Raw genomic sequence first — 121,896 nt, forward strand, 5'->3', positions numbered from 1 at the left:
CACCCGAGCTGAACTGTCCTTCTGCACTGCTGTGTGCATCACCTGTGCCCAAAAAAGCCCCCTTGAAAAAGGCATTTTTAAGAAGAGTGGTTCAAAATCACATAGCCTCAAAAATCAACAGCAGGATTCAGTATTTCAATTGCTATTGTATTTTTCCTGTTGGAAGCAGGGTTTCGGATAAATCAAAATATTCAGCAGCAACTTATTAATTTCACTGGAACTAAAATGAAAATTAATTATTAAATTAATTTTGATTTTCATTAAATTTAATTTAAAATCTTGTTGCAAATTAGTTTCTACAACATTGAAAAATTCACTGTTAACATTTCAGCTTTTCTGTCTCATGTAACACACATTCTCAAATGTTTCACCAGGAGCAGTCAAGTAAGAATATATTAATTCCTACAGAGCAAGACTTCCCTTTTCTAGCCTGCTTTAAAGCTGGCTTTAAATACATATAGAATAGAAAGGAAATATTTGCACAGATCCCTGTGTCCATAAGGCGCTTCTTTGGGGAATCTTGTGTGAACAGCACTAACATCTACTAGGCAGTCCTAGAACTGCAAACAAACAAATAAAAAAAACCCCTGGAAAACAGTATAATTTTTTGTGTGTATTTATGAAATTCTGGTTGTCATAATTCCACCAATTTTGACCAGAGCAGCCTTAAACCTTATCTGACTGTATTCAGTCTGTACCTGATGCCCAGACTGAGCATTCCTCCACAAGGCACTAAGCACTACCTTCAGGGATCATTTTCAAGAAAAGTTTAGAGTATCCTACTCTAAATACCCAAAAAATATTTGAATCTGTCTGGAAGAGACCTCACCTTTGACTATGCAGATAGGTCTTTGGAAAACTTCACTCATGTAGCAAATCTTTAAAATCTCCACTATTCAGAAGTGGACAAGCTGCAGGTGCTGTGTGTGGTCATCAAGTCATTGTTGGGAGCTACTGGCAGCCCTGTGCATGGAGATGGATAAAAATCAGAGGCGAAGCTGTGTTATAAAGAATTTAATTAGCTATAGAATTAATGTGGTTTTAATTAGAAATAATGCTTAAATTAAAAATTATTATAAATTCGTTATTGTAAAGATGCCATGATGGCTATACTCTGTCAAAGTATTTGCGTTTGTAAGCGAATAAATAATATTATAATAGTACTTGTTTTTCACCTTTCATTACTAGATCTCATTAGTGTGAACCTCTATGAATAGGATGATCTTAGATAAGTATTTGAAAGTGTTTATGAAACATTAATGAGTTCTGTCCACAACCCTTGGGGGGGAAAATGTGCTCTTATAACAATTTAACAGTTGGATAAACTAAGGCAGGTGGTTTATGCAAATTATTAGAGGTCAACACAGAAAAATAGCACCTCTCACATCCTGAATGCTCTTATCCTCCATTAACAGTTTCTGCGCTTTTTCTGTTTCTATTTGTTTTATTTAATTACAATTTAAAAGACTCTTCTAAAAGGCTGCTGCCATAGCTGCAGGCAAAGTAGAATCTGGAAAAACACACAGTACCCTGATTAAATATAAATACATTCAAACAGACAAAATATGAGGCAGGCATCACAATGCTGTAAGTCCATATTCAGAGCCACTGTAGATTGTACATAGGTTTTAAAAGGTGAATTAGCTGGTGATAAAAAGAATATTCAGTTCCACATCCTCCTTATTTCTTCCCATTTCCATCCTCTGTTGTTAGCATAAGAAAAAATCAACATATAAGTGGAAAAGAATAGTCTGTCACCTTAGCTTAAATGGGAGTGGGTTAGTGGAAATCTACTGCCCAATCTATTGCATCTGGAATCTGACTATACATCAGAGCCACAGGGCAGTTATACCATATTGCTATTGTACAGCAATACAGAGAGGAAAGGCTTTTCAGATTACTATTTTTTCAATAAATAGGAAGGGGCAGAGTGTGTGGATGCCTATGTATTTCCCTGACTGGAGGAAGCCCTCTCTGAGGAGGAGCTCAGTAGAGTACTGTCACTCATGGCAGGGGCATGGAGGGGCTGCAGGGGGGGAATTGCATGGGATCCACTGCTCCTCCTCATTTTATTGAGAGCATCCCTGTGCCTCTTTTAAGGATTTGTAAAATCACCCTGACAGAGTTTGTCTGTAAATGAAGTTCTACTTTGAAGCCACTACTTAAGCTGACTTAACAAGTCATGTTGCTATCAGCTGGTTTGTAAACGTGGTGAAGAGTCATTTGACAAGCAGGAGTGATGACATTTCTGAAAGATTGTCACAAAATTAGTAATTTAATACAGTACTGAAGTCAAAGACACTTGCCTGTGTGGGGGAAAGTTTCTGTCACAGATCCAGCATACTAAGCACTGAGTATTGGCTAGATTACTAACAGTTGAAAGTAAGAATTAATGTATGCCTTGAGGACTGAAGTAGTAGTCTAGAAATAAAATCTTACTGATATTTTGTTGAATATTCAGTTGTAGATGCTAAGCCTGGAACATAACCAAGAAGTGATTAAAGAGATAAATACTGTTCAATTATAGTCTCAGAAGTTATGTTTTCTGGTTATTTTGAGATTTACTTTAGGAGTAAAGATATATGTTGTGATTTTGAAACACAGTTCAATTAAACCTAAATTGATTAATTTTAATGTTCATGAAGCTTTAGGTAGTTGTTTGGAAAAGATTAAATAAACATGTAAAAATATCTGGAGACTTGCAATCACTGCAGTCCTCTTTCCTGGGAAGCAAAAATCAACATTCATATCTATGTTGGACAGAACAAGCTAATAAATGAAAACCATCAGAAAGGTTCATTTGCTCTCCAAACTGTGACTGCACAGCAACCAAGGCTTTTCATGCAGAAGGTGCTGCGGTCCTTTAGCAGATTGATACCTGCTTGTTTTCTAGTCACAATATGCATTTACTGCTTTTTACTCCATGTGGTTCTGCAGAACCATTACAGGCACTTACCAGGACACCCAACAGCCACAGCACTGTCAGACAGGTGACACAGGCACAGCCCACACAGCTGATCAGAGTCAGGGAGAAACAAACTCAACTTGCCCATGCAGATGAAACACCTCTAGGCCCTTAAAAAAACAGCATCTCTGAATTTGAGACTTGGCCACATCCCAGAGAGTTAGCCAACGTGGGAGCTAATGCTGCAGTTCAGGTGCTGACATTTTGGAGTAAAAATGCCAGTTTGGTTTCTTCTACTCAGGCAATTCAGGTTCTTTGAATAAAAGGTAGATCTTACATTATATAGTTATGTTTATCAAAGGGAGGAAACTGACTGCACGATAGGTAAACATGTTTTCATATCAGATTATCAATCAAAATTAATATTTTAGAAGAGCAGCCTCCAGAAATATCCAGAAGACATTTTTTCCTAGGCACAATATAATTACAGAACATCATTATGAGAAGGACTGTTGTGTTAAAATTATCTTGGTAGCTGTAGATTTGCTACAGTAGCCTTATTAAAGCAATCAGAAAATACACCAAGTAATCTTGAAAGCTCATAAACATATTTGGCTGTGACTTTCATCCCATTGACATCAAAGGAATCAGTCAATGAATCATGTCTGCTGCATGAGTCTCAGAGGAGCAGGAGAGAGGGAGACAAAAGACACAAGGTGTCTTGGAAGACACAACAGTTTGTTTTCAGGATAATAATCAAATAATGTGCCTAAATAACACAAATTTTTGTGGATCCACTGTTCTTCAGTGCTTTCTTTTATATTCTTTTGAAAGAATATAAAAAGTCTTTAATTAGTCTGAAAGAGTGAATATATTTGCTTGATTCCCAGTACCCAAAGAAGAATTGTTTAGCTGCTGTGTGGTTAAAAAAGTGCCAGAAGAATGGACCTAGAAAATGAGTACATCTCACCAAGCAGTTCACTGACATGAAAAACACAAGTTTGGGACAGATCATAAATGTCAAAAGCATTTGAGACAAAGCCATAAGGACCAGCAAATAATTCTGTTGTAGGTGGAAAATTGTCAATTCTCACAAAGAAAGCAAACTTTCTGAGTATACTATGAACTAGTGGATTTCTATCCATGGTTTGGATAGAAGGAAACTTCTCCCCAGCTTCATTTAGTGCTGCAAAACTTGTCTGAGGCACCCCACTGCAATAAAAAGAGAGAAAACCTTCAGACATGTACTCAGGTGACTCAGAGACCCATGAAAAATAGGACAAAAGCATGAGAAAGGCCCAGTTGTGCAAACAGCAAAGCAAGGAAAGTGAAGAGGTGGCTGAAACAGGAGAGAAGAGTGTCTGAGAACATAACAACAAGATGTGCTGCCACCACAGGACAGCCAAAACAAAAAGCCATATTCTGACTTAAAAAGACACTATATTTACTTTCCAGAAGATCTAAGACAATATAGTAAAAATGAGAACACAGACAGGAAAACAGATGACATTCAAGGGGCAGTCATGCCAAACCTTAACAAACCAGTACCCAAGAAATTTTAAAAACTTCCCTTGCAAAATTTTCTGGTCCAAATACCTCAAAAATCAGCCTGCAATTATTTGAAAGCAGCTGTAGGTAGTATAGAATGCTCAGTATTTTTAGATGCTACAGGTTTGTTATGCAGCAGGAGAGTTTAATCCCTCAAGCACAGTTGGTCAGTTATGTTTCCTAGTTTCCCTTGAGTTCAGTGCTTTCTGATAGTATATCTCAAGTGCAGCCATTTGCAATTTCATCGGACATATGTCTCATAAACCTCCCCCTGGTGCAGCACAGATCTGTTCTCTGGCAGAAACAGCATTATTCTTTAAAAAGGGAAAACAGATAATTATTTGCAAGTTCTTTTTATCACACTGTTTTCTGGTAAGTTTTCAGCTAAATTAAATTATTGGTGAGAACAAGCCATTTACCAGACAGTTTCAAAAAGCAGATGTATTAGGTTTGCATGCCCAGGTTTTGGTAGCAAGGGGGCTACATGAGTGGCTTCTTGAGAAGCTGCCAGAAGATTCCCCTACATCTGCTGAAGCCAACATCAGCCAGCTCGAATGGGTCCCTCCACTGGTCAAGGCTAAGTTCATCAGCAGCAGTGACAGCACCTCCAGGATCATGTATGTAGGAAGGCCGAAAAGAAATTGAGCAGCCAGAGAGAGGAGTGAGAATATGTGAGAGCAGCAGCTCTGCAGACGCTCAGGTCAGTGAAGGAGGGGGATGAGGTGCTCTGGGCCCTGGGGCAGAGATCCACCTGCAGCCCAAGGAGGAGCTCACAGCAGGGCAGGTGGATGCCTGTAGGAAGCTGTGATCCCGTGGGAAGCCCAAGAAGAAGCAGGCTCCTGGCAGGACCTATGGCCATGTGCAGAGAGGAGGCCATGCTAGAGCAGGCTCCTGGCAGGACTTACAACCCTGTGGGGAGCCCAGCTTGTTCCTGAAGGACTGCACCCCATGGAGGAGACCCACACTGGAGCTGTTCATAGAGAACTACAGCCTGTGGGGAAGGCTCCCGTTGGCAATGTTCATGGAGTATTGTTTCCCATGGGAGAGACACAAATGGGAGCAGAGGGAGTGCATGAGAACTCCTCTTCCTGAGGTGGAAGAAGATGTGTGATGAACTGACCACACCCCCTTTCCCTGTCCCCCTGCATCACTGGGGTGGGGAGGGAGAGAAAGGCAGGAGTGAATTTGAGTCCAGGAAGAGAAGGGTGGAGGGAAGGCTTTTTATAAGATTTGGATTTATTTCTCATTACCTTGCTCTGACTTGCTTTGTGAAAAATTCAATTAATTTCCCAAAGTCAAGTCTGTTTGGCTGGTGACAGTAATTGGTGAGTGATCTCTCCCTGTCCTTGCCTCAACCCATGAGCTTTTCATTGTATTTTCTCTCTCCTGTCCAGCTGAGGAGGGGAATGATAAAGAGGCTTTAGTAAAAACCTGGCATCCAGCCAAGGCCAAGCCCTTACAACATATTGCCAGAAATCTAAATAATCTAATTTTTTTTTCTGGCTTTTTGTTTGGATTTTTTTAATTGTCGTTGTGTTGGCTTTTTTTCTTTAAAAACCCAAAACATTTCAGGATTGTCCCAGTGGTAGTTCATGAAAGCTGAAGCTGTCTCCATTCCCCTGTGTTGCCCAGGTTTTCTAGCTGGTTTAGATATCCCATGACAAGTCCTACAGCTGGGAACTCACAGGGCAGGTCAAGGGAGGAGCAGTTTGTTTAAGAAGCCCCCACAGCTGAAGGCTTTGGAAAATGAAGCATGCAGACTACTGCTCCCATGAGACGCTTGAGGTATCAAAACAAAACCATTTCCAGTTGAAAACATGAGCTTCATTTTTCATCATAAAACATAATTTTCATTAAGAAAAATAATTTCTGAGCAGCTCCAAAAACAACAGTCGAGTGGCATACACAGTTCAATGGCTTATTAAAACCAAAGTGGGGAATTTGCATGTAATAAAATTGAGACACAGCCAGGATATTCTCGGAAAAAAAAGAACCAGGAGACCTTTGCAAATTATTAACAGTCACAGATGCCAGTGAAAACACATTATCCAAAACCTGTTACCTCCAAAGTCCTGCACCTCCCTAAGACTCTGTGAAGGAAGTAATCAGGAAGGATTTGGGAAAACTTAGCAACTAATAAATGCCTACTTTTGCCAAAGTTGAGTAAAACTCCTTTCTTTTGCCAACAAGTGAATGATTCCACATGTGTACCTCTTTCTCCATCTGTATTAAAATGGAATGGTCTTTCCTGTATTTGATTGCTAGGATTATTAGAAATACCAAATCTACAGACAGGATGCATATTACCAAGAAAAGCCTCCGACATTTTCAGCACAAACTGATGCAAATCCCCCCAAGTGCACCTTCGATAACCCAGGTGTGGCATGGCAATCCAGGTTATTTCAGAGTACTAAACAGCTCTTGTTCTCTCATGTCAGTTAGCTGGCCTTGTTTACCACTCTGGGATTTATTGGCAGCTGTGAACTTGTAAAGGCTCTCAGAAAGCAGGCACTACCTTAGGGTCATCTTGCAACAACTTAAGAAGTTTTCCCAGCAAAATACTTTTTGCCCAATGGCTCTAACAGTCAGGACCTTTCTTTTCTCTCAGGGATTTTTCTGTGCTCTCAGCTATGTGAGAGGCAGGAAGAAAGCAATGGCAGAGCTGTTAGGAGCATCACCAGAAGCTGTGTGACTCCCAGCAGTGAGCTCCAGCTCCATGGGCTGGCTCCCTACTCCAGTGCTGCCTTTGCAGAGGGAGCAAAGGACAGGCAGCCACGATGGACAGAGAGCCACAAAGCAGCTGTGGAGTTCATCCATAATTGCTATAAATTATGGATTCATCCATAGTTCATCCATAAAAGCTGTCCTAGAGCTTCAGCAGCCCTGGGATGGAGGAAGGCAGGTGGAGATAGATTGAGAAAGGTTAGACGATAAAGACAGTGGTGTGCCAGGAGTAGAAGAGCCCAATCTGAGAAGAAAAGCCTACAATAGCTAGTTAGATCTATATAATAGGTCAAAAATCTGCAGGGGAAATCTACCATTAGGATTGTAGTGGAAGAGCTGCCTAAAAAAGGGGAATATTTGAGCATTTTTCTTTGATACAAACTTCATATTACTTTTTCTAGGCTCATATTACCTCTCAAGACAGCATTTTTTGTTCAGGTTTTTTGTTCTGTTCTTACAAAAAAGAAAAAGGAAAAAATCAAATAAGAATAGGTGCAAAAAAACCCATTAGAATGATCAATGGTCCATTACAAGGTGTCTAGTGTTTCCTGACTAGCATTTTTTAAGCAGACTTTAGAAAGAGATTAATGTATAGTTTATAGTGCTTAGCCCTGTCCTTCTATATTCATTCTCCCTTGGACTCTAAAATATCTGTTGGAGTCAGACTCCTTTCCTAAAAATTTTAATCTTCACTGACTTACATTTCCAATGTTTGTTCAAATGAAAGCAAGTCCTGAAATACAACTGTTTATCTCCAAAAGCTACATTTGAAAGTATATCTGCACACTGTTCCCTAATTCTGTTTTGTAAATTTTCAGTCCTTTAATTTAGTTATTTGCCAATGGATAGGAAAACCATCAAACCGCATGCTATTTATGAATTCATAAAATGGTATTTGACCTCTACTTATGCTGTGAGGCATGGGGACAAGCACAAGGACATCAAGCATCCTGTCCTGCTTTCCATCCATACATATCCCTGCCTAACAGTTTCACTCATAGCACCTGAGCTTAGGGCAACCCTTAAATAAGCTCCAGCTGGAGTCCAGCCTCCCCCACACTCATCTGTTGAAGTCACCCAGGAGAGAGCAGGTGCCATGACAGTGATTAGACCCAGACTTTCCTCCCCAGGTGTACATCAAATACCTGCCTGAGCCCACAGCAAAGCACATACCAGCTCATAAACAACTTGGAGGCTGGCCTTCAGCAAGGGCTTGAAATAAAAATACTAGGTTAGACATGTCAACAGTGCTTCTTCTACACATGGCTGCAGAAGTGTATTGTGTGACACTCATTCATGCCTACAGTTACAGGAGCAGAACTCTGTAAAATTCTCTTCATTTGTAAATGTATATGAAAAAGATCAGTCAGTCACAGCAGAGAAAGGTATTACTTAGCTGCAGACCATTGCTTGTATCTGCTGATGACAACAATAAAAAATACAACTCTTAGGTGAAATTGCCAACTCTCTAGTCTTTTGTTTTTTAAATATATTATTGATGTTGGTGTTAGATCTTGCCTGATTTACTTTCATTTGATTCTGATTCAGGCCTCTACAGAAATCTGTTGCCTAGGTAACAAATGCTGTGCACCATAATAAGGCAAATTGCTGTTGAAATAAATAGTAATTATGGCCCTGGTTTTAAAAGTATTATCTTTCTCTTTGTTTTAAAGTATCCTTGGGTACAGCTGTGATCACTGGCTTTGTTCACTTGCATCGTCTCCTTGCACGCAGCCGGGGAAGAGAGAGTGCCCACTCATCTCTGCATCCTCCACCTCTGCTCCCTGAGCAGCACTAAATGTGTTTGCATGGATGTTTTCAAATGCTATTTAATTCATCGGGGTGCATCAATACAAAGTGCAAAATTCCCGTCAGAAAGAGCAGGGTTTGATGTTATTCTTGTTCAACATCTCCTACAAGGACTGCTTACGTGTGAGTGCCGTCTCACAGTCAATTCCACATGCCCTGCCCTCACCTGGGGCCTTGCAAGCCCATTCATATCAATCAGGTGCTGGATTTGTTCAGCATACATCACTCTTCATCTAATAGTTTGGTGACGCAGAAACAAGTATGGGCTTGAAGGAATCAATGACAATATCATGCCTAACATTCCTGAATTTGTACTCATAAGGTATTTGCACTGGAAAAACAAGTGTGGAGGAGAATAGTGATGGCTGCTCCTGCTTATTGCCTTATTCATCAGTTTTTGGTAGAGTATGGTGGTCTCAGCTCTCATGTGCAATGACCACCTGTAGGAAAATTTCCCTGTGGGTGCCCTAAACTAGTCATGAGAGAGAGCACTGACTGTGGGGAGTACTCATTCCCCTCTGTCTGGGGGTTCCAGTCACAGTCAACTGCAGCACACAGGTGAGACAACATTCCACACTTCACCTTTTTGCTGAGTAATCAGGTCCCAGAGCAAGGAAAACTATTGCTAAGCAGATATGTGAGGAACAAGATGCAATGAAACCACTTGAGAGAGTGTAACCCCATTGCACATGGGAGCCATCAGCCAGAACCTCTGCAGGAAAGGAGCACACAGCCTCCCTAGTTGGTCCAACAACCCATGCCATGGAAGGAGGATGCTCAGGTTATCACTCCACATGACAGGTCCTCTGGATGCACCCCAGGTTTTCCCTGCAGGAAGTGGGGTGCAGAAGACAAATTTATTCAGATGTAAAAGTCATCTGTGTGTGAAGAGTGACTGCAATTCTATCTCTAGATATACTTTCCATTGACACCAGATTTACAGGATTATAATGAACTAAAAAAGCTAAATGATGGTCCTCCTCTGGATCAGCAGACCTCTGGAGTGGTGGCACTGTCTTTAAATCATTCTCCATCTTAATGATTTTCTTGTGATTTCCCTGGTGTTTCTACCTCTGTAATACCTTTGCTTACCAGAGCCTTTAGGCATTCTGCCTGATAAACTATCATAGATCCCAGTTCAATAACATAGGTGTGACAGCAGCTGGAGATGTGAGAGGATATCAATAAGAGAAATGTTCAAAATATCACTTTACTCAGGAAAATTACTTCCACCCATTAGGAGAAGGCATGGGGTGAAGGCAGGCTTGGTTTTGGAGAGGAGTAAGGCTGGTCCTCCTCTTGGCTTCACTTCACTTGTCAGAAGGAGCTGCAGCTCACGGGGACACATCTGCATAATCACATCAGGTTTTTGCATGGCTCAGTTTGGTTGAGGTTCCTTTTAAAGAGAGTCAGGATTACACTGTGGGTATCCTTTGGCACCTGTTGCTGGTAAGGTTTTGTACCTTTTTCAAAATGCAATAGGAGCTGAAGCATCAGCAGTCAGCTGATGTAAGTGATGCTGATGTGAGCTCTGGGACACTGCCCTGGCAGTGGAGGTTTAGGCAGGCTTTAAAAGCTCCATGCTGAGCACAAAATGATCAGCAAGGGGAAGTGAATTTTCACCTATTTTGGCTACTTTTTGAGACTTCAAAAAATTTGCAGAATATGGATTCTAAATGGATTGCCCCATTGAGAAAGAATAAGGGGGTGGGAAAGAATTTGGGCGTGGTTTCTTTAAAAGGGCCCTGAAACCACTTAAAAAGTGTGTGTGTGTGTGTGTGTGTGTGTGTGTGTGTGTGTGTGTATGTGTATGTACATGTATGTACTGGGGTGTAAGGAGGCAGAGGGAGTCAAAGACATTTTATTAACATAACCAGTTCTTTACAGAGTTTGACACACAGAATCTTATCTAATTATTGAGAATATTTAGCATCACCTAGCTCCAGATAAAAATCTCTTCCCTCCTCCCCTGCCCCCTCTTTGCTGAAACTTAATACACGGACACTAATACGGCACAAAACCGTCTCACTGAGCTTTAAAATGTAAGAGGACAATTTGTGACCTTTGCCATTGATTGCCAGCCAAGTTACACACGGCTCAGGGGCTTGCTGGCCACCATTTGTCACCGTGCTGACAGTGAAATACAGCTCAGCCTTTTGTTCTGCAGAAGCACCCTCAGCCCGGGGAAGTTTGCAGGACGTTGTCCTGTGTTCCCTGGGAGACCCTGCAGTGCTTCATTCCCTGGATAATCCAAGTGGTTTGGGACAAGTCACAGCCATCAGGGCACTGAGAGAGCTATTCCTTGGAACAGCTTTGGAAACTAGGGGTTACAGCATTGCCAGCCTGGAAAGAGTGAACACACATCGTGCTTTGGGAAAGATCACTGTATCTTGGATGAAAAAGGAAAAAAAATCACCTTTCTTGACAACACAGTGTATTTCTGCAGTAAACTGCTGTTTGTGAATACTGTGCTCTGCACACTGGGGGTTGCTATTCCCTCTGTGCACGTTTCATTTGGGCGAGGAAAAAAACTGAATCAGACTGTTTACTTGGGTGTAGTTACTCTCCCACCGTGCTGGCCAAATTTGCCTTGTAGGCTTAGAAAAACAGCTAAGGGCCAAGCAGGCTGTCAGACAGCAATTCTTTACAATTTGATGCCCACAACTGCCCGGGTACAATTGTGAGGCACTTTGCATTATGTAAAATACACACTCACACAATCCAAGAAACTGAGCACTCAATATGTATGAAAAGCTCTTTGCCTCCAATTACCACCTTCACAACAGGAACTAAGTTTTCCAGCTGACTCCTGAAGTCCCAAATTAACATCTTTAAAACCTCAATTTAACACTAGAGATAGACACAAAAAATCTTCCTGCTTTCTACATTTCTGCATGTGAGTATCCCAGAACCATCTGCATTTTGGCAGCACTGAAATGTTTGAGCACACATCTTTCATTTCAATCTTAGCAGCACTGCTTCATACCCTGCACCACAATAATGTGGCCTTTGCCCATCCTTTGAGAGCTAACCTGGTAATCAAAATGCATTTAATCCTAAACCCATGCTGTGATAAAGATGTTGCTATTCTAATTGGTATTCTAATTAAGTACCTATTTTGTACCTATTTGGGATGGCAGGGGTGCTTTCCTGTCAACAGAAGGAAAACTGCAAGAAAGTCATATGCAGCCATATCAATGGCCCAGTTCCATCATTTTTCCCCCCAGAAGCAGCAGCCTCTGACCTTCCAACTTTATCAACCAGACTGCTGGGTCATCTACATAAAGGCACTTTCAATTCTTCCCATCTGAGGATGCTTCTGATCACGTGCATAAATCATTCAAAGAAGCTCCTACATGAAAGCTCAAAATGCTGTTTCACAGTGAGAAATATATATTTGATGCCAAAAGGAAGCAAAAGCACAATAAGAAAATGGGCAGAAACACCTTGAAAATGGGAGATCTGAATCCCATCCCACCAGGCAAGTGGAAGGATCCAAGTGTTGACCCACTCCCTCAAGTGAGCCCCTGGATTGCCAAGCTGCCAAAGAAAAAGAGAAGGAAAGATCTCCAGATTGGTTACAAGAAACAAGAGTTTGGGACCCAGCTCTTAGCATAGCCAAGGGCTCCAGACTTCCAGCCCACAGGGTTGGAAGAACCCTGGACATGGTATCTTCCTATCTTCTAGTATCCTATGCTGCCCCATTGATCTCATATGTGATTCTATATTTTAAAATGTAGCAGCACATAAGCTTTGGTAAAATACAAGCTTTAATTCTAAGACCAAATATTTGTGCTTCTGCTTCTAAGCACTATGGTATTTGACATTGTTCAAATTAAAGCTCCAAATGTTAATCTGAGGCTCTAGTTGGAGTACAATGAATACAAGCCTTCTTCTTTGCTTGCCCAGTGACCTTAGCTATTCTCTCCAGAAACAAAAATTCTTCCCTAGGATGTGCCCATGATTTCTGGCTCATCACATAAGTATTGCTGTACATAAATCCAGTAGGAACTTGCTTGACATGTGTAAAAAGACTGACCATTTCTCTTTTTTGTGTTTAGCTATACATCATTTCAGAATAAGGAGTAAGGGAGTTTGGTGTTTGTCTTTTTTTTTAATTCTGATCACTGATCTTTTACTGTGAAAAAAGCCATAATTGTTAATTATGCTGGGTTTTGTTATTCATGCTGGTATTTTCAAACTCTAAAAGTTAGCTAAATTGGATTAGGCTTCCTAAGGGAGGATTCGAATAATTTAACAGGAGAGTTGCAGTCACAAGAGTCCAGTAAAGGCTCTAGCATGTCAGATAGATAGGTCCACTCAGCCCAGTACTATATCTGAGAATGAACTCACTTCAGAGGCCTGTGAAAGGATGCTGGAACAGGGTAAGCACCTTGTAATACCCCCTCAGCCTCCAACATTTTGCAGATGCTGAGCTTCAGTTTGCATATAATAAATAAACCTTGGCAGGTCTTTTTCCTTGCACTTTTTAGAAGAGAAAATTCATGCTAAGACTGGAAAATACACTGAGGAAACAAGATAAATATCAAAGCTCTGCTAAAGTCAATAGATTTACATTTGAATAAAGCCAGTAATAGAGAAAAAAATAAAGGCACATTTTAAAGTATGCTACAGATAAGCAGAGGAAATCATCTTAACTGATTAAAGAAACAACAGGAATATGCCCTGGTATTGTTTTATTCATATTCAGGTTGATTCCCAGCTTCAAAATGTAAACCCCAAGTACTCTATAATTTTTCTTCACACTGCTGAACATCTATACCCTTCCTTCATTTCAGCACACATGGCATTGTTCTAATCCTATAAATAGTAAGATCCACAGCAGTACAATTTGCAGTTATATTCAGTTTGAAATCAAGCAACTACCTCTTGGATATGATGCATATCCTGTTAAAAAAAATGCTGCCATATATATATATTGTAGGTATATAGAAATTATAGTAGGAATTATAGTAGAATAAGCCAAAATATCTCGATGTATGTAATCAACTGACTTTTGCCTCCCATCTACACAGGGATGCCCCAGCAGTGTGTAACACCCCTAGCAAAGTGTTCTGGCCACTTCTGAAAAGGGAGTGTGATGGTGCTGCCATGTCCACCCTCCATTCCCTGCTCCCAGCAAGCAGGGAAGCAGTGAGTGTGCATGGTTTGTAACTCAGTTTTGGGTGCATTGTAGCTGTTTGGAGGAGAAAGCAAGAAGCCTGGCAGCCAGGACGGGACAATCTGTGAAATGCCCTCAGAGTACTGGCTAGGTCTTTGTCAAATACTGTGCCATGGGTCTGGAGGATTCTCTGCAGTCTGTCTCCTCTTGATGATAAAAGTGATTCTTTTCTTACCTTTTTTTTTTTTTTGAGAATTATATGAAGCAGAGCTGTAACCAGAAAAAACAAAGGATCACATTATGATGGATATGATCGCAGGAAAGTGGTGGATCCACTATTCCTGGGTTTATTTAAAAGTGTAGCAGGGGCACTCAGGCATGTGGCTCAGTGATGTACTTGGTAGTGCCTGGTTAATGGCTGGACTCAATGATCTTAAAGGTATTTTCCAACCTAAATGATTCTATGGCACAGAAATGAATGTTTTAAGTGTCACAATACAAGACCAAACTTTATTGTCCTCCTAAAACTCTTTGTTTAGCTTTGATCAGGCTAAAAAAGCATCCTGAGAAAGAAGAATATTTGAATTCTTAATATCTTGGGAATGCTATAATCCTAGGATTTGCTTTCAGTATATTCCCGGTGTTTCCAGTTCTGAGAAGTGTTTCCAAGCTAGATTTGGCTTAGTTATACTGAGTACTGACAACAGAGCTAAGGAGGCATGGACATGGACAGGTCAAAATACTTAATGTTCCTGGCAATCTTAAATTCATAATGAAGCTTGTCACAAGAAGGGCGGTTCCTTACTGCCAAGAACACTGGTAATTAACTTGTTTGGTGGAAAACGCGAAGATGTTCAGTCCTGGAACAATTCATCAGCTGCTGTCTTCTGAAACCATTTCAAGAGTCTTAGCCCAGTTTCCATTGAACATGTTCAGGCCAGAAACACTGTCACACCTTGCTCCTTCTCATATCTCCCTTGACCAGTTCCAGAAGGGTCATCTTTCTGCTGCAAGGAATTTCTGTCAGAGCACCTCAGTTTATTGGTGCAACAGTGTTAGGGAGAATGTAATTCTTCATAAAGATAAGTGCATACTTAGTGACATAGCTTCAGGGAGAAAAATTTAAAACAACCCCTCCCTGAATGAAGATAACAAATAACTAAAATTTCTAAACTTCTTATGCTATGACTGTCTGAAACAATTCATGTTCACATCCCATCTTTCTTGAAGTAAGATGAAAAATGCTTCTGTAAAAAGCAAGACAGAATAGGGAACCAGAAAAAGTTCTATCCACGAACCTAAATACATCACTACAGCTGAAACTTAATCACAATTTTAGCTGTACAAAAAGCCAAGCAAGAGCAATGGCAGGGGTAGATTATGTACCTATATAAAATAAGAGGTTCTCTATTCTTCACATTCAAAGCCAAGCTACTTAAGCAGCATATAGCAAAATCCCTTCCCCTCATGAGAGAAAAATGTACATATATATGTGTATGTGAGTGTTTGGAGAACTAAGTATAAAAGTAACTTCAAATAATGAAGTATTGTCTTGTGAATGTGCTGATAACAATGCCCCTAGTCCCATTCGGTGGTTTATAACACTCTCTGTGAAAACAATGTATTGTGGTAGTTTGTTCAGTTTATTTGAGTGCTGCATTAACCAGTGTATTTCTGTTTTGCAGTGCTGGGAGCAGCTAGCCTTGAGATGCAGGGCCACAGCCCAAAGGAGAAGTCAGCCCCACACAGATTGTTCCCCATGCTGTGCCACCTCGCCTTGCAGCACAGCCACGCAGCCTCTGAGTGCCCTGGACCAAACCTGCTCCTGGACAGGTGAGCTGTGCTCCTGGAGGAAGGTATTGGAAATGGTGGAACCTCTGAGGGTGCTGTTATTGGCACCTCACTCCATCCTGCCTGCCTGCCTGGGAAGTCAGCCTCACCAGAGCACAGGTCCCGGCATCCACCCACAGAGCTGCTGGGAAGAAAACATATGCCAGTTCTGAAAAATGCCAAGGGAAAGCTGAAGCTGCAAGACAACAGTGCTGTGAGCAATGTTTGATATCTGCTCTCAGAGGATTACTGCTGAATTAATCTCTTCAATTAGCACCTTTGTGGGAGGTACCTTTTTTAGGACTTTGAGTAATGACTCAAAGCCATTATATCCTTCCACTCCTAGACTTAGTGCTTCGAGCAAGAAGTGCAGCCACAAGCTGATTCCAGCTGCCTTGAGAAAAATAATGGGACCAGTCAGGTTATCTGGCAGGTTTCCCCTTGGGTTCCTTATTTGCTGTTCCTTTTATGTGTAAGTTTGTTTTTTCCATTTGTGTATCAGTCCATGTGGCTCTCAGGATGGGATTCACCTAGCAAGAAAGCTAAATTTCTGCTGAGAACATGCTAAAAAGGGGATTCTGAAGAAGGCAAAATGGTTGCTCTCCAAAAGGCCCCATCTCTCTTCATTGACTAGAGAGCGTATTTGGCTAGTTTATATTACACACCAGGCTTCTGCACTCTCAGAATTAGGTGAGGTAAATTTCATTTTCGTAAATTACAGAAGCTTGAGCTATATGTTTTGAATTCTGAGGTGATGAGCTCTATGAGAAGCAGCTTATCAATGAAATTTGGGAGCTTATGTCAGCTTAAAAATTCTGGTGGGAATCAACAGGAGGCAGATTCAAGTCCTTAGTTTCCTCTGAGCCCTCTGTTCTGTTCAGAGGCATTGACCAGCAGCTTCTGTCATTATTTCAGGTTTTTATCTGAGCATATACTGGGCAATCTTCTTACTAATAACTATTTCAGCAAATACTAAGCTCATAAAGGATAATAATAGCAGAATTTTCAGAAGGTTAATAAAATGTTTACCAGAATATCCTCTAAAACCACAGCACTATAAACCAAAGCTCTTATTCAAATTTTAACCCTCAGGTCCACCTACACAAACCAACAAAAAAAAAAAATTACCCTCCTTTGGAAGTGCTTTGAGAGCAAGTAAATAATCCAACTGAATATACTGCAGTTAGACCTGTTTTGTTTTTTTCAACACAGTATTTTGCAGTGAGGATGCTGACTAACTCAGTCAAAATCTGATAGTCTGCTACTATTTTCCCATCGTTTCCCTTGAGGGATAAACAGATTTTTTTCTCAAATTGACTGGGAAAGCACAAGAGTTAGGAACTTCACAGTCAAATATCTGCAATAAATTTTAGAAACAATTAAGAAACCACTGTGCACATGTGGGTGTGCAGTTCACAACCAGCTTGCATTAATTTGTGTTCTGAGACCTGAGTGACCAACTCTCAGGTTAGCTTTGAACAAAAACAAACTCCAAAAGAAATTAGTAGATTCTCAAAATCTGAAATATTATATTAATTTTAAGAAAAATTAATTGTTTTTTTAAATATTTGTTGTTGTGGACTTCTGGGGCTGACATTAAGACATGGTGGAACCACACAAATGTTTCGAATACACTAACAAGGATGATGTTCCAAGAAGAGACTGAACAGATTAGGATTTGCCAACTTGAAAAAGTGACAACCAGAGGAAAATGTAAGACTTACAAAGAAATCAAAGTATTACAGGAGGAAAAATGTAGGGAAAAGAATATTCATTTTTTCTTAAAATACAGGAGAAAAAACCAAAGTAAATGACAAGGCAGAGAGGTTAAAATGTGCAGGAGGAAGTGCTGAAGGGTTTTTTTCCACACAGATTTTAGTTAAATAGTGGAACTCATTGGCAGAGGACACTGAAGGCCATATGTGTATGCAAATACAGAAGAGGACAGGAAAAGCAGATGGAAGAAATGTCCATCAAGAGCAATGAAACAAAACTCTGAGGAATCAGAAACTGGCTCAGGAAGACTTCTGGGTGCAGACTGTTGGAAATTGATTAGGAAAACAGGGAAAATTGTCTTTGTATGTTTGCCTCATTCTTGTGCTTTTCCCCAAAACATATGTTCTGGGTGACTCAGAAGTTTGACAGGTTTCTTGGACTTCTCTCCTGTTCCAGTGTAGCAATTTTTATACACTTATGTTGTCAATGTCTCTCCCTCAATCTCCTTCACAGTTATGACTACAAACACTTTCTAAGATTTCCCAGTGAAACCATAGCTTCCAAGTGCCTTTTGTCAAAGCTGGTGAATTTTATAATATGTCCATGGTCCATTCTTCTCAAGTTATTTAGCAGGCCTTTGTCTCCACAAATTCTCCAATTTGGTCACATTGAGAACTCTGATCTCTGTTTCTTGATACAAGCTTCGGATAAAAGGAGACTTGCCCTTCACATGTGTTCTTTCTTAAACACTATCAAAACAAAAATTTTTTTTAACAAATACAGAAAATGTGTCTAGTGACATTCTTCAATATCAAACAATCAAACTGCAGTAATGAGCATGCATTTTGTGAATAACAAGTACAGTAAAAGCAATTATTAAAATGAAACAGAAATCTCCTTTTAGCAATTTTAAAACCATATTTGATGGAATGCATTTTCTAACTAGCCAGAAGTGTGAGTATGAGAATGATGCAAGAGCTAAAGCCAGAACAATAAGTGAGTGTTCAGCCTTAGAGGTGAAGGAAGTATGAGCACTTAAAAAGAAACTGAGAGCTGGTAAATAGGAAAAAATAATAAATGCAAATAAATCACAGCTGCAGAAGGAATTAAAGAAAGTTAAATGTTTGATGATGTGAAATCTAAGTAGTTTAATTCTAAGTGTTAATTATTTCAAGTGGCTTTTGCAGCATGCTGAGTTTAGTGAAACAGTATGAATCACTGTCTAGCCTTAAATATGAACCATAATGGAGTTTATTTCAGGGATGGTGTCTGTTTTCTGATTTTTCTACTACAGCAATCCCCAGGCATTGTTTATCTGGGGGGTTGAAGGCCCTTTCCCTAGCTTCTGTACAGCATAACAACTCATCTTTCACAAATGTTTTCATACCTGAGGTTAAATAGGCAGAAGTGCTATTTTTCGTTCCCTAAGGGGAAGAGCTGCCTTGACACAAATATTGATATCACTGTTATTTCAGCTGCCAACAGTTTGGTCTCAGAATGGATCCATACTGCACATCAAGCTGCAGCAATGTTTTACTGGAGCTCTGCCTCAAATATTGGCTCCTACATGTTTGGAATTTGAGATACTGGTGCTGTTCTTGGTAAACTCCAAAAGCAAAGACATTTCTGAAGTTGCCACAATATGTCTGGAGTTTTTTTCTCATGTGTTGACTCATTAGGGAGTCACTGCTGATGTGCTGAAGGAATGATTCAGATCCTTCAGGAATAAAAGAGAGTCTTTGGCTTTTTTCACTTTTCATTGATTCATTGATTCATTGGATCCAGTAGAATAGAGCCCTTCAGAGTCCACATTCAGGAGAACACAAGATGAAAGATTCCCCTGATGCACATACCCAGACTTTCTCAGAGGTGAATTATGAGTTTCAGTTTATATCACAATGAACAATTAAATATGGAGTTTTTCATTCCCTATAATAGCAGCCTTCAATAATTTAAGAAAAACTAAATTCCAGAAATAATTTGCAAGTATCGCTACATCTCAATTCAGCATTAGGTTTTGTGGATGCTATAAAGGGAAGAATTGTGATGTTTAGACTATTACACTGCTCATGTGAGAATGTCTCCTAATTTTCAAACAGAAAGCAAGTCTTAGGAACTTATGGAGTTGTTTACATAAATCAGAGTAAGATTATGTCTGCATCAATAGAAGTTTAAATGTTAACAAAAATTCTGTGGTAAGAAATGAGCTATTTTTGCCATAAAGTACAGCACCCACTTATGCCACTATGTAAATAATGATGATAAAATATGATCTAGATATTATCTCAGAATCCACGAGGTGGCAGTGTCATAGTTTTCTTAGTATTGCATGCTAAAACATTAGTATTATTTTTAAAACATTATATTTTATGATATCACATATCATAATATTTATCACCTCTGATTGAAAAATTTGGGGAATTCTTTGAGAAATCTCCTTCATTTCTAAAACCTGTCAAGGAAAAATTATTTTCCTAAGAAAAGGTAGAAACTGTTGTATAAAGACATGGAGTAGACTTCCTGTGAGGCAGCTGTCATGGTCTTAGGTGTTCAGTGTTGAGGTGTCTACAGAAGCTTGTGAAGGATTCTGAACTCAGATGTGATCATATTCTGCAACCAGAACCACATCCAAAAATCAGCCAGTCTTCCAAACCAACTTTCCTTTACAGTGATAAAAGTAAAATAAAAAACAAATGGCAATTTCTCCCTATTTCATTTTTATTTAGAAAACATTGATTTTGTTATTTAGCAAAAATATGAAACGTTAGGCTTATTTTTGCTCATATCAGATCTCTTTAACAAAAAGCTCCTTATCTGGAAAACACAAAATATGTCCCTATGTACATGTAAATATATCTGCATTCTGTTTTTTAAAATAATAAGGCTGCAGAACTGCTAAGAATATCTAAATGGAGAAATATGCTTGTCCTATTCTACTCTTCCCCAGGAAACACCACATCCCTATTGTAAATGAAGGAAAAGGTCGTGAAGAATTTAGCAAGTGGTTTCCTTTGGATTCCCTGGCTGGCAGTGCCTCTGCACCCGCAGTGTGCAGGCTGGTGTGTCAGTCCCCAGGGCTGGGGCTGTGGCCATGTCCCAGTGCTGGCCCCGTGCCCAGCGCAGCCGGGTGGCCCGCGCGGAGCTGCCGTCGCTTTGAGGAGATTAACGCCATTGGACAGATCACATCCATCAGGATCCGTCACATTCCCAGGGGGATGATTAATTAGTGTAATCTTATTTAAACTCAGGATGTCAATTTCAATCTTTTCTACATCCAATATGAGCTTTCCTCCCTTATTCTAGTGAGCCCTTCAATAAACACCAGGCAGTGTGGGGCCATGAACACACAGAGCTGTTATCAGCAGAGCTGGTGCTGGGATTTCCTAGCTGCTGGGATTTCCTAACTGCTGGCATTTTTAGCTGCCTCTCAGAGCAAGAGCTGCACAGTTGGCTAACTCAGCTTGTCACCACCTTCCAAAACTGGTTAGGCTCTGTAGCAGCTATAGTGCTCTTCTTAAAAATTCATGGCTGTGACTGTACCTCTTTTTTCTCTCCTGACCACTCCTCTGCATGATCTTCACCTCTCCTTCTCCAACTCTCCACATGGCTCTGACTCTTACTCCCTTTCACTGTTCTCTCTCCTGGGATAATCTTGCCCACACATAACATCTCAGCTGTGGTCCCAGCTCTTTTGCCATTCCACACTAAGTTGCATGATGAGGATGACCACCTTGAGGTGCCCACTTACAGGTGTCCACATGTGAGCTGGCTGCTCAGGTCACACTGTGTGGTGGTGTCATTTATACCAGAAGCCAGGTCAGGAAACAGGCAGACATCTGGAGTCCCAGCACACATAAGACACACTTTGCCCTTCTGAGTCAGTTCTCTCATCTCCTCTGAACATCTTCCATCTCCAGCAGCTCAGGTCAAAGCTGGTTAAGACAGAGCTTTTAGCCTCCCTCAAAGCCTTGTCACCTGTGTCCTGCTGCAAGCCCAAGTCCTGCTGCCACCTCAGACCTACCTGCAGATGCCCACACCTGGCCAGTCTGCAAATCACAGGTTGTGTCTGAGGGAGATCTCTGTAGCCTTTCAAACCCATCTGTAGCCATTCAGAGCAGTGGCACTCAGCTCTGATACTGGGCAGGGGATCAGCAGAACCAGTTCTGAATCCCCTCACAAGGTATGGAGGCAGCTTCCCATCCAGGACAAAAGCATGCAAGGTTTACACTCAACATGGGGAAAAACACATTAAGGTTTGATTAGGCAGTCCCTTACCCTTAAACTTTCAGATTTAAATAGCCCCCTGCTCCACACAAAGTAAATGTTTATAGGCTGTTGGAATTGCCAGGATGGAAACAGTAGAAGAGAAACAAAGTGTTCAGTGATCAAAATGTCTGCAATTTCTTTGTGTCCTTTTAAGAACTATCTTCAAAACTACTGTGACAGAAGTAGAGAAGGAGGTCAGCTAGATCAGGTATTTCATTAGCCACATATTAAATTAAATTTTAATAAAACTGTTAATTTGCACAATTACAAATTTTCCCTGTATATTTTGCTGCACTTTTAATCTTAACAAAAAGACAGAATTCTACTGTGTGGTCTAATGCTACCTTTCATAATGAGAAATAAACCCAGAAGCCTAGAGTCAAGAAATTTAGGATACATTTAGGAGCTTTGTAAGTGTTGGGTTTTTATGTTTTTATCTGTGGATTTTGTTTGCTTTCTTTCTCAAAAGCAAAGAGGTCTGGTCCAAAATCTCTTGGACAACACTGGAGATAATTCAGCAGGAATATTTCCATTGAGAGTTGATCTAAATTAATTAGTTTTGAAAATTCCATCTTTTGCATTTTCCTATGTATTTCCCTCATAGCATTTCAGGCAAAAAACAGTTGGGTTCTTCTTGTCTGACTACCTGTCCATAACTGAGACCCAGATAGGAAGATGTCCTACATTTTGAATCAAGTGTATGAACAAAAATAAAGTGATTGATATTTTAGATACATTGGTTTAAATTCTCAGAGGTTTTTCTCTCTGTTGCTGTTTACTATAAAAGGAGACCAGACTGAGATCCTTGGGCATCTCACAGGGCACATGAAGGGATCTGGGTCTTGCCTGGGTGAGAGAATGGCTGAGAGCCCACCTCTGACACAGAGGCCACCCCACAGCGGTGTGATGGGGCTGAGATCTTCCTTTCCTTCCTAGAAAGCAGCAGCCTTTCCTTTTTATCTCCAGTCACACCTCCACCCCAGCCACTCCCCTGACATGTTTGGGTTGAGATTAAGCTTGTCTCCTGATTAATGCCAATAGGATGTGTGCAATGAGACACATCACAGCCTTCCAAGATAATGTTAACAGTAATTACATCATAATTGTCATTAAAGAGCACTAACACATACCAGCAAAATGTTTGCAATACATTTTAGCTCTCAGAAAAGCATTAAAAGCTACTTTAAGATGTAAAAGATCTGTCTAGCTTGCACATTCAAAGGAAATTGAAAACCTCCAACAAATGGCCATTCCCACACTCCCCTCAGTACAACTTTGAGTTTCTCAGTCCTGTTCCTGTGTTTCTCTGGGGACTGAGAACAGGCTGAAGTGACCTGGATGCTTTGAGGCAGACAGCTGACCTCACAAGCTAGCTGGACCAAGGTGACCAAGGGGACTTTCACATGGTGACCAGGATGCTCAAGGCAGATGATCTAAATAATTCTGATTTCTTCCCTCAGAAATGGTTGCAGACAAAAATCACTGGATTTCACAAACAAGCAGCTATGAGTGCAGCCAAATAAATAAGTTACTAATGCATAGATTAACAACACAACATTGGCAAAAGGAATATTTCCAGAATTAGCATCATAGCTTATATTCCCAGTTTCAAAGCTGTGATTTTAATTTTATTTTCACATGAGGCTTACCTCTCTGATCTATTTAGACACCAAAACAAACCCCATTTCTTCTAGGATTTTTGGACATTCAGAAAGATAATTCTACATTAGACTTACTTTCATCCCTAAGCTTCTCTAGAGGTTTCCTTCCTGTCTTAACCTAGTCAAGACAGTGGTTTTCTCTGTTCCTCAGTTCCCTATCAGTAAAATGAAGCTAATAGTACTTGCTAGTAGTGACTTTTGTTGAAGACAAAGACAGCAGGAATTTGAGATGTTCTTCAGTATGTTAGCATGGGAGACAGCAATAAGAGGGAAGAGCCTATATAAAAATGAAGAAAAGAAGGGTAAAAATCTTTCTAGTCTCTTAGTTCAGAGTCAAACTTTAGGAGCAAACGTGGGAGTCAATCAGAGCTGGATTTGTCCTGATGGTAATTGCAGCTTTTTATACGATCATTTAAATTGTCTGTCAAATGAAAATATTTCTGTATAATGAGCATGCTATTAAAACCACCCCTGCCAAAGTGAGGGCAGACACAGTCACCACATGTATGAGGGACTGGCACAGATTCACAGCTACCACTGGCCTGGTGAACACCAGAGCACAATGCCTGAGCCTTCTGCAGCCCTCCACAGCAGGCTGGGCAGGTATTCAGAGTGAGTACCACGATTTAATTTGAAAAAAAGCATCAACTTCCAGTCTCTCACTTCTGATGTACTCATTATACAGCTAAATCTCCCGAACTGGATGGGTTTTGTCCTACTGGTTCCCTCTTTCCTGCTGCCCACTTCTTGGTGGGGTGCTTTTGTTCCTTCTTAGAGATAAAATTAAATCTATGAAAGTGACCAAAATCAGTAAGGTGTTCTTACAAAACCCACGTTTTAACTTTGAATTTTGCCTTTGTTAAAAACCTCTCAGCAGATAGAGGGAAGTGAAACATAAAATTACCAAGCTGAAGTAATCCTTTTTGGTTTGGCTCAGTATTTCCTCTGAATTCCTTGTTTCATTTGATTTGAAAGTGTTCCCAAACTCAAAGTTAAACTTTAAGCTCACCTGAGTACTTGCTGGTATGTTTAAACATGCTTTCTCCCTGTATGTTACACAACAGTGCTATTAGCTCCCAAAGGAGTACAAACAATAAAGTTGTAATAATAGTATAAAAACACTCTGAATTTTTTCTTTTTCTTTTTTTTTTTTTTTTTTTTTTTTTTTTTTTTTTTTTTGTGAAGAAATGTACTGCTAACAGTATAGATGTTGTAAACGACACAAATATTTCCTGGCTACATGTTATGGGTGTGCTCCTGCCTAATTTAAAATTATGGGATTTTAACGTTGACTTCATTCTCCATAGTATTACATTCATAATCAGCACATGTGTCTAATTAAATAATGAAAGTTATTGAAAGGAATAATCTCCTATCAAGATCCTCATGAGTTGGGCTGTATCCTAAACCAGCCTTATGAAATAGAGCTTTTGGCAAATACCATATGCTTACATCATTAGAGAATCAACTATGTTATTCTAAAGTTAACTTTAAAATGTAGATTATTTTATGATAATGAATGAAATGCAAGACTGAATTACAATAATTTGGCTTGGTAACAGAATACACTAATTTATCTTTTAAAATGTATAAGAATAGGTATTGTACATGAAATGCAACACAATCTCAACCACATCTGAGAAACATCTCATATTTAATGGCATTAAGTAAAAACACTATGAGATTTTAGAACTGTGCTCTAATTCTTCAAGGAGATGTAGAAAAAAAATTTATACACTCAAAGTAAAGTGACCAGGTTTTCCAAACTGACAAATATTTTTGTGTGTAAGCCCCTGGATGTGGGGAAAATATGATGATGACATCTAGACACAGCTCTTCAAGACTAAGCATGTCAGGCAAATTGCCACTATAAACAACATCAGCCTGAGATTTTGCCAAAGACCTCCACTTTGGTAGTTACAGAAAGCTAGGACACAAGTTCACAAGTCTACAAACACTTGTGTATGCAATTGATTTCATTACCAAACCATTCTGAAATGCCTCTCCTTTCTTTCCTCTTGACACATGGTTAATGTTATGCCAAGAAAATATAAATCAATACAGGATCTCATTTTTTTCTGTATTCTCTGGCATTTTATGGAAGCTTTACAAAGATGGTTTCTGTTTAAAGTGCTTTCCTCTCTCACACCTGCTGGCAAAAAATTATTGAGGAAAAAGTCTTTGAGTTAATTTGAAAACAGGCAAATTGCTATAAATACAAGTAAGAGCAGAAAGTAAAGGGGCTTTTTCTCCTCAAAATCTCTGTTCCACTCCTTGGAGATAGTCCTTACAGCAGCATTACCTTAAGCAGTAGCATTCTGAGATACTTTCAGACAAAGGAGAAATCTGAAGGTGACGGTTCCCTTTCAGTGCACAGGAGTTCACCAACAGTATTATTTGTGCAAATGGCAACTGCAGAGCTGTGTCATGACCTGCAAGGATGAGCACAATTGCAAAAGCCAGGCTACAAATGCCTGTGGCACTCAGCATCACCTAACTTGGGCAAGAGCTTAATTTTAGGCATCTGATTATCTCTAGTGAAGCTTATATCCTCCAAAAGTAGGCTGAATCAGAACTGTGTTTGCTCATGCATGTTCACACGCGTGTTAGCAGAGTCACACCCTTCCCCTGCTCACCAGGTGCACACATAGCTGGAGGCAGGATTTGTTCCTGTGCTTCTAAATAGGCAGATTTTCTATTTTCAATGATCTGGATGCTATGCCCTTCATAATACAAACAGCAAACTGAGGGGAGGAAAAAAAGGCTGCACCTGCATTACAGGAATCAGACTTAAAAGAGACTTTAGGAAACTTTCTAGCAGCTAGTCCAAAAATAAACCTGGAAATATAAAAATCTGAGTGATTTCACTACTAAACAAAAGCAACAGTAAAAATAAAGGGGTGGTGGAATTCATTTAAAATGTACTAAAAACAACATCAACAACATTTTAACAACATTTTAACTAAGTGTGCAATAGCGGTGAACTTATGAATATTATACATAACGATTTCTTCCCTTTGAAAATATTTTAATTCTAAGTATCATCAGGTTTGTTTTCAGTTATGCAAAAAAATCTACTGTTCCAAAGTGACACATGTATGGTACTGAGTTTGGATTTTGTCACTGTGCTTTGCCTGAAGCAGTTCATGCTTAGCTATGCTAGAAAAGTTCTCCACAGCATGTGCTGGAAAGCATTTGCTGCTGCAGTGTGAGCTCAGTGAATGCACCAAGGGCTACTGCACTTCTGTCATTTTCAGGGATATGAACACAAAGACTATTCAGCTTTCCTTCCCTGAAATGATTCCTTGGGTTTGTATGTTCTGAGGTACTCATTCAGGGATTTAATGTATTTCAACACCACTAGGAAAGGAGACAAGGTTCAGGTGGAGAGCAGTGACATCCACACCATCTCCTCCTCTGCCTTCTGGAGGGTGAGGTGCCCCCTCCAGTTAAGCTGATGGAAATCTCAGCTGCCATGAGCCCACCCTCCTCCTGGGTTTCTGACCTCGTCCTTTTGCAGCACGAGCACTCACATTACTACATAGCAGATGGATTTGAAGAGCTAATTTATCTGTAAACTAATCTTTGTTCTTTTGAGTGATTAATTTTTGCTGGATTCCTGAACTTCATGTACCAGTTTCCCACGTGATCACCAAGACTCTGGGACTGGCACAAGAAGGACACAGAGCCATGGCAATTGAGACTTCAGATGCACTAACCCCATAAACATTTTCCTCCATTTTCAAGAATTACACTTGAAGCATTCACCATTTGGATTTTAGAATGGCCCAGTTGTGTCCATTTACAAGCAGAAATACAAACAAGGAGAAAAATTTCATCAAGTTAAACAAAAGACTTCTCTTTGCTCAGAAATCACTTATCATCCAGAGCGCATTAGGTGGAAACACCTTCTGTTATGATCTGTGTTTCCATACAAATGGAGCACTGCCCAGGGTAGCCTAGTGGTTAGAGATCAGGACTTCTAACTGCAGACTTCTATTCCTGGCTTTGCAAGGGACTTTTGCAACCACCAGTCACAGGCTGAAATTTCTTCCAGTGACATTGTTGACTCTCTTACAAAGAAACAGAAAGTACTTATTTAGTTTTCAGAAGCTATGGGCTTAGTTAATAAATGGCTAGATAATAAATGCCATAAAATGCAGTGATGATCAAATCTTTGGAATCTAGAGATCCTAGTAGCAATTGTGGTATTCAGCCTAGTTTCCAGAGAGGCAAACAACACCATGGGCATTTTTTCTCCAAAGCCCAACCCCCAGTCAACACTGTCTCCCTGCCCACTGTGTGCTTTTTGAGCCCAGGAAAGACAGTGAAAGACAGATTGTGTCAGAGTGACTTGAAGGGACAAAGTAGTCACAGGAAAATGTGCCTCAGGCACAACCCCTTCCCTGAGCTGCCCCTGGCATTTGCAGCCAGGCTGCCTTCCAGTGAATAAGGGTCTACAGGAAATACAGCTACACATTACCCCAGCAGGCTGTTGCACTATAATTTTCCCCTTGGATCACGGGTCTGTCAGGCAGTTGAGCTGGATGGGTTCACCTAAGGCTCTTATTTTGTTTATCAACCTCCAGAGAGACTCAGCCTCAGCTATTCTGAGTCCCTGTTGCAGGGTTCTGCGACAGGAAGGTACCTGATACCCACCACGACGAAGCTCAGCTCCAGAGATCTTTGTCTTGTGTGTTCTTAAGCATTAAATTAATTCCTTTCCGCTGTCTTGCTCCTTCTGAAATCATTTACTCATGAGTAAGCTCCACTAAGTCAGAAGTCTCTGGAGCCTCACAATGACATTTGCATTTTATATTTGCTCCCAAAGGTGTGAATGACTGCAGCAGAGGACAAAGAGTAAATCCTCTGACGGTACCATACAGCTGTGGTGCCATGCAGTAGAGTGTGGTTCTGCAGCAAGGCACAGTAGATTCGTGTTTGATTCTGCACTTTTAGAAAATGTGGTTAGATCCAGATTTGCAGAGGTATTTAAATATATGTTTTCCTTATTGAAGTTCAGTATAAATTGGGTGCATAGGTCTATAAACTTCATTTTGCTACCTGTAGTTATGATAAATAATTTCTCAGGTTCTGAACAGAAGTCACAATGAAACCCATAAAACTGAAATAGACACTTTAGTGTGTTGAGATGCACTACTGCCAATGCACAGAAGTCACCCTGTGTTTTCATTCTTCATGTTTACACTTGAAACTTTAACTTCAACATAGCCTTGCAATTCATTTTTCTAACTCTGTGTTCCTGGAAATATGATAGGGCTGGCTCATCAGCTTCCTATCTCAAAACACGTCAGGGCTGGAAAGCATGTGCCAATACACTCCCTGGTGTATTCCAGTTCTCTTACTGAACAGATCACCCTCACAGACTCTCCTCCACACTTTTGAATTGTTTTTTCCAGTGCCGTCAGCTTTCTAAAATGTGTCACACCATCTTATGCCAGACTGAAGAGGATCAGCTTCTTTTGGACAGGAGAGAGAGACTAGGAAAACTTATAAAGAGACCAGGATGATGAATAAGAAAGTCATCGTTCCTTTTTCACCCATAACTGCACCTTAAAGGTACTTCAAGGCCCTGAGAAAGTTGTTCATGGTGCACATATATCATTGCAAGCATGATGAAAGGAGTATCAGATGATTATCAAAGCCTCAGTGTAGTGTCACTGTCTCATAAAACTAATCTAAAATAACATGGCATCAGCATGGTCAAAATGGAAAGGAAACATCTGTTTCTCCTTTTTATATTAGTGACAATCTATTTGTTAGCTTTAGAATAGCACAGGCTGTCCCACTGATAACAGCCTGGGCTCTGGCTGCTCAGCCCAGGCAGGTGCACAGCGAACTCAGGAGCAGCCTAAGAACAAATAATATGAGGGGCTGTCCTTAGGATGAACTCCGGATCTTTTTCTTTATCACTTTATTCAAAACTCTTAAGGCAGATTCTTCCAAATCTGGTCTGGCTGTATGGATACACAATGGCTGACTGATCACTAATTGAAGCCCAGCAAGTAGTAAAAGCCATGCTTTTCCCTGGGAGGGGCTGGCACTGTCTTCCTTTTCTAACTATTGCTGAGTATTAATTAAAATAAAGGTTATTGAAGTAAATTGACAGATTTCCAGACACTTGAAAGAAATGATATTACATCAGTTATGAATTTTAACAGAGACAAGTGCTGAATTCTGCACCTGGGATGGGACAACACTGGATGTATGGACAGACTGGGGAACAAGAAGTTGGAGACCAGCACTGTGGAAAGGGTGCCAGGGTTCCTGGTTGATGGCAAGCTGAATTCATCAGCAGCGCCCTGGCAGCCAAGAAGACCAACTGTGTCCTGGGGGCATCACCAGCTGGGCAAGGGAGGGGATTGTCCCACTCTGCTCTGCACTGGGGCAGCCTCACCTCCAGTGCTGGGGGCAGTTTTGGGCACCAAAATATAAGGAAAATATAAAACTGCTAGAGAGCATCCAAAGGAGGGCAATGAAGATTGTGATGAGCCTTGAGGAGAAGCCTTATGAGGAGTGGCTGAGGTCACTTTGTCTGTTCAGCCTGGAGAAGAAGAGACGGAGGGGAGACCTCATTGCAGTTACAACTTCCTCTCAAGGGGAAGCCGGGGGGCAGGCTGCCCTCAATCACACATCTGTTTTTGCACAGATTCAGCTTATAGCTAGGTTAGATGTCTTTATCACTAGTGCTGGCAAGTCAATAGAAAAGAGGAGACAGATAAATTGTGAAAGACCAGCAGAAGACTAGCAGAAAGGTGGCTAACTGCTTTTTTAAAATGTTTTGTTCTCTTGTACAGCTTTGTCTTTGTACATGGTGACATCCAAGGCCTAAAACAAATACATACAATATTTAATTTTCCTTACAAATGTTTTGATATAAGGTCTGACATTTTTCCCATGGTTAATCATGAAACTGGGCAGTGTTTCTTACAGTTCCTTTTACTTCACTCACAAAAAACATTCATCGGTTTAAATGGTATGATTAAGGGGAGCAGAGTTGGGGCCAAAAAAGGAAGCAAGCACAGGGAAAATAGATGTCTCCAGTAACTTCTATTGGAATATGGAGCCTTTCACTTAAAATCTGGTTTAAATCAGTAGCTGCTGAAACTCGTTACCAGAAAAAAAAAGATGGATCCTTTGCTGCATGCCCCAGTGTTGAGACTCGCAGTCTCTCGGCAGCTCCACAAGCGTACATTGCACAGGCAGTACTGCTGAGTGACTCAGTTTCTCAGCACCTCCGAAAGATGAAGTCATCATCTGCTTTGCAAACCCTGGGAGGGAGAAACTCCAACCTGTGCAGTTTAGTACCCTGTAGGAAGCATGTATGGGGGAAGACAGCTACTTGACAGTCTATATAAATAAGGTCATTTGTTTGAATTACATGTGGATAGACATTTAAAGCACAGTCAGCACTGACACCATGATAGTGCAATATGGGCTAAATTTGTTCACTATTACACAGCCTGGGGGGTGTCTCAGGACCAGCCTAGGGGTGCCCATATCTCGACCTCTCAGGGTTAGGCTTTAGCATCAGTCAGGCACTGACACCTGATGGTGAGTGCCCAGCGGCTGGCAGTGAGCAGGGAGGCTGTGCCCACACCACTGGTACCCATTTGGCCTGAAAGCGCCGAGGTGTAGGATAAAGTCCACCAATGGTCCCCCTGGCTTTCCCCATGTGGGGAGTGACAGCCACCCCTCCTGGCCCCGGGCTGGGGGCGCCTGGCCGGGAGGGACAAGGGGAAGAAAGGAGGGGAGGGGGAGCGGGAGAAGGAGGCCCCCTCCCTCCTTCCCCCCACCGCGCACCCGGGCTCCTGCGATGTGGTGAGTCACAGGCAGGTCAGGACCGCGCCGGAGGGGCGGAGGGAGCGCGGGGACCGGCTGATTTACCGCTGGGAGCCGCCACCAGCGCGGCGGAGGCGCCTGAGGGAAGGGCGCGGAGAGCCGCCCCGAGCCCAGGTGCCGTGCGGGAGGGAGAGGGCCCCTGCCCGCCGGGGCGCGCAGCCCCTGCCGCCCCCAGGTAGGGACAGCAGCGGCAGCGGGGCAGGGCCGGGGCAGCCCGCGGGGCGGAGGGGAGCGGCGGAGCGGCAGAGCGGGGCTCGGAGGTGCGCCGGGCTGCGCCCCGCTCCGCCCCGCCCGCCCGGGCTGGGCCGGCTGCCGGGCCGGGAGCGCCGAGCCAGCCCAGCCCAGCCCAGCCCAGCCCGCCGGGCGCAGCGCTCGCCCCTCCGGCTGTGGTGCCGGCGCGCAGCCCGCTCCGCTCCGCTGCGGTAAGGACCGGCACCCGCCGGGGACGCGGGATGAGCCGGGAGCGGGGGAGGACGGGCAGAGGCGCGGGGCTGCCTGTGCCCCGCCCGGGAACTTCGCGGGAGCCGCCGCTGCTCCGCGGGGCAGGCGATGGCCGTGCGGGGCAGGCGATGGCCGTGCGGGGCAGGCGATGGCCGTGCGGGCAGGTGATGACCGTGCGGGGCAGGCGATGGCCGTGCGGGGCAGGTGGTGGCGGTGCGGGGCAGGCGATGGCGGTGCGGGGCAGGTGGTGGCTGTGCGGAGCTGGTGATAGTCGTGCGGGGCTGCGGGCTGGCCCCTGCCCCGGCCCGGCTCCGCAGGGCGCCGGGACGCGGGAACGCTGCCGCGGCGGGGCAGGGCAGGCAGCGCTCGCCGGGATGCTGTGGGCAGCGCCCTTGGCCGCAGCCGGAGCCGCTGCCCCTCCCGCCCCTTCCCGCTCGGCAGGAGCGCCGCGGGGCAGTGTCCGGCAGTGCAGCCTGGAACTTCCAACTCGGAGACGGCGGCTCCGCGTTTGTGGTGGCCGGTCCGACCGCCTTCCGAGAGGCGCAGGGTGAGCCTGCGGGATTCCCCAAGTTGGGGATGTGTACTTTATGGTTGCACGGCGTTCTCAGTTTTCTTTGCGGTATGGCCTTTTTGTGTTGTTGCTGTTGTTGGGGTTTGTTTGGGGTTTATTTTTCCCATTTTTAAAAGCAGAATTTGCTTCGAACGGTAAACAAATCGCAAAGGGCTCATATAATGGCATTCCACCACTGTTTCCATGTCAGCATTAAATTATGTGGTCTTAGGCTTTATAAAAATGAATGCACTCCTTAGAAATTGGAAGTTTTGCACATACATCAATAGGGATTAATAGTCAAATAGCAGTGTTGTTTAACAAACTGCGTTTGTAACCTGCAGGAGGTTTATTCAAGCTGCAGTGCATGCTTTTCCTGAAGAACCTATGCCCTGTGTGATAGTTCATTTGCTTTCATCCCACAGGTGCTTTTTTCATTGTCCAGCTGCAAAAAGAGGATGGTGTCTCTTTTTTGTTGTCTTTTTATTTTTAGATCTGAGAGGTTTGGATTCATAATCAGGCAAGATAAAGTGTCTCACATGTTTCTCAGAGAGCTGGTTAAATGTTTACAGATCACACACTGCAAGAGCAAAAAGCTAGCCTTTGGCAGGAGCTGCATGTTGAAAACAAAGTAACTTGGAGAATGACTGTATCGCTTGTTCTTTGTGCCCTAATCCTTCTTCAGCACTGCATGATTCTTTTTCTGTCTTCTAATACAAACTGAATCATTTGGAAACTGGGATATTTTGTAAAAAAATCACCTCACTATTTAGAGAAGACAGTGAACTTCTGTGCCTTTTTGGTGGACAGGGAATGAATTGTCTTTATTATCACATAAGGATTTTCTCTTTTTTTCTCTTCTTTTCCCCCTTTTTTTCTTTTTTGTTCCTTTTTATTCTTTTTCCCCTTTTTTCCTTCTTTTTCTTTTTTTTTTCCCTTCTCTTCAGAGGCCAACCACTGCATAGCAGTTCTTTATTGGTAAGCTAAAGTGCACATATTGTGGCTGGGGAGGGGTTCACAGACGTGTTATTTGCTCAAGTGTAGATGACAGCGCAGCCATAGATGGAGGGGAGCTCACTGAGTCAGGGCAAGGCGGTCAGAAAGCCAAAATTCAGCAGAGGTTCAATGAAAAGCTCATGAAAGCAAAACTGAGTAGCAAATGCTGTCTTCCCAGTACTGCCTTTCCCATCCTGATTCTCCTGCATTTATGGTTTTCTCGTACCTTAGCTGATGACCTGAAACCTCTTCTTGCTTGTCCAGTGCAATCAAAGGGGGCAACCCATCTACTCCTCTTCTTCTATGATCTGCAAATGTCTGCTCTGTATTTTTTCAATTCAGAGGAGAAATTCAAAGCCTGCTGCCTCCCAAATCTGGTTTCCAGAGCTCCAGAGCCTAAGTGGCACAGCTGGCTGCAGTGTAAGAGCAGCAGTCTTGCCTTCACAGCCACAAAGGGAACCTGATGCCGGCAGCCTGCTGTGCTGGGGCAGCCAGAGAGGCAGAGCTGCAGCAGTGGGAGCCACAGAGCACTGGGTGATCTGCTTTGTGCCACGACTGCTTCGTGGTGGGCATGTGTCTAGACTTTATTGCTTCAGGCAGAAAGCGAGGAGAGGTCCTCCATCTCCATCTGTGTTTGTGAAATATCTAGCGTAATGGAAATCCTGCTTGGGCTCCCTCAGCACTACACATAATTTCTTGAACAAGAAAGGGATAGGGTAGCTGAACAGCATTATCTGAAACTACAGAAACACAAAATTCAGTAGGGGGTTACAAGGATCTGTTTGGTGCAAAGCAGAAGGAGTGCATGCAGTGTGTGACACTTCAGACACACCTTGCTAAGATTTTGGGTGGCAACACCACCTTTGTGATGGGCTCCTGTGGAACCCCTATGTCCAGCCTTTCTGCCTCCCTGTTGCTCCCTTGCTGTCTGTCCTTTGAGCTGGTGGCACAACTTCATGTTTCATTAGGCTGTTACCCTCAGATGAACCATCAACCTGTGCATCTTCTCTGCTGTGGCCACAGTTGGTGATTTTGCTTCCTCTGTATTTGGTAATTAAGCCTGTGCAACGCACCACTGGTGGTTGTGCCACACTGCCCAAGCAGCGTGCCATCACCAAGGAGGCAGGGCCACAGCTCCATGAAGAGCTCCATCTGAGGGTGGCATCTTTCTGCTACAGCCAAGATAAGGAGGTTTCTGTTGTTCTCTTGCAAAAATGATGTGTTTTTCTTGGCAGCGGCTTTAAAAATCTCTGTCTCATACATAGCCACTGAGGCAAACATGTTAGCAGAAGCCATTTTTAAATCAGTTTCCTTACCCAGGGGAAATGTAGTATAGACAGGGCCTTCAGGAAACGAATAATTAGGTGACCTTTTTCCCCCCAGAATATCAGGTCTGTTTTATGTAGAGCTGTTTGAAGTCACACAAATTCTCATTATTCTCCAAATCTCTAACCTTGCCTTGTTTAAGATACCTTTTAGGAAATCAAATCAGTGTTTCAATCTAATTTCCAAAGGCATTCAAACACACGCTATGTGTGCTAACTTGTTTCCTCTAGCATTAACAAATCTAGCAAATTGCCAAGCTATTTGCCTTGAGGAAAACTATGATGTTGTACAAGACGATAATGTATTTTTTTCTTTCTCCAATTTTAAACATTAGAGAAAGAAAAGAGAGGTAAAGTTATCAGACCACGTTAGTCCAGGATATAACTCCTTTGAAGCAAACAGTGTTCCCAAGTAGATTGCCATGGTTTTTGATCTGTTCTGGGACTTTTTAGTCACACTGTGATCTTTTTCAGTCACTTGATGTGGCTGAATGGTGACAGAGTCCTCTGGGCTCAGATGGACTTTCACTGAATTAGTTGCAATTGAGTACACCAAATATAAGAGTGGAAAATAGATAGATTTTTTTTTTTTTAGTGGAGATAAATAACTTGAGGGGCTTATAACCCTCAAATTTTAAGAATTTTATAATGCTTGTATTTTAAGGAGAGGCTGTGTACATAAGCCAGGCACAAGGGTGCATGTGGTGCAACAGCAGCAGTGAATGGTCTGAAACCTCTCCTCTGCCTCTCCTCCCAGCACCCCGGTTGCCAGGGAAGCAAGGGCTCCAGAACATTCAATTTTTCAAGCAGTTGTCAATAACAGAAGATTTTCTGCAATGCTGAGGAGTTTAATAAGCTTAAAATTCTTAAATGAAATGCTGCTTTTTCTGTGCATCCTACAGCTCTGATAGTTTCTTCTGCTTGTCCCAAGAAAATTAACATTCAATTGTCCTTTTGTATGGAAGGCAGCAAAAGGTTCTTGTCTGAATTAATGATAAATTTGATTGCAAATGCATGTGGGAGGAAAATTGCCAAATGCTTTCAGAAGATTTTCATTTTGCCCAAGTGTTCACACCATGGCCATCACCATGGCATTTGATAGCTAACCCCTTCATTGTGTACGTTGCAGCTTTAGCCTCCCATTGAAGGGTCACAGTGGCATATCTTTTTTCCTGTAGTCATACAGAAGTAACAATTTTTAATGTAAGTTGCTTTCCTTTACTGCAGTTCCTTCATTTTGATGTTTATCCAGCCAAACACTATCAAAATCTTTTTGACATGTATGGTTATCATTTCTGTGAGGGATCAGTGACCTAGCTTGATAAATTTAAAAGTTCAGCAATAAACCTAAATATGTGACATTTATTGAAATTCATTCTTTGCCATGGAGCTACTTTCTTTCAAAAGTATTGAGAATAGTAAGGGATTGCATCTGCAATTTGATTAAATCTACAGTTGTTACCATTTGCCTTCTGAAAATTGATTCCCTCCCCTCCCTGTCCCCTAGCTTGACATGCTTATTGATTAAAATTTCTGCACTGGCCTAAGCCAGCATATATTTGTTAGTGTTTATGTGCTTCCCAAGCAATTTCAGACAGACTTTCAACTGTGGAAGCCAACTCTATTCCTAAACTATTGGAAATTGTAAGGTTCCTTAGCAATTGTTTTAAACTATATGATGACACATCTTTGAACCCCATTGTACGAAGAAAAAATACCTTCTGACTGGAGAGAGGTTTCCTGTTTATGTGTGCGTTTGCTGGAATTAAGCCTTCCCCTGTGTGTTGGCTGAGTATTTTTTTGTAATCCAAAATGGCAACACAGCAAGTCACCTCCAGAGTTTTTTTTTGGACAGGATACAGGTCTTTTATTTTCAAAATAGCATAGCTGGAGTTGATGATGAAGCACAGGGGCCTCTCAGTTACACTTCTACAAGCAGACTCAGTTTATTGAGGAGGCACACTTATAAAGACATCTAGATGTAAGCAGTGAGTAATTAATTTTTATTGACAATTTTATATTATGTAAGTTGTTCACTTCCCACACAGGAAGTTTTTTTGCTTCAGCCAGATTTTCTTTCAGCATAAGGATATGAAATTTGCCTAATATATAATTTATTTTATAAAATGGCTAGAATAATATCTTTGGTTGTGACTGAACAGTCACATAAAATTTTCTGCTTCTCTTTAGAAAGAGCAGGCCAGCAGGTGGTCTCCAGGTGGTTGCCCTACTGCAGGAAGATGGCATGTAATACCTGAGGGGTTTTCAGCTGCTTAGATATGGGCAGGTGACCAAAAATATAGCACATATGATACTCTTGCCTCCTGGTGTCTGGGGTGTGTATCTTTGTGACCTTGTGGCGTGCCCGTGCACCTACCTGCCATGGCTGACCCTCCTTCAGAGGGGAGAGGAGAGGAGACTCAGAAAGGTATTTTGCCTGCAAGAGTAACAAGGCTGGACCACCATGAATTTAGGCAGTAAAGTTACAGTTATTTATGAAATACAGTGTTAAGGTTTCTGGTTTGCTTCAATTAATGCTCATTTTAAACAACTGTCTGGGACTGGGAGAACCCTGGACTAATGGACTGATTACACGGAGCGTTTGTTAGGGCTGAGAGCCACATGGCCCTGCTGTGGGATGTCCACACCCAGCCCCAGCTTTGCTACCCCTGCCCACATCTGGCAGAGCCGCCCTCAGCTGGATTCCAGCCCTTTATCACCCACCACAAATACTCAGGCCTCCAACAACGCATGTGGGTCTTGGGAAACTGGGGTTTTTTACCTGTTTTTGTGGTTGTGTCACTTTTCTTGTAAGAACCCTGAGCAAGACAGTGACCTCGTGGTTATCCCTGGGAGTTTTGCCACTGACTCTTCATGGACACTGGATTTAGCTCTAGTTTTGTGTGCGTCTGCACCATATTTGAAAAATGGATTTCCTCTTCTCTGACTTTAATAGAAGGCTGATGTATCTTTTTGACAGAAAATTTTTCTCATTAATAGTTGCATAAGTTGTTCAGTCCTGTAGGAGCTATCTATGTTCATCTAAATTTTGTGGAAACAAATCCTTTCTGAGCATGTTTAATGAGCAAGATGAAAACAATTATCATCTACATTTAGAATTCCAAACTTACTTATTTAATGTTTCTTAATTAATGTTTCTTTTTTTGTTTGTTTATTTTTAGTTTGTTTGAGCTGGATGCTGAATCTCACCTTTCTTTTACTTTGTTTTAAAACTAATCTAGCTAGTGAGATTTCAAGCTTGGTAGAAATAGACCTATTGTGCCATTGTTAATGCCTAATACATGACTTTTTATTGATTTGTCTTTAGCTGCATCATAAATAAGAGTGTGTTTTGGATTTTAGTTTGGTTGACCCAAACTAAATCACCAGAACTTTAGGACCATCAGAGATATTAATTAAGACATTGGGGTTTGCTTCTCCCCTCTACACACCCACATCACAGATGATCCTGTGAGGATAAAAGTAGCAAATTTCCAAGTAAGCCCAGCATTCCAAGTAGGCCCAGAGAAAAGTCCCAAATCTGTGGATTGTCCCAAAGTATGACTAGAAAAGAACAAACTGAAATAACTTCACAAGCTTCATTTGTCTTAGATACACACTGGGGTAACTCAGACTTGGATTGCTCTCTATCTTTGAGACTGTTCCACATTCAAAATTGTATTAGGATTTCAGTTATGGGAATTATATATGCTTTTATCTATTGCTGTTTTATATCCTGATATCTGTTATGTGTGTTATTATATGGGCAGTATTATATATACTTTCATATGTCTTCTCATCCACATAGATCAGATTCTGTTTGGTCTGAGAAAGCAGGATAAAAGAGAGTGAGGCAGCTTTGCTGAAGACAATGAGAGGTGTTGGTAGTTGAATTAGTGGTAAAAGTTGATTAATTGCCCTCTCCTGCTGTCACTGAAAATGTTAAATAAGTTACTTTAATTATTTTCAGTTTTCCTGTCTATTTCTAGAGAGGGAGTACTAATTTTACATATTATATATTGCTGTCTTTTAAAACCTTTCCTTAAACTCTTTAGGTTTATTGCTTTTGCTCTTTGGATTAGAGGCCAATATTTTTCCTGAGGGAAAATGTTCCTTGTTAATACTCAGTATTTGATATCATTCTTACAAATGCCCAAAGCTGAAGTAAAAAAAAAAAAATATATATATATATAATTGCAATATTAATAATCTTTTAAAGAGTAAGTAGAATACAAACAGTAATAGGCTCCAGTAAGCAGTGAGCCAATGTGGAGCTCCCGCTCCCTGTGTGATAAAGCACTTCTGCATCAGAGAAAATAATCCAAATTTCACCCTAAAAGTGTATTTACCATCCATTTAGATGAGTGGAAAATGTTGTTCATGTTTGAAGATGCAATTTTGCTTGCAGGAGATGATTGAAAACTATCTTAACTGTTGTTTAACTCTTTTGATGAAGGAAAAGAAAACTTTGATGAGGGAAAACTTTGAACACTTTGCTTTTGCCTTCCTATACATGCTCAAGGATGGAGTGCTGCATGATAATGAGTTTTATCCCTGTGTGTTTGCAGCACTTTCCAATAGTAAATGGGGGTGTTTCCCTATCCAGGATGAAGGTGCCTTTAGTTAAAGTCAGGGTGTAAATTCTATCACCTTCAGTGAAAAATATGCTAGAGTTGAAAGCAGAGGACCCAAATGTGTGCTGTTTTTATGCTTTACTTTGATTTCTTAATTTCCTAGTATTTAGGGTATATTAAGCCTATTGCAGTCAGAATCTGAAATTCCCGAGTGTCTGTTTTGCCTGGTATTGCAAACACTGGCCTCACAAACAAATTACCAGAGTACATGACATGGTGGCAACATTTCACTGTGTCCTTTTCCCTGCTCAGAGGATTGAATAGCTCCTTTTCTAGGAATGTCCTCTCCTGTGACATTTTCAAGACCTTGTCAACTCTCCACCATAAATTTCCACAATGGGAAAATCCTATTGAATCTAGCATGGGAACCTTACTACAAGTTTCTGAATTATCCTATGAAATTTAATATTCAATCTGTTTGTGCTTCAGAACTTCATGTTAAAATCTCATTACATTTTATCTTCCGTTAAATCCCATAGAATTCAGTTATTATTTCTATCAGATTACATTTGATTTTTGTCCTTTTTATCCTGACCTTATGTATACAAAAGAGAGGGATTGCAAGGCATGTCCATTTGTGAGAAAGGGATGATTCTGTCCTCCTGGTTCTATTCAGAAAGACCTAACCAATAAAAGTCACTTTTTTTTTACCTGGATGACTATGGAAGGCTACATGAGAGGAGGTGTTGTGAATGCAGAACATGCTAATAGAAGTTGAGAGAGGTGAGAGCCAGACTTAAGTAAAGTCAGCACAAGTGTACATGAAATCACAAAACTCATTAATGACATTCTAATGGCAGGACTGAAGCCTATGATTTTCATGCAGAGCTGTAAAAAGGGAAAACACGTTGTGTGGTTATTTTCAGTTAGAAGACCTGTTTTCCTGTTCTGTGGAGTTTTCTTTCCTTCCTTCTGAAAATACGTTTACAAAAATAAGTATGTATTTGTTTTTCTTCAGAGGTAAGCTGCCCTAGTAAAATCTTCTGGGGTAGAGCTCAGAGACAACTTTGCTGCTTCCTGAAGATGGCCAAGTTGTGTTTTTGTTTGTTTGTTTTCAAATTGAGAAGTTTTCATATAACATACTTTGAAAAAACTTCTTTTATGCAAATAATGCCACAATTTTCTTGTAGGTGAAACACAAGCTGAGCCAACTTCTGTCTGCAGGTAAGCAGGAATGGCTTAAAAATTCCTTTGACTGCAGTGGGAGAGGTCCCTGCTTATCTGAGCAGAGTCTGTGCACCCAAAATCCCCTTCAGGACACAAAAATAAGGTAACAACCAGTGAATTGTTTTCACAATATAAAAAGCCTTTCAGGAAGCAGCAAGTAGCAATAAGAGGTGGCTTAAAAATAAGAAAGTACCCCTTTCCCAGCTGCAAGAGGGAAATCTAAAGTTATGTTATTTACTGAGACCACCATCACATGCTATTAACAGAGGTAAAAGCCCATCAGTCAAATATTTGACTACTCATGGTTTATAGGGATTTCAAAGACTTATGGAAAGATAATGCCTGTGTCCATTAGCTGGTTACTTAGAAATGCAGCGTTGGTTAATTCAGCCTTTCTGTAAAGAGTAATTATTATCTTCATTAACAATATATAAGATTTTAAAGATTTACTGTTCCGCACCTATTATTCCTGTTACGTCTTCTACATCTCAGTATTTACCCTCTATCATCAATTGCTCATTTTAAATGAGGTAGTATTGAGATTCTGTCATTGCCATTGATCTGTCTTTCAGCCTGTCCTAAGCACCCTGTTCTCTAGTCTTTAGTCAGCTCAACTATCACAGGGATCAATGACACCAATGATAGCATACAGACTGTGGAGTCAAGTCTTGGAAAAGATGATGGCTTCACACTGAAGGAATGTAGCTTATCCTGACCTAGCTTAGGTCCAAAACCAGACCTTTGTGTGAAAGCAAGGTGTGTAAGAGTTGAGATCAGTCCATCCTCACCCCAAACATCTGTATCTTGTTCAAATTTAAAATGCTTAAGTGAGTAATTGTTAATGATAAGAACTCCATATTTTTTGTCTGAACACAACATACACGGTGCTAATAAGTAATACAATATGATTTGAATATTTTTAATAGGAGCAGGGATGTAAAAGAAAATGTTCCTGCTAAATGACAGTGACCTTTGTTCAGTGCCCAAAATATTGAATTAAATATCAACTGTTTAGTAAAACATCATATTTAGAAGCAATTGTTTCACTATGAAGTCCTAAATTAAAAACATACATTTACTGACCAATTTCCAATTTTACCACTGCCATTTTATTTTCTTTTGGATAAACAGACCAAGCTTAATATTATAGGGAAAATCCAGAGAGGCTGCTTTGGCATCTCAAATGGGGTTTAGAGTGAGGTCAGGGCACAAGTCCAACAGAGAGATCTAAAAAGCTAACACTCACTGGCCACAAAACTCTCAGGTGCTTAGATTAACCAGTGTCAGCATTTTGTGCTGAATGCTCCCTGGATCTCACCTGAGCTGGAGTTCTGGGAGAGAAGACAGAGCAGTAAGAGTGTCTCAGTGCTGGCTGGCTCACAGCTCCCACCAAGCTCCTCTGCAGTGCCCAGACAGGATGGAGCCAGGCACGGGTCCTGCTGCTGACAGGCAGCCTCCAGCACCACACGCCGTCCCCTCTCCTCTCCCAGCTGGCTTGCCTCCAAAGCATCAGGACAGCTTTGCCCAGGAGGACTCACATTCCACTCTCTGCATCTTCCCACCAGGACAGGAAGAGGAGGAGAGTGAGGAATGGCCCTGGGGTGGTGGATTGCTGGATCTCATGGCAAAAGGGCAGGAGGGTGCAAGCAGGGGCTGCAGAGAGAGGGCAGGGGGCAAAAGCAGCAGAGACAGTCCCAAGTCCCATTTTAGACCTTTGGCCAGCCTGTTCATGCAGGGATGAGGGCCATCGTTTTAAATCACCCCCTTAATGGCAGGCACCATCCTACAGCTCAGCCTTTCTGCGCTATGTCTGTAGTAAACACCAGCACTAAGCCTTTTGAGTTTTGGAGGTGTTTTGTAAGAATGGATTCATTATCCTCATTTCACCCCAATAAGAAAGGTAAATACCCTCTTGAAGTTTGGAAACAGCCTCTTTGCTTATCTCACAGACTCCTTATCTGGCTCCAGATTTCTAAAGGAAGCATTCCAGGGTCTGAACAAGTCCAAAACCTTGTTCTGGGCCCAGTATAAATGAGAACGTCTGAAGAGCAACAGTTGCACATTTAAGCTTCCCAGGTCTCTTCAAATGAGGGGAGAGGACAGGCTGAAAGAAAGTAAATGAACCAGCTGAAAAATCCTTTCAGAAACAAGCGCACAAAAAAAGATCCCATTAGCATGAAAAAACTCAGACTGCTCAGCCATCCCTGAACTCCTTCTTCAAACTATTGAGCTTTTCAGCATCTTCTGAAGGTCAACACAATATTTCAAAATAAAATCTGTGGCTGACGGACCCTTGCTGAGGGACATCTGCCAAAAAAAGGGAGCTGAGGCTGCTGCAGATCAGCCACTCTTCTGATTGCAGCTGTGACACTCTTGCCTCTGGTGAGAGCCAGGATGTCAGAAAGGCTGGTCCCAGGCCATTTCGGGATTTATGAAGGCCAATTCCTTAAGGTCCTTGGAAGGCGATCATGAATCACCGGTTCACAGCGAGGCAGCGCTCATGCCAATGAGCGTCATTAGCTCCCTCTCTAAACCAAGGGAAAGTAGGGCATCACTTAAAGTGCACTGCAATAACATAAACTTACAGTGACAAAAGCGAGGTCAGCATTGAAAAGAAAAGGTCATAACCTCCTAACCAAACACAGATGGGAAATGAACACTATCCTTGACATTGCTCCTGTTTGATTATCAAAAAGCCGCTATGAAGCTAAGTAGACTATCAGGTTATTAACTTTGGTATCAGGTTATGTATGAAGCTGGGGCATAAATAAAGACCCCATTGCTTTCACTAGCAAATTTACAAACACAGCCAATTCAGTTTTGTTTGTAGCTGTTTTGAGTGTTTGCACCACATTTTCACTTGGGGCAAAGACCACCAAAGCTTTGCACAGAGAGGGTTTGTGTTTGGCAGGGCTGATGATCTCAAACACAGCATTACGCAATTGTGACTGTAGGTTGTGGAGCCAGCTTGAGCACGGAAGGAGTGCAGTCTGCTTTCCAGCCCTAAGTATACCTGCACACAAAGCACAATATTAGCCCAACACACTATCAACCCAATGGACTGTGCCAGGCCAGACCAGTTCCCCCCACAGACGTTCCTAGATGCAAGGAGATGACTTGGAGGCAACTCTGTACAGTGCTGACACAGGTACACCAGCAGACCTTTTTCTTGGTTTTTCCTTTCCCTGAATAAGCCACTCCCAGCAGGCTGAGTAAAGGAGAGCTGGGGGTCTCATTCCAGCCTTTGGGCCAGTTCTCCAAATCTGTGAGCCCAGCTCAGTCACACAGACGTGCTGATCTTGCTGGGACCCTACACAGTTTGACCATGACATCTCAGCTTGACAAGCTGTGTATCAAGCAAGGCATCAGCAGCCTTTTGGAAATCCTTGACCGTAAGTTTGGTTGCTAATTTGCCTTGTGGCTCTTGGAGACACATTAAGTGAGCAGGGTGAAGTCATGGCACACAGTGGCATGCTTTATGTGTGCCCACCAAGCAGAAAGCCACTGCCTGACACCATCCTGCGAGTTCTTTCAGAGGAAAGAACAGAGCCAGCACAATTTCTTTTGCTTAGTATCCTAGGTATTTGTGCCACACCTTGGAAGAATTCAGGGACTTCTTGGGTTTTAGATGCTGATATTAGTATATTTTTTATGACATTAAAAGGAAACTTGGTCATTTGGTGGGCAAGTAGATCCATTGGTACTATTCTAATAAAACATACCTTATAATCACTATTTTGGCACAGTTATCATATATAATATACTTTGCTATCTGTATCTATTGACATAGAGAACTTTTTTTTTTTTAAGAGATTAATGTTTGGCTGTGAAGAGTTATTATCTCAGGGACTCCTAAGAACCATTAGCAGCAAATGACAATTAAACTGCAGGAAATGTCCTGCATCAAGATCATTCATAATTGCTGTGTGAACATTTAGATCAAATCTGTATGCTGTCTTGGTTACTCATGGATATCTGCCTTTTAATCTTTTTCATTTTTATGACCCATGTCATTCCTTTAATTATCACAGTATGGAAGGCTGTTAGCTTTACAACAGCCTTCCATACTGTGATAAGGCTGTTGTAAAGACTTCCAAAATATGCTCTGCATTTCAGTACAAGAATTCAGGTGGATAGATGTTATAACCATAAAATATAGAGTAGCAAGTCTAAGTGCTGGGACTATTTGAGGGAATTGAGCTAAAACTGTGCTTGCAGCCAGGTTTGCCAACTTGGCTCTTTACAAAAGGAGGAACTACATTCCAAGGAAATCACACTGTCCCCATTCAGTACAGACACCCACAAAATGCTCAGACTCATGCAAAAAAGTTGATCAAGAGGATCAACTCAGAAATGCAAGTAAGTTGCTTTCTCCTACTGTGAGGTGTTTCTGTGACACCAGAAACAAAGACTTGGGTCTTTATGTGAGCTTGTGTGATTTCCTCAGTCCACCAGGGTGTGTCTGCATTTATCTCAACTCACTAGAAGCTGATAAAGGCCTCTGCTTTGCATATGTGGTGAAAATAGATAAGAGATGAATTAGTCTGTTCAAACATGAAAAATTTGAAGTGACCCTCAAATATCTCCATATGCACTAACCTGACCCAGAAGACCAATATTGCCGTGTGTTATTAGTCATGACATGCACTGTATCAGGCATAGATGTTACTCTCCTCACACACACACAGCTCTTCTTCTGCTGGTACTGAACCTTTGCACTGAGTAAGGTGTTCATATGTCAGTCGTCAGGCTGAACTATTTGCTGCAGATACCAAGCTTAAGTCTATGCCAGAACTGGGTATATTTTACTTCAATTGTAATGGTAAAGTGCCGCAATAACATCACAGTTATTTTCTTCCTGAAGTTCCAAAATTGCTGACTTGCATCTCAGATGAACAGGATGGAACAATTGTGTTGTTCAAAGCTTGCTTTCTATTTTCCTGGTATTGCTAAACAATACAATAGGGGTTTTTTTAAATCCTCCCATCCTTATCATCCAGATGTGGAAAGCTGTCCTCTTCTATTTAAAGACCCAAATCCATCTGCAAATATAAGCATGAAGAGACAGTGGAGGTTCTACCTTATTTGGTGTAATTTTCTGGTTTTCAGTTATTCTATGTATATTCTGGACTTCTAGTCCATGTTCTTTGTGGAATTGATTCCTCAGCCCTTAAAATGAGTGCTACTTTCTCACATGAGAAATCTATCTCAATTGCAAGAAATTCCACCTATTAAGTGGAAGTATTAAGTATTCCACCTATTAAATTAATCTTTCTGAGCAATATATAGCTCTTGATCAGTTCCACTCATTTGTAATATATCAGTGAGTGTTTGCTGGGGTTCATTACAAAAGAACCAGTAGTGCCATTGAAGCCCATCACAACAAAAAAAGATTAAATAAATCCAGTTGTGCTAGAGACCCATGACATGAGTTGGCTTTAGGATGTTAAGTTCTGAAGCAATTCAAATAAAATACTCTACTACACTGCAGGATACCTCCAAAAAATGCCAAATGAGTGTAAGAATAGCATTTTCTCCACTGCAAAGGCTAGAATAATGTTCTTGTGGTTTAAAGCCTGTTAAAAATAAATGTGCTAGACAACAAAAATGCTTATTTTGATAGCTGCTGTGATTTATAATGGTATATTAGACCCAGTAATGGACTATGTGTATTAAAGAGTGTGTTTTATGCAGGGATAATTTAATTTTTTTACGTGTTTGAATATTGTAAGGAAAGGCTTACAGATCAGTTGAACCTGCTAATGAAAGAAATTTCTTCTGACACACATGACTGCACTGTGTATGTAGAGGATTTAGTTAATGGTAGATCCTCCAGCAATTGCCTACACTGTGCCCTGCCCAACAGTTCTTCCCCATCAGCCATCTGCATAGGCACACACCTCTGAGAATAAAAAGAGCAAATAGAAACCTCCCACCTCTGCTATGAATGAATTTATAACCTAAATCACTGATAATAAGTTCTTTGGCTCTATATTCTGGAAAACTGAATTGTGCTAGAGTGCATATCATGCTGTAGGAAAAATAATGTTGCCACCCTAGTCAGGATGAGTGACCTAACCTAAAGCTGAAATAGCACTGAAGACAAGGGAACATGAATTTTAACTCAGATTAGCCATTTGAATTCAGCTCAGGGATAATTTTTGTGTTTACTGCTGACTTTTTCAATTTCCTTGTTCTCTTTTTGTCTTAAGGTAACTAAGTTCAGATTTAAAACCTTTTTTTTTTTTACCTCTGAACTTAGAAAACAGGTTACCCTCACTAAGTGTTTTAGATATTCTCAACCTTGTGTGCAGTTGGAATTGGTTAATTGAAAAGTCTGGTGAAGGCACATCCATTGTGGGCTTTATCTGTTGAAGCTGATGCCACTACTGTGGCAGATTTGCAACAACTGATTAAAGCTGGATGAATGGAGCTGTTATCACCCCCTCCCATTTTCCCTGTCCTCTTAAATGATGATGTTCTCTCCATGGCACAGCCTCTGAACCACAGGGAATCAGGTCCTGCACTGGCACAGATTTTAGTCCAAAATAGCAAAGCAAACTGAAGTCTCAGGGGGAGTGGTCACTAGGGTTATTCTGTATAAATTTGCCACCTCAACTCTGTTAGAGACCAAAGTAACAAAATGTACTCTCCCACTGGAAAAAGTATAAAACCTTACTATCAGCTTTAAAAAGGGAAAAGGCTACCATTTGCTGACAATAGCGTTTTTGAAACATGAATTAACATGGCTCTGCTGTCACCTAACCTGAAATGACCTATCTTAGGACTAAATATGTTCTTGTACAAACACTCTCTCTGTGGGATAGAGGACCCTGCCATTTCCTTTTCTGTAATAAAGCTAGGAAAAATGACATGCACCAAACAACGAACAAAATGCTTTCATGTCAGCATATTGTCTGAGCTTGTGCAGATCCATGGAGTGCTTGTGATTAGAGATAAATGAGACCAAAGTTTCTGAAATGAGGGAAAGGCAAACAAGCATGCCTGTGTTTTCTGGCTTCCTTGCATATGCCAGTTTGAACATATTCCACAATAAGGCCAGGCCTGACTTGTCAGTACAGTTGCAAACAGTGCCAAGGAGACACATGATGTTCAATATTTACAAATTATCACCCAAGTCATAATTAGAGGGAATGAAACTTGTAGGAAGAAGATTACCATTGGGAAACTTAATGGTACAAAAACAAAGCACCAGCCATAGCACTCACACTAATATGACACATCATTACCAACCATTTGCAATGGTTAACCAAAATCTATTTTCTCATCGGTTTTACTGGCTACTATCTGATGAGGAATGGAAAAATTAGCACATCATGACACTGGCTTTGAAAATATCTCTTACAAAAGGAATAATCCATGACAGCTATTGCTCACTGATGGCCATCACAGGCCAAAACTTACAAGTCATCTGTAGACACATGAAGGACACACACATGTGTCACAGGAAGGTCACAAAAGATTGAACAGCATCCATCATTCAAACCAAGCAGAGAAACAAAAGGTTTCCTTGTTTTCGTTCTGCAACTGATAGAGTGCAGCTAGTTCTTTGACCTGTAGCTATAGCACAAGTATTTTGGTTCTAATTCATCAAAACTCTGTAAGTTCAACAAATTACCTTTGAGTGTATGCTATGGAGAGCTGTTGGACCTTTGAAGAAAGACTGAATTTTTAATTTACCAAAATTTCTGTGCTTCTTCAGGATGTATTCAGGTAAAGTGTATTTGCAGTGACCTGGTCTGAAGGTCATAAAAGAGCAGCTCTGTGCTGGACCTTGCAGTGCAGGAATAGAGAAAGAACCTGGGTCAGATGCAGATGAAAAGTGGCACCAAATGTCATGAGACTCTGAGAAAGAAGCAGCAGAGTTTATATGATGTGAGGACTGTGAAGTTCACAGCACTCTTCACATGACTCCTACGTTCTCCCTAAGCTATAAATGTCTCACTGTAGGGCATGTTCCTTCTGGTGTCAGGCACCTTGAGAGAAGATTCACAGTGTGCTGAAGACCTGGGCTGTGGAGAGCCACCTTTCCTAGAGAGCTGCCCACAAATCTGAGCCAGAGCTTCCCATAGGTTGGAATCAGCAGATTTCTGTCTGGGAGGATGCTTGAAACATCTCAAAAATATACAAACAAAAGCACTATGATGAAACTCAAATAGAAGAGAAAAGATGACTTGGTTTTCATTTATTGCTCATATTTTCCTTCCTGTAGTGGTAAAATAAAGTACCTATTATTCCTGGCGTCCTTTACATCACACTGAATCCCACCTTTGTTCTTACTGTTAAATTTTCCATTCCAGCCTCGCTTGCTAAAGGAGTCTAAGGTGGAATTTTTGGTCTCCAGAACATAGATTGAAATCAGTGATGTTTTACTGAATGTAGGCAGACTGTCTGAGGATGCTGGCCTCACATCCCAAAATATAGTTGGAGAGAAAAAATACGTCAGATAGTATTTATGGCTCTAAATACCCCTGCAGTGCACATTGGTACTGATTGTTGGACATCTAGGCATCCTCTTTTTTAGACACTGGAAGAATAGGGAGGATTGTAAACTGAAAACTGAGGGACCCATTGGGTGGGAAATCTATTTGGGAACATTAAAACAAGAATATAGCACAGAGTATACTGCAACAAATAAGGTGCCTGTCAAATAACCTTTCTTCAGTCTTTTTTGCCTGTGTTGGTGGTGCCCCATCCTCATGCAACTCTTGTCCCACCCATTGCTTTGTCTCCCCATTGCAGGGCTGCCTCTGGTGAGTGGTTTAAACTTATTACAGTAACAATATATCTACCTCTGGCTGGTGTCAGAAATAGAGCACTTTTGGAATTTTCTACTTAATCTAGTATTTGTCAGAACACGTTGACTCATCAGAAGTGAATCTGCAGGAATGCATGAGATTCGGCCGTGTCTTGGGTGGAAGTGCTGGTTGAAAAGAGGCAGACAGTCAGACCAGGCCCCACTTCTCCCAGTGCTGGGACCTGCACTTGACACTGGCCAGGCAGGATGTGAACGTGGATCATGTGTGAATTCTGGGTGTTTTGCACAAACTTTGAAAGCTCTTGGTTTCATCCCAGCACAGAGCAGGAAAAAAATTCACGATAGCAAGATATTACAGAGGATGAGAAGACAGTTTCCTGCCCTATACAATATGGAACTCAGCAGTTTGTGTACTGGGACTATTTTCTAATTATAGCAATATCCTTGCTCTTTTTTCTTTTTCTTTCAAATCCAGGCTAGATTTGTTTCCAGGATTCTGTTATCACTAATTAATATCAGAAAAATGTTACTGATTTGAAGGATGATCTTTATGTCTCAACACTAGAAGTGTGACTTGTTTTTACCAGCTAATACTTGCAACTAGCCTGTGTTTCTGATTTTTATCCCCAACTCTCAATCATGATTCTTATCAGATAACAGGGAAGAAGAACAATTAGTTTCCAAAACCTATTATTTTGTGTAATTAAAGAGGTAAACCACAGAAAGAATTCAGTGGACACTGAAATAAAGCACCACAAGAATTACTGATGGATTGTTTTATCCAATCTAGTGAAAACACTAGATTTATACACAGTTGAAACAGCTCTGGTCTATAGTAGTATTTTCATTTCCTAATGAAATAAAAAATTGGTACAGATTCCTAATTTTCAGTTTGTAATTTTCAAGATCATCTATTTTAAATTCTCTCAGTGGTCACAAGCATTTCTTGATTAGCAACAATTGCCTAACTATAGTCTAAGTTAGAGGAATTTTCCCAAAGTATGTGATCATATTGCTGTTAGAATGCATAATTGTTTTCTCCATGAAGAATCTAAATTTGGCTTAGCAAATGTGTCATGATGTTGACAGAAGAAATCTGGTGTGACAGGGCATAGTGTGGATACTGCTCTGAAACGCTCATAACCACAGTTCATTTCATTGATCTTTCAAGGGGGTGAAATATCACACAAGTCATCTGCCTTTGGTTTTTCAAGCCACATCAAACAGCTGTGTGGAGATGTAAAAGAAAAAGAGAGAAGTGCTAGGTGGTTTGATTTCATCAGTTAATGGCTGTAGGTCACTTGATAGCCCTTTGTTTACAACACAGCGATACGCCTGTGTCTTGTAAGGCTCACCAGAGTGACTTACTGCTGTGGTACAGGGCCTAAAATAAAGCTTGCACATGCCAAACACCACATGATGCATAAAATATTCTAATAATACATTACAAAGCCTTGTCAACACTAGGGAGAATGACTATTCCAAGAAGTAGGGCTGGCTGAAAAAAGACATTCTTTTTTCCAAACTGGGCCTTTATGAAAGACAGTGATTTGAGAAGATGGAGGGAGGGAGAGAGAGGCGTTTCTTCATTTGGTCTGGTGAAGTGTCTCTTCCTTGGTTAATCAAAAAAAAATCAACAGAATATAAGTCCATTAGGCTCAAATCTTGGCATTATTTCATGTCTTTTCTATTTCTTACTTTTGATCAACTGTGCTAGGAATCCGTTCAACCCCTTGAGAACTTGACAAATATCTTATAGCCACACATTGAAGTGCTCCAGCTGCTTTGTGTGCTGTTGTCCTCTAAGTTTCCTGGGCAGTTTTGCTTTTAGCTATGTGTACACCATCCTGTTCTAAACTGTACCAGTCAGCTGGTTTAATGGTGTTGTGGAAGTAGTTCTCTCTCTTTTGCTGCTCTACAACATGCCAAGGGGTCTTGAGAAACTCATCATAAGAAAATCTTTCTGTGAATTGTTCTAAAGGCAGTGAAATGGGTACCTACAGTGATTGTAGCTGTTTCTAATAAAACTATTATGATCCTAAGCAAGATTGCAACACTTCTTAAACTGAAATAGCTCAGCTACTACATGCGGCCTAGAAACGGATTTCTGTTGTCTGATAAACTGACGGTTTAGTATATGAAATATAACCAGTTTTCCCATTAAATATATTTTGACAGATTAGATCTCTGACAATGAAGCCTTTTACTGCAAATCCTTCTGGGTTTATTGTATTCCTGTTTGCCTTGCTGCAGAGGAGCCATGGACAATGCAAAGAAGCAGCTAAAAAATCAGAGATGAATCTTGGTGTAAAATATGATCTTCCTAACTTCATTGCAGACACACCAATTCAGAATGTAGTTTTATACAAGCATCATGTTTATATTGGAGCAGTCAATAAGATTTACGTACTAAATGAAACTCTCCAGAACATTTCTGTGTACAAGACTGGGCCTGTTTTGGAGAACCCTGACTGTGCGCCATGTGAAGACTGCCGAGATAAAGCCAATTTATCTAACAGCATATGGAAGGATAACATCAACATGGCACTGCTTTTAGAAACTTATTATGATGATCAGCTCATTAGCTGTGGTAGTGTGTCCGGAGGCATCTGCCACCGTCACATCATTCACCCTGACAACCCTGCTGACATTGAAAGCGAGGTGCACTGCATGTACTCACCCCAGGCGGATGGAGAAGCAGATAACTGTCCTGATTGTGTTGTTAGCACTTTAGGAACCAAAGTTTTGGTGACTGAAAAGGACAGGTTTGTCAACTTTTTTGTTGGAAATACTGTGACATCTGCGTTTCAACCTCCCCACGTGCTGCATTCGATATCAGTTAGAAGATTAAAAGAAACACAGGATGGTTTTGAGTTTCTCACAGATCAGTCTTATATAGATATCCTCCCTCAGTTCCGTGACTCGTATCCTATTAGGTACGTCCATGCCTTTGAAAATGACCACTTTGTCTATTTTCTGACTGTACAGAGAGAAGCTCTTGACTCACAGTCTTTTCACACTAGAATTATCCGCTTCTGCACTTTAGACTCAGAGATGCGTTCCTACATGGAAATGCCTCTTGAGTGCATTTTTACTGAAAAGAGAAGGAAGAGGTCCATCCGGAAGGAGGTATTCAACATTTTGCAAGCTGCCTACGTGAGCAAGCCTGGTGCAGCTCTAGCACACGAAATGGGCCTTGGGCTCAATGATGATATCCTCTATGGTGTTTTTGCACAAAGCAAACCAGACTCCTCTGAACCAACCAACCGATCTGCTGTCTGCGCCGTCTCTGTGCGAACCATCAACGAGTTCTTCAACAAGATTGTTGACAAGCAGAACATGAAATGCCTCCAACACTTTTATGGGAAAGAGAGCAAATACTGCTTGAACAGGGTAAGTGATAATTTATTTGTTACATTTTGAGACTTTTGTTCTCTCTTTGCCTATTCCATTGCCAGGTATCTGTCCCTTCAGTTTCAGTTCCAAAATAGAAGTCCCTGATCATTGCAGATTGCTTAGCATTCCTGTTGATTATCCCTAAAAGGATTAGTTCATGTAAATTGAGTATAAAAATCACTGAGGTCTTTATGGGGCTGAAAAATGTAGTTTTTTGCTTGAGAAACTGATGCAGATAAATTGAACGTTTAGGCAGTTATTTCTTTTAATATTTAAAAAAAGTATTCATAAACATTCATGTGCACTGAAGAGTCCTAGAAAAACATCACATACTTAAAAGTATGTTAATGCTGAATCACTGCCCTTCTCAGAAAAAAATGAAAGAGCTGGTTTGGAATATGGCATGAAGAGCCAGATTGTAATGTGGTTAGTCATGCTTGGTACAGAAACAGTTCAACTGACATCAGTTTTCTGCAAGAAAGTGTCAGTGAAATCTGTATCTGAATGAGGGTTTAGGTGATCTTGGGTGGGAGGGTTGCATTTCTGTACACCGTGACTTCAGGAGGCTGCTGCTCTCCAACCATATGAAATACTGTGAGCAGAGTAACCACAGAAATTTTCCCTTTTCTTCTCGCCAGTGTCTGTGCTGGTTTTAGGTCTTGTAAAAGAAATACAGAATGTGGAAATCAGGTACTTAGAACAGTTATTTTGGAACATGAAACATTAGAACTTTCAGTCACCTGCTTATGAAGCGGGCCCCTAAATATCCTACCTGGGGAACTTTCTATTCTCAAATACAAGAAGTTTGGAGCTCAGAGGTGGCACACTGTCTTCTACCAGAGGGCCAGAGCCTCTGTGGTGGGGCTCTACTCAGCCAGTTTGAGGCCAGTGTCAGGACAGATCAACAGCTCAACCTGCCTTTAGAGGTGGATGATATCTCTCATATCCCATTGTTGGGACAGGTCAAAGTGAGAATGCGAGTCACAGACCTTCTTCATCCCAAGTACCACCAGTGTCCTCTGCAGCACAGCTGCTCAGCACAGGGCATCAGGTTAGGATGTTGACACAATGCTCTGGTTGGAGGTGGGAGTCTGTTTTGTCAAAGGGAAGGGCTGCTCTCCACTGCCAGAGGTGAGACAGGGCAGTCTGGGGAGAAGAACCCATCACAGAGACCCTGTGGCTTCTCCCCAGTAGCAGGATGTGCTCAGAGAGGGTCTGAAGCAATCTGAGCACAACCACAGCAGCCTTGCCATTTGGGGGATGGCTGCTTACAGCAGGCCCCAGGTGTTCAACACAGATGTAGCACTGCCCGTGGATGCTGATACAGCAGCCCCAACAGACACAGCATTTCATGCCCTTTTTCGTGGGAGGGGGACAGGCCATTTTCAGGAACTAAAAACAAGTTAGCAAACCTTCAGCAGAGTAGCTTCTCTCTCTTCACTTTGTTATTGCTGTCCTAATTTTTCATTTCAGGTAGTCATATCCTTTTTTTTTTCTTTTTTCAATTCATTTTTAACAAGAACCATTGTCCTTCTCTGAAAGTATTTTATTCTATATTCCTGGGGTATATGATTTGTGAATGACTGTCTTTAAAGCTCGTGGCCTTTAACTTATCTCATTCTGCTCTTGCCTATACACACATTTCATAAGGTGATCTCTTCAAAGCAAAGTATACCATTAAAATATTGACAGAATAATTTGCAGCTTTTCACATGCTGGGAAGTACTTTCGTGTTTCAAAAGCTTTTCCAGAGTCTGCTGCTGCTTTGCATATCAGAATGAATGTCTTGTACTGCCGACGTGTTTATTAAAGTTGCCTATTTTCAAGAAATGGCATCAGAGCTCTGATTTCTGCTACATTAAATTGATAAAGGGAAAAATGTTTCTATGATTTCTTGTGATTCTTTTAAATGGCATAAAGCCAGTCAGAAATTTTTGTCCTGATTGTTTGCTTAACACTGAAATATCAAGACTTTCAAGTTTTGCTGTACCATTTCCTTTGCCTGATTGCAGAGGGCTCATTAAGGGTCCAGTAAAAAGTGTCCTTTGAGGTTTTTGAGGTTTCAACTAGCCACTGAGATTGGCAAGAATTTGCCAACCATCTTTTGTACACCTGTTTTTCTCTGGTGTGTAAAGTAGACCTGAAGGGTTGGAATGTGAAGGAAGGGAAGGAGCAGGCAGAAAAAGGAAGGGACATTATTTCTTATGCTTGGCCTAAAATGTCAAATCTGGTCTTTCCTGATTTTGCTGGAGATTAAATAATACTTAATAAAAAAAGATTCTCAAACCCCCCAACTCTTCTTAGGCCCTTCTTTGTACATTGTAAAAGTGTACATGAGGGCATAAAACATTTTTCCCCTTTTTGTAAGTCACCTTCAACTTAAAAGAAAGCTTTTATAAAATCTGAGAGTTTGTCACAGTTTATTGTTGCAAAGTTCAAAACTTGGTTTTTGTAATGTAGCCAAGATGATTTTTCTCTTTGATGTCAAGAGAATAAAACCACAGATCACTCATGCAAGTGAAAGTCACTGACCACTGCAAAATTAAGTCATAGGACAGTGAAAACAGTCCAGCAGTGAATATGGTATATCACTAACTTCAACATTAAAAAGAAAAATGAGCCTCTAGCACTCTTTGCAAGGAAATGCTCTCTGATAGTTTACAGTTAGAGTCTGATTGATGAAAGCTATTTAATGTTATCAAAAAAAGGTCCCATAAGACAATTGTACATAATTTTGTTTGACTACTCGGGTAGTCCATCTTTTTAAGCGGCTGTCCCTCAGGACTGTTTCATCTGAGGCTTCTAAAGGTAAAATTAATTCAAAATAAACCTGAATGATATATCCAAAACACTTCCTGAATTTTTTCTTCTCTTATTTAAAGCAAAAATAAGTAAAACTTCCACTCATCTTGATGTAATAAGCAAAATTTTTTCTGGTTTGGCCTTGTTTTCTAAAGGAATGAAGTTTATGTGGTCATGCTATTTTAGGTCTGTCTCTGTTAGTTATCCTTACAGCCTCAGCAATAAAAAATCTTAAAGGTGTGAATCCAGGGACAGGTCTGATATATAGGCTCAGGCTATGGGAACTGATGAAATTTTAGGAGCACCTTTCTAAACTTCAGAAGTCGCAAGGAAGGTATTGTTCACCCATGGGAATAGTCTCCATCAGAGCTTAGTTGAAGAGCAAAGTCAACCAGCCACAAGATATAAATCCAGACTAAACTGTGCTTCACTTACTCCAGTGCTCATGGAATCAAATAAAATGGATTTTCATAAAATCAAAATAAAACATTTCCAGTTGTGTTTAAGTGTAATACATATTAAGCCAAAACCTGGGCTCACTGAAGTCAGGGTTAGGAAAAGTGAATCCGATGGAGCATCTGATTGATGTCAGACATACTTCAGCAGAGCTGTGACCAGTTAGGACTGCCTAATAATTTCCTTCAGGGAAGAGCTGGCTGACACTTAAATGACAGCAAGATGGAAACAGAGCTGGCTTTGAATTTAAAAAAAAATTTGGAGTAATAGTTAGGAGGTTTTATTGCTTGAGTCAGGACAAAGATATCTGAGAGGTAGCTGCTGTGGGGGGGTTGAATCACTGTTCGGGAATCTCCCACAGCAAAGAGAAAACTGGATGTAAGCTCTCAGCAAAGTTTATTTGGTCAGTTAGTCATTATCAGCCCCAGTGTGGTATCCCCAAAGCAGAGGTGTGCTTAGATGAGAAGACAAATGTTGCTTACTTCATTTGCAGTCATAATCCAGTAGTGTGCATCTTTACCTTGTATTAAATGGGATATTTCAAGTGAGGAAGATGAGTTGATTTTAGCCTTGACAATCTCAACTATACATTTCAGTTGTCTTTAGATATATCAGGATCTTACAGGCTTTTTTTTTTGTCCTTTCTGCATCTCTTATGTGATAAACTATTGTAAGCCAAATTACCTGACTTTAATAATTATGGACTTATATGATAAAACACCTCTAATGATGAAATCCAAATTCAGTTCTGTAAAGATCTTATGTCTTTGTGTTTTCTACAGTTAAGTTCAGGTGAAGGCCTAAAATACTTAGACCTTACAGGAAAAGAGAAGTCACAGACAGGCTTTTGCTACCATGCCCCCAGGAAGTGTCATAAAGCAAGACAAACTGGTCACAACTCCTGTTAAATGAAAGGCACAAAGAGTTGGAAAACATGAAAGGAAAACAGAAGATCACTAAAACAAAAAAAAAAAAAAAAAGGAAGGTAAAAGAAACACATGGTGATGCTTCTTTATTACCATTACACACTTGACAGATGAGTAAAATTAGGTTATGCTTATATTGTAATGGAAGAAAATAATTGCTGCCTTCTATCAGGAAACCGCAAAGGCATTTATTGATCTGTCATCTTAAGACTGTGTCTAAGAATATTTAATAAAATAAACAGAGACAAATAACTCTTTTGAGGCCCTGGAACTGTAATATCCCACACCGTTTGGCATGGAATTTTGTCAGGTTTAAAAATAACACCACATATCTCTGATTAAAATGGGTTGCTGTAAATTGCTCAGATAGTCTCACAGCACAGAGATGTTTTCATATTGCGAGTAGAATGTGACTGAATATTTTCCCTGAAAGTCAGATACCAGAATCCATTAGATTTGTCCAGTCATTTATTCCTCTGGAAATGCTATATCAGATGGCATACAGCACTCTGCCTGGGCATGAAATCTCTTCCCATTTGTATGCAAGCTCCTCTGGGAGGTTCTGACATCTCAGAACAATAACTGAGGAGGGCAGAATTATGGGCAGAGTGCACTGGCACCCTTTAAGACATGCTTAAACCCTAGTAACAAGGGATAAGCTGCATCCACATTGCTGTTGTGCCTCTCTGCAGTGGATCCTGGCAGTACCAGGGGTCTCTGCTGTGCCTGTGCCAGTGGAGGGCAGGCAGGGTGTGCTCACCAGCCTGCTCCCCTCCACCACTCGGTACACGGCCACGCACCCAGCTGGCCATGGAAGACCTGACTGGGGCAAACAGCCAGGCATGAGGGATTGCAGGGAGAGTCTGGTCTCTGTTAAACTGCACAGGAGGGACACAGGTGTCAGTGTGTAGGGGTGAGCTATGAGCATGGCTGTGGGTCTGGGAAGGTTATCTCAGGCTGAAGCAGATGTAGCAAACACAGAGGTAAGGGCTGTTCCATCTCTGGAACTGGCCACACGGACACTCTCATGAGGGAGTCACTGAGAAAAGGACAAGACAAGGAAGAAGGCAGGTCGGGGAGTTTTTTAGGAAAGTGCCACACCTCCCCTCGTGGCTGATGTCTTTGCAGGCATTGGGAGGCCCAGGAGCTATGGAGACTGGGGGCAAACCTCTTAGTCGCCCACAGCTGCAAAAACTACTGTTTTCCTTCTCTTGATGTCCAGTTAGGGACCTGTCTTTCCTTGCTTCCCAGTGCTGCTGCTTGGCATTTTATCATCTTCTTGATGAAAGCTGGATTTCTCTGTGAAAAGGTAGTATCCATTAAACTACCATTTTCTGCAAATGGCACAGCTTTATCAGACAGAGTTACTAATAATGTTCCATTTCCAGACTTTTTAATCAAATTCTTCCACTGAAGGCATGGTTCCCTATTGGTCATTAGTATGGAAAAGTGACTCTGCTGCTTTTCTCTGGAATTGCACAGAAATCATTTCAGGCAGAAAGTAATTTTTATTTTGTTAAAATGAATATCTGGTCATGTGGTTTTTATGTCTCAGTTTCTGAAGGCACTTAAATAAGTCTAAAGACTAGAACTGAACAAAGTGTAATTTTCTTATCCTATGTAGCCTTGCAAATTAGAAAAATTTTATAGTCCCACAAAAAGAGATGTTCAAAATGTATACTAGTAGTAATAGAATACTAAGGATACTCCCTGAAGATGTATAATATTCAGATCTGAGCCTCTTTTCCTGGGTTCAGACCAAATTCTAAGATTCCTTAGTCCCAGATTAAGTTCACATCAAGTCTGCTGATGACTATTCTGCAATGGGACCATCTCAGCCCCTTCTGAAAGATCTATTTGGATTTCCTTAAGCACAATTCCAAGTTCCAGAGAAAGAGAAGCTGATCATGCAGCACTCTGTGCAGATCTAAGTCCTGGATTCATCCCACCTGGCTTTGGTAGGTGGTTGACACATCTAAGCAAGCAATGAATTTTTCTCGTGTTCTGCTGCCAAACAATGGAGAGACACATAAGTCCTGACAAAGCAGGCATCTGCCTTTCAGCTCACTCAGCACCCACCTTACCTCAGCAGTTTTCTACTTACTCTGCTTATTCTGACTCAAGACCACATCTGGCCGTCATTATTGCTCACTAAAGCAACAGCAGGTAATTACTATCCAGGAGAGAGCTGTGTTACTCAAACTTTCTAGGTGGCATGTGGGTTTCTGATCTCAAACAGCTTTTGCATCAGAGTGGAATTACTCCTCATTTCCAAACATACAAGTAAAACCAGAATCAAATCCCACAGTAAATTTTTAAAAAATAATAATAATGCTGAGGCAGAAGATCCATGGCACAAATGGTTCAGAAAGCAAGTGTAAGCCACATGAAATTATTACTTGTACCATCTACAGGGTGTGTGAAAACAAAGAAATGCTAGAGAAATGATCTTGCAGGAAGTGATAATGACAGCTTAATTTTCTTAAGGCAGATGTCACTTGCTTTTATACACAGTCTGTGGAAATTTGGGCAGATTGCATGATTTTCTTCTAGTTTCTTGAATTCTTTCTGTCCCACACATGTCTTGCACCACTGATTTGGCTAGACATGCAGTTGTTGTGCAATGTTTTGTTGGAATAAGGGTCTCCACATTCAGCATTATCTTTGGATGGCTGATCTAGATGGAATTCCCAGCTTTTCTATTTTACCACAGCTTCAGTGTCAGTAAGGACTTCCATGAAACATGCACCTAATAGACACTACAAATGTACAGCAAAACTGCTTTCATCAGCACAATATCTCCAGTGCCTTACTTTATTTCTTAAAAATGTGTAATTAGTCAACACCTCTTCTTTGATAATCTGTATACTGAGTTAAATGCTAAATTAATATAAAGGAAATCAGCAAAACACAAAGATTACTTAGGTCCATTTTGTCTGCTGAATCAATAGGATTTACTTAGTGCTAATGCACTAACCAGATTATAAGAACTAATGCAGTACTGTTCAATGACAAAAGCAAATAACTCTTTGAATGATCTTGACAAAAGAACATAAAATCATCTTAATTTGTATTAACTAATTACATTTAACATAGATGTTTTTTTACCTATTACCTTAAGTGGAGCATCAGTACAGTAACTTCCCCCATCTCATTTTAGGAGTAGATCAAAGCAACAAGAATTAGGAGTACTGAAATGATATTGTGTAAAATTTTACACAGATGGAGTTCTTTTAAAAATTTTATTCTCAGAAAAGGGACATGCTTTCTCTGTATTCCATATAAAAATCTTTTAATTGCTTTCAAATACATGAGGAGTATTGGGAAGAGGAGGAAGGAAGAAGAGGGAAAGATTTCTTTGTTTAAAACAGAAGAGGAAGAAACTCTTCTGCTTTTTAGAGTAAAGCGTCATTGCCTCAGCAGAAGTTCTTAGAAACAGAGAACCCAGTCCCCTGTCCCAGACATGTTCTGTCCTGCACGAGCACTGGCCTGAGTTCACAGCACCCACACACCCTCCAGGTGTTGTTCTCCAGCCAAGAAGAAACCAGAAGCCCTCTGTCTCTGCTTCTATGGGAACTGTTTAGCACATGAATGGGCTTCCACTGGCAAAATTGTGCCCTTCAATATGATTAATTTTTCCCTTCCTTAGGATTACAAGAATCATAATTACCATGACGAAGATCAAGTCACTCTCATCCTCAGACAACTACCTGGCTTCACTGAATTATTTGGGCCAGAATTACATTCTTTTCAATGGAGAGAAGCAGTGATCAAATGCACTTCTCACCTGAAGAGAAATAATGAAAAGAGAAATAATGAAACCCAGAAAATTAAGGTGTATCAAGAACAGCAAAGCTACATTGGCTGAAAATACATGGAAATATTTAGAGAGGAAAATATGATATGATTCCTCATAGTTACTTCTCCTGTACAGAGTCTGCTGTAAATCCATTATGTGTTTGATTCCAATTGGACCCACTCTGAAAACTGAAATTTGATTATTCATCTTAATTCACTGACTTCCACAAGAAAAGATACAAGGAACTTATACACTCTCTTAGATTTTAATGGTCTTGGTAACCCATTTGTTATGTAGAATCACCAATTCATTCAGAAACTCTACAGTAGTTTCTTTGGAAAAAGATTTTTGCCATTTGCAGATATCTGGATCCAGGTAATTTAACAATACCTTATTTCTCCCTACTCCATGTTTTGCCACAGACCTTAAGGGTCTTTTCCAACTTAAGGGATTCTTTGATTCTATGAAAGGAGAAATGCTGTTGGCTCTTGTTGGTGACCACTTCTCTTGAGGGAGAATCCCAGAGTTCACAGTAGAAAAAAATTTTGATACTTTGAATTTTGATTCTTGACAGCCAGCAAGTTAGAAGTCATATAAACAAACCAGCAGGAAATAAAACTCGTGCATATTCCTACTTTCACTGCGCTTTACATCGTGGCTGCACTATTTTGTGATTGGCACTAGGAAATATCACCTAGTTACTTTCAGACCATTTCTCCAATTTGTCAAATTAAATTTTAATTTTAATTATGTCCTCCAAGTGGCTCACAAGACAGTATGAAATGTTCTGCAGTGATTAAGTCATTGATCTCCAGTTTATTCAAGACATTAAACATAATATCAGGACATTACACATAATATCACTTTCTATATGAACACTGCACTTAACTAAGAGCAGGTTTTAACCAGCTCTAGAAGAATGAGCCTGGAGGAATGTTTCTCCAATTTGCAGTCACTGCAAATTAGAGAAATGTTCACAAAAATATATTTGCATTTTTTTTCCTGGGTAGAGTATTCAGACCAGAGACTAGACTTTTGGATCATTTTTCTGACACCGACCTAACCAGATTTTTCTGTGATTTTTCACAAGTTTTTGTAATAATTCCTTCCCCGCTTTGCACTTTTGGCTTCAAATATGCAACTCTGTCTGAAATATTTTGTTTTTATGCTCACTGAATATGACGTATAAACCATCAGTTAGCAGCAAAACAGTGACAGCTCCTGATAGCTCAGCTCAGTGATGTCTAGAGACATTTTTGGCATTTTTGTCTTCTGTGGGCCAAATCAAGGGTAAATTCCAGAGCACCACAGCTTCCCGTATGAACAAATAAGATAACATTAATTATCTTCTAGCCTTCTGGACACAGCTGTAAGGCAGGGCTTGCTCACACCTCACTGCATTCCACCAGCACACCTGTGCCAGCTTAACAGTAACAAAGCCCTCTCTGTGAATCACAGGCAGAATTGGCACCTCTTGTCCTGCAGGAGAAGCAATGTAGCTGAACCCAGGCACTTACCCGTGCTCTAATCGTCCATTTCAATAGTTGTGTGCTTTCTCAGTGGAACTTGGCATGGTATCCAGAGTGCATCATCTGACATCAGTTATTTTTCCACATTGACAGCCAAATGGATAGTTATGTGTATACTGGGAGAGAGGGAGGGAGAGAGAGAGAGAGAACCAGACTTAAAAGTGTTAATTTAAAGCAGCATGTTTCACAAAGTTTTCCCTGTTATCAATCTTCCTTGAGTTTTCTAAGTAGCCTTTTAATCTCTGCATTTCTACTCAAAGATCAAAGCCTTCCTATTTCTTGAACAGTCAACCCTACATTATGGTTAATCCATGAAGTGCCAGGTTTTTAAAGAACCATATGTGTAACAATCTACAGGTTCTTCAGCAGACAGACGAAATTATGGCATCTCTGAGGAAGGCTGAGCTGACATTGTGGCTAGCTGACTTTGGAAAAGCTAAGAAAGGTGTCAGGGTAAGCAGGAAAGTCTAGCCACTTTTTCCAAAGAGCTTGAGCAGGGTTTCATGAGGCAGCATGTTAGGATGTTTGAATTGTGCTGAAATGACTATGTAGGAGGAAGTACTTTAGGCTTAGCACAGAAACATCTCTCTCCAAAGTCTGCTTATGGAAAAAAGCAGTTACAGGAAAGAGCAAAGATCCTATGTTGGGGGAGGGTAAAATCAGAAATCTGCCTTATTTCAAAAAGCATGAAAACTGTACATCTTTCTGCACTTGAACTATTCATACTCATTGTATGAGTAATCTGCACAGATGTTTCAGAAATACTTTTACACTGGGTAGGATATGAGTGCAACAGAGTACAGCTTTTCCCTTGTTTGGTGGCCAAAACAAAGAAAAGCCAAACTTGCCCATTGATGATTTAACCCAGCCAAAGACTGGGTTAAAAAAAATAAAGTGTGTTCAGTGTTCCTAGTGCAGTTCCTGCTGAAGGAAATACACTGTATATTAGCAGTTAACAGGAAAACTAATACAGTTAAACCTTTAGTATGTAGATAACCAAAGTGTTAAGTCACTGCTGTACCACATCTAATTTAGAAGCCCTTTTCCTGTATCATTAAGACCCTGTGCAGAGATTTCAGCTGCTCATTTGGTCTGATGTAGGCTTTCACCTAAATGCTACAGTAAATTGACAGGGTACCTTCAGAAAAGCTGGCACCATTGCTGACAGCAGCTCCTAGGGACTGCAGAAAACCTCGCCTGCCAGTGCTGTTGCTGGGCTCAGCTCAGAAACATCACAGCTCAACAGCAAAGGGCTGAGCTACTAGGCTGAACATGTTCTTGATAGTATTTTCAATGCCTTGGGTTTCAGTCCAGAATTCACCAGAGTTAGGCCAAGAAATTCTTCATTTGTTGCTTTCTTTTTCATACTCTGAGAAAAGACATCTGAATCTAGAAGATGGTAAAATTTTCTCTTTCTAAAATTTTTCTGCATGCTCTGTAAGGGTATGATACAGATCTATTTGACTTAGTAACAAGACTCTTGACTGTCTTGAAAATGTTTCACTCAAGCTTCTTTAAAGATTTTTTAAAACATGTTTTTAAAACATGTTTTTTTGACAAAATACATACCAATAAAAAAATAGGAGAAATTGAGCTCACTCTTGATTTCAACAGAGGGAACCACTGTAAGATCCTTTATAATCTTCCTAAATGTTTATTCATAAAGTATGTCGAAGTGGGTGACATACTACATGACTTCCATATTTAAACTGGTTAAAGATAATTTAAGGGATTCCTGGTTTTTATCTTTACACAATGTCCCTAAAATAGATTATGTACTATCAATAATAATGGAATTATTATTGATAATCTAATATAATTGAAATCTATTAATAATAGATTACTATTGAATTGTTAGGAGGTTATATTCTTCTTCAGAGATAACTAAGAACTTGCAATCTCTATTCCCAAAAGGAAAGAGAAAATCCTGCAAATGCAGCTATTATTTTAGTACACTCAAGACATCTAGAGATCAGATGAAATAGTGCATGAACCATAGATGATCAGTACAATAATCTGAGTAATTATCAAAATCTGTCTTCCCCTTCGTTTATTCAGAAACCTATTTTTCCTAATTTATCTCCCTTTTCTTTATCTGGCTTCTTCTCCACTTTAGTGTCTTATCTCTTAAAAAGGTGGTGAAAATAGAGGGAGAAGAATATTGGAAATTGTTATTTTTAATGTAAAAAATCATGTTGTTGTTAGAGAATCTTTTTTTAGGAAACTGTTTTAGAAGTAGGTGTGTCACTGGGCAGGCTCTGTAGTACAAGAATTCTCAGACTTTTGGAGAAGCAACATTAAGGAAGTCACTATGAGAAAGGATACCTTAATATATGTGCTTATACACATATCATCTAGTTAAATAAAGTTAATATATTTTATTCCTGCAGACATGATTTTAAAAGTTAATAGAAACATTCCCATAACATTAAGAAGTTTTTGCCCCCCTCATGAAACATCATAACTGATGAAGCAATTAAGTTTGAAACATCTTAAAATACTTTTGGTCGAATGCATTTGTGCTAAATGACTTCATTCTGACAAAGATCTATTGCTACTCGTAAAGACAGTGCTCATCTGTGCTTCATTTTCAAACAGGCTTTTTCAAGAAACGCTTCATACTGCAGAGCACAGGATGATGAATACCGCCTAGAAGTCACCACTCCTCTGCAGAGGGTTGACTTGTTCATGGGCCAGTTCAACAGTGTCCTGCTGACTTCAATTTCTGTCTTCACCAAAGGGAACCTTACCATTGCTAACCTGGGAACTTCAGAGGGCCGCTTCATGCAGGTAAATGTCACCATATTACCATATTGCCACAGTAACTTCACAATAAAAACCATACTAGCCTTTAGCAGGATGATGAAAAGGGAGGAGAATTAGTACCTCTGTTTAAAAGGGCATTAGAAAATTGAAATTACCAAATAAAATACAGCTTCTAGAATATAAATAAAGTGTCTAATAGAGCATTCAGTATTTTAAGTGGTTACCTGGAGTTTGTTGTTTGAAACAGCGGTTGAGGAGCAAACTCTACCATGGACTCTGGCTGTCTTAGTTCACAGAACAATTTTGGTTCATATATTGAGAACTCATATAAACAAGAGTTCTTTCAAAGAAAACTAAACTGAAAGCAGGATCTTGGATAGACATGAAATATGCCTCAACCCCAGCTGGGGCAGAAAGATCTAAAACAGTGACTGATTATTCAAACAGCTTCAAAAATACACTTTGTATGTATCTACACTCTAGAGGATCAGGTTATACCTATTCAATGTAAAAGGCCAAGACAGTTTATAATGTAGAAGCAGGACCCTCAGCATTAGTTGTTTCTATATACTGATCCACTCCTCTGGCACCAAATTCCTTGCTAGTGTACCCATAGCCTATGACTCACAGCTGTAGAATTGAGATTAGCTCCTTCTCCACCTACTTTCAAGTTTCTCTGAATGTGTATTAGATTTTCAGGCTCTTGCTCACTCCTATCTCACTCTGTTATTTTGGATTACAGTTCTTCCTGTCCTATAACAAGTTTTTCATAAAAAAGAGAAAAATCACCCTCCTGAGTAGTTTGTCTTCCTCTACTAAGTACATAACTAATCTAGACAGGTAGATTATACTACATGACTTCTTTGTAGGTGACTAATTAAATAACTACAATGAATACAAGCAGCAGTCTTTTAAATTCTTGGCAGTAAAAATCAAACACCAGAAGACAAAGAAAAAATACTTTGAGTTCACCTATCTTATTTCAAGCACTGTCATCCTGTAGTAACTTCCTTGGAGAGCTTGCCTTCCCCAGATGCCAGAGTCCAGCCTGGATGTGCATCTCAGTCTGGATCCTTCTTGCACCCAAGGACCTGTGTTATTTCAATTTGCCAGTACTATTTGTCTTCTAGAAAACTTCCTGAAGTATTGACAGCTTTCTGGCCTCCTGGTTCTGTAGGCTATAGAGAGTCATCAAAGTTAATGAGAAGACTGTCAGCTGCTGTGCCATTCCAGTTTTCCCATTTCCCATAAGCTTCCATTAGAAAATGGTGGGGCACATGTAGCCTTTAATGGAACTAATCCTTTCCTTTCTTCTCTCCCTTTCCCTCCTTTCCTTGCCACATGCAGTGCATAGGGTTATATATTGTTCTCAGAATATGCACCCTGTCTGGATAAAAGGAATCCTATACCTCCAGTCTTTTGCTCAGACTAGACACAGAACCAGCTGCATAATGCAAATTCTGTAATGCTTCTACAGGCAAAGAGTTCAAAGTGATTTGCCACAAAGGACAGGTAAAAAAGTAGAGAAAATCACGTTTCTCTTTTTCTCCCCCCAAAAAATTTAACAAAACTTTCAATGACAAGCCTGCCAGTTTTACCTTAACTTCCCATGATGACCTTGGTAAATTTAAGCTGCAGTTTGTCTTCTGTGCAGGAGATGCAAATGCTAAGAGCTGCACACTGAGCATGGGCCCAAACTGCACTCTGTTCTTGGAAGCAGATACTGATTCACACAGCAAAATGAGCAATTTGTTTAACCTTTCTGAAGTAACTTCCTTATCTACAAAATACAATTAATAACAACTACTCTCTTAGTCCCAGCATTACTTCTAGGCTGTCACAAAGCTTTTAGGAAGGTTTGGTAGAAAGCACAAGGGAGCATTATTTTTATTTGTAATGTTCTTTAAATTATTCATTCAAATCCTGCAGCACACACTTCATTCAGATGTTTGCCCAACTCAAGGAACAATTAAATATTTCCAGAATACATTTCCCATTCCAGGTTCAGTTACAGATCAAAAGAAAAGGCTATTGTGTAAACTGCACATGGCCATTAGCAGAAATATTCTCATCATTGAATCAGACTGGCTTCAGCTACAGGGGGAAGTCAGCATTGGGTTCATATTGTACTAAATAGGAGCTCTTTCCTTGAGGGTTGGGTGCAGCTAGCAGGAGAATAAGCATACTGACTACCTTTAATGATACTACCTCCAAACAAAAGGTTGGTATTTGTTTTGTCTTTAAGTTATTTTGGAAGGGATACCAGATCAGTAGGATACAGAAGACACAGATTTTTGCAGATTTTAATGTTCTCTTTCCTTTTTTTTTTTTTTCTCTAATAGTGATTTAGGAGTGTTTTCAAACATATTCGTTAGGAAGTGCCCAACTAAAGTAGATTTGTAGTGTTTCTATGGAAATATAGCTATTAACAGCAATGAGATTAAGATCATTAAAAATTAAGCTATTATATGACCATTACTGAAGTAAAATGGGTAAAAAAATCAGGATAATCTAACAATGGTTTAATTAATCAAAAGGATATCCCCAAAGACTTCCACACATTTTTAGCAAAGAAATGTAATGTTCTTTTTTGTTTCATTCACAAATCTGTTGGAACATATCACAAAGAATCCTCAGCTCTTCACTTCTTTTGCACAGTCATTTGCACTGATATTTTTAGGTCTTTGTACAAGCAAAAATTGAATTTTCCTGTGCAATTTCCTTGTAACTTTTAGCTATTCAAAGCTGACTTCAGACACAGGCATGCTTTCAGAGAAAATTATTTACAAAATTCTACCTATCAGGGAACCTGTTTTAAAACTGGTTGTATTGTATTAGTATTTTGAGAACATACTATCATGCCAACTATTTAAAAGCAAATGAAAAAAATATTCATGTATAGCTTTCTATATTTAGAAATTCAGCTCAGCCCTTCAAGTGCACCCAGTTAATCTTGTATCTTCTTTGAAATACCAAACCTTACTATATTTAGACAATTTGGTTTCTGACATAAATTTCAGTACTAGCAGCCATCCATGAGATTAAAATCAGTAGTAATACAGTATCTCTGTCTTTGACCACACCCTGAAGTGTCCGGATATGCATCAGTTTGGTGAAAGTAATGAACATTTGAATCACATTTTTGCTATATTAATTTAGGGTTTCTTGTAGTTGTTACGAAAGATTTGGGGGGGAGAGGAGGTGGCAGGGGGGGACCTCTTGTAAACGTGATCTTGTCATCTAAATTGAGTTGGAGCTCCAAACCTGTGCTGTGGGAGCAAATAGGTGCAGCAGCAAGCTATTGAACCTGAGAGAAATTTATTTGAAAATGTCATACCCCCATTGTACTTGTTTATACTTGATCAGCAGCCAACCACTTGAGTCTGTCTTTTTTTTCTTTCCTCTTTCCTGTCATCTTTCCATCTCCTTTTGCTTTTCTTCTTCTACTCATCACTTTCTACCTTCCTGCATTCCTCTTGTCTCCAACTCTATTTCTATCTCCATCTATTTTTATGTCTTTACCCCATGGCTATAGCACAGCATTACTGCAAAATTCATAGATTAAATAGCTTTAACATGTACGTTTTTCCTTCTGTAGGTGATGGGTGCCAGATTCTGGGGTTTTAATCTATTTAGGGATTTATCACAATGAATAGTTCCTAACTTTACAAGTGATTCCCCAAAGCTTATAGCATTACTAATAACCCAACTCAGAACATAGCCCACATTTTACTTAGTTTGAAAAATCTTTCTAAAGAGCCAGTAATAATCAGAATGCAAGATATGTATGTTTTATCCAACCAAGGAATACTCACCTGTTGTTTTTTGCTTTTAGTTTGATAAAATAGAATTATTCACTTGAACAGCTTTGGAAAGCACTAACACTGGAAAGTAAATATAGCCTCCTTCACTAAATGTTTCTTTTTTTCAGCTGAAATCTGGAACTAAAAAAAAATCAATCTGAATGGTCCAAATACAGAAGATGCATGTGTTCTTCTAAGGAGGATAATTAGGGCCATGAGGTGAATTCCAGATTTCTCCTGAAAAGTACTGCAGCCCATTCACATACTGAGCATGTTTTGGCTGCCTCAGAAATGTCAAATCTGTATTTGGCCATGAATAGATTGGAGTTTGTAGTTTACTAAATATTGTGGAGTTTCTGTTACAAAACAGACCAGTAATAATTTTTCTAAGACAGCTGACATGCATGAGACAGAAAAGAAAAATGGTTTTACTTCCTTCCTAAGCTGGAGCCTGACAACAAACTTTTTTTTCTCCTTCTCTTTTTTTTTTTTTCTGCTGAGAAGTTGCAGCTGTTTCAGCCTTTCTTATTGTGCTTGTTTTCAGACTGTGACTGGGAACACAGACTGTAACTACAGCTGTTGGGTGCAAAGTGAATCAGGTATTTCACAGTGGTTATTTGATTAGAAAACAGCACCCAGTCACACTGCTAGAGCTGAGGGAATCAGATTTTCAGCTGGTGCAAAACAGCCTTATTCTGCTCAAACCAAACTACTCTGAGAATACAACTCACAGCTAGAAAAGACACTTATATACCAGCCAGTATTTTGGGAAGTTATAGTTTCTGGAAAAAAAAAAAAAAACAACTCCATGATATATTGAGATAAAATATCGTTCCTTTTTTCTTCTTGGTTTCAAGGCATTTTGTTTTTTTCTATCTAAAATTGGCATTATTTCAGAGAGTGTTTTTAGAGTGATGATGAAATGAGTTCTTCAGGAAGGGGAAATCTTTGTGGTAGCTCTGGGAAGTGTGGGATATGGGAACGTCTACCAAGATTTATTCTTGGAAGCTCACATTTGGTCTGGCCATAACAATGAACTAGAGGTCAATGCCCTTGACATAGCAGAGGCTGGATTTCAGCCTTAGAGTATGTTTGGAAGCAGAACAGTGCATGTGCCCCCACACTTGAATCTGGCCTCAGCATTGTAGCACCCCAGCAAAAGCACCACAACTGCTTGTTGGTGGCCTTCAGTGGTGTTCACTGTATGTTTTGCAGCTAAAATGGGCAACCACTCTCTATGGATGTAATTTTGGAAGCAGGCCCACCTCATCCTTCTGACTATGCCAGTGAAACTCAGTGCACAGCAGGGCAGCAGTAGTGCAGAAGGAGGGACCCCACCACGGGCCCTCTCATCTTCATGGTTCAGTGGGACATCCATCCATCCTGTTGCTTCTGGAGGTGAGGAAAGGGTCTTCCCATGGGCATACATAAACTCTGAGGTGCCATCAGCCACATGCTGGCTGCAGTCCTGTCCCATCTGGCTGAGCACGAGCCAGCTCTAGCTGAAAAGCCAAGCATTAGCAAAACATGGTAATGCACTGTCATGTCTGAGCAAATTCTGGACAGAAAACAGCTTTGGGCACAAAAAGCAAAGTGTGATGGTACAGATAGGCCTTGCTGGAGTACTACGCACCAGGCAACAGGCCACTCATCCTCCCGGGGGGCTCTCTGCACTTGTTAGACATGCAACAGTACAGATTAATGCAAGCCTTACTCTAGAGAACCATTATATCCCAGTATTTTTAACCAGACTTTTTGCTAAGAAAGGTTATATGGGGTTATAGTAAAGGCTCAAGGAGCAGAGTTCTGGCAGGGCCTAAGATGGAGAAGGGAGAGGTATGAGACATGTAAAAGCACACAGTCATAGCTTTCTCAGTACCCTCCAGCTTCTGGCACTTAGTGACCCAAAGATATTCTGAGCTGGAAATTGCACCCATATTTGGCACTTAGTAGTTTGTGGACTCCTTTCTCCAAAGTTTTGCTTACTGTTTTTTTAATTTATTTTTGTTTTCTCCTCTGTGGTATGCTGTGACAACGACTTTCATAATTTCATTCTTCTTTGAATGATAGAGCTTTTTGGGGTTTCCTTAACCTGCTGCCCTATCATTTCTTTTGTTGCCTTTGATTCTGCCCTATGAGGAATAGGAACGGGGCACTCAGAAATCAATGGTTTGGGAAATTCTCACACACTGAGCACAAATCTGTTGTCTTTCACATCCAAGTAGACAGAACACTTGATAATCACACTCATTTCCCAGTAATACTTATGATTAAAAACAAACACCACCACCAAACTTTAACATACGTCTCATTTCCCCAAAATAAGAGAACTTAGCATGTGTTGTAGCTGCTTTCATAGACTACATGCCAGGGAACATAATGTGTGCTACAGAAATCAGTGAAAAAAACTCATCACATCTGCTTTTTATTTGTAACTGCATTCAAGGATTGGGAAAATTTGTCCCAGAATTCAGCAAGAGAGCCAAGTCTTCAACATTGCTCTCCTCTTGCAAACAGCAAAGCAGCAAGACCTCACCACTCCAGGAATCAAGACTCAGAGCCATGGTGCCTGTCAGCAAAATGAGTTGACACAGAGCAAAGAAATTCAGAGCTTTGCATCTTTCACTGCGCTCAGTCAAATCCAGTTTATTCTGTGGTGTACTAGAAGCCATAGGCACCTTTGAATTTATCAAACTCCTCTTGATCCAGTTCCTGTCCCTCTAGACAAATGTCATTGTGATAAAACCCACCTGCGCAAGTGGCAAGCCATATTGCACTTGAACCAAGTGCAAGAAGGTCAAGAAATATATGAGCCTGGACTTTAAACCCTACAAAGCCTGGAGGGGGAAAGAGTGATGGGATGCCCACGGAGTCATTGCAAAGGCTGTCCTCAGTGCCCACTCTTGTCCTATCTTAGGGGCCCAGCAATTCATCTGGCTTTTCAATACTAGCAGTCTGACCTATTTAAGGCTACATGTAAACTGTGAACACAAGCATTTGTAGGAATGTGAGTAGCTGCAATCCTTCCATCTTTCATTTTTAAGGCAACAGAAAACTGTGGTAACTCTTGATAAGCAGCATTTTCCTATTGGTGGCTCAACTTTTGGCATTTATGATAGCAGTTCTTTCTGTAGTAAAGAATGTATCTTGATTCTCCCAGGGAAAAAAAGGTATCAAACACTGCATAATGCAAAATCCATGTAGCCAAATTAAAATTAACACCTGGCGCTGAATAACTGGTTTGAGAGCACATATGTTTTAATATTCAGTTTGAGTAGAAAAGCTTACACTCTTCAGAAGAAATCCATTCTATTCTTCATGGATTAGAATGATATACAGCATTTAGAGAGCTACATATGTGCCCTTTGCAAGGCTAGGCTGCATATCCCAGGGCATTTGAGGCATTGCAGAATATAGTTAACCCTGAGCCTATCTCTGCTGGATAATGGCATACACCTGCCAGACATCTAGGGAAAAAAATAACAACATGATACTTAGATTGGATTCCTTTTAGAAGGCCTCTCATTTTTGCAAAAAATATTTCAACATGTAGACAGTTACATTTGTAATTCAATCCTGCTGACTAGCACAACTGAGCATTGGAATGATTTTTAAAATAAGCTGTTGCATGCTGATTTTCAAGTCAAGTTATTACAGTCTTAATTTGCCATATTACACACAGACAAACCTAGACTCAAGTCTTCATATTTAATATTAATACCAGCTGATGGCAATGAAATAATATTTAAATTAATAGCTTTAGTGTTCATGGACCTAAGCGATCACTGACTCCCAGTATTAAAGAATACATTAATATATTCATTCATTAATCAACTGTTGTCTGTTATCTTCATGAAAGTATTTCATGGAAGTAGTCTAAGCAATGCTGGAAGAAAATTGTGTGTTTTTCTCTAAATAGAGAGACATAAATATTGTGTTTGTCGTAGTTACTGATATTGAACCTGATTCTCTAAAGATACCAGAAGAGCCACATGGATTTAAATGAAAGGTCCATATAATTCAGTGCTCTGTCTCCGGTGGTATTGACTAGTGGATGCCTAGTGACCCAGACACACATAGCTACCTTCTGCTTCAAGTTCCCAACTATTTTCTTTTCTGGGAATTTCCTGAGCTATTGATTGTTGTCTCTTTAGTTCTTTCCACGTACCTGTGCATTTTGCCTTTGGATATGCATTTCTCTTGTATTCTTATCCTTTGACAGGGAGTCCCATAGGTCATCACATATTGCTAGGATGTCATATTCTTTTGTTTGCTTTGAACCCAAGTCTTTTTTTTTTTGTCTTTTGGTGGTGTTTAGAATTTTTATTATAATTAAATAGTGGAATAATACAATCATTTAGGACTGAAAACACCTCTAGTATCATTGAGTCTAACTATTAACCTAACACTGCCAAGTCCAAAACTAAACAATGCCCTTAAGTGTCACTTCTACATGTGAGTCATCAGAGACTCAGCCATTTCTCTGGGCAGCCTGTTCCACTGCTTGACAGCCCTTTTAGTGAAGAAATATTCCCTAAAATATATTCTAAACCTCCCCTGCTGCAACTTGAGGCCATTTCTTCTTTTCCTATCACTTGTTACTTGGGAGAAGTGACCAACCCTGAGCTGGCCACAGCCCATTTTGGGTGGTTGTAGAAGAGAGTGTAGGGTTGGTCTCTACCAACTCATGATTCTCTATTCCTTCATCATAGAGATTCCACAGGTACCATACTCAATCATTGCTCATTACAGCCTTTTGATCATCTCTGTTACCTTTCTCTGAGCTTTACCCCTTTTTAACATGCTCTTTTTTTTTGCCAGGAGGCAAGTAGAACTGCACAGAGATTTTAAGTTTCAGGCAAGCCATGAATTTATATGATATCATTATCATTATCCTGATATTATTATCAGGGTGTTTTCTGGTTTGTTCTCTAATCCTTTTCTAATAATTTATAAGTTTTTATTAGGTTGGTTTTGGCTGCTGCTAAGCAGTTAGATAACTATCTAACATATACTGCTTTAAATTAATTATCATTGTTGTAGTTCATCTGCCATTTTATTGCCTTGTCTTGTAAAGTCCTTCTGCCATCCTATATAGTCTGTCCTCATCCTAACCACCTTGAATACCTTCAGATCATCACAAAACTTTATCACTGGACTGCTCAACCACTTTTCCAACTCATTTATGGGTGTATTGAACAGTTTGGACCCCAGCACAGACAGCTTGTACAACACCTCTGGTGACTTCTTACTATTGCAGTCACTGACCATTTACTACAAATGTCTGTTTGTTCTGCTTTGGTTAATTACCTGTGCTAGACCTTCCCTCTATCCTAATTGCTTGAGTGGAGGCATGGAAATAAGCTTTCATTTCTCTTATGCACTGCAGAAGTGAATGGTTAATAAATTAATTACTAAAATGAAAATAAAACAAAAAAAATCCAATACCCACTCTTCTCCCCCCTCCCCTTACCCAAAAAAGACACCTCAAAACCCCAAGAATTTTATAGTCTTTGCAGAGGGAAAAATCTCCTGTAGTACTGAACAATTTTCATGGTAGTGATCCCTGTATGTCAGTGTGTCCATGACAGATGAAATTTATGCTGCACACATACCAGCTCAGTTCCAAGCTATAAAAATCAGAGCTTTATGAGAACGACACTGGAGTCCTAAGTAGCCTCTTCCTCCTGCTGTAGAAGCTGTCTTCAAATTGCTTTTTTTTTTTTTCAGGTTTATGTTGGATAAGGGTAAGATAGAATTTCAAGGACTGGGCTGATGTGTGCAAAAATCACACAGTTGTATGGACCAAAAAGAACATTTTTGCATCTTGTATCTGTTATAGCAGCATTGTAGGCTGGTAGATTAGTTCTAAGCAAAATCCAAACTTTCATTCTGTGTGCTAGGAAGTGTAATCTGAGCTCCCTGTATGTCATGAGGTCAAAGTCTAGTCACTTGGGCTTTGAGCAGGTGATTTGACTATCAACCTCAGTAAAATAAAGGTCAGTCAGTGTTTAAAGTACTGAGTAATTTTTCCAAGATTGTAGAGATGGAATCCAAATTTTCATGTATTGCTCTGACGTTGGAATGCAGATGTGTTTAAAGAGTTAACACTGTGGCTCAATCAGAAAGAATTCTTGGCAATAAGAGGAAGCCTGGATTAATGATGGAAAAGAATTCTTAGCATTTTATAGCAGTGGGTATTCGAGATGAGACATGGCTAATGATCAACTAAAAAGGTATTTGCAGCTGTGGTGCTACCTCTCCCCATAATGCCAACATTAATCAAGGTTTTTCATGCAGCTTTCCAGTCCATTCTATTTTTCATTGTCCTGAATAGAAAAACAGAGCTCATGCCCTATTACACTGAGTCAGAGACCATACTTCTGTGTCACCAAAAACGATCATACTTTATTGATTTCTAAAATCTGTACTTTCTGTGCTGTGAAATAAATCCATAGCAAAGCCCGTAACAAAGCCAGTTTCATTTTTAAAGAAAAAAAGCCTCTTGCAACCCCAAACTAAAAATACCTCTGGGATGTGAAGCAGTTATCGGCATGAATTAACTGCTCATATATTTTATTTAAGTCTTGAATTACATCAAAACAGCAGCTATAATTACAGCATCTCTAAGTCTAGTTTTGGAGTCAGCCATCTTGTTGAAAGCCCTTGGCAGTGTGAAAAGCCAGTGAAATTGTGTAAGTCAATGTCCTGGCTGTTCTGATTCTGCCTTCGGAGTCAGAAGAAAAGCTTCATTATAGTAAAAAATGAAACATTTGACATACAAGTTATTTCCAGAATGGCTTCAATCTTTTTAAATAATGAGCCCCATTGAATCCTAACTTCTCAGCAAATGTTGATTATCTAAATTCCTTAAGTAAACTACACGTGATACAGCTTTTGAAACATGAACATGATCTTCCCTCATGTAAACAATCCTCTGCCTTTGTTGTCTGATGCTATCACATTTGGGTGCACATCCTTCTGCATTGCAGGCCCAAGCCTATAAAATGTTGCTATCAAATATCCACCCCGATCTGCAGATGCTTTATGCCTCTGCTTAACAGCCATGACTCATCCCATTAAAGTCAACAAAGTTACAGTAGTAAAGTTAGGCGTGTGTTTGCAGGAATGGGCCCAGATTCTCAGAAGAATTTAGGTAACTCAAGATGCAGAGAGATGAGTAGTGAGGGAATTTCATAGCGGTGTGACTAATCTCTCTAAGATCTCCTGAAATCGAGAGAGAGAGAGAGAGAGGGAAGGTTTTTGCAAAGGGGCTTCAGAATGACTAAATTAGGCTCCTGTTTTAAGCATCTCATAAAGGAGCCTCCACCGTTCCCTGTAATTTAAGAAGTGCTTTGAATGCTCAGTCCTGGTCACCCGGCTCACACAGAAACCAACAGGAGCCAGAGCGGAGGGTGCCCAGCCAAACCTTGCAAGGAGCCTGTCAGAGCAGTAGCCTGGCAGCTATTGCCATCTGGGCAGCCCTGGCTGCTGAGCTCTGGGCACTCTGAGTGGTGCCCACTGCGTGACCTGCAGTGCCTGACATAGCTTTGCAATCTCACTGCCCCACGTGCAGCAAGGTTGACACAGGGTAAAGTTTGCTTTTCAAACTCAAGGACCAAAGTGGAAATAGAAGGAAATGGTTTTGACTTCTGAAGACCTGGAGTTTTAAGATTCTTTTAAATAGACATTGTAGATAAAATTCTTCATTCTTAAATGTATAGTACTGACTAAAGGTCAGTCTCTTCATTATCTATGGTGATATATAAATACCTGAAATTGAAGGACTAGGAAGCATGCAGTGGCTCCTGCATATTTTAGTAAACATGGTGTATTTTGAGGATCCTCCAACAGCCATGATTTTGCTGTATTAAATAAAGTAGATTTTATAGCACTTTAATCAGATTATGATGGAACATTATGCAAAATATTATGCAATGTAATGCAAAGTAATTAATGCAAGCGAGAACATGAGACAGCTGAGCAGCCTGCATTTGGGTTACACACTGCCTGCTGATTTTCAAAATTTCTTTCTTTCTTAGATAGTGGTTTCCCGTTCAGAATCCACAACTCCGCATGTCAGCTTTCAGCTGGACTCCCACCCCATCTCTCCCCAGGTTGTTGTCGAGAATTCATTAGCAGATGATGGCTATACCCTGGTAGTGACTGGGAAGAAGGTGAGTGGTTCATAATCTAATCCTCCTGTGCACTGTGTAAACCTCTGTTCTCACTGCTGCTTTCTGCACTGCATCCTCATGGCCCTGCCATTCCCTCAGAACACTGGGGATGTACGTTTCCTCCAAGATATATTTATTCCCCTGCTAAACAAACTGGCAGCCTAATATTGAGAAATGCTTAAATAATGTAAGAGCTGGTGATATAAACCAACAAAAGCCAGGAAATGCAAATTTTAAGGCTGAAAACCTGTCCCTAATTCAAGAGCTTGCAAAGACAAAACACACAATGGCTTAAGAAAAGAATGGTGTTCAGTTTCCTGGCTTTTCTTGGTTTGTGTCATAGCATTGTGACTTTTTAAGGACGGTTGTGTGTGCTAGAGTTACATGCATGTCTTTAAAACTGTAAGTCAGTAAGACTTGAAAATTACTTTAGCATGTAGTCTACAAAGAGTTAATAAAAGATGAAGAGCCATCATAAATATGCTATTGTCATAAGTAGATATGCATTGAAGAACAGGTTTAAAACATCAGCAGATAATATTACAGATAATCCTAAACCATAATCGTAAGCAATAATTTGACCCCTTGAGTTCTATAAGGACTTACAGAAATACATCAGCCATAAAGATTGTTATTAATCATTTACTAGAAATGTATGAGTTATTTATAAGAGTGATCTTCAGAAAATGTACAAAATAAATTTAAGGAAGGTCCTGAAGTATAAAGAAATATAAGGCACTTATATAGTAATGTAATTATATATTGATTTTAATATTTGACCAAAAATAATTCTTGCACGTTTAGAGTGACTATTTCATAACTATCCTGATATTTTAAGTAATATATATTTTAAGTTGTATTTTAGGTAAAGTATGGGGGGTTTTGATGATAGGTGTTAAAAAACAAGTACATGGGCAGTCACATGCTGCAAGTGTGCCACAGCTATTAATACAGCCTCACCAAAGCTGAAATAGCCATCATGCCTATTTTTACAAATGTATAAAGTAAGGCATACTGAGATACAGAACTGGGAGGAGCACGCTGCTGCTTTCTTTCTCCATCAGCAAAAAATGCTATCTTGCTGTAAACACCAGATGCTGGTAGTAACTGTATATAACATTAAGATGCCTTTAGGGTTTCTCCCAAGCGAATTTAAAATCATGTCAGTTAAATTACTTATAAGATCCTATAATTACTGAGCTAAAGAGAAGTCGAACTGTGGCTTGCACATCTGAAATCTGAGTAGCACCAGCATGCTATGCATAAATAGAGATTCTCCTTGCCACTTAGTGCATGTATTAAAAGGCTGTATGCACCATGTCTCTCCATCGACAGATAACAAAGATCCCTCTGAAGGGGCCAGGCTGCCATCACTTCAGGTCCTGCAGCCAGTGCCTGCTGGCCCCAGCCTTCATGGAGTGTGGCTGGTGCAGCCAGCAGTGCCTCAGGTCTTCTGAGTGCCCCAGCAACACCTGGACCCAGGACACCTGCTTGCCTAGGGTTTATGAGGTAAAGAGGTGGATTTCTTGCATTTATCTCTTGAGGGAAGAACAGTCTGCACTCTGTAGACATTTTCTATTCATGTAATCATGATAAATCCTCAGCTTTCCTCAACTTCCCCTTAGCCGTGATACCCATGAATCCTCTAACTGGATGCACGTGGTCTCCCTGAGTAATGTGGGCTGAGATGCTCATGGATGGACAGGTTTGTCTGATCATCCTTACCAGCCTTGGGAGATCCCTAGCCCTACAAAGCACTTCTGACGGGGAAACAAGATGGGTCTGAGCCTGGCAGGGGTCTGACAGCAAAGCCAGTCACAGAAAGGAGCATCCCTCCTCTTGGGCTTCTCTCAGAGACAAAAGTGGAGGAAAGCACTTCCTGCCCAGAGCCACCACAGCCTGACCCAGCACAGGAGGGCTCTGGCTCCCACTCTTCATCCATCCCTTTGCTGGCTCCAATGTTGGAGGAAAGCCTGGTGGTTTTTTTCTAAGAAAAACCCCTTCTTTCCCCTACCCAAGCTCCTGGGAAGTTTTTTTCCCATAATGTCCCTTCCTGTCCCCTTCTTCCTATGGGTCCACTTGGCACCAACGAGGAGCAAGCCTGTAGCTGCTCCCCCAGGACAGGGGCAGCCAGAGGCTGCTGCCAGCCAGCCAGAGCTCATCAATGGTGTGTGACAACAAGAAGGCATGGATGAGCAGGGAGCTGCACTGGCACAGTCCAGCTTTAATTCAGCTGTGCTTAATGCAGGATTTGTACTGTACATGGAACCAAACCTTCCCGTGTGAAGTGTGACATGACTGTGAAAGCAGAGGTTTGTAGGGCAGTTGATGGACTAGAAATCTAAGGGAAGGACAAGCATAAAATGTTCTGGTAGCATTTACTGCCACATTCGCTTATGTTAGTGCATTTAAACTACATCATGTAGTTAAAAATACATTTTCCTTTATTAGAATACAACTTATAAACAGACATGAAAGTTTGATATGCCAAACTCTTAGAAAGGGAGAAAAAAGTGGGTTTTGAATAAATAATGTATTTCTTTCATCCAGGCATATGATTTCACGTACAACAGTATTTTTAAGTTTTAATGTTTTAGACAAAACTGCTATTCATCTAGAAGTATAGAAACGCATGTTTACAGGGTTGGTTTTTTCCATGTTCACCTTTCAGTCACAAAATTTACGATTAACACAGGTAAAATTCAGTGAAAAAACAATGAAGAGTTGTAGGAATCAAACCCAAAATGGATGGAAAACGGATGGGGGAGGGGTGGTTTGCCTGCCTTCTATGGCCATTTACTTAGGGTAGAGGAGATGCACAAAACTTGCTAATGCAGAATGTGAACAGTTTACTTTTCCTTTATACAAAACCACATTTGTTTCAAAATGCTTATATTAGATAGTGAAACAATCCTTTATAGCCTTAGTCTGTATGAGATTGAGTCACCAATTCAAAGGTATGCAGTGAGAATTAGCTCTTATATATTTTTCTGTACCTCTGCAGGCCCAAGGTGCTCACCTGTCCTGCACAGTTTGTTTCATCTTTTCTAGAGCTCAAGCACCCTTAATGTTTTTTAATTTGCAAACTTTCCAGAAGTGGCTGTATATTTCCATAACTCAAAAATATTTCCCAGGCTCCGAACTGCTTAGTTTCTGATTTTCAGAGGGGCTGAACTCATGTAGCCCTCTTTAATTTCAATTTTGAATGTGTTCACTCAGCAGTTTTAAGAACAAAGAGCCTGGAGCCCATGCACATGCACTTAGAGCAAGAGGTGTATCCCCTACAGCCATCTCTGCAGTCCTTGTGAATGCTGGCAGGGGAGCACACCTTGGACGTGGGGCAGTGGGAATGGGTGTGAGGCTGGGTAGGTGCTTCCCTTCCCCACATGGCTCAGCCCAGCCTGCTCAGCACAAGCCCAGTCTACCCTGTAATGAATATGGAGCTGTGACACTGATGGATCTGAAAGTGAATCTCAAATTACTGCGTGCCGATGTTGGTAGAACTTGCTTCCAGAAGGCTTGTAAGGAAAAAAAATGCAGCTGGATACTTAAATCCACTGGATTGCTAGCTGTTAAGACAAATTTCATGCTCTACTGGACCATGACATTTAACATGATTACTGAAAAAAATATAAAACAGATTATTCATCATCTTCTGATCTGTCTTGAAACTCACATGCATAAAATGTAAGAAACAAGCTCGTTTTGTTCCTAACAAACGGAGGATGACCTGCTTTGCATAGTATCTGAAATTCAGTCCAAACCTCTCCCTAATATTTTGAAGCTTTCAGAGGGACAGATTGCTTGAGATATGTCATATGATCACTTTAACCTCAGGGGAGCAGATTGCTCCCTGAAGGTCTGCTCCAGTGGATGCTAGCTAACTAATCTTCAGTGACGTTTTCCCAGGTTGTTATACAGACTGGTGTACGACGGGGAAAAAAAATAATTTTTCCTCTCAGGAGGGATGGCAGAGAAGAAGCCCAGTGTTTTCCCATGGAGTCCTTCAGATCCTTTGTCTCTTTTGCCCTGCTTTAAGCACTTTCCATTGGAGCTGTGGGTTGGAGAGGAGCAGCCAAGTCTGCCCAGACATGGACAGCATAGCAGGGCAGGCGCTCGGACACATCCCTTCCAGAGCCCAGCTCCCAGTCTGCTCCCACCCCCTGCCTCTGCCAGCAATGAGGATTTTCATCAGCCTGGATGAGCAGCTCTAGAGGGAAGCCAGGAGGGAGTCTCCTGGGAGATCACTTGGTGCTGGAACAAATCGCAGGCATCTGCGCGTGGTGTTCAGGTCACGCTGAAAGGTGAAGGGTGTAAAAGAAGAAATAAATTGGGCTCCCTTCTGGTTTTTTGTTGTGGTTAAAAATCTGACATGGTTTGTTGTTGTTTTTAAAGTGAGTCATTTTAGCTGGCTTTTGTATCAGACATATCGAGAACATGAGGCCTTCTACTGCCTGTTTAGGTTGGAGGCTTTGCTGGAAATTTCACATGTGGTTGTGCACATGTGTTCTTGTCTTTGAATTAAAACAAATGTGCTAATAAAACTTTAATAAATATGTATTTTCTTCCAAAAATATATTAAGTGGATATTAGCTGTCAACATAAATAAAAGGAAAATACAATGCTTTAAAGTTTTCCAAAAACAAAAAGTTCACTTTCTCCCTTAACCAAAAGTTCAGAGAGCAGCAGAATGACAGGACTTGATCCATGTTATCAGTGGAAATAATAGAATATTTTTTGAATCCTGCATTTCATAGCATTTATACTGGTTTGATTGTTTTCTGTTACTACCAGTGCAATGTAAGTACACAGAAGAGGCCTACAAATACCTCAGTAGGAGGTGCAGGAGATTCACTGTCCATTCATGTCAACACTCTCAAGAAAAAGTCTGGAAAACCACATTTGATTTTCAGACATTTCATCATACAGAACAAATGGAACAAATATAAATTTTGAATAAAAACAGGGGAGTTTGGCAGAACTTAAAAAAAAACTTTGATCTTTTGTTTCTTTATATTTTGCTATCTACTTAGAGGAGTTGCCTCCTAAAATTGTTGACAAAATGTACTAAATACTTGGTACCCCTCAATTAAGGCACACAGGTTGCTATCACAAGTCTCTTTTGCCATATAAGATCAGTAAAAACGTGTTCAGTTTTTATTCTGTATGGCTTTGTGAAGCCCTTATTTTGCTAACTTGTGGATTACATTTCAAACTCTTCAAATGCCACATGTCAATGTATTGTACAAAACATCGGGACATCCTGTAGTCCCACAGAGCAATTTCATTTTCTGCTAGGGTTTTGCTATTTCAAAAATAGATAATGTGCTGAGATACTGAGCAGAGTGGAAAACTAGAATCTGAAGTCAAATCCAGATTTTGAAGAAGAAAACTCCAAAGAAACAGGAAAAGTTAAACCTGGGAATTGCACAGATTTTGTGGGCACAGAATGGCTCCAAGCTCATAGCTGCAGCTGTGTGTCACTCCTTCTTTACGGATTTGTACAAAAGTGCTGGTCCTGCATAGGTTCCCTTTTTGCTCCTTGAGAGCTGATTCAAAGCTCTTTAAAACAGAAAAGGTTCCTCCTGGCTTCAGTGCATTTTAAGTCAGACTCTTTGTCTGGTTTCTAATGAGGGCAGTAAATTTCCCCATATATAGTATATGGTATAATTCTTCTGAAGTATTCTTCAGCTGCCTTTCTATCTACAATAGTTCATTTGTGAGAGTCTTGAAGTATAGCTACAAGAGAGTTGAAAAGAAATGTGCTGTCTTACTGGATTTCCAGATGAAATAATAGCCGAGTATCATTCAAACACTTTCCTTTCAGCTTGAAAATTAAGCCGGGTCCTTTGAAGGACACAGCTGTATTGCATTTTAGGGGCAAAATTATTATCACTAAAGCATTAAGATACTTAGGCACTATAATCACAAGTATAAATTCAGTCTCTCATTCCTTTCATTCTTTTTTGTTTGTCTAGTGGTACTGGTATGTTTGCAAAATTGTGCAGTATTGTTGAAAGCCCTCATAATTCCTGAACTAATGTATTTTCTTTTTGGTTGGTTTTTTAGTGGGTTTTGGGTTTTTTTTACTGACAGTACTAACCGGTACTTTTACTGAGTTTTGTAAGACTTCTATAACGTTCCTACGTTTTTCCCACCATTGTTATATTTTACAGGACAATTTACAATACACACACACACATACAAAAAAAAATGTATTTCCTTTGTAGATTGTCTCTGTGTTTCTGAGGGGCAGTTTATTTTTGACTTGGAATTAGAGGTGACCAAATGTAAAACGTTTATGGAAAGAATAGCAGAAGTCATGTTAACTTCATCACAGTCAACGCAATATTGGATTATGGTGTCTTTGAAGCTACTTCACTCTGAACCCAACTTTCATCAAGCTGGCAAAAAACGGTCATTTGGGGGCTCTTTTGTGTTCAGCATTCAGCTTCTAACAAAATAAGTATATTGTGTGTTTAACACAGCAGAAATAAGATGTGAAAGACAAGAACTGCAGGATTTAAAAGACTATTACAATGCACAGCTTGTTCAGTGCCCCTAAACACTATCTTTCAAAGCCTTCCAGTACAGGTTTTGTTATTTATTGCTACTGTCATAGAAAGCTCATAATGTGACAAATGAAAGGTGAAGAACAATTAAGATGAATGCTAGGACATAGTCTACCAAAAGAAATGCTTTTCTAAAATTATTCCTTTGCCTATTCTTTAGCTCCAAGTGAAGTTCAAGAAAATCTGATTCAACTAACACAATATTTTTTTAACAGATTCTCCCAAGCAGCGCTCCCATAGAAGGCGGGACAAAATTGACACTGTGTGGATGGGACTTTGGATTCAGCAAAAATAATAGATTTGAATTAAAAAATACTGTAGTCCATATTGGAGGACAAATTTGTCCTCTGGAAGCAAAATCTAGCAACAAAAATAGGTAAGAAACCTAAAATATTAATTTTCATTTATACAGATGTTCTTTATGTGGTATGGAATTTTTTGCAAATACAAACATTCAGTCTATAAGTATCATCTCTGATTCTGAAATTTCAAATTTGAAGAAATGCCATGGTTTAATAAACTCACCAAGAAAAACAATGCTCAAAATGGAGATGAAATAAATCTAGTTTATGCCAATAGCTCCTGCAGCAGTTTTTCTGATTTGTCGGTGAAATGCTATTCAACATCTGTGAAAGCTGGCAAGAATGAGTCTATTCAAAGGTTTGAAAAGGGGGCAGTTCCTTTGGCCGGGATCCTGCTGGGTTAAGTTATGTCACCTCTGTCTTCCTGATCTGTAAAGCTGCTGCTCGAGAGAAGTGCGAGAAGATGCAGGTATTTTGTCACCCAGAGGCTTATGACCCTCCACTGCACCTCTCCTCCTCCTCCTCAGAAATAAGTATCTGAGGCACAGGGATAATGGGTTAAGTTTAAGACAGAGGTTACTGTGATCTTTATCTTGCCGAAATGCAAGTTCAGTGAATATCCTCTCTCTACCACCAAAGCAATGCACAAATCGTGGCACAGCTTTGCTGTTCACATACACAGCAGTGCAGATACTCCAGCAAGTGCTCCAGAGTGTTGAGCACTCTCCTAACTGCTGTTCTGAACAGTCTCAACGGAAACAAGATGATTTAAGGAGACTAGATTATATATGAGACTATGTGAATGTAATATAACACATTGACATATGCTGCTGCAGAAGTTCAAGTTTAATTTTTGGTAATGTTTAATTTTTATAACAAACTTGTGTATATGATTCATTTTTTCTAATGCTATTGTCTGCCAAAATTTGATATTAAAGGAAAATTTTTAAAAAAATATCAGCCATTGAATAGAGGTATTTGTTTTTTTCTGTCATGCTTCTTTTTTCTGAAATGTATATGATATACTAAAATTATTTTCTGTGGCCAAGTATTATAAAGTCCACAGCATTTGTATTTATTATTAAGGAAGAGGGCTACAGTTCTTTTAGCTATTATTTCTGAAATGTCTGTGGTGCACATAGATTGATGATCTGTTTAGTATGGATTCCCCATTATTATGAGTTTGAAGTGGTTCTATTTTAATATGAAAAAATCAATCAGAAAAAAAAAATGTAATCCCATTTTTTCCTTGTTTTCTAAAGGCTGGAATGCACAGTTCCTGCTGCAAAAAGTCCTGGTTTTAACATATCCAGTAGTGTTTCTGTTGGACATGGCAAAACACTATTCAATACATTTTCATACGTGGTAAGCACTAGATTAAAATTTTATAGTCAAAATTAGCTTCAATATTAACTGTTAGGGACTCCTCATGAGTCCAATCCAGCATAGTAAATTCTGTATCCATGTTGGCTTTGTTGTTACTTCACGGAAATGTTAACAAATGTTTTAAGTCCTCTCAACATTTTGAAAATATGTTCATAATCCACTGGTTTTATTTTTACCTCCCCTTAGAATCCTGTAATAACAAGTATATCTCCCACCTATGGCCCCAAATCTGGAGGAACATTGTTGACTGTAGCTGGAAAATACCTAGACAGTGGGAAATCCATGAGGATTTTTGTTGGTGAGCAACCATGCACTTTGAAAAGGTAATGCACTGACTAAAACACATTTTAATACTGAAATGTCTTGATTAAAAGCCTTGGAGTTAAAAAACCAAACTCAAAGATTTGCTTTCCTCTTCTTGTGTCACTTATTGGGGAATTTATAATAAGCAGTATCCTGAGTTTAGGATACTTGAAAGATTTCTAGAAGCGACTATAGTTTTCTGGAAGTCTTGTTTATTCTCTAGTGTCTTCATTAACCTCATTAAAAGGTTGCATAGAGAAGTGTCAAATCAGCTTCTAATGGACAAGAAACTGCTTATTTCCCATCATTTTTGTCACCCTGATTCCCACACACTCAGCTGTCTCTCTTTTATTAGCAAGAGCTGCTGTTCATGCAGCAGCTGCCAGTGAGCAGCCAGTGGGCACAAGTCACCATTTCCTGCTGCCTGCCTGGGTGGAAACCTGGCCAGGGTGACAATGCAGAGGAGCATGGGATAGACATTTCTGCACTGCTATCAGAGAACAGCCTACAAAACAGAGGCAGCATCAGTTTGGCAGCATCATACTTCTCCTGGTATTTAGAAAATTGTTTTGGAGGTTTAAGCCAGAATTCCTTGTGGCTCTGTACTGGATCCAGCAGGAGCTCAGTCACAAATCTGTGATGTGTTTAGTCACCAAACACAGATTCTCCACTATGGGCAGACGAGTTCTGAATTTGGTAGCCATTCTACCATGGCACAAATCCAACTTGGTTCTCTGCTTAGGAACAGCAGGGTGATTCCGGAATTGTCACCTCTTTGGACAAAGCAGAATCTGGCCCACTGTGTTCCAGAAACAGGACATCCAGCAATTCCTCTGAAATTTGAGCATCACCTGATGATTATGGAAAGTCATAGTGGTAAAACTTCACACTTGTGGAGACCATGGGGAAGCAGTAGCCTATTAGTTAACACAAGACTCAGAGTCAGGAGAGATTAAATTTATTCTTTACTACTAAATGATTTATTGTATGTTCTTGATCAAATCAGCCAAGTCTGACTAAATCAAGGAAAAGGATTTAGATATTCAAGTGTGATCACTAAAAAGATCTTCATGATTTTTCTGTTCATTAATAGTTAGGGTTGCATTTCTTGGTGTCTTTGTCAGCTAATGGAGAAATAAATGATTCATTTGAGAATCCGTTGGGAATGATTCTGTTATGGGGATGGGACAGCAGCCAGCTCAGAGGCAGATGTTGGTTAGGTGGACCTCTAGGTATTGAACAATAGCTGAGACTTTCCCAGTAAGCATCTCCAGTACCCCTCTTTCTCACTAGCCAAGCTGCCTGGAGACTTCTGTGTAAATCTTAACCAATTTCTCAAGGCAGGTGTTTCTCTAGCTAAACAGGCAGCTTTCTCCTGTTCTGTGGGCAGCTAGAGCAAGATTTACTTTTTTCCTTTAAGAGGCATTAAAAAGCTTCCAGAAACAGATGAATGAATTGCTATCCCTTATGGTGAACCCCACCTTCCTGGAAAGCTTCAGAGGTCATAGCAAATGTCTCTTTTGTCTAATATCTCTTACATTCTATGAGAACAACCTCACTTGCATGGCCAATGGATGTGCTTGGGCCCAAATCCCTGAAACCAGCTGGCAGAGTTATTTTTACTCCCCAGTCAGTTGCCACCCTTGTCTCTGATGTGCCCTGCTCCCTCTGGCCACATTTCATGTGCTTCAAACTTGAGGATCCTCCTGCTGTCCACTCACCCACTGAGCTCAGTGTAGGAGGAGGACTTCCATGGCCAGGCATGATAGCAAGGGAAAGGTGAATATCCCAGAGACTCCACTGAATTCAGCCAGCTCTTCTTGAATTTTGTCCTTCTTTCTCGTTGCCCTCTGCCTGCTCCTCAGCATCTGGTACATCCCACACAAGCACCCTTACTTGAGGCTTTTAACACAGAAAATAATTCCTGTGGATTTGAAAGAGGTTACATTCTTTGGTTACAGCAGATCAAGTCATTCTCCTTAAACTTGGAGCGTGCTCTTGTTTTCCAGGCTGGAAGCTGCCTTTGCAGGGTGCAGGGCTCATGGGGTTGTCACCAGTACGGGGACAACACCTTCCATCAGGAAGGTGCAAGTCAACTGAACTAAGATTAATCTTGAGCTTAAGACATGCTGTTGCAATTTCTACCTTATGCCATGCTTACTTGTTGCAATCTGATTATCCAGCAGGAAAATCAATGACTTTTTTATGAACAGATCCTTAGGCAAGGTTGGGGCTCAGTAAAGGACAGTGTTTTAAGCCAAGTACATGTTTCATAATGGTGACAAGCAATCTGTTTTCAGTCCTCCCAGCATATCGGCGAGCACTGTGGAGTGCTACACTCCAGCACAGCAAATTCCCCAGGAATATCATGTGAGAATGGAAATCGATGAAGCTGTTCGAGACACAAGCAGCCATTTCACATACAGAGAAGACCCAGTTGTTTTAAAAATTCATCCAGCCAAATCTTTTCTTAGGTGAGTGAAATTTTCTTATATAAATAAGAAAAGCAGCAAATGAACGAAGAACGGCTATGCTGCTCAGCAATCTATCAAAAGAAATTGCATTTTTATCTCTATCTTCCGTGCCAATTGTTTCTATTATGGTGCAGTTGCAGAGGGCAAATCATTTCCTTTCAGAGGTGAAGGAGAAGGGGGAAGGGTGCCTCTTTTCTCTTTGATTTCACTCCTAGCTGCTGCTGAGCCTACCTGTGATGTCCCACTGAGATACCCACTGCTCTGCTAAGTGTGTCTCCTATGCTGTGTCTGGACATTACACTGATTGCTGAGGAAAATCATTTAATGTGACAAGTCAGCGGACTCAGGAGAGCAAATGGATTTTAAAATAGTCTAAATCCAGTGCTATATAAACATTATGAATATATATGTATGCTAGAATGTGTGTGTTTTCAAGTGACAAATTTATGGTCTCAGTAGCTCTAATCCGAGCCATCTGCCTTTGCCAAAAAAATGTCAGCAGTAAAAGAGACACCTTTTTCAGCACCACTGAACACAATAGGTGAAATAAGTAAGTTAGCAAATACAAAGTACAGAAAAAGCAACCTCTTTTAAAATTTACACATTTGTTTTATACCCTGGCTTATCACAGTTTTAAAAATTGTTTTTCTTTTTTCTTTTTTTGATAAGTTGTTATAGTAAATGTAAAATTTGTTTCCCAGAAAAATTATCTCACTGCTCAAAGGTATGTATTTGCATTTACCCAATGCATATCCCTAATTATGGTTTTATGTTATCATTTACTCTAAAATATAATTTGTAATTAACATTACATTATCACAGCAGTTATTTATTCTACTTATTTTCTCTTCTTCTTTTCCTTCCTTTTCTTTTTTTCTTCTTTTGGTGAATTTTCCTAGTGGTGGAAGTACAATCACAGCTCAGGGAATCAACTTGAACTCAGTGTGCTTTCCTCAGATGGTGATTACTGTACCTAAACTAGGAATGAACTTCTCTGTGGTGAGTCAATCTTAGAGAACACAATCTGTTATCTTTTCATCTTGGTGTAGTGAATGGTTGTGAATTTTCAGCCAAATACTTTGACTTTTGCCTTGAAACTTTGGGGCTTCTACTGATATTTTGTGTGTTCTGCAAAGACTGTTTTCACTGTACAGGAAAAATTCAAAACAAATTTGAAATTAATGTGAAGATAAAGCAACTGTTTCCAGTAAAGCTTTTCTGAAGAAATAAGGCTAGTACAGTATCTGATAAGAAGATTTATATATTTCAATTTAACAATACAAATTGAATGACTAAACATGCAGCAGTGCAATATAAATATATCAGATTACACGACAAGTTCAGGCACTACTGTGATACTGAAGTGGTGACTGTGGGTATATATCAAAGGAAGAGGAGGAGTAAATATATAAAATCAAAATTAAGTATTATTTTTAATAATTTCTGTGCCAAAATCTCTTTTGGGGAAATCTGTCCTAACTTTGATAAGTTCATTGAGTTTTAAGATGGATTTGGGGTCTTGCAATTGGGTACTTCTGCTTAAACAGCAGGTGTCAATCAGAGATGTAAGTCTTGTTTTTTTCTTTTTGTTCCTGAGTCAACACTACACAGTGTCCAAATCTAAACACAGATATGATTATATGATCTGCTTTAATTCTTATAGGGCAAAGATGGCATTTGCCATCTAGTTTTACTCAAACTGCCTTCTGTAAGCTTTTGTCTACACATTTTTGTTCTACCTCCAACATTCTCTTATCCTGTAAGGTTTGTTTAGTCTAACTGGAGGTAAATTGCTAAATTGACCTACACTCTTTATGACATGCTACTTACTGTTCATATTCTCAGCTTATTTCTAATGATCATCATACACTGTTTCCTGAATTGAATTCTAACTATCAGACCTAGGTTTGCTCAATGCATTTTAAATGGTACGTCTGCAAATTTGCAGTCTTTTATAGCTTCAAGGTCATCATATTCTTCATGATCCTAATTTGTATAATATTATGAGTGTCAGGACCTGAATTTCCGCAGCATGTAGTCGTGGCTTGTAATTTAATAGGTTCAGATTTTAATCTAAAAATCAGTTCCTTTCCAATGTAACACAGTGTTAAGTGTTATCAAAAAGTCACTTTACCCATCAGTCAGAAAATAAAATCTTCCAGTGAAATCTACCAAACTCAAAATTTATTAGATTTTGAGTAATGTGAGCATAATTATTTCTAAGCTCAAAGGATTTTGAAGGGAAATATTGTTGCTGAAATCAAGTCTTGAGATTTTGCTTCGTGCAAAGATCATTTGTTTGCTTTTTCTATTCCCCTGTGGGAATATGCAATACTGCTTCTCTTCAAGCCCTGATACTGTACACCCTGTCAAATATTTAGGATTTCTTAGACTCTGAACAGATTTGAAAGATCTGAAGTTTTAAAGAAAATACACTGTCCAAAAGTGACTGGCAACTCCAGGCAATAAACACCATAGAATTTACTCTTTCCCCCAAATATTGGGGAGCAACCTTGAGCAGTGTTTTGCTTTCATTCTGCCTTTAAGTTGCTGTTGAAAAAATCATGGACTTAGTCAGTCAGAATTATCTCCTTTACTCTTTTTCTTTTCATACCGTGCAGTGTGTTTGACATTTGCCAACAAACAAATCTCCTGCCACTGATGATCTCTAAGAAATTGCCCCAGTGTATGAGCAGCTGTACACAAGTTCATTCTCCCAGCAAAAAAGGTGGAATATAACCTCAAATGGATTGTAATCCAGAGTGTTTTATACTTTGACATTGCCCAAGCAATATATTTTTGCTCTATTGAAATTAAAGGCTTCTGGCGCTCAGTTGCATTCTCTGCCTCTGTGGCAGCCATTTGTTCTGCCACTATTCTCTACCTCAAGCATATTTCTAAAGGAAGAGTATTAATTCTCTGGTAGAAAGGGAAGATTTATAAGTGGCAAAACAGGATTGTACTGTGTAACTGAGGAAACTTCTGGGGCAGGATGCCTATGGCCATCCTGCACTGGAAGTTCTGGGCTCTCTGCATGGGAGATATACCAAAAAACCCCAAGTTCATCCAGTCATTATTAAAATAAACAACAATGAGGAACTATTTCCAGCAGAGATGCAGACCAATTATCCCTTTTATAAAGAGAAGACAGGTTGTTTTCCTGAACAGACCAAAGAAGTGCTCAAGAAGTGCTATAGCTGAGGTAATGAGTCTTTTGGCTTCCTTAGTTTGGGAGAGGATAGCTAAATGAATCATTTTTTTAATTGCTATTTAAGCCCTTTTTCTTTTCAGTTTTCTCTCACTAGCCTCCTCCAAGAAGCTGCTTTTGTCAGCATTCAGAAACTCGGGCTCTTGGGAAAACCAAAGCCAGCACTGAGACACATCCCAAAGCATCAAAGGAAAAGGCAGCTGGGAGGGACCAGAGCAGCCAAGCATGGCCCACTTCCCTGTGCCAGGAGCAAATGTGCCCAGACCACTGCCTACCAGATACTTGTTTAGGCTGTTATTAAAGCTACTTGTGCAAGAAATTTCACAATCTTGCTTAAACAAGCTTTAGAGAGAGCTGCTCTACCTGCTTACCTAGTGGTTTGGAAAGACTTCTTTCTAATAATTAACCCAAATCCTGTGGCTAATTACCTATCTTCTTGTTTAACCCTCTGTGGATACAAGCAACAGATAATCAGTCCCTCCTGCTAATTTTATATATTTGCACTAAATTATGATTCAACCTTTCTCTTTTCCAGTTAAAACAACCAAACCACTCCAAATTCTCCTGATAAATATTGTTTCCTAGAGCTCTTCTCATTCTTTCAGCCACCTCTCAGATCATGAAACTGGCAGTGCCCAATTTAAAATGGGTCTCACCTTTTCATGTCAGCTCTCTATCCTCACGTTTTTGTGGCCTAGAGTCCTGATGGAGTCACAATGTAGGTGGAGGGTCATTTCTGTAAACAGCAGGAGCTGTTGGGGATGCTCTGCATCCCAATTCTCAGGGAGCAGAGCCAGCAGACATGCCCTGGGGCATTTGCTCTTCTCTGCCTCTTTCCATCCCAGTGGTAGAGGTGAGTGGTACAACTGATACAAAGTTTTTCTGGAAGAACTTCCTATAAGAAGTGCAGTTTCACTGAGACTGAAAAGTTTTGGGCACAGTATGTCAGCCCTCTGCAGAAGAAACATTAAAGTTGAGCTTTTCAGCATTCATGTTTGTAGTTTAGTATCTCTGAAAATTTTTCTTTTATAGAGCAAAAAATGCCTTGTTTCTATTTTACTGTATTTTTTTCATATTTATTTAAATTTCCTTAAAATTGTTCAGTACTGTGTTCACACTTGTTGTGTTTATATTACATTTTATGTTAATACTGTCAAAATAATACATTTTGCCTCCTTTGAATTTATTTCAATGAGTGAAAAAATGTATTGAACCATATGTTTCAATAATTGCAATGTGTTTTTTTTAATTTCTATGTCATGAGTTCATTTGATCATTTGTTCCAACTACGGAAAAAAAATTGGAATATAGGCAGTGCTGCATAAATTCCTAAAAGCTCTAGAGAAAGCATAAGAATACAGAAACCTTCTCACTTCTGTTCACATATCCAGTTCCTATGTGAGGTACACAAGCAGGGAAGCAGCTTGTTTCCTCCTTTCATTGTGCCTGTAAGAATACCCAAGGCACAGTTTGGAATAGTGTTTGATCAGGAACCTGTGCTGTAAGTCATGCTAGATGACTCTTCTGCTTCTGAAGCACTTGGGAGTAATGGTTTTTTTCTTTGAAAGCCTGTAGTTTGCCTTGATTCCCCCAAAGTGAACAAGTGGTCATTTGGGGATCCTTTCTTGTAGCATTTTTAATATGCCATTTATTAGCTAATTTCAATATATATTCCCTCTACCTAATCTCTTCTAACAATGAATGTCCCAAGATATGCAAGGCTGCAAAACTAAGAAGAAGCTTTTTTATTACATGACCTTCAACAACTGACTCTGTAGCTATGCAACATCTTCTCTTTCCACAGACTTTTAATTATCTCTTCAGTAAGTAGTCTTTTGAATGTTCTTCAGCATTTTTAAATTTTTCCCTGCCACATGCCATTTCCTGTTGTTTTACAGGACAATTTTAAAAGAGTCTAAAGTTCATTCAATATTTCCAAGTCTGTAAGCAATCCGTACTCATATTCATCAAGATGCCTAGAATTCAGCAGTGAGTGTCTACCTTAGATGTATTAAATAATGATAAAACAAATTCCCTGTAGAGTGCAGGTAGTGAGTGTGTGATTATTGAAGATATTCATGATTCCCTATCCAAAGACTCCTAGGCTTGGATCCTCTATCTCTCCTGACTCCGGGGCACAAAGCTGCCACAGAATCCCAGTGAAGTGTTCCCCCACAGAGGGGAAAATTCATCTTTCTTTCTGTGCCAAATCTGTAGCTCACACACATCTCCTGCCAAGAAAAGGGGACAGCAGGGGAAAGCCCCTGTGTGAAATCACCAGGGTGCCAGGGATGCAGTGCTACAAGGTACATTGACCACCCCAAGCCCAGGGAGGAGTTTGGACTCCCAGCCAGTATTTACCATGTCGTGCAAAGGGCTGGCTCTCAGACCCAAGAGCAAGAGACATTTTACTCTACCTTCTGCTCTCATGATCTGATAGACTAGAAGCATCATCTCTCATGCCTTCACCCAAAAAGAAAACTAAAATAAAAAGGCTACCAATACATCAGGATCATTCATTGTGCCACCCAAAATGGCAGCAAAAGGCAATGAATTCGCTGAAAAACCCTCAGGATATGCTCTACACAGAAAAGTCTTCTGAATGGGCTTCTCTTCATGTTGGATCTGTATTTTCTTCTCTTTCTATTGAGAAATCATCCTTTGGCAAGGATGGTTGGAGAGTCTCCAGGTCTGTCTTTAGCTTCATTCATCTTTCATTCTTCACTGGAACTCCAAAAGTTTACTTTTTATGAAGGAACAAATTGGCCCTTTTCTCCTTTCTGACAACTGCAGATCCTGTAATACACACCCAACTGCCCCTCTCTAATCTGGGTCAGCTGCTGGGAGACCTCTGGAGCTCAGAGATCCTCCCTCATACTTCTCCTGTTGTTCTATCAGATGAAAAAGAATTGAATTGGGCACTGAAGTTCAGGTTCTGTAGGTCAGGTTTGAATTAATTGCCTCAAGGGTCATATTTTACAAATGGAACAAGAATACATACCTTAAGTGATGAGTCATATGCATTGTGCAATGGATTATTATTCCCTTTGGGGTATAGCATTTACTTATGCTTGTGAAATGCTCCATAATTTTTATATTTTTTCTTCCTCTTTGTCTTCAGATGTAGATTATTGTCATAAGAAAAATGTAGGCTTAGCTTTTAAAGTGAATCTACTTTAAAGTTTAATTAAATAAAAGTTAAAGGTGCTGGGTGATAGGCAGTATCTTAATTGAGAAGGCAATAGATTGAATTAGGGGGGTTTCTTGGAGATCCTCAATCCAATATTTCTTGAAAACTAAACCGTCATATTCTTCAATTGCTAAAACCAATTTCAAGGTAAAAATGTCATGTCAAATCATGTACCAATAAGGGCATTGCAAATAAGATTTTTCTTGACCTTACCAATCAGTCACATTGCATCCCCTCCAAAGAGTATTATTAGATTTTTATCATTTTCTGAAAGCTTCTGCTTCAGAGACCAGCCTGATAAAGTAAAGTATCTGATTCTAATAGATAGCCACTAACAAAGTTATGAATACCACTGCTATTCATTTAATGGACATCACTACTCTGCAGTAGATAAAGAGTCTAATGAATTTACATTAATCAAATAAATATAATGATTACTTGGGACATACTTGGGTTCATAATTATATATATTTTAGTAATCCTTTTTAAGAATCGACACAATATGAAAGATAACAAATATTCATACATCATGGAAAAGTATGGCTTGATCATCCATTGTACTAATGATGCATCTTATTATTTCCATACTAATTGAAATTAATTTCTAGATCTATGTGATAGAACAAAGCCTGAGATATAGTCAGTGTTGTTTAACAAGGTATTCTAAAGAACAATCTGATACTGTAAGCAAATGGAGCAAAAATCTGCCTTGTCTTGTGTCCCACAGTTTACCTTGTTGACATGAGGGTTACAAAAATATTTCTGAATTTCTGCTAGAAATTTAAATGGGGTGTTAGATACACAGGTGCAAATGCCATTAGCATCACAGAGAGCTCCACCAAGTTAGTTAACTGTGCGCCAAACTCACAGCTCACAGGCACATAGGAGCTCTAAAACTAATGCTCAGAATGTTGAAAATGTTTCCCTTGGCAGATTCAAGATTTTACAATATTATTCACAGAAACATGAATTGCTGTGGTGATAACAAAACCCCCTGATTTACAGCTGGTTTGCAGCTAATTTAAACCCACTTTTCCAGCTAAAGTGGGTATATAGCTGATACAGCCTGAGTGATTTGAAAAAGCAAAATTATATTGCATTAATTTAAACTAATTTCAAAGATCCTTCAGGCAGCATTTGATAATGAGAACAAATTTATTTTGAAAAACAAAACAGAAAAATATGTATTTTGGCCTTCTCTGGATGCACAAAGGTATTCAAGAGCATTGTTGATCTTCCAAGGAAATCTCTTGTAAAACAAATGTAAGCTTTATGATGACAAGGAGCTTAGCCCCATTCTTTCTGGAACATATGTCAGATATGCTCCTTTATATTTTGTAAAAAAAGAAAAAGTTTGTCCTTCTCTCAGGGCACAGTGCAAAAGGGACTATTTACAGAAAGTTTGTAGAGTTGGAAGAGAAATGCTTCTGTGGAGCTGGAGCAACTGTGTTTGTGCCAGAAGTCCTTCAGCCGTGTCGTTGGTGGGCAGCAGAAGGGGCAGGCCAGGGAGGGAGGACACAGTGCAATAACAACAGTGCAATAACAGCACAGTGCAATAACAAACAGCCCCTCTGCAGTTGTGTGGTGCAGCCAGCACGCACCGTGCCTCCCACTGGGGCTGTGGATGTGCTGCTGGCATCGTAAGCAAAGTACTCCTGTAGAAACCTTCACAGTCCAGACAAAGCTGACTCTTCTAGAGCACCAGTAATCTAATTAAAGATTGGATTGTTGTCTAAGGTGGATCAGATGGAACCCACTCTAGATGAGCTGTTGTCAAAGGCAGTTCAGATGAGTCCTGCATTTTGTACTGGGTCACATCCCCATAGCACAGAGCATCCTCTCAAAGGACTTCTGATCATGGGGTGCAGCTTTCCCCCCATTGCAGGCTGCCATGAGGAGTAGTGGCAATGAGGGGCACGTGTGGCTTCGTGCCTGTTGTCAGGCTGCTCCTGCACCACAGTGAGGTGAAACATCTTGTCCCTGCTGGTCCGAGATAGAGTGCAAAGCATTTCCCACAGGCAACGCTCTCAGCAGGAGCTTGCAGGACTCTGTACCTCAGCACCAAGTGCCACACATCTGGGGCCTTAGATGCACATTTTAAGAAGATACACTTTGCTGAGCTTCTGTGGCCCAGAATCCACAGTGGCTTTGGCTCTAAAGCCCTTTCTCAGAGTCCACAGTGCCTTTCGGAAACATAGCAACTTAGCTGCACTGTGGGTAAACAGTGCTTTACTTCTGTTTTCCACTGTTCCAGTTAGCATTGTTGGCTTTTATTTTGTCCTCTGGTCCCTTACTATTGCTTTGGTAGTGAAAAAGAAAGAGAAATCCATGTTGCAGTCACTGTGACAAGCTGGGAAACCTGAACTATAGCTGCTCAGCACACCAGGCTAGCTCCTGATGGTCCTTGGCTTTGGAAATCATTTTCCATTAATTATCTGCAAAATATTTACTTTAAAAGTGCTGTGAACAATCAGGCCAGGAAGCTTGTTTACTTGAACATTTCCTCAACAAGAGTGCAAACACCATTGACGTGAAGTTTTTATACTTTTCTCCCAGCTCTACATAAACGCTGTGTAGCACTGATCAGGATTTTGCTTTGGTTAAAGGAGAACAAGACCCTTGGTGTTTATTTTTTCAATATATGTGTATTGTTAAAGAAAGCTGCATTAATCAGTGACTTCCTCTCCATGTAGATACTGCAACTACCTCTTTTTTTTTTTCTTATAGGCATGTAGCCACCGCTCTAGCTCAGAGATAATCTGCTGTACAACACCTTCACTGAAAGATTTCAATCTCCAACCACCCTTTGTGACCAAAGTGTTCTTTATTTTTGATGGTGTCAGCTCCCTGTACTTTGATTTTGATTACGTAAATAATCCTGTATTTAAGCATTTTGAAAAGACAGTGTTCATCTCAAGAGGCAACCAAAATGTTCTGGAAATTAAGGTAAGAAATGCTGAAATAAGTTTTTCAATTATTCTCAAGTGCACATCAGCAGCACAGCGTGGAAGAGACGTTTTGCTGAAATAAAGGAAGCCCCGAGGAAGCGAGGGCAGAGAGAGCACTGTGTTCAGTACTGCCTTCACCCCAGCCCACTTGTCACCATTTAAAAGATTCAGAGCTGAAAACAAAGATGTGTGTGTGTACCAGGGTGGTTGCTGTCATCAGGTGAAGTGGGAGAGGGGCTTTCCTTGTCCTCGTGGAGGACCACGGAGCATCAGCTTCTGAGTGCAATGGGCTGCACCACCAGTTCAGGATTAAACATGGCCAGCAGCCCAGAACATGAAGTATGTGGTCTGTGTGTAAGGCCTGGCTCTTACTGTCCCATGGTTATGTGTCCTTCCTCACAAAAGATGTGGTCTGGCTTCTTCAGTTCTCTGGAGCTGAGGGAAACTCTGGCCTGTGCACAAAGTCACTCATGAGGATCAGTCACTGCTGTAGCCTAAATATTTATGGATCCATGAAAAATGCAAAGTTGATGCTGAATGCCTATTCAAAGTGCACTGAGAATAGCCTACATAGCACTGAGAAGCATCTCTTAGGAATTTGGGGTCCTCAATAGCACAGGTCTCTCTCTACTACAATGCTGTAGAGAAAGTTAAATCCATTTTGCAAGAGTCCAAGAATGCAATTTCTTGAAGTCTAGTTTTTTCTGAGTATTAAATAGAAAAATTATAAATATGGATGTTTCTAGTTTACAATGAATGCTTATGAAAAAAATGTTGGTATTTATATGTTATTTACATAGATATCTATAATCTATATAAAATATAATTGATAAAAATGTTTTATGGAAGATAATCAGTCCTAATGCTTAGGTTATTTCTTTGTGTCACTCCTGCATAGCTCTGTAAGCCAAAACTTTTACCCCATCACAATGAAGAAAGCTTGAAGCCCTAAGGTCTTTGAATCTAACATGGTCCAGTGGGCCAACTTCTGGGCTGCAAGACATCAGAAGGATTACTTCAGAATTCCTGTCAGCCATGCTGAGTTCCAGTCAAACTCTGCATATTAATCCATCTCTGCAAAGGTTTTAGGCAAATACCAAAGAATAATTGGTCTGATTTTTACTTTTTACATTGTTTTTTTCTACTTTGAGCTCTTAGCCATGCAATCACTTCTTCCTCAATGCAGAGCAAATCTCTTGCTCAGTTATGGAGAAACGCTAGAAAGAGTTCTGATGTGCAGGTCAACAGATCTGGGAATATACAGCTGCTGCATGGCTCAGTGCCTCTGTGCAATGACAGCAGTGTTTTCCAGTATTTTCCAAGTCATGCATATCAACCAGTTGGAAAGAGGACTAATTTGGGGAAAATTTCAGAATAATGTAGATTGGAAGGAACCTCTGGAGGTCTTCATAGTCTAACCCCATTGCTCAAAACAGGGCTGAAATAAAAATTAGGTCAGGCTGCCTATGGCTTTGTATAAATGAGTTTTGAAAATCTCCAAGAATGGAGATTCTACAGCTTTAAAAGACTCAGCTCCACTTGTCTTGCCTGGTGTATCTTATGCTTGAGGTCCCCTCCTAGCTCAATGACCCTCTTCTGTACTTCATCCAGCTTGTCAGTACCTCTCTTTTTCTGTGGGGTTCAAAACTTGACACAATTCTCACAATTCAGCTCCACAAGTGCTGACCAGAGAAGAACAATCGCCTTCAATCTACTGGCTTTGCTGCTAAAATGTGTGCAGAGCCTTCATCACTAAAGTGGCATACTGCTGTCTAATTTCACATTATGGTCCAACATGTCAGTCATTTTATTAAGTCTGATATCATCTGAAAGCTCAAGGACAGTGCATCCTCTCCCTTTGTCCAAGCTGTCAAAAGATCTTAAGCAGTATTGGTTCCACTATCATATAAAGATTTGATCTCTGTCCAATCTGGTTTTCACTCATTTTATATACCATCCATCCAGTCCATACCATCTTAGGTTTTTTTCCTTGCTAGGAGAGGTTGTGTTGCAAAACTTGCTAAAACCAAGGCCTGCTTGTCCAATGCTCTCCTTTTTTCTAGAGAGCCAGTCCTGTACTCCTAGAAGGTTGGGCAGGCAAAATACACTCTTGGGAAACCTGTGCTGGCTGTTCCCAGTCGTGTTCTTGTCCTTCCTCTGCCTGGGAGTGCGTCCATGAGGACTTGCTCTATAATCTTCAGAGACACTGAGGGTCAAAAATGAGTTGGTTTTTAAACTCTCTACTCTGCTTACTCTTTTATTCTCCCTGGAGAAGTCTCTGGTGCTGTTTATTGCTGGGAAAAAAAAAACATTTAGATAAGAAAGGCTGACTGAGGATTGTCATAGTGACAACTGACCAAAGTCACAGTTTTATAGAATTGACCTGTAGTGATGGCACCCAAGGGAGATGTCTCCCTAAGCCTAATGTCCTGGTTATTTCCTGACAACTAGCTGGAGAACAGCATTAGTGAAAGGTGGTCTGCATGAACAGGCACCAATTTAACATCTTCTTCTAAATAGAATTAGTTATAGTGGGGTGCTTCTATCAAAACTGTGAGACAACTTTCAAAAATTATAGTCAGCAGCCAAAAGAGCATTACAAGCCATATTGGCAACACTTCCCCCTCGCCCTGTACCCACATTCAAAAATACACACAACTTTACATGCCTCATGATCATATTTTGTGCAGTAATTAAGCAAGCTCAGCATGAAATTAAATGGCAGCTTGCTTCAGTGAATAGTCTGTTCTACCAAACCAAAGTTCTTTTATCTCTTTCTTAATTAGTTTCAGAGGGGAGGAGGGAACTTTTATCACAAGTTTTTCAATCTAACTAATCTAGTGTGACATATTTGGCTTTCATCAAATGACAGTGGGTACCAATTGAAATGTTCTGTTTGGTTTCCCTTGATGACCACAAGATGTTTTTGTAAGAAAATGTTATACACAAGAAAACATTAGGTTTTCTATTTAAAACACAGTCAGGGCACTGTGTGCCACAAATGCCAGTCCTCCTTGTCTTCAGTGCCAGCCTCTCTACATCCCACATCATCACTGTCTTCCTATGCCAAGTATGTGGCCCTTTCAAGTCCCTTGGTGCCCACCATGCCCCAGTCAGAGGGGTCATGACAGACAACTCTCTCCTTCAACACCATGAAGACACCACTTCAGAAGGACTCCCATCTCCTGCCAACATGGAAAGCTGTCAGGGCAGGAGAAATACTGGTGTTTCACTCCTGAGTCTGCTGAAAAGGACAGAGTCCACTTGCTGCCTTCCCCAAAAGCCATTGATCCAGACCTGCAAGCTGGGCTGCTGACAGCTGAGAGCATCCTAGCTGTGGGGAAAACTCCCCCCCCTCCCCCCCAAAAAAAACAACCCCCCAAAAAAACCCCACAGAAAACTAAGCAACAAATAAATAAGAAAAGCATCTTTCTTCAGTTAGCCCAGAGGCCTGGTCTGTTCTGGGGTTGTGATTGTGCACTAAGATGGTGCAGGGACTCTGTGCATTGTTCCAGAGGAGACCTAGGCATGGGCCATGAGAAACAAAAGTATATTTACAAATAGAAATCTTCCACTAGAGAAATGCATAGCACAGTTGAAATTCAATGTGTAACAACTGGCATGCTATACAGCACATCTGAGATCCTGGCTGCATTCTGGCACTTCTGTCTTAAAACTCTGAGTTTAGTAAGTTTAGAGTAGGCAAATTAGTAAGTTTAAAACTTACTAATTTGCCTACTCTATTCTTAAGCCAGTGCAACACTTTCTTTATGCGCCAATCATAAGGAAATCTTCTTGCCTCTTTATAGATCACTCTACTGTCAATCTTTCACATGGCGTAGGAAATCATTACTCTCAAAACTTGGTCCAAAAGACAGCAATATGGAAACTGTGGTATTTTTGAGCAAGCTGATGAGGAACCTCTGCAGCTGCAGTAACTCCTCATTCTTCCCAAGTCAACTTGCTCACTCTGCTTAGGAGCCTCAAAAATGCTTCTGATACCAGTCTCAGAATTTCCATCCCTTATTTAGTTTACTGTTCTTCTGCTTTTGGACTTTTACCCAAGTTATCCCCATCTCTCTAAAAGTTGTGAGGTGGCTGTGCTATCAGGTTGGATTGCAACAGCTACCCAGTACAGCTTGAAGATTACCTTCTCCAGCTTGCATTCAAGGGGATTGCTCACCAAGAAGGGGGTAATACATATTTGAAAAGAGGAAATATTTTTTCTCAGTTCTCACAGGAGCCAGTTTCCTCCTTTTCCTAAAATTGTAGGCAAATTCTGTTGTCCCAAGAAGAGCAAAACCACTGCTAAGTGTTTTGAAACTTTTAATATATTTAGATATCATGGTGAATATAATTGAGACTAAAATATATTAATTGTAACATAATGTTCATAGTAGTAAGTAAAGGCTGCCATCTCTATAACTAGGTAAAGACCACCTTAGGAAATATCAGCTTGGTTTTTTTCCTATTTTTCCATCAGTTTTGGTGGAGAAAAAAATTCTAGGCTTTGATGTAGAAGAAGAGACCAATCAACCACACTCTCCAGGATGATATATTTATCCTGAAGATGGAAGAATTAACTTCAAGTCTTTTGAGGTACATCATCAGAGGAAAGATGTGGCTCACAATCTGCCACAAGTCTCCAAACAAATGAGCAATAAGCATTCATATGCTCCCCAGCCCAGGAATATTTTATTACTTAACACCAAACAGAATGGCTTCAATGAGACAGAAGATAGAGTGCAAAATGGACTTTTATGGCTAGCAATTAAAAAGCATTTACCTGGGGTGTGGCTTTGCCATCAAAATAGGATATTAAGCTGGCTCTCCTATACATTTGTTACAGTTTTCTCAGGGTTCAGTCTCATTCTGAAGCAGATCTAAAACATATGCCAAAATAAGATTATTTTTTGCCCCTCAGAATGGAATTCTTGTTTTCTTTCCAATATACAAGGCTTCACAGTGGTGTCAGCTGTGATGCCTTCCTCCCTTCTCATGGAAAACTCCCAGATCCAGCCCATATAAATAGCCTGTATTAGTCCTTCCCTTCTCCCTTCTTTCCTTCAATCCCACTTAGTATGTCTCTTCTTTCATCTTGAGCTGGGCTGCACATGGGCCAGGCCAGCTCTTAAATAGAGATGCACTCCTGAGCACAAAAGATCCTAAACTTGGCCTTTGGATTCTGCTGTCACAGAATCAGAAGCAATAATTTCTCATCCAAGTCTTGTGAGAGCAGGTTTTCTGGGTAAGAAGTAAAATTTTCATGCCTCATCTTTACCAAGAATTTTTCCTTTTTGGTCTGTGGAACATCATTTTAACAGACTTGTGTATTATTTTAATTAATTACTTCTTCTTGAAAGCTTCATTTCTGCTACCATAACCACTTGCAAAACAAAATGTTTTAGATGCCTTAAGCATGTGGATAATATAATGCCAGTTTTGTGTAAACAACAGTGTTAAATAACGTGTCCTTTCTTAAACAAATTATGCAAAAATCTAAACAGGACCAACAGGATTAATCCCTCAGACATTTAAAATTTCAGAAGTCTGTATGAGCTGTATGAGTGACAGGAGATTTTATCTGTAAAGCTTACCATCCTACTCTGGCCCCTCTGTCAAAGTCACATTTACATGAAATAAGCCTATACATGCATATTGACAGGACAGTGTAAGTTCTCATTAGCCTTTTATTTCACAATTTAGTCTTCATTAAAAATATCTTCCAAGCTTATAACTACTTAACTTTTATGAGATGGTTATGTAATATGAAATTGATTTTTTTTTTCCAAGGGAAATTACATTGATTCAGAAGCTGTTAAAGGTGAGGTGCTAAAAGTTGGAAACAAAAGCTGCGAAAACCTTCTCCTGCAGTCAGAATCAATTCTGTGTACGGTTCCCAGCGATCTCCTGAAATCCAACAGCGAGCTAAATATAGAGGTGAGCCAACTGCACCACACATGAGATATTAATGCCATTTTTATTATTACTCACAGTGTCACTATTGAACCAATAAACTTTAAGCCTAAATAAAATTTAAGCCTAAGCCTTTGCTTACAGAGATATCTCTACCCCTGTTTGTTTGGGATGGAAATTCAAGTAGTATCAGCTATTTTAAAATAAATTTGATTGTCATTGTTGTTATTACCTGTTTGTACAGAGACTTTATGGAGCCTTAGGCACAAAGTAGGACCTGAACTAAGCACAGAAATAAAATTATAGTTATTAATCCAAACACAAGAGGAAACATGTGGGGAAGAATGAGAAGCTATAATGTAGCAGTTTTAGTTTGGAACTCACAAGCCCTTTTTTCAACAAAACATTCTGCTGCAGTCAAGAGGATCAAATCTTTCCTGAAGGTTTTTTTGTTTTCTTTTGGTCTGCATTTTATAATTTCATTTCAATTCTTTTTATAAGAAGAAGACACTTGGGACAAATGATTGAGTCATTGCTTTAAAGGTGGTCTCATTAGAGTCATTCACTGTGCTACTGCAAATTTGAATTGTAGACATACTGATTTATAGAATAAGACATAAATCTTTCAATACATTTGTATTTTTTTAAAGATATGGAAAAATGAAATTGGAATGGGATTTCTTTTAAACTATGAAACTGTACTCTGATTCACTTAGAACAGTGGAGACTTTGCTGGTCATGTAAGTGTGGTTAGGATCAAAGTCTAGGTAAGCTCTTTGAAGCAGGGACATCTATTTTTTCAATGTCTTTATGGCATTCATCTCACAGGATCCTGGGCTCTGAATGATATTCCTATGTGCTACTGCAATCTAAGTAAATAGTAATAATTAATTTGACTTATTAATATGGTAACTAGTAATTTATTTTAATATCAATTTCTTTTTAAAGTAAGTATTAATTTTCTTGGATATATCAGTCAAACTATAAAATCAGATGCAGCTCTCCTTTTGGTGTAGGTCTCCCAGATTTTAAGTGCCTAGTTTCACATAATAATACTTGTGCACAGGTTGCATTCAGTTAATATGTTGTATTTTTACATATCTGACCAGGACTAACATTGAATTCAATTAGTTCTACTCTGTGATATTTTCTTGACTTCTAAGAAACAGATATGTGTGACATTTTTCATGCACAGAAAAGAACAAAACATAAAGGGGTTAAACAAGGTTTCTACTTGTTTACTGGCAAGGAGACTCAGAAATTGCAGTCTGCCCAGTGAAGAAGAAAATTTGCTCTTTTGACGGGCAAATCCATCATTACAGTACCCAGAGGGATGAATTCCACAGGAGGAAGAGAAAAGATGGCCAAATGCATTCCAACTGACTGAGCTAGTGCTGTGTGACCTAAACCAGTTTTTCCCTGTTAGCTGCTTGGTGCTTGTTTGGTTGTTGGTTTTTGGGGTTGGTTTTTTGTTTGGTTTTGTGTCTTTAAACTGTCAGCAAGCTAGAAGCCGGCAAGGGACAGGCTCACGTGACCTTGGGAACTAAAATGCAAGCATGCTGTCAACAAGAGAGTGAGTTTGATGTTACAGCATATTTGTGCCAGAAGGACACACATTAAAGACAGTTGGGCTATTTTTTTTAATGCACATGTCAGCCCATATAGCCATAGGCCCATTCTGTGCAGCATATGAGTAAAAGTAGGAATATAACATTTTGAATTAACATCTGGTAACAGTGGAACCTTGTTATCCAGAGTGCATGTGAGTGCATGCTCTGTGTGTGGTGTATCAAATACAGAGCTGTGTCACTACCAGAGCTCTTAGAGGCGAGAAATGAGTCATAAACATGTAGCTCTGTTTTCATGTACACCAATATAACAATTTCTCCACTCACAGTCTCTTATCGCAGTACAGCATCACAAAATCAAGATTTAATACATATGAGACATATCAGCTCATACTTTAGTACTAATAATCTAGTTCTTACTTGTCTTTGGAAATCATTACACTATTTTTTCTTTGTTATTTCAGTGGAAGCAAGAAGTTTTGTCAACAGTTATTGGAAAAGTGCTGATCCGGCAAGATCAGAATTTCACAGGACTAATTGCTGGAATTCTTTCAACATCAATCTTAATTTTTATCTTTTTGATGGTTTTCTTCTGGAGAAGGAAGAAGAAACAAATTAAAGGTCCATAATAGTCAATCCCATCAAATAATTCTGTTATTATCTTAGATTTTAAAAACTGACATAACTTTGTGCTTTGCTTAAGTGCCATGCATTGCCCTGTTGTAACCTGTCAGCAGAGGTTTCACAATCAAGTCCCAATGTTTAGTTGCATTTCAGTGCTTGGCAAGAGCCTGAGCTGGGTGAAGGGCCACATTATGCCTTAAGCAGAAGGATTTCTGAGGAACTCTGAGCTATTAGGAAAACTTAGTAACTTCTTTTCCCTAATCAGCTTTGGAAGAGGGGATGGGTAAATGACATGCATGGAATCACAAGTACTTCAGCTTCATCCAGGCTGTGCAGGAGTTGTGCAAGACACAGAGTGCTGCAGTCTCCTGGTGTTTTTTTCCCCCAAATCAGGAACTTGGTCAGACTTCTGTTCCTCACTGGCCCCTGTGTCTGGGTTTCCTTCCAGTGGGAGCAGCCACACTATGTAAGGTGGGAGGAGGAGGGTAGCTGGTGTATAACCAAGTCTTGTCCTCATGCACTGTCACAGTCAGACCATGAAGCTGCCCCTAGAGCCTTCAAAGCAGTCTTTGATCTTCCAGTATAGGTAAGAGTGAGTCTTCAACACAAGATTTTTTTCCAGAAAATCTTGCACTGTAAAATAGATCAAGTCCTGCACATCTGCCACAGCAAGAACCTAACCCTCTTCCCAGCAGAGCAGAAAATCTGAATTTAAATAAGTAGATAAATCAATATTGGCATACTGAAAACATGAGGGTTTTCTAATTATTGCTTTCTCCTCCCCCTCCAGATCTGGGAAGTGACCTAGTTCGTTATGATGGCAGAGTGCACACTCCTCACCTGGACAGGCTGGTGAGTGCAAGGAGTGTAAGCCCAACCACAGAAATGGTTTCAAGCGAATCTGTAGACTACAGATCAACTTTTCTAGAAGGTATGACTCTAATTAGGAATCAGTATGGAGGATATTTTACACATCTTGATTTTCATATGTCTTCAAATGACAGCTGTTTTGATCAGTATCCTAATTTCAGTTTCTCATCTGATTTGTCTGCAATTGTGGGCCTCTCACGTATTCACAGGCTTGCTATTTTAACTGAGCTTCTCAGGTGCTTCCCAAGATCAAAGTCCATAGGATTTTTACTTTTACTCAGGTTGAAGGAATAAATAAAATAAAATTAGTAAAAACTCTCTATAAGTATGCTCCACAAGTTATTAGGAGCTAGTGTATATAGTGATTCTGTGTTGTCATAAGATCCATCGCACCATGCCCAAATCCCCTCAGAAAAGGCTGATTTTAATGATAACATCAAGTGGCTGTAGGTTTAGTGTGTCCCAGTGACTTCCTACAGTTATAATAAAGCAGTTCTGTTGGCCTGACATGGTACATGGAGTTTTGTAAACTCATATTCTTTTGTCTGTTAATGCCCCTCCTGTAAAATGGGACATTGTATAATGCAAAAATGTTTACTTTAAAAGTTAAGCTAAAAGGATATGAAGACTGTGACAAATTGAATGGAGGTCCATATGCCATCTGCCATTTTGCCAGTCTCAGGGAATAATCCTGCACCAAATACATTTTTGTGCTGAATAATGTGACCTTAAAGTGGTTATTCTTCAGAAGAGCACTCTGCTACACTTGTCACACCATGCTAAGATCCTTTAACACGTGTGGAGACCATTTTCTGTGATTACCATTAAAGAACCTTTATCTATTAGGAGTTACCACATTATGGTGTGTGAGATATCACAGATAGTTGTTAGTCTTGGTGTAGACATAGTCTTGTACTATTTCAGGTGCTGCTGTATACAACTCAACAGAAATAACTCCAAATCTTTGTTCCACCTTTGCAAGCCCCAATCACAGAGCTATCTGAGACGCAGACCTGCTCCCAGCTTTCCCCTATTATTCTTTAATTGCTGCCACCAGCTTGTACAGGAAGTTTCTTGATTGAAAAATTTCCAAAGGGAAAAAGCCCGTGCTACTGGTTAGAAGGGAAAGTAGTACATGAGACAAAACTATGCAAAGATCCTTGGTGAAAGGCAAATCCACAGTGGTCATGCAGCCACTGTGTACTGGCAAAGTGCAGTGGAGAGTGCATCCAAGAAGGGTGTGTGTTCATCTAATGATCCTGCAGCAATTTGATGTCAATATTATCAAAGAATGAAAGAAAAGAAACATTAGAAAACATGCAGGTTTACATTTCGCAGCTGTAAATATTATTTTGCGGCCATGGCTAGATTATTTTACTGTGCTTATTAAATAGATATTTGCCTTTAGTTACAAATAAACTCATTTGTAAGTTGTAAGAGCTGGTATTTTTGCTCCTAGATAAAATAACAGAGTATTTCTCAGCTCCCAGAGTGATAAAAGCACTTTATAAAAATTCCACAAGTTTTATGCAGGAATAAATAAGGAACATCTGTACAATATTTTTTTTACTTTTTGTAATAAGATATCTGATCATTTATATTAGTAAATTTACTCTCTTTTTTTTTGTTTTTGACCCTGAACTAAATTGAGCTCATCAACTCCACTGAAATCATTCCAGACTCAAATTGATGTAAACTAAACATAGTTCTTTCATTCAGCCACACAAAATGCTAGGGAAAGGGTTTTAAACAAAACTAATTTGAAATACCTGAACAACATGCTGTTGATAAAATCTCAAAATAGATACTCCTGGATTTACTGAAATATTTTAGTTTCTGCTGTATCAGATGGCTCATGTTATTTTCATGAGTAGCACCAACTGTAATATCTTCAGCAGTTACAGGAAATGAATCACCTCTAGGCATTTCCCTGGTTGAATATTTACCATTGGATAAATACAGCTACTCACCAGCACTTTGGAAACCTTCGAGAAGTGTAAAGTTCCCTACCACATTAGAGCATGACAATAATAAAAAGCTTCATGTTTTCAATTGTTCACTACCTCCTCCTCCCATATTGCTGTCATTTTTCTGTTTTAATCTTGTTACTCCCAATTGCTAGAAATGCTATAACCTCTCTTTGGCAAGAAGTGACAAGGCTTCATTCCATCCCCTCAGAAAAGTGCAAGTTTTGCCATTTACTTTCTTAAAAGTAGAGCTGAGACAAGCATAAGTTTCTAGTGACATGGTTTTCCTGGAGGCTGGCAGATAACCAAGGCATATTTTCATTTTCCCTTAGTGACCAAAACTTCCGTAAAGCCAAGCCACTTCCAAACTGATAAAATCAAACCTTTCTTACCAATGCAATAAAACTCTTCATTTTTCAAGGAGAAGTTTGAAATGATTATAACAGTTTCTGTTCATTTTCCAGATCAGTTTCCAAGCATGTCTCAGAATGGATCATGCAGACCTGCCCAGTATCCTCACTCTGACCTCTCCCCGATTCTGTCTAGTGGAGACTCAGATTTAGCCAGTCCACTTCTCCAGACCAATGTCCACATAGACATCAGTGCCTTAAATCCCGACCTGGTCAAAGAAGTGCAGCACGTGGTTATTGGTGCTGACAGTCTGATTGTGCACTTCAATGAAGTCATAGGAAGAGGTGGGTACTGCAACTCTTACATTACAAACTGCTCCTCTTTTTGCACACCCATTCTGAATAAGGGGTCCATACAGAGATTTTTTTTCAAGCTTTTCAGCTCTTATAGCACTGCATACCATGTACTGAATCAAGCGGGGAATGAAGGGGCTCTCCTTTGAAGTCAGTGCATCTGATCAGTTGAGAAGACACCATCAGGAGGAAGGAGTCTGCCAACTAATGAGGCTCTTTTAAACTCATGGACTTGCTGGTTCCCCTACAAGTGCCTCACTCTCACCCTTTTCCAGGCTACAGAAAGCTCAGCCAGGGCTTCTGATCCGTGAGGCTGTGGAATGGGAGTGAATCTGCCACAGGGTATTGTGTGAAACCTAAGGCACACACCTAAATGGCAGGGGATGCTGAGGCAGGAACACAAGTGCCCTCAAACTTGGAGCCTATTGTCTGTCAGGATTGCTACATGACAGGGGAGACTCCTGCAGTCATTAGTGCATACAGTAAAAGTCCCCATGGCCCAGGTGAAATGCCCACACCCCTTTTCCCTCCTCAAGTTTCCACCAGCTCTGAGGAATTTGCTGCTTGTTTCCTCCCAGCAAATGCTCTTCATATCACTTCATTCCTCTCATGCCAGCTGCAGAAATATGTAGCTCCTGATTCACTTCCCCTTAGTTTTGTCCCTGATTTAGCAAGTCTCCTATTTTTCTAAATTTCTCTCATCACTCTTATTCCTCTACATCTTAATAAGCAAGCTCCCTTTACCTTTCACAGCCCAAGCCAGTATTTCTGTTTGGGACATTTTTAAACTCTGTATGACTGAGTACCTATTAGTAACCAAAGTACAAACTGTTTTTCGGTATTTCTACAGATCATGCATGAGAGGTCTCTTGTTTAGTATCAGAATACTGATAAAAAATTGGCTATAAATTATATTCTTAATGCCTCTTCTGCAGGACAAGAGCCACAAATCAAACAAACAGTCAGTGTGTTTCACTTCTATGTATTACACTTCTTCATCCCCTAAGCAAGGGTGGGCCTTTTTCTTTTCTTTTTTGTTTTGGAAAAATCCAAGTAATTTCCCCTTTTTTAAATCTTAAATAATATCTGGAATGACACTGAGATAATTAACCATTTTAAATTTTCTCCCTTCTAACTAGAAATGGGCCAAACCCCAAAATATTTTAGACACACCCAATCCAAGCTTTAGGATTTGTGCCCAGGCTGCAAGCAATCTGTGGTCTGATGGGATTTTAGTTGCTTTTATAAAACAAACTTTGGATTAATTTTACTTCAAGCCAAAAGCAAAGCAAACTGAGCTCTGACCAGAGCTTATGACTGGAACATAGTAAAATTAATCAGATAGTCTTATTCTCTGTAGAGTTCACACTTAAGAAAACAAAATATGCTTTCTAACTGTAAATATTAGTATTTTAAAACTTTCCAGTAAATATTTCATCTGTGAAGGAAGCCACAACTGCACGTACATAACTTGATTTAGAGAAATTAATGTGTGAACCTGGAGCTCAAACTTCCCTGTTTCCCATACTGCTAAACCTGACTTCTCATAGTAAGTTTTGGTAGACAACATCATTTGCTTGGCAGGAAAGCACAGGATTTCTGTGTCCCTGGCAATTCATTTCACTGCTCAGACCATGAGAAAGAAGGCAAATTTTGTTCATCATCTTTTAGTGATATTTTATACTTGGAACTAGGCCACAGAAAAAAACTGCCAAGTGGTGTCATCAGTCTGTGATCAGTAGAGCAACTCCCAAACCATCCACAGCCAGCACATCACCTTTAACATTCAACATTTTCCATGGAGCAGCAAGACCTGAGCCACTGTAATCCCAGAGTGGCTGTCCTTTCCATCAGATGCATCGAGTTTGTACAGTCCAGCGGACCGCTTAGCATGGGCTTGCAGATCAGTGGGAGCCACCAATCCAGTGGTCATGTCTGCTCCTAACTGCTCCCTGTGCCTTCCAGGCATCCTCCTTTGACAGCCATGTCACAGGAGATGGTGGGACTGGGCTGACGTGGGTTTCGTATGCTTAGTCATTGCAAGAACACGAAATATTTGTGGCGCCAGCCTTGTCATTAGTTATACTCTGCATTTAGGTCAAGAAACACCAATTATGCTGCAAGTAGTTTTCATTTTATGTAATGGTGGTTTTATGTAGTGGTGGTTTTATGTAATGATGATTTTATGAATGGTGGTTTTATGTAATGGTCTGATTCCATTTATTTTAATATGTTAGTTAGGAAGTGTATATTACAAATGTTGGGAATTGGATAGAAATGGAGTGTGATCACTTTGTTACAGTATGATTGCTACCCAGTGGAAAATACCAGAAAGCTAATTTTACTTCTTAAAGCTAATATTGGTCATTTTTTTATACAGGACATTTTGGCTGTGTGTACCATGGGACATTGCTGGATAACGATAGCAGGAAAATTCATTGTGCTGTGAAGTCACTGAATAGTGAGTTACATGTTTAATAGTGAGACATTACTATTAATTCCAAAGATAACTGGGGTGAACCAATAAATTCCAGTGAAGTATACATTCACCAACAAAGATCTTTAGTTGCAGCTGAATCAGATTTATCTTTGGAGCAATTCCAATTACTCCAAATTACCACAATATATTGGCATATATTTTTAAATCAAATGAAATTTCCATATATTTCCTCTACAAATAAAACAACTATGGAAAATAAGGGAAAGGTAGTGTTACTTTTTTATTCTACTGAGTACTGAAGATTCGGGTTTGGAGGTTAAACTGCTGAAGAGTGGGCAAAGCTGCTGGAAAACCAGAAAGATAGTATAAAATTTATTTAGGACTTGAGTACTCAAGTGTTATTATTCAATTTTAAATCATTTAACATAAGAAATGGAGAAACAAAATCAACATTACCAACAACCTGTATTTGGTCATTGTAGGAAAACCAATGCACATAACCTCATTTTAATGTGGGAGGTGGAGAGCATGTTTGTAGTCTCTCATTATCACTTTGTTGTGTAGTGACATGCTGTAGAGAAATGAAGTCTAGTTTTTTTCTGTTTCTTTTAATTAACTGACTTTATGACTGGATTTCTCAGGAATTACAGACCTGGAAGAAGTAGCTCAGTTTCTGAAAGAAGGTATAATCATGAAAGATTTCACTCATCCCAATGTTCTGTCACTCCTGGGAATCTGTTTGCCCAATGAAGGATCCCCATTAGTTGTTCTTCCATACATGAAACATGGAGATCTTCGAAACTTCATTAGGAATGAGACTCATGTAAGTACCTGGTGAGGTGTGGAGGGTAATGCAAGTCTGGCCACACCCTGCTCCAACACTTACAGGCTCTCATAATTGCATTACGTCTGCAACTTGCTGCTGTTCCTACACCTTAACCTTTAGCACTTGCTTAGTCTGGCATCGAGCCCAGCCGCAGCAGTGCCACTCCTTCCCCTCCCCCTCAAATTCCTCTCTAGAATGTTTCCCAGAAATTATCAGCAATTCTCATTTCCCATCCATAAGCCTCTTTATAAACAAATGTGTTTATGAGATCTACGTCCAGGGGCTCAATCATCTTCTGGTTAAACTGGCACATCTCTGTTGACTTTAGCACAGCAGTGCCAGTCATCAGCATCTGCTTTTCCAGCTCCTAGGTAAGGGAACTCCATGTGCAGCTCTTGTCACAGTACGTTTATTGTCAATATTTTTTCTTCTTATCTTAAGAAAGAAAAACAGGAGCTGTTATACAAATTATGCATATCCTTTTATCAGCAGTCTTCCCCATTTCCACTGAAAGACTGTAGATTCCTCAAATGTGCCTCTTTGCTTTCTCTCAAGTAGGAGACCACAGATCTTACCTCAGGCAGTGCAAGCCCACTTAACACTGTAGTATTTCACCTATTTCACAGTGTTAGAACAATATAAAGTTACTTCTGAGCCCATGGGATTTTGTCCTTGCTTTTACAGAAATCATCAATAGACAGTACAATTTAAAAAAATAATTTCAACAAATTTTTGGAGGAGTTAAGCTTTGAGAGACTGGGACCCACTCCCATTTGAGCTTCTTTCATTCTACAAGCACCAGGACCCTTGTCTGTAAATAGTGCCATGTTCCTTCCTGAAATAAATAGAATAATGACCGCAGTTGAGCTCCAAGTTCACAGTTATTACCTTCTACTGAGTTACACGCTATCACCCTTAAGTCCACATGTGTGAATTTTTTGTATCATCTGTGATGCTGAAGTTTCAGCATACTGTTCCACTTCTCAGGTCAGGTTATGCTGCGTATGCTGTAAACTCTACTCTTCTGGACACTGTCAGCTCTTTTGTTTTCTTATAGTGTGTTTTCTCACTGGGGGTAAGAAGCTGACCTAAACTTAAACCAGTTTCACTACAAGCACCAACCTTTCTTGATCATTCTGGTGGCAGGAGAGGTGGATAAAACCTAGAGTCACAGCATAAAGCTGTCCAATCCTTAAGCTTCTGCATTAATTTTATCATAAATGTTTGTGTTTTCCAGAATCCAACAGTAAAAGATTTAATTGGATTTGGCCTTCAGGTTGCAAAAGGAATGAAATACCTTGCAAGTAAAAAGTTTGTCCATAGAGATTTGGCAGCAAGAAACTGTATGTAAGTACAAAGGTCTACTTTCAGCCACATTACCACACTCTTCTGTATAAAACAGTGAGATGAGATGAGATAAACTGAAATTTCCAGGATTCTGCTATTTTTTAGTAAAAAGATGGTGGTTTTTTCATTGCTCTACAATTATACTGATGTTTGTCTTGCATGCTGATGAGCTACTCATCTTGCTAAGGGCTCATTTCTAACACATAAGCTCTTTTTGAGTGTGAGAAATAGGAAAGCTGAGGTGAAAGCGTAGCCTCTCAAAATCATTGGTTAGAGTTTAAAAGGCATCTCCTAAGGGAAGTTAAACTGCTGTTGCCTCAACTTGCTGTGCTTCCACCCTGCCTCTTCAGAAGCAGTATGTCTCTGCTGCCACACCTAACCAGGAGGGAGACGAAAACAGGGGAACTCGGTGAGAAAAACAGGAACACAAAGAAACACCAGTGAGACCTCTTGACAATAGTCTTTCATTACATGAGTATGAGCTTGCTTTGGCTCAAACAGGCACACAAATTATTATTCAAAGAATCTTACTAGTGTCTGGGAAGCCAGACAGTTCTGTTCCCACAAAGAAAAACTGATACAGGATTTGCCAATATGATTATGCTGATTTATCACTGATGTTGTGAATTAATGAGGCACAGCCTTAAAGTTTATTTTTAGCACATCATAAACTGGAACTCTGGCTGCAAAAAGGTCATTAACCTGTGACATCAGATGTCTTACTCTTCTTTCAAGGCTGCACACCTGTGCAGCTGAACAGCCTCTGAAAAAGAACATTTTATTGCAGGTATTGGTTTGTTTAAAGAGATGGGAAAAAAAAAAAGCCACAAGCAGATTTTAATATTTCCTAAGAAGAAATGCATTGGGTTTCTGAACAAAAGACCTAGTTCATCTAATCAAAGTCCAAATGGTGGCAATGGGAGCAGCTCTCAGGGTGTCTCACATGACCACTGAATGTACTCCTATAGGGATCAGCACTTCAGAGCCTGGAGAGCTGCAGTCACCAGACTCACTGTCCCCAGAGGCCATGTGCAATCCAACGCTCAGTTCAGGCCCTGCTGCACTGGTGATGTCTATCAGAAAGGAAGCCAGCTGCAAATATAGTCCTCAGGGACTATATACTCTATTCCACTATCCTGGAAGAGGTGCAGGAACCTGCTATGGCATAAACTGTTTCCTGTTGATCCATCAAAGTTCCTTCTACTCCCTTCATCAGATTAAGTTACAACATCAGTAAATACAGCAGATGGTTCTGTCCCATGCACTTACTTCAACAGACCAGAGTTGTCCAGACAGAAACCTCATAAATTCAAGACAAGGAAACGTCATGTGCAGACACAGAAAGCCAGGATCATTTAGCCTAGAGAAGGTTCAAGGGGATCTTATCCCTATGTATAACTGATATGGTGACTTAAAGAAGAGGAAGCCAGGTTCTTCTAAGTGGTTCCCAAGGACAGGCCAAGAGGCAGTGGGCACAAACTGAAACAGAGAAAATTGCCTTTAAACATAGTAACACTTTTATTATACAGATGACTGAACACTGGCCCAGGTTGCCAGAGAGGTAGTGGAGTCCTTATCCTTGTAAATATTCAAAACCCAGCTGGTCATGGTTCTGAGCAACCTGTAGTAGCAGACCATGCTTTGAGTAGGGGAGATTACAGTGAACTAAATGATCTTCAGGGGCCCGTTCCAACCACACCCATTCTGTGACCTTGTGATGCTGTAAGGAAGCCCAAAAAGAAGTGCTTGCCGTGACTAGGTCTGCACCTGTAAAGAAGGATAGGCCTGAAAATGCCCACATCCACACTCTGTCTGTTTGTAACAATGATACCACTTATCAGGACAAATACCAGGCTTAGGAGAAGCGAAGCTAAGGAGGTCTTCTGGTATGGCTGAGCTGGTACCCCAACAGAACTTTTGTTATGCCATAATTTTCTCCCAGAATACACACTAAACTCATCCTTAGTTACAGGAGTACATTATTACATAAAGGCAATCACTGAGATAATGATGGATCCCTCCTTATCAAAACTGAGAGTAAGTAGGAAAGGTGATGCATTAACTTGGAAATAAAAATGAACAGGTTTTAAGGATACAGAAGAAAAAACAGCTGTGGAAGAAATGATGTAGAACTCAATCAGGATGTATAGGCTATTAGCGAAAATCTTTTTATACATAGCAATTGTTTTAAAATAGCTGTAATTCAAATTGTATTATCAAAACAATATCAGTAATTTCCTGAGTTCATTCACTGTGTTAAATGCGTGTCAAATATGCTTTGCTGCACTTTTGTTTCAGTGTTACATTAGTTCATAGATGCCAAATAAAGTACTGCCATCCAAAGTCACAGTCTCAAAAATGCAAGTCAGTCATTATAATCCACCAACATGGTAAATCTTTCCCACTCAGTTGCAAATAATACCTCTTGTCTTTTCTGTAGGTTGGATGAAAAATTCACTGTCAAGGTTGCTGATTTTGGTCTTGCTAGAGATGTCTATGATAAAGAATACTACAGTGTACACAATAAAACAGGAGCTAAACTGCCAGTGAAATGGATGGCTTTAGAAAGTTTACAAACTCAGAAGTTCACAACAAAGTCAGATGTGGTAATGTACAAACATATTTGTATCACCTATTTATTTCTTTTATATTGCCTGAGGCATCTTTCTAGTATTTAATTAATGGAACAGCTCCAAATGAAAACTGATATTTGAATCTAGCTTTTGTTCACATAAGAACAAGAGTCTTTCTACATCCAGAAAGTGTATTTGTCCCAATCACTAAGCAAGAAGTTGTTGACCTGATTATATGTTACTGCTCAGGAAAGAATTAGGAGTTAAACCCTGTTCCAAGGGACACTAAGGACATTCTAAGAAGCCAAGAACCCTGCTATAGGAGGGGCTCAGGAAAGCTTGACAGAACAGGTTAACTTGGAGACTCATAAAAGTCTAGTCTGGCTGCCTACAGTAATCTCAAGTATTACCTGGCCATGTACGAAGAAAAAATTGTTACAATGAAGTCATTGGCTGGATTGCTTTCTATTTTAGCTCTCTTTTCAATCCAGATTCAGATTGACCTGTGATGCACAGAATTTTCACCATGTATATTGTCTTCAGCAGGTATTTACACAGAGTTAGTCAGATCATCAGTTCATGTAAACTGGCAGAGCTCCATTAACCTCAAAAGAAGTCTTGCCAATTTATACCAGCAAAGTAGCAGGCCTATAGGCTTTTATTTTCTTTCATTTACTTAGTTGAGATTCTTTGGCTCGTATTTAAGTGGCTCCTCAAGTCCCTACAGCATTTATTAGCCCACTTAAAAGAAAGCTGAATGCAGTAAAACAACTTTTCAAAGGGAAAATCCATGCAGTTAAATGCTTAAATCTGTCAAACCATCTTCTAAAACAGGAATGTAAAGCCCTCCAACCCTTTAACTTCTTATTTATTTCTTTGTTTTCTTAGTGGTCCTTTGGTGTATTGTTATGGGAACTTATGACACGAGGGGCACCACCTTATCCTGATGTAAATTCTTTTGATATAACTGTTTACTTACTACAAGGAAGAAGGCTGCTGCAACCTGAATACTGCCCTGATCCACTGTAAGTAAATCGTTTGCAAAGACTTCTGCAAATCCTGCTGATTCTTCTGCTATAGTAATTGAGGCTGTGGGAGGAAAGAGAGAGTTGGGTTTTTTCTTTTTATGTGATTTTATAATTGAACACCTCTTCTATTTGAATGGCAGGTATGAAGTCATGCTGAAGTGCTGGCATCCAAAACCTGAGATGCGTCCAGCATTTTCGGAACTTGTTTCAAAAATATCAACAATCTTCTCCACTTTTATTGGGGAACACTATGTTCATGTCAATGCTACTTATGTCAATGTCAAGTCCATTGCTCCATATCCTTCTCTTCTGTCATCACAAGACAACACAGACATGGATGTTGACACATGACGGGTATGTCTGAAATTAAGGAAAATCCATTCTTCATTGTATGAACAAAGAGCAAAACATTTTGTCCACTAGTTTTTACCGCCCAGTCTTTGTGAGAACACTGTTGCACATGTTTATGTTGTTGCCCAAGTTGCACTAGTACAAGGACACAATATCATATTGTTTAAGGATACAGGATTCCATAAACAGTAATTTCCAAGTATTTGGAGAACGCCATCAATTTACCAAATAGAAATGTGGAGTGCTACCCTCCAGAGTTAGTTCCCACAAACTGTCATTAATGTGTGCTCAGACCCAAGAACAAATGCCATGGAAGTAGAATATCAATCAGTATGGCTGGAAGGACTGTTACTGTGCATGTACTTCAGGATAACGAACAGTGCAGAAATGGTTTTCACACAAAAGGCCAAGAAATGCAATGAAAATTACAAGAGTTTAAAATGTATTTTCATCCCACATGGGGAAAACTTCGGATTTTTGAACTACATCAACAAGGTTTCTAAGAACCTAGGAAGCCAAGATAGCCAGCCTCATGGTGTCTTAACAGAAATCAAAATCAAGAAATGGTGTGCAGTAAAATAAGTATAGAAAAGTATGAATGAGTAAGAGCTGGGTGAGGAAGACCAAGACAAAACTGGAACTGAATCTGGCAAGGGATGTAAAGAATAACAGAAAGGGCTTCTACAGGTATGTTAATCAGAAAACTAAGGCCAAAGAAGGTGCTCCCTCTCTGTTAAACAGTGCTAGTGGATGAGGAGAAGTCTGAGTCCTCAGAATTCCCTCAGTCCTCAGACTTTCCTCAGTCTTCAATGGCATCATTTCTTCCCACACCTCTGGAAAGGATGGACAACAGGATGAGGACTGGGGGAACAAAGCCCCTCCCCCTGTAAGTGAAGACCAGGTTCATGACCATCCAGGGAATCTGGATGTGCACAAGTCTATGGGACCTGATGAAATGTATCCCAGAATTCCGAAGGAATTGGCTGATGCACTCACCAAGCTGGTCTCCATGATATTCAAAAAGTCATGGCAGCCAGGGAAAGTCCCAGGTGACTGGAAAAGGGGACCAGTGTATCTATCTTTAAGAAGAGAACAAAGAACAACCCTGGGAACTACCAACCTGTCAGCCTCACCTCTGTGCTTGGGAAGGTCATGGTACAGACCCTCCTAGAAGGCACATGAAGGACAGAGCAGTTCTTCACCAGATTTCAAGACACCAGCACAGCTTCTCCAAGGGCAGGTCCTCCCTGACCAGCCTAGTGGCCTACTAGGATGAAGTGACTACACCAGTGGACAAGGGGAGGTGTACAGATGTCATCTACCTGGGCTTCTCTAAGGTTTTTGTCACAGCCCCCCACAACCTCCTCTCTGAACTGGAGAAAGATGGATTTGATGGGTGGACTATTGGATGGATAAGAAGTTGTTTGGACAGCACATCCAGAGAGTAGAGGTCAATGGCTCAGAGTCCTCATGGCCATCAGTGACAAGTGGTGTCCCTCAGGGGCCAGCACTGGGACCAGTGTTATTTAATATCTTCATTAATGACAAAGACAAAGGGCACGAGTGCACCTTCAGAACATTTGCAGATGACATCAAGCTGGGAGGTGCAGTTGACAAACCTGAAGGATGGGATGCCATCCAGAGGGACCTGGACAAGCTCAAGAAGAGAGCTGGTGGGAATGCCATGAGTTTTAACAGGACCAAGGGCAAGGTGCTGCAGCTTGGTCAGGGCAACCCCTGTATCACCACAGGAATGAACAGATGCAGAGCAGCCCTGCCAAGAAGGACTTGGGGTGCATGAGAGGCTGCACTGAGCAGGCCAAGTGCCCTCCCAGCCCAGAAAGCCAATTGTATCCTGGGCTGCATCATGAGCAGCGTGGCCAGCAGATCAAGGGAGGGGATTCTGCCCCTTCTCCACTCTGGTGAGACCCACCTGGAGTGCTGCATCCAGCTTTGGGGCCCATTACAGGAAGGACATCAATCATCAACCATGATGATTAGAAAGTTGGAGCACCTCTCCAGTGGGGAAAGGCTGGGAGAATTGGAATTGTTTAGCCTGGAAGAGAGAAGGCTTTGGCATGACCTAATTGCAGCCTTCCAGTACCTGAAGGGAGCCTGCAGGAAGGATGGAACAAGACTATTTACAAAGGCATGTAGAGACTGTACAAAGGGGAATGAGTTTAAACTGAAAGACAGAAGGTTTAAATTAGATATTGGGGAAAAATTCTTTACTGTGAAGGTGGTGACACACTGGAACAGGTTGTCCAGGGAAGTTGTGGATGCCCCATCCCTGGAATTTTCAACATTAATCAATATACCCACAGCAGAGGGGCTGGAACTATATGATCTTTAAGGTCCCTTCTAACCTGGGCCATTCTATGATTCTCTGATTCTGTGTCTTACCAGTTCTCTGGTATAGTCAGACGGTACAAAAACAAAGGGAAAATCATCTAGCTTAAAGCATTCCTAGTGTCAACATTATTCCAACATTCAGTCATTTATTTGAGTCAAACAGTCTACAGCAACAGATCTCTTGCTGAAAAATGAAAAGCCTCCATTTCTTTCAATAAACAGTGAATCACTCTGGGAATTAAAACCTGAAGGCTGCTGTCTGGTGAGTCACTTGGTGAGCAGCTGAAGCTCTGCCACCTACCCTTGTGTAGAGCTCCTAACAAAGGTGAGCAAGGAGCAGAGGTGTTGCAGGCTGCCCTGACCTAAAAAGACCCCACCATCACAGGCATATCAGTAACTTCTTCATACCAGCCCTGAAGAGCAAAGACTGATCAAAAGAAGAAATGGCTTCAGGCCCTCTTTACTCTCTTCTTGGATCACACAACCCAGTGAATTATCTACTTTTAATGCTATGTTATGACCAGAGAAACAATTTTGAAAAGAGATAGTAAATAAAACTTATATTCATTAGGGAAGAGTACTATAACTTTAGGGCAAACATCACATGTCATTTCTGTTCCTGTGGAATTCTGTGCATACTACTGTATAGTTTGTTTAGAATAGAATAGAACTGGGTTTGCTGGTGTAAACACATAAAGTATTCTATTTTTATATTAAAAAAAAAGTTTATTTTTAATGACATTTACAAAGTTTGGTTAGGCCACAAAATACTGCACTGTGAACATTTCAGAAAACGTATGTCAATGTACATGATTCATAAACTGTAACAACCTTAAGAAATACTGTGTAAATATTAAAAAGGAAAAGAACTGACTGTAAACACACTCCACCCTAAGTATAATATCTGCATTGCTGCAGGCCAAGCATTTTAAGATCTTCAAAGAGAGGTAATGCAGATAAAGAACTGATATTAGGGAGATATATTGTTCTTTAGGAGACTGTGTTATAACTGAAAGATTTATAATGAGGGCAGAGTGTGCAGGCAAGCTATGAGCAGATAATATTGTATTGTGTTTCATCACCACTTTCATTTCAGAAATGAACTTTCATGTCTGCTGAGAGTGATACTAATTGTAGATTGCTCAAGGACAAAAGGCTTTGCTGCAGGCAAAAAAAATCATCTCTATGGTTGTTAAAACAGCTAAGGAAGTTTATGACACAAAGATTTGGAGAAGTTACTCCAAACTTGTACGTACATGCTTAAGGAACGCTGCAATGTGAAACAGAGGACATTTTTACTATTTATGAACTTTTGCTTAATAAAGTTAATGTTGTGTCTGGGACACCTGTAAGAATATGTGATTCTGGTAAGATTTGATGTTAGTAAGTTCATATATTGGCAAAGAGCTGAATGGTACTTATGTTTATAGTTGTTGTCATGACTGAATAAACATGTTATTAAAATGAATTATTGTAATATGTTAAACTCCTCGTGCTAGAATTACTGCTCACATTCACTGTTAAACTGACAAGTCTGTCCATATGCTTTTTCTGATAAACATGGGAAGAGCAACCTGTGAAACTGTGGGGGAGAGGGGAAAAAACCTCAGAAATCTAAAAATAGAGAGTGCAGCAATAAATCAAACACAAAGTTAGTCAGCCTCCTAGTCATAAATGCGTCAGAGAAAGATACCAAATATTTGTTGTCAACAACTATGGCATAGTTTGTTTGAATAGGAAGCCTCTTGCCTAACCACAGGCTCTACCCATGCAGAGCCTTACAATTCTTGAGTTGGGGTGGCATTTGAAGCTTGGAAATTTGCTATCATAAGGAGTACCTGCGTGATCCAGCAAGGATGCCAGCACTTGTGTTTGGTATCCGAGTCCCTAATCAGTCACAATTCACAAGAAATTTCAATTACCTGAACCTGTGCCCCTCAGGGTCATCCATCCTGCG

General features: G+C 40.1%; 1 protein-coding gene across 1 annotated transcript; it reads left to right on the top strand.

Moving 5' to 3' along the window:
* The first annotated feature begins 31,844 nt into the window (after positions 1-31,844).
* Positions 31,845-121,335, top strand: MET (MET proto-oncogene, receptor tyrosine kinase). The gene is made up of 21 exons (XM_058804689.1): positions 31,845-31,866; positions 51,515-52,729; positions 64,843-65,034; positions 76,856-76,990; positions 78,326-78,499; positions 83,778-83,938; positions 85,127-85,229; positions 85,437-85,573; positions 87,854-88,027; positions 88,927-89,026; positions 97,153-97,371; positions 103,167-103,313; positions 105,322-105,478; positions 106,272-106,412; positions 108,783-109,013; positions 111,403-111,483; positions 112,104-112,285; positions 113,526-113,635; positions 116,076-116,241; positions 117,097-117,233; positions 117,377-121,335. The coding sequence occupies exons 2-21, from the start codon at positions 51,530-51,532 to the stop codon at positions 117,585-117,587; spliced, it is 4,158 nt and encodes a 1,385-aa protein (XP_058660672.1). The 5' UTR covers positions 31,845-31,866; positions 51,515-51,529; the 3' UTR covers positions 117,588-121,335.
* The last annotated feature ends 561 nt before the right edge of the window (positions 121,336-121,896 follow it).

The sequence above is a fragment of the Ammospiza caudacuta genome, chromosome 5 (assembly GCF_027887145.1).
Source record: "Ammospiza caudacuta isolate bAmmCau1 chromosome 5, bAmmCau1.pri, whole genome shotgun sequence".
Classification (NCBI taxonomy): Eukaryota; Metazoa; Chordata; class Aves; order Passeriformes; family Passerellidae; genus Ammospiza; species Ammospiza caudacuta.

Coding starts and splice junctions, on each gene's coding strand:
- MET (XM_058804689.1), top strand. CDS start 51,530: ATGAAGCCTTTTACTGCAAATCCTTCTGGGTTTATTGTATTCCTGTTT. Junction 65,035..76,855: donor CAGAGGGCCGCTTCATGCAG/GTAAATGTCACC, acceptor TTTCTTTCTTAG/ATAGTGGTTTCCCGTTCAGA. Junction 111,484..112,103: donor TGCTGTGAAGTCACTGAATA/GTGAGTTACATG, acceptor TGGATTTCTCAG/GAATTACAGACCTGGAAGAA.